A 144,179-nucleotide genomic window follows, 5' to 3' on the forward strand; every position below is an offset into this window, starting at 1 on the left:
ATAGAAGTCAAGCATCCTATCACGAAGAAGATGCAGACGGGACAGGTGCTCGTGTGGCACAGAAGGAGCAGCCATTCCGGAGTATGAAAAGGAAAAGCAGCACACCTGCCACTAGCGCCAGGAGCAGCGGGACACCTCCAATGATGCTCGAGAACAGTGAATGAACAAATGCCGGAATTACACCACAAATAGTTTGGAAAGAGGTCACGAGACCCGAGCCCACATGTTTAAAAAAATGAGCCAGGCCGGTCGTGGACGAGGCATTGAAAATAGTTTGGATCAAAGAGCCGAAATGCAGGGGGAGGTCAGTATTCAGAGGCGCCTGTACCTCAGTGCGCGTATTAGCAACGTGAAGGACAAATGTTTCACGAGAGGAAGTCAAAGGCACCTCTTTGTGGGACAATAGCGCTCTATTCTGCTCAACTTGTTGAACTCTGCTTTCAAGGTTGGAATCGAAGGCCAGATGGAAACATCCAGCCGCACATGCGGGGGTGGAAAAAGAACAGTATTGCAGCAGACAACTTTACGCGAGACAGTTATGTACGGGATTCCCACTCACATCCCGCAGCAAGCTTCATTATGCAAAATTAAATAAATACCGTTTGCAAGCAGAGTGAAAGAAGGTGTAATCACAGGCACTGGGATACCTCGTAGGACGCACGCCAAATTCGGGGCTTGTACATTGCATGCGCCGTGTACTTGCATGTGCCTATTGTCTCATGTATGAATCCTAGAAGAGAGAGTGCTAAAGCTATTATCTATAACGGCTAAAGCCTTCTCCATGTTTGCTTGGTCAATAGCTCTCAATCTGGAAGCCGCCTCACTGTGCGACAACTTGCAGACTTCGTTGTAAATAGCGTACGCCCACCTTTTGGTTCTGCCACCCACAGGACCATTCACAAAATCATTCAATTCGGTATGCACATTGATGGAGTGGGTGGACTTCCTGATCCTGTAGATGTGCTCTGTGTCAGCTGGTGGACAGATTGGGATGTGTGTACCATCAATGCAGCCAATGAAATGGGGGAACTGTGCCATGTGAGAAATGTCTGTTTTTGTTTACTGCAGTGCAGCCTGTGTGTTGTGGAAGCTGATGTAGTGGTGCATTCTCTGCATCATGGCATCCAGGAAATTCCTGAAGGAACGGGACAGGCAACTCTGGGATACACCACCCACCGCAGCTGTCACCACCTGATAACTGCCGGATGCCAACAGATGTGGGCTGCAGAGCACCTGCACATGTGGGGGTATGGCGTGCGCCCTTCTTATTGGCTGGTCCAGGAGTGGGTGCAGGTCCCTGATTAAGTCCATGATGGTTTCGGGGTGTAGCCTGTACCTCTCATGTATCTCTGCATCAGTCAGCTGGAATAGTGTGATGCGCTGTCTGTAGATGCGTTCCTCCCGTCGCCAAACCCTCAGTCCTGCTGCCTGTAGATGTAGGCGCCTTGCAATGACGTACATAGCGGGCATGTTGTCCACGCTGTTGCATTTTGGGATTGCTTATCTGCACTGTTGATGGTTACCACCTGCTTTCAATCCGTGTTAATTACCGACTCTTATTTACCGATTTTCTTGGATTTCTTAATTACCGAGTGCTCCTACATGTCATTTTAATTTTTACCACTTCATATTTACCACTTCATATTTACCGATTCGTTAATTATGTATTCGGTAACTCTGAATCGGTATTTTGGAATTCGGTATATATGAATCGGTATTTACCGCCTCATATTTACCGAAAAGTGGTTTTTGGACTCCTACATCTCACTTGTCTGCATACCGGTCGGTAACGGCATATTTACCGAATATCGGCCGTTACCGACCGGTATTTGGCTACCTACATGAGGCCCATAGTGTGGTTTGATGAGGTCGATGGACACAAATCTGTTCTCCTTTTTTCCAGCAAGGTGCGGCAGAAGTACTGTTCTTGTTCCGTGTATGGCTAGGATAGGTACTGGTTGTCTGTAAGAAGGCCCAAATTCCTTCTTGTCCGCGATCTTCTCTCTGACTAGATCCCCAAGCTTTGGGATCCAGACAGTCCTTGCTGGGACGGCTGGATTTTCCCCAGTGGTGGTTGGCTTCAGGAACACGTTACTTTATTTTCTATCTTAGTTCATTTAAGTCCTGTAAAACAGCCAAACGATCTTTGATATCAAATGGTTTATTTTCCACCACTGTGCCATTACATTCGAGATCTGGAACCCACATTCTTGTCCCAAATAGGACCTCATATGGAGTGACCCCCCCAGAGGACTTCTTGGCAAATTAATTAATGAGCGTTGGACCCCATAAAGATGTTTGACCCATTCATCACCCAAACCTAATACCGTAGCTGTTATAGACTGTTTTACGTCCCGGTTTTTCCTTTCCACAACGGAATTTCCCTCAGGATGGAATGGAGAGGAGTACCGCAATGCATCGCCCAAACTGGCCATGGCTTCTTTGTAAGCTCGAGAGCTAAACACAGTGCCCTGGCCAGAATGTAGTGTGCCAATTGCGTATGCGCAAATAAAGACTCGCAAATCTTTTATATCAGTCCGAGCGTCAGCCGAGCGCGGAAGCACATCCATGGGAACCTTGATTTAGTGTTTTGGGGATTGCATTTGTCCAAACGGACGCCTGCGCGTAGATAGTCTATTGCTGTCTAACAATGGTGTCTGTACTGGGCAGGCTACTTCAAAGCCTGGTGTCTGGTGGCGTTCTGCACTGTGATCTCTATTGCAGTCTATGCAGTTATTGATGAAGATGTGAATCAGTGTATTCATTCCAGGCCACCTGTACTTCTCTTTTAATGTTAATATGGTTTTAGAGTTCCCCTGATGTGACAGACCCTGTCCCCGATGTGCTTCATAAATCAAAGCTGCTCTACGTTTCTTGTTTGGGATTACCCTATTCCCCACTCCAGGGATTCGGGGAAACGGAACGTTGTTCGCATCAATTATATAAGAGTATTTGAGTGGAAACTTTTTAGGTAACGCTGCACCGCTGCCTTTGCTTGAAGCATTGACAGCCAATAATATCTCACTGTCTCTTTTTTGAACTAGTGATCGCAGCTACCAAAGCCGTTTGCACAGCCCCCTTCGCGTCTTCATCAGCCAATGAATTCCCTGCAACGTGAACGCCATCACGTTGATGACTCAGCGTGTGTATCACGTGAGTATTTTGTAGTCCGTTTCGCAACTGAACTACTTGTTCCCGAAGCGTTTTATGCTTGATTGTGCCAATTCTGTAAATATTCATTGTATGATTGAACACAGTAAAAAGATTCGCACTCTATAAGTGTGGGGAATTCGCAATCCGTATTTTCAAGTGCCAATTTGAATGCTTGTAGTTCAGCTCGCTGAGCTGTACAATCTCTTAGAGATTGTGTTTTAGTGACCATTGGTCGGAATTTACCATTGCGCATGCAACCTTTAACGATTGCGCACGCTGCACTGTAAGCTTGCTTACTTCTCGTAGAGGGTTGTGCTGATCCGTAAATTATAAATACGTACTGATCAAGAGGGAGAATCTCAATAGGCAGACTACATTCATGTTCATGTTCATATTGCAGGAATGCTTGTGTTTTTAAATAAGGATCAAAAACATATTCAACATCTGTTGCAGCAAGAGAATTAACCCATTGTATCCATCGTGGATGTAAAGTTTTTGCATTTGGAATGCTCGTTTTTGTAACTGCCTCTAAGGCTGGTATCGGAGTCACGACAAAAATGCGTTTCCCCTGAGCTAGAGCTATTTCTTTTGCTACAGCGGTTTGAACTGCTGTCAGAATTTTTTCTGTTGAAGTGAAGCGCATTTCCGCTTGTGTATACAAATGTGATTTGTATGCAATTGGTACTTTTTCACCTTCATTAAAAGTTAAGGAGGTTTAACCCTTTCTGCATAATTTAAAATGTAAGTGCTTCCAAAATTCAGGACACCTAGAATGGACTAAGTTTTTCATCGTTTTTGGAGATTGAAGCACCGCACACTTTCTAAAAAGCTAGCTGCCAGGCTATTGCCTTCACTTGAGAGCTCATATCCTAGGAAAAGGACATTGAGATGGGCAATTCTTGATTTTTTTAAATTGAATTTGTAGCCCTCAGATGCGAAGCCCAGTATAATGGTATTCACCCTATTCAAGTGCTTATCCAGGTAATCGTCTGTCAGATAGATATCATCAACATATTACAATGCCTCATCATTATACATTTGTAGTAACTCTGTTACTCTTGCTGAGAATAACCCCGGGCTGTTCTTGAACCCTTGAGGGAGTCAACAAAAGTGACGCTGGGTCCCCATTATTGAGAAATCTATCAAGTACATACTTTCAGGTGCTATGTTTTGACAAAAGAAACCATTTGAAATATCTAATGTGGTTTTATATTTTTTACGCACAATGTTATTCATTAAGGCTGGACTTTGTGCATTTTGCACTGCAAATATCTTAAAACAAGTGTTCAGGTGTCTGTAATCCAAAATTAGACAATATGTATTGTCTGGTTTGGAGACAGGAAACAAAGGATTGTTCATTGATGAGGTGCATGTTTCAATCACCTCTTGGTATTCAAGTTGATCTAAGATCTCCCTGACCTGTTTTTTAGCTTCTTGCTTAATTGGGTACTACCTTTGAGCAGTAGGTTGATTATTTAACTGTATCTTGTGGTGAGGTGAGTCCTCCTCCCATCCTACATGATTTTTGTATAAGGCTGGGGCCTGGGCAACTGCCCATTTTCTGGCATATGTATGTTTTCAGTGTATTGGAACATGGTTGGAGAAGGCTGGCATAATGATGTCTTTGCCATATATCATAGCCCCTTGAAAGTTTTTCCCAAAAGAGTGCTCTCACTTTTCTTGGTATGTCTCCCTCCATCTGGAGTGTTATTTCATATAACCTTTCTGGAGTACTAACCCTGGTGTCTACACCTGTGATGTACTCATTCAAGTCCACTATCTCCAGAAGTTCCTTCAGGTTCTGGCGAACTATTGTTACTTCTGCTGCACTGTCCAGCATTGTTTGAGCCCATTCTCGAGTTGTGTTCTTAGAATTCTCGGCATGTCTGATCTTCAAACCTGCTACCTTCTTCTTAGTGAATTGAGGTTTTGGTTTGTTTTTCTGAACGTGTTGATCATTTTTGGACTTCACGCGTTCTTCTTTGTGATCTGACCGTCCTCTTCTTTCGGATGTCCGTGACGATATCTGAAAGGTACGAGAGGAACGTGTATCAGTATCTTGATACCTGTCAGGTTTTCTCAAATTATCCTGATTCCTGAGGATATACCTCCTTTCAGAGGGCTCCTTTAGAGGAGACCTACCTCGGTATTCAGAACGTTTCTCTTTTGAATGTTGTTTGTTATTTTCCCACTTCTTTTTAGAAGATGTAGGATTGTGTTTAATAGAGTCCTTCTCAGTACCTTCGGACAGTTGTGGTTTAACTGGTTTCCCACCCAAACTATCTCTGCCCAATTCTTCATAGGATTTTTCTATTATTTTGGGTAGTTCTTGTTGACGTTCTGATTCATCAAATTCCCTTAAGCGTTGGCGGATCGCCACTGATGCTGCCTCCCCTTTAATATTAGATAATATTATTGTTGAGACCTGGTCGAAGTTTTTTTAGTAATTTCATACCTAAATTCAGAGCAGGCTCTGCCCCATATTCATTTTGAATTTGTTTCAGGAAATCAGGTATTACCGCAATAGACGGAACACCATGTGTTTTAGTATAGATGGCAGCATTAAACTGTGCCCCAAGTGGTGCAGTCTTCCAGATGTGGTGTGATCCCCATTGGTAAACAGATTGTTAGGATTCTGTGTTTCTCATTAGGGCTAGTATTAGGAAATACTGCTTCGATTTGAGTAATGTTTTGAGCTATCCAGAATGGAATTTGTTCATGTTTTGTGGGCATTTTACCCATGACTGCGAGTAAAGTCTGTGTAGTAATTTTTTGTGTATTCCCCTGGTGAGGGGTTTGATTTGGAATAGTTAATGGTGGTTGGACCGTGAAAGTCCGCATGACATATTGGACTAACTGTAAGAAAGTGGCTCTGTATATACTGTTCCAAAATCGGTACAGTGTGCACAGAGTCCACAGTCCCCAGAGGTTTGGCAGAGGCTAAAGTTAGATATAACCTTACTCTCTAAAGTGGTAGCTTGGTTGAGCAGTAAGGCAGTTTCAGAGGACAGTGTAAAGCGTTTGTTGTACACACTCAGTCAGCAAATGGTTTCACACACTCAAGAACTGAACTCTAGGCCAATGGTTTTGTATCAAAATATATAGTTGTTTTATTTTAGAACCAACAATAGGTATCAAAATATACATTCTCAGAATGAGATGCTTTATATAAATACTTTCAATAGGCAATAGGTTTTTGAATGCAATAGATACAGTTGTTGCAATAAGCAACACATTTTCAAACACAATTTTACATTGAGCTCAATGGGAATTTCTAGTTAAATGCAATTGATTACTTTTTGGATTACTTTTCTTACCACAGGACTGGATCCTAGATTCAGTCCTGGGACATCTCCTGTAAACAGTTGAGTAAAAACGTTTTGGTTACAGTTGTGATTTTTAAGGAATATTATTGTATTTTAAAAGTTGACACAAACGTTTCTGGTGAAAACCAGGCAATGTTATCCTATGGAGGAAAATCAAGTTAGCGGTAAGTACGGTTGTAATTACTTTGCAGGGTCAGCGCTGGGCACCAAGATCCAGCACTGGTATCATTCCTGAGAGCAGGTGAGTAAATTCGTTTTCATCATTCGGCTGATTTTAGATGAATATTTAAAAGTTTCAAAACTCGACACTTAGAAGAATTTCCAAGTGAAACCAGTCAATGTTACCCTATGGAAGAAAAGTGAGTTATCGGCTTTTGGGTAAGTACTCGACTGGCAGAGTTAAGGTTCTGGGCATAGACTCAGGGGTCTTTCAGGGTCAGGTAGGTACAGTTGTTACACCTTCAGCGGCACAGGGGCAGCCGGGTGCAGAGTGAGTTAGGCCTAATGTTATCCTATGGGAGGCAGGGGGCCTTTGGTTGGTGGCTGCTGGCTAGCAGGCCACGTGGCAGTGGGAGCTGGGCTCCTGGTCGCTTGCTCAGGGCAAATGGTGAAGTAGATTAGGACAAAGGTTGCACTCCCAGGAGCACTCGGGCAGCTGGGTGCAGGGTGCTTTTGAGCCATTGGGCGCTCAATGGATTTCAATGGAGAAGCTCAAGGACGAACAAAGGCTGCAAGCTCGGGGACGAAGATTCTTCAGGTGCGACCACCACTTTGAGAGGTAAGTTGGGAAGTTGGAGGATAGGTAGGCACCCAGGAGTTGGGCACAGGGGGCCGCAGGGCGCCGGGTGCAGGGGTGCCTTTTGGCGTCGGGAAATCTTACCCTCTGCTGGTCGCGGTTGGAGGTGTCCCTGGTTCTGAGGCTGCAGGCGTCGTCAGGAGCGTCGAGGTGGGTCCTTTGGTGCTGGGTTCGGGGTCACAGTCGCCGGGGGGACGTCCTCATGGTCTTTGTTCACTCCGGCACAGGCCAGGCTTCGCAGGTGCAGAGTGTGCAAGAGTCATGGGTCCTGGCTGATGCCAGGGGCTTGTTACTTGCTTTGAGCAGTACTACTGCTCATGGGAGTCCCAGTTCGTTAGAGTCACAAGGAGTCAGGTCCTCCGGGGTTTTGAGGTTGCTGACCACTGGAGATGCCGGGGTTTAGCAGGAGCAGGTTCGAGGGTCGACAGGCCTGTAGGGCTGGGGCCAAATCAGTTTGTGTCTTCCTCTTGTTAGTAGCTGCACGGCAGGTCTTCTTGTTTCTTGATCTTCTTGCTTGTTTTGGAATCTGGATCTGAGGAAGGAAGGTTCAGGGTGCCCCTAAATACTAAATTTAGGGGCATTACAGGTAGGTAAAGGGTAGGGACCAATGGCTCCCTTCCCTGGGGTGGGTACACCCCCTATCCTGCCACTCTCCTGTGGGAGGGGGGCAGTAGCCTAGTCCTGATTGGGCAGGGCTTCCCATCTTCAAGATGGTGAGAGCCCGGAAATGTGCTTCACCTCGCCTCCCCCACCTGAGGGGTGGGATTGGCAGAGGCTGGCACACCCCCTTACCTTCCTTGGCGTTTCCTGCCAGTCTTCCCGCCAGAGTGGGGGGTCAGAACCGGTAGGGGCCAGTGTGAGAAAGTGCCATCTTTCTTGCATGGTATGCCCCCACTTTTCGCTGAATGTACTTTGACTGAGTGTGCCCTGGACTCCTGCCAATCAGGTGCCCAGGGCCTATGTTCCTTCCCTAAAACAAACAAAACCCAAATTGGCAAAACCTGGCCACATGTCAGCCCCTGGTAAATGGTACCCTAGGTACCCAGGGCCTTGTGACCAGGGAAGGACTCTAAGGATTGCAGCACTCATTGTGCCACCCTTAGAGGCCCTGTACCCTTACACACACACTGCCTTTGCAGGCTGAGTGTTTGGGTGCAAGACATAAACAAGGTCGACATGACACACATCCCTTTGTGTCAAGCCCATCACCTACACTGCCATGGCATACATCAGCCACCCCTCTAGCTGGGTGCCTTATGCCAGTGGTGTAGACACAGGAGCATGAACTCTGTGCCCCTACAGTACCCAGGTCCATTCCTGAGCACTGTAAGTGCAGTGCTGCCATTTAAGAGTACATGGTGCTGAGAGCTCGTCAAACACGAGCTCCACAGCATCATAATGGCAACACTGAAGACTGAGAAGTTTGGTATCAAACTTCTCAGCACATTAAACCCACACTGATGCCAGTGTGGGATTTAATGTACCAAGCACCCCAGAGGGCATCTTACAGATGCCCCCTTAAACCTAACCTACAAGCCACGTCTGCTCTGAGGCTGCCACACAGCAGACATGTTGCTGGACCCCTGGGTAGGAGAGCCCCTGCTCTCCTGGGCCTGCAACAATGCACATCCTGGGCGAGGTGCTAAATCTCCTCCCCCAGGATGGGCAGGGGAAAGCTTCAAAGGCATGCCGCCTCACTGAGCTTCCCCAGGCCACTACAACCCCCCACTCTGGCGGGAAGCTTTGGCCGGAAACCCCAAATAAGGACAGGGGATGTGCCAGCCTGCCAACCCCCACCCCTCAGGTGGGGGAGGCGAGGTGAAGCACATCTCCGGGCTCTCGCCATCTTGAAGATGGGGAGCCCTACCCTATCAGGACTAGGCTACTGCCCCCTTCCCACAGGAGAGAGGCAGGATAGGGGGTGTACCCACCCCAGGACAGGGACCCATTGGTCCCTGCCCTTCACCTACCTGTAACGCCCCTAAATCTAGTATTTAGGGGCACCCTGAACCTTCCTTCCCCAGATTCCAGATTCCCAAATCCGAAGAAGAGCTAGAAGAAAGAAGACCTGCCCTGCAGCTGCTAAGAAGAGGAAGACACAAACTGCTTTGGACCCAGCCCTACCGGCCTGTCGACCCTCGAACCTGCTCCAACCCGGCATCTCTTGTGGCCAGCAACCTCACAAACCCCGGAGGACCTGGCTACCTTTTGGCTCTAAGCCCCTGGGACTCCCATGAGTAGAGGCTCTACTCAAAACCCACCTCTAATCCCTGGCAGCAGCCCGGAACCGCGAACCCCGCACACTCTGCACCAGCCAAGCCTGGCCAGTGCCGGAGTGAACAAAGACCACGAGGACGACCCCACGGCGACTGTGACCCCGAGTCCGGCACCCAAGGACCTCCCTCGACACTCCTGAAGAAGCCTGCAGCCACAGAACAAGGTGCCCCCCCAACCGCGATCAACAGACGGTAAGATTTCCCGACACCAAAAGGCACCCCTGCACGCGGCGCCCCGCGGCTCCCTGTGCCCAATCCCGGGGTACCTACCTATCCTCCAACTACCCAACTTACCTCTCGAAGTGATGGTGGCACCTGAAGAATCCTCGTCCCCGAGCTTGCAGTCTTTTTCTAAACAGGAGATTTCCCGTTGAAATCAATTGAGCGCCCGAAGGCTCAAAAGCACCCTGCACCCAGCCGCCCGAGTGGCCCTGGCAGTGAAACCTCTACACCTACCTACTTCCCCACTTGCCCTGAGTAAGTGACCAGGAGCCCAGCTCCCACAGCCGGGTGGCTTGCCAGTCAGCAGCCACCAACCAAGGCCCCCCTATCCCTCATAGGATAACATTGGGCCTAACTCTCTCTGCACCCGGCCGCCCTAGAGTCGCTGAGGGTGAACCAACTGTACCCACCTGACCCTGGGGGACCCCTGAGTCTATGCCCAGAACCTCAACTCTGCCAGTCGAGTACTTACCCTTAAACCGATAACTCTATTTTCCTCATAGGGTAACATTGGCTGGCTTTTTCCTGAAATTTCTTTTAAGTGTGGACTCTTCAAATCTTAAAATATTCACCAAAAATCAGCCGAGTAACGAAAACGAAATTGCTCACCTGCTCTTAGGTGAGCTCCCAGTGCTGGATCTTGGTGCCCAGCACTGACTCTGAAAAATACTTACAACTGTACTTACCCGTAACCCAATTTTCTTCCATAGGAAATCATTGACTGTTTTTCTGTGAAATTTCTTCTAAGTGTTAATTTCTGCAATTTTTAAATATTGTTTAAAAATCGTATAATATCTGAAAAAGTAATTACTTACCTGTTTTGGATAAAGGCCCCAGTACTGAGTCTAGGCACCCAGTACTGGATTACAAAAGTAACGAGAACATACTGTACCTGCAACTTGAATTTTCTTCCGTAGGGAATCATTGATTGTTTTCTTTGAAATATTTTCTAAGTGTCAACTTTTAAAATAGCTAAATATTGTTTAAAAATCATTACAGTGGGGGCGTGGTCTCGCCAGGAATGGAGTGAGACGTGTGCCGCTTCTGCTCCGGGCCGCCGCTGTGACCATTTGCCATCTTTAATCGGTGTTGCGGCGAGGCCCGGGCCCGGATCGTTACCTGTGTGGGGCTGACTGCGGGGGGCACCCGGTGCGGGGCTCGGAGGTGACCAGAGACCGCCAGATCCTGAGGGGGCGAGGGCTCGGAGATCGCTGCACTGCCCGCCATCTTGCCCGCCATCCGCCCGGAGCTCCTGGCGCCCAGCAGTTGCGGCGGGGGAGTGACCGGGGGCCTGGAGGACTGGGACGACTACATCGGAGCTGCCCTGTGGTGCCGCGGAGCTGCCCTGGGGTGCCGCAGACGCCAGACTGGACCGCCTGGGGTACTGATCCCCGGGACCCCCGTTGGCGGAGTTGAGGTTGCCATCTTGCCCCCAAGCTGACATTCCTCCCGGGCGGGCAGACAGCGGCGCTGGTCATCGGAGCCGACGGACAGGGGTGAGGAGGCCGGGCCCGCAGCATTAGCGGCGACAGCGGAGCTGGAGCGGGGCCTGCTACTCAAGAGGCGCTCTGAGCTGTACACCCCGGCCGACGCTGCTCGGCCGGAGCGGAGGAAAGCCGCGGAGGAGGACCTGGCCGCCATTTCCTGAGGCGGGAACGGACGTGGTCGGCCCTCGAGGAGACCCCGGTGAGTGGGAGCCCACTGGCGGTCCGCTGGTGCCCCTTGGGACCTCTGGGGCCGTGGGGGCTGTCCGGAGGTCTCGCCTGCGACATCCCTGGGGGCCGGTGAACCGGGACGAGACACTGTGGAGAGCCGGGAACAGAGCTGAGGGGAGCACTGTGCCAGCCGATCCGGCCTTCTGACTCGGCCTTGAGAAGCGGTTAGAGCTTGGTGGTGTGGTGGCCCCTGGGGCGGCTGGAGCCTGGAGACCTTCGGGGCTGCTGCCTCGGACCGTGTGCCGGTGGAGAGCCTTGTCCTGGGGCTCCGGCCTGGGTGTCCTGCGGCGGGGCACGGGACTGCCACTGCGACCACCGGGGGCCTCCTGCGTGCTGGCTGGGGACCTTTGCCAGCTCTGCAGACCCGGGGGGTGACCGGCTGCTGCCTTTTCTGCCTGCATGGCGCCTCGCGACTGGCTTGGCCGGGGCAGGAGCCCGTGAAGTGCCGGCGACGGAGCTACAGGACGACGCCAGCTTGTGTGCGGTGAGTCGAATTCGGGGGCCGTCACCGGGCCCATAGACTGTTGGTCGTCTTGCCCTAGCTGGGGTTCTCCGCGCGGGGACTGCAGGCCCAGGAGTGTGAGGGCTGGAGGGCACGAGGCGCTGTGGGACATTTGGCAGGGCGCGGGGGCACCAGCGCAGACTTTGGGGGCCTCGAGGCGGATCCGACCTGACACACTGCGGAGCCCCCCTACAGAGAGAGTGGGAAGCGGGATCCTCGGAGGGGCCCCGGTGGACACGCAGCTGCTGAGTTGGAGCCCCTGGCCGCCCCCGGCGCGACTCTGCGTCTGCCAGCCGGGAGGGCCTGGCTTTTTTCAAAGGGGTCTAGCACGGACAGGCTTGCAGCATGACTCGCACAAAGCCCGGGAAGGAGCCCCCGGCGCCCTCCAAGGACGCATCTGTCGTGGACTTATGGGGAAAGACGAGCGCTGCCTCATCGGGAGGGGGTGCCTCCGCTGAGCCGGTCACTCAGTCCTTCATGGCGCTGTTTATGCAGGAGCTCAAGACGGAGATTGGGTCCCTTCGCACGGAAGTCCAGGCCTGCGTCAAAGACCTTCGGAAAGAGGTGGGTGACCTGGGGGACCGCGTCGACGACATGGAAAAGACCCTGGACGCCCGCACGGAGGATCAGGAACACCTATGGCAGCGACTGGCGACCCTGGAGGAACAGCATGTCGAGCTCCAGATCAAGCAGGAGGATTTGGAAAATAGAGGGCGCCGGAACAACATTCGCATTAGAGGTGTTCCGATTGGGGCCGAAGGGGAGGATATCATGACATTTGTGGCGGACCTGCTACAGGAGATCCGCGGGGACGATGATGCTTCGCCGCCGGCCCTGGATAGAGTGCACAGGGTCTCGGGGCCGCCTGGGAGACCTGGGCTCCTCCCTGACATCCTGACGAGGGTCCACTTCTTCGTAGAGAAGGAAGCGATACTCAAAGCAGCCAGGGACAAATCTGAAATCCTCTATAAAGGCGCGCCTATTCAGCTGTTCCAGGACCTGGCTTCCACGACTCTTCGTCGACGTAGAGACTTCAGACCCGTCACGGACAAGCTGCGAGATCTCAATATCTGCTACCAGTGGGGTCATCCTTTCGCCCTCATCTTCCAGTGGGAATCGAAGCGCCGAGTGCTACGCTCCTATCGTGAGGCAGCCCAGCTGCTCCAGATCCCGGACTCCTCCTCGGGTAGTCCGGCACGGCACCCTGCTGCTCGGAGAGCCCCCCCCGAAGCCGCAATGGTCTACGGTGCGCCGTTCCCGACACCCTTCCTCCCCGGAGGGCAGCAGATCATCACGAGATAAGCAGGACATTATCCAGCACATCAAATCCCTGGAGGGGGGATCGTCACTGATGGGCTCGCAGGCGTCACCCCACAAATGAGACCTCTTGGGGAGGCCACCTCTCCGGGATGTCAGCGCTTACACTGTGTGTGCTCCTGGTCTGCTGGGCCGGCGGCCGCTTTGGTGGCTCCATCATTCCTGTATTTGGCGCTCTGCCACGGTGGCGCGCCTGGGCCTGCTAATCGACACGACGTCTCCACAGGAGAGGCGGTGGCCCGGAGCGGTCTCTTGGTGTTGTGGTCTCATGGTCGGGCGATGACATACCCCCACGCCTATCCATGGGAGAGTGACATCTCTGGGACAGCCTGTGCCGCAAGGCCTGGCTACTCCCTAGACTGGAATAGGTCATGTTGGCCATGTTGGCCGGTTCAGAGTATGGGTTGTGTTTTTGGGTTCTTCCCTTCCCCCTATCTTTCCCTACCTTGGGTGACCTTTTGGCAGGGGGGGGCGTGCTGGCGGGTGGAGGTTTGGGGGGGTCATAGCAAGCCTGGGGGATATGGAATATGTCTGCTGAGCCGTGCTTGAAGGCCCTTTCCCTTAATGTGAAGGGGCTCAACTCGCCCAACAAGCGTCGCCAAGTGTGGCGGTACCTCTTGCTCCAGAAACCTGACATAATTTTCCTACAGGAGACCCACCTCCTTAAGGCTGACGTGGCCCGTATGGCCCACCCTCGGTATCCCCGACAGTTCTGGGCCTCGGCTACTACCAAGACGGCGGGGGTGGCCATTCTCTGCAGGGCGGGAATTAACCCGGGGGGTTCTAAGGTGCTACGGGACAATGAGGGTAGATTCTTAAAGGTCGAGGTCAAGAGGGGACATTGCGCACTCACCCTATGTAAACTTTATGCTCCCAACCAGGGCCAAGATCCTTTCCTACGCAGGCTGATCAGGGACCATTTAGAGCAGGTTGACACGGATCTCATAGTTGGGGGGGACTTCAACCTGGTGTGGGATGCGGAGCTGGATCGCTGTGGGGGAGCCTTTCATGGGGTGGGGGCCATGTCTGCGGCAGTGAAGAGCTCCCTCAGTGCCCTCAATTTAGTAGATGTTTGGCGCTACCATTCCCCAGGCCTGCGAGACTACACGTACTACTCGCATGCGCATCGCTCTTACTCTCGTATAGACCTGCTGCTGGTCTCGCACTCCCTGCTTAAAGACATCATAACGGCAGCGCACTCCAGCATCTCTATCTCTGACCACGCCCACGTGGAACTGAGTCTCCACGAGCGCTGCACCGGCCCCCCGCGTTCGAGTCGGTGGAGGTTTCCAGACCACGTACTCCGGGACCCAGTAGACAGGGAGGAAGTCCAGGCCGCTATCCTAGCTTACTTTGCGGAAAATGACCTGCCAGGGACTCCCCTTCCCCTCTTGTGGGAAGACCGAAAACAATGTGCAACCACCTAGGAGAGGAGGAGGACAACAGTCTCGTCCTTATCAAAGACGTGGTATGCCTAATCCCTATCAATCAGGAGGACCATGGTGGCCACCAGTCCCTTGGGGGTATCAGATTCCCCCCTTTACTCAACACATTCCCCCTTTTGCAGCACCACCTCCTTCATTTCCCGGACAAATGCCTTTTTTAGGGGTAGGCCGTGGACGAAGCAGAGGCAAAAGGAGAGGGCAGCCGCAGGTACATTGGCAGATGGACCAACAACTGCCCAATACTCGCAGCAGGAAAGGGCAACCACAACCACAACCAGGGACCAGCACGGACACAACGACCTAGTCGTGAATTTGAGTGCTAGGACTCTGACGCCACTTGAATTACAGGTCCTTAACAAAGGTTTGGGCTATGTCCCAACCAATCAGGGAGACTTGTTCCAACTCAGAGTTGAAATGGCCAAATTCTTTCGGAAAATCCGTTTACACTTTTTCTTCAAAGATAAGGAACTTTCTACATCCCCGGATGATCCCTTTGATAAGAATACAGGTCTTAAATTACCATCTACATTTAACCCTCCGACTCACTTAATACCTGATCGAGTCAAAGTGTTCGAACAAGCTGTCATCCACGATATCACAGGTCTCGAATCTAGAAAAGACAAAGTCTATCACAATCTGAGTAAAAGTGAGAAACAAGCCCTCACTATGTTGGCTAATGATGAATCCATCATTATCAAACCGGCCGATAAGGGTGGGACCATTGTCATTCTAGACACTGAGGACTATCGCAGGGAATGTCTTAGACAACTTAATGACCCTAGGTCATATAAACGCTTGACTGAAGATCCCACTCCTAGACTTACTAGAGAGATTCTCGCCCTGGTTGAGGATGCGAAAACAGCTGGCTGGATAACAGAGCAGGAAGCTCGTTTCTTAACACCTACACATCCTGTGATGCCCCATTTCTATGTATTACCAAAAATACATAAGAATCAAAAACCCACTCCAGGACGACCCATCATCTCCGGGATAGGTTCCCTTTTGGAACCTCTCTCCACTTTTGTAGACTTTTTCCTTCGCCCACTTGTCAAGGAAATGCCAACTTATTTGCAAGACACCAAGGATGTCTTACGGTTGTTACCAGATATAAACTATGATGTGTCAACCGATCTCCTAGTTAGTTTCGACGTGGAATCTTTGTATACCTCGATTCCACAAATAGAAACTTTACAAGCAATTGAGAGTCTATTGGACACAAGAGATTTGGACTCTATAACACCAGTACACTTTATCATGGATTTGGCCAGGCTGGCTATGATGGAAAACTTTTTCAAATTCGAGGAGACAATATACCTTCAAGTCTCGGGCACATCTATGGGGAGCATTTTTGCTCCCAGCCTGGCTAATCTGTACGTCCATCTCTTTGAGCAGAACAATATCCTCATTCAGACTAATCCTTTCCGGGATCGGATCAAAGTCTGGAAGAGGTATATTGATGATATTCTGGTAGTCTGGCAAGGATCTTTGTCATCACTCCTTGATTTTCATGCCTGGCTGAACTCAAGGAATGACTACCTGCGGTTCACAGTGACTTCTGACAAAAATCGTTTGCCTTTTTTAGACATAGTGATTTTTCCGAACGAAGGCGCACTTGGCAGTGAACTATACAGAAAACCGCTCTCAAAAAACTCACTTTTGAGCTTTAAGAGCCATCATCCCAGATCACTCCGTGAAAATCTGCCAGTTGGACAGTTTCTGCGAATTCGCAGAAATTGTTCCGAGACTAGCACCTTCAATCAGCATGCAGAAGATCTCTCTAGTCAATTGAGAGATAGACACTATCCGAAGCGCCTAGTGAAAAGGGCTTGGAAAAGAGCCTCGAATAATAACCGAGGAGCCCTTATTGAACCACCCGTGCCTAAGCCTCCGTTGTCTAGAATGACGTTTGTCAACACCTTTAGTACTTGGTCCACCCAAGTACAGAAGACGGTGCGCAAACATTGGCGGGTCCTAAATATAGGCGGTGAGAGTTTGCCTTATCCTCTCTTTTCATTTAAAAGAGGCACCAATCTCAGAGACAGTCTTGTTCATACTAGACCAAAAACCAAAGTTTCAACCAACGTTAACACCTTATGGGATCTGCCCCCAGTCCAGGGACATTTCCCATGTGGCCAATGTGCGGCATGTCCACTGACACAAGCCACCAAGACGATTGATATAGGCACTGGCATCCCCTGGGTCCTCAAAAAACACACTAACTGCAACACAGACAAGGTTATATATCTAATAACTTGTCCTTGCTCCTTGCGTTATGTGGGTATGACCACACGCAGGGTGAAGACACGCATAAATGAGCACAAAAGTACGATCAGACGTAGTAAACAGGCCACAAAACTTACCAACCATTTCCTGTCACTTAAACATAAGCCAGAAGACTTGAGATGGCTAGTCTTAGAACATCCGTTCATTCCAGCCCATGTCACAGATTTCACCAAATTCCTGTTCCAAAAAGAACAGAAGTGGGTTTTTAAACTCAAAAGTGACATTTGTGGCCTGAACGACGAAATCCCGTGGTCGTCACTTTAGTGAGACGAGACATCTGAGTTTCCATCTGTAACTATGTCTCATATCTATTTATGCCAGATCATAATAGGCATTCAGCATTTTATTTGATCGTGACCTTATTGTGTACATATAGTATAGTAGGATTTTTTTCTACTATGTATATAACTCTTGTGGTCAACTGGCGCATAATTTCCCATTTGGGCGCTTTGACACCGTCTTGTACGGCAGCTTGTGGCTCCTAATACTCATGTGAAGTGTCTTTTAATGCTTAAATCACGTTTAAACTACACGAATCTGCATTTGGCTGCTTGGAACTACATTTCCCGGTCATTTCCGGTATTACGCTGGTGTGCTCAAACCACGTGTGAGTACACTGACCCGGAAGTGCTTGGTACTCTGCAACCTGATGCGTTATTACGGCGCAAGTCCCGTCCGTCGAGTGCCTCCCCTTCAAGCTCAGAAGACAGAGCGGGGTACCGACGGACAGGTGAGTGCTGCGCTCGTTCTCTTTTAAGTAACCATGTAATTATCATATCGGAACGCCGCGAAAGTGCGTGTTAACATCAGGATTTTTGCACTGAATACTCTTTCTAGTATTTTAAATCTAGTGGTCACAAGATTTTATGGAGCTCTGTCATATTTACGTCTTACGGAGCGTGACAAACCACAAACCTCAAATGCATCCCGTTTTGTGTGTTAATATTAGCAGGCTTTTTACAACTTTGTACGCTATACATTCACTTCAATACCTCAATCTAGGGGTTATAAGATTAGAGGTGGCTCAGGTTTATCTATGCCTCACGGAGCTTGGCAAAATCTATTTCTGATTCGTATAATTTATGATGTTTCTGTTTTCTCTAATATGCACAACAGTGTCTCATCATATATATACAGATATACACTGTTGTTTCTGGCATCAAAATGCGGTTATTGTTTTTCATTGTCTTTCATGAAAGATTTAATAAGAGAAGTGTTTCACTTACTCTGTTTTTAGACCAATTCTCTGCCTTGTTTTTACACTTGTCTAGCATAATGCTCATAAGATTATTTCTGGTAGTTCCGGTGACCTGAACATATCATGTTCACTGGGATTAATTCTAAATAAGTTTACCTGAAATTACCTTTTGTAGAGCGGTGCCTCAATATCCTGAGCAGATGCCAGGCGAGGTGAGGTGCATGCCCATAACTATCCGGGTAAGTGCACAGTTTAAGTACTATTTTACTTCAAGTCATGTTAATACTAAGATTATTACAAATGAAAATACACACTATGTTTTCATACGTACGTTCTATATTGCCACTAACACCCAGCTGAACCTCCTTTTATCTAATTCACATTTAGGTTTCTTACCTGTAACAGTTCCATTGGGACATACAGAACAAACCAGGTTGTATGGTATACTTTACTGGTGGAAATCTTAAACTCTTTTGTTTGTATTGTTTATCACATTTTGCAGTAGCGTATTTGGGTCCTGATGAGAGCTTGGACACACAGTCCAGATAGCCGAAACATGTAGACCATCGATCTAACAGTTATTTGTTAAACTGTTTACGCACAGGTTTTATCAATGGCATCACGATAGCGCCAGAATAAAATTTATAGCATCTGGATAGCCATTTTTAATAGCACTTTTTTGTTTAATTTTTGCACTGCAACCATCACACTACCATTTGTTTCACTACTGGGACAATTGAGTGACCACCATTACCATCAGAGTGGTTGGTCCTCTCAGCTCAGTCCTGAATTCCCAGATGATGATAAGCCACCTTAGGTGGGTGATGGGAATTATACCTTTCTTTTGTCACTCACTGTAGTCAATTTGGAGGTTTCATTTGTCTAGGGTGTTAGAGTTGTGTATATTTGGATCGTCAGACCCTCAGTATTTGTTGTAAAGCATGCCTTCAAGGCCACCATACGGGGCACTCTCACCGCTATCGCGGCCGCCAGAGCACGGGAGACTCGACTATACGAGCACAAGCTCGAGAGGGAGGTCAAACTGCTAGAGAGGATGGATCACGAGCGTCCGTTGATGACACACAAACGCCGCCTGGCTATCCTTAGAGGCCAGCTCCGAGCACACAGAACGAATAAGGCGGAGCGCGCCTTATTGGCGCTCAAGCAGCGTTATTACGCGGGCGGGGACAAGGTGGGAGCCGTGCTGGCACGACGCCTGCGTACGCGGGCGACCAAGGCCCACATCGCGAAGTTGCAACGGGTGGACGGATCCTGGGCCACCACGGAGTCGGCCAAGCTCCAAATGTTCCACGACTTATACGCGACTCTATATACCGCTGACACCCCAGCGCCGGATTTGATAGCCTCTACCATGGGGGCCTGTGTCTGGGAATCGTTAGGTGAGCACCAGTCAGGCCTTCTTGAGGCTCCCATCACCTCGGAAGAAATGGCTGGCGCCTTGCGTGATCTTCCGCTGGGTAAAGCGCCAGGCCCGGATGGGTTGCCGGTATCCTTCTACCGCACCTACTGGCCACAACTACAACCGTATCTTCTTCGCCTCTTCAACTCGTTCGATGAGATGACGGGCCCGTCGACGGATATGGCAATGGCCGAAATCACGCTTATCCCGAAACCCGGGAAAGATCATACTCTCTGTTCCTCTTATCGGCCTATTGCATTGTTAAACACCGACCTCAAGCTGTACACTAAACTGTTGGCTAAACGGCTCAGTGTCCACATGCCCAATCTCATCGAGCCGGACCAGGTGGGGTTCATCCAACACCGTCAGGGGGCCGACAATGTACGCCGCATAGCGCACATCGTCGGAAAAGCCAAACATTGGGGGATACCGGCATGCTTGCTCTCGCTTGACGCGGAGAAAGCGTTTGACCGGGTGGACTGGCGGTTCCTTCGGGAGGTTCTGCGGAGGGTGGGTCTGGGCCCGAAGATGGTGGCGCGCATCATGGCCCCCTATCTCTCGCCGGTGGCTAGGGTACGAGTGAACGGTCAGCTTACGCAGGCCTTTCCCATCTGTAGGGGTACCCGGCAGGGCTGCCCCCTGTCCCCCCTACTGTTCGCCCTGGTGGTGTAGCCCCTGGCCATCATGATACGCCGGTCCCCCGATATCCGTGGTATCTCCCTTCGAGGGATGGAGCATAAGATCGCCCTCTTCGCGGATGACCTGCTTCTCACCCTATCGGATCCGCTGCATTCCCTGCCGGCGGTCCACTTGCTGCTTCAAGAGTTTGAACGGGCGTCCGGGCTCAAAATCAACCATGCGAAATCTTGGGCCCTCAACATCACGATCCCAGATGGGGATCTCTTGGCGCTCTGGACCTGCGTTCCCTATCAATGGGCGACCCAGTCGGTGCGCTACCTAGGCCTGAACCTGACCCCGGACCTGGCTACTTGGACGCAGGCCAATTGGCAGGAGTATAAATGTTCGGTTCAGACGGACCTGCGTACGTGGAGAGCCCTGCCGCTATCTTGGCTTGGTAGACTCAACACGGTGAAGATGTCCATCCTCCCAAAGATCTTGTACCTCTTCCAAACCCTGCCGACGCCGATCCCAGAACACCAGATTCAGAGGCTCCAACGCGAACTTGTGGCGTTTATATGGGGTGGGAAGAAACCACGTTTCTCTAACACGATCTTGATGCTCCCCCGAGACAGGGGTGGCCTCGCGTGCCCGAACCTTCTTGAATACTATTGGGCGTCGCATCTCCGTTACGTCTTGGAATGGGGGGCGTGGGAGAGTGAAAAGGTGTGGTTCCACATGGATCGGGCAGTCACCTGCCGCCCTTTGTGGGACCATGCCTGGCTACCTAGAGAGGCGCGCCATCGCAGCGCTTATCTGGCTGCCCCACTAGAACGGTCCTGGAGATATGGGACAAGGTGGCGGTCCGCAGGGGCCTCACTTCCTTTCCATCCCCTGACACCACAATTGCGCGCAATCCGCAGTTCCCCCCTGCGTGTCGACCGCCCTTTTTTGCCAATTGGACGGAGACTGGCTGTAGGACGATCGGGAACCTCTTCACGGGGAGTAGTTTTAAGTCTTTTGCGCAATGCCAGCACAAATTTGGGCTCTTGGAGAACGACAAGTTCCAATACATCCTGCTTCGCCACTGTATTCAGGGCTCCTCCCTGACGCAGGCGGCCACGCGATCCTACACGCCGTTCGAACAGCTAGCACGGATGTTCGGCACATATAAGGGGTTGATCTCGCGTATATACCGGGTATTGCAACATGCACAGCGGCCAGCTCCTCATCTATACCAGTTGAAGTGGCAGACTGTTCCTGGCTCAGGTGCCACCCCCTCTCAATGGGCGAGGCTGTGGAGGGACATCCCTAAAATTCTATGCAGCATCCCTCAGCAGGAGTCAGCCTATAAGGTGATGACTCAATGGTATTACACCCCGGTTCGGCTCCAGAAGATGTTCCCTAAGACGTCTCCTCTGTGCTGGTGCTGTACGCAGGTGCCGGGAGATTTTATACACATTTGGTGGACCTGTCCCCTCCTAGCGATCTTTTGGAAAGAGATCCTCAGTCATATCAAACGGGTGTTGGGGTACCCCCTACCTGCGGATCCGCTGGTGGTTGTTCTGGGCTTCAGGCCAGTGGCTGCGAGAGCCATGACGGGGCGTGATCGACATCTTAGCCTCCACATGTTGGGCGCCGCCAAGCAGACGGTGGCACTATACTGGAAAAAGGCTGAGACGCCCTCCATAAACGTTTGGTTTACCCGCTTGTGGCAGGTGGTGGCGATGGAGCTGCTCACAGCCCGTCTTCAATTTCGGGAAACTCAATATAGGGAACTCTGGAAGCCCCTGGTAGATCATCTAGGGCGGTTGGAGCATGCTCGAATGCAGCCACCGCGGCTGCGGGCCTTGAGGTTCTTTGAGGACGCTGTCTGCCCTGTGGATTCAGGAGGTCTCTGGGGGTTGTCAGATGACGGAATAGGAGTGCCGAATGCCGCCCCCCCACCCCAATGGAGAGGGGACCCCAAATCTGCAAAACCGGGATATTGCGGCCCTCGCCGTTTAGCCTAGTAGTAGCGTAACTGACTCTCTCACCATCCGTCCTTTCTCCCCCCCCCCGCCTAGTCAGTGCCCTTCCTATTCTCCCACTGTTGTCTCACTTTCCCCCTCAGTTAGTTGACCGCCTTGTGGACACTCTTGGCATCAGGGACTGCCCCCGGGGCCCAGTGCACCACCCTATTACTGCCGCATCTGAAATGCCTGGTTGCCGGTTTCATATAGACGCGACTCGCCCGATAGCGGTTAAGCCTCTCCATGCCTTATAGGCCCCTGGTGTCTGATGCTGTGCTTTCATGGACCAACACCCCTGTCATTGCAAGCCGGCTGTGTGAGCATGGGCTGCTGGTTGTGAGGTGGGAATGGTGGGGCACTCGCCCGGGGTTGGACAGCTTGGGCAAGGCTTTGCTTAAGAGACGGGGGCCTCGGCGCATTTAAGGTAATTACATGTGAGGCTTAGAAGCCATGAGAGAGTTCCAGATTTCAACATTCTACAGGGAACTACTCCCGCTGTAAGGGTTGTTACTGCTGTCGGGCTTTGACTGACGGGAGCGGGGGTCCTTTTACATGGTGGAACTGCATTTGTACTTGTACTTGGGACATGGCATGTATCCTTGATCTTCCGGGCCTTCGCCCTTGGTTGTTTGAAGGTGGTGGCTGCCGGCCCTTGAGGTTGTAGGCGAACAAGCTGTGTATCGATGCTGGAGTGATCCACTAAACCTAATAAAAAGTTGTTTACAAAAAAATCATTACAGTAATTAAGTCGACTTTCATCACTTGATTCTAAGTACTGACCCAGGACTGATTCTAGGATCCAGTCCTGGAATTCCAAAAGTAATCCAAAAAGTAATCTGTTGCAAATAACTTGAAATTTCCATTGAGCTCAATGCATTGTTGTGTTTAAAATAGAGTTGCCTATTGCAACCACTTGTAACTGTTTACAAAAGTCAATTGCATATTGCAAAAGTATTTATACGAAACATCTCATTCTGAGAAAGTATATTTTAAATCCAAGTGTTGGTTCTAAAATAAAACAAGCATATATTTTTTATATATAAACCATTGGCCTAGAGTTCAGTTATTGAGTGTGTGAGACCATTTGCTGACTGATTGTGTACAACAAATGCTTTACACTGTCCTCTGATACTGCCTTACTGCTCGACCAAGCTACCACTTTAGAGAGTAAGGTTATATCTAACTTTAGCCTCTGTCAAACCCTTGGGGACTGTGGACTCTGTACACCCTGTACCTATTAAGGAACAGTATATACAGAGCCATTTCTCACAGCCAGTTGCTGAGTACTGCAAGTGGCCTGGAGAAGCTCACAAAGGCAGCATGCCTTTGAAGCTTCCCCTGCCCATCCTGGGGGAGGAGACCTAGCACCTCGCCCAGGATGTGGATTGTTGCAGGCCCAGGAGAGTGGATGGCTTTCTACCCAGGGGTCCAGCAACATGTCTGCTGTGTGGCAGCCTAGGCAGCCCCTCAGACAGGACGTGGATTGTAGGTTAGGTTTTTAGGGGGAAACTCTAAGTTGCCCTCTGTTGTGTATCTTACATTAGATCCCACACTGGCATCAGTGCGGGTTTAATGTGCTGAGAAGTTTGATACCAAACTTCTCAGTCTTCAGTGGAGCCATCATGGTGCTGTGGAGTTCGTGTTGACGATCTCCCAGCAACATATACTCTTAAATGGCAGCACTGCACTTACAGTGCCCAGGAATGGACCTGGTACTGTAGGGGCACAGGGCTCATGCACCTGTACCCACACCACTGGCATAGGGCACCCAGCTAGAGGGGTGACTGAGGTATGCCAGGGCAGTGTGTGTTGTGGGCATGGCACACAGGGATGTATGCCATGTCGACTCTCTGTTTTGTTCTGCACCAAGACACTCAGCCTGCCAAGGCAGTGTGTGTGTGTCAGGGTACAGGGCCTCTAAGGGTGGCACAATAAGTGCTGCAGCCCTTAAGGGCCTTCTCTGGTCACAAGGCCCTGGGTACCTAGGGTACCATTTACCAGGGGCTAACATGTGGCCAGAGATGCCAATTGGGTTTAGGCTGCAATGCAGCTTTAGGGAAGGAACATGGGCCCTGGGTACCTGATTAGCAGGAGCCCAGGGCACACTCAGTCAAAGAACATCAGCAATTCAGCAAAAAGTGGGGGCATACCATGCAAGAAAGAGGGCACTTTCTCACACCCCCTGAAACATTGACCAACTTCTAGTGACCTGCCTGAGTGGCTGCTTAGGCTGCCACAAACAGACAGTTTTAGGGAAGGAACATAGGCCCTGGGTACCTGATTGGCAGGAGCCCAGGGCACACTCAGTCAAAGTACATCAGCAATTCAGCAAAAAGTGGGGGCATACCATGCAAGAAAGATGGCACTTTCTCACACAACTCCCCCCAAACGAAAGGTGATGAGACTAACCTTGCTCTATGGAGTCTTCATTGTCTAAGTGGAAGAACCTGGAAAGTCCATCTGCATTGGCATGGGCAGTTCCTGGTCTGTGTTCCACTTCAAAGTCCATCCCCTGTAGGGAGATGGACCACCTTAGTAGTTTTGGATTTTCCCCTTTTATTTGCATTAGCCATCTGAGAGGACTGTGGTCAGTTTGAACCAGGAAGTGAGTACCAAACAAGTATGGCCTCAACTTCTTCAGGGACCAAACCACAGCAAAGGCCTCCCTCTCAATGGCACTCCAACACTGCTCTCTGGGGAAAAGCCTCCTGCTTATAAAAGTAACAGGTTGGTCTTGGCCTTCATCATTGGTCTGCGATAGGACCGCTCCTATCCCGAGCTCAGAGGCATCAGTCTGCACTATGAACTGCTTGGCATAATCTGGAGCTTTTAGAATTGGTGCTGAGCACATTGCTTCTTTCAGGGTGTCAAAAGTCTTTTGGCAACTAACTGTCCAGTTAACCTTCTTGGGCATCTTCTTGGAGGTGAGTTCTGTGAGGGGTCACAATGGACCCATATCCCTTCACAAACCTCCTGTAGTACCCAGTCAAGCCAAGGATAGCTTGATTCCAGTGGTATGGAGAGCACAGGACTCACGTCTAAGCATACCCGTCCCACTCGGGGTGACAAATGCAAAAAGAACTATTGATGGACAGAATGCAGAACAATGTCATACATTCACCCCAGTACAGAGATCTGGGCCTAAATCCATCGTGGCTGAAGAGGGGTGAAACCGTGAAACCGGTCCTAGGATGCTTGTTCCGGTCCGGGGAGGATCTGGCTTGGCAGTTCGGGCTGGACTGTTCCCATGAGGCACAGGGTCAAGACTGATTTGCATATAGCCAGGTCTAAACTGGGGTGGCATGGTGAGCAAATAAATGATGGATTTAACCCAGATCTCTTGACTGGGGGTGAATGTTTTGATTTTTTCTGCATTCCGTCCATCAATTGTGTGCCTTTTGCTTTCTCGCCCAAAGTGCGCCAGGTATGCTCAGACGTGAGTCCTGGGCTTACTGTGCCACTGGAATCAAGCTATCCTGGCTGAAGAGGGGTGAAACCCCGAAACCGGTCATAGGATGCTTGTTTCCGGTCCGGGGAGGACCTGGCTTGGCGGTTCGGGCTAGACTGTTCCCATGAGGCACAGGGTCAAGACTGATTTGCATATAGCCATGTCTAAACTGGGGTGGCATGGTGAGCGAAAGAATGATGGATTTAACCCAGATCTCTTGACTGGGGCTGAATGTTTTGATATGTTCTGCATTACGTCCATAAATTGTGTGTCTTTTGCTTTCTCACCCAGTCCAGGATGGCCAGGATCTTGGGTTGTAAGGGTTGTACCTGGCCTCCACCAACAAGGTGGCCTAAGTACACCACAGTGCCCTGCCCTATCTGGCATTTGGATGCCTTGATAGTGAGGCCTGCAGCTTGCAGAACCTCTAAAGCCTTCCCAAGGTGGATCAGGTGATCCTGCCAGGTGGAGCTAATGACAGCAATATCATCAAGATAAGCTGCACTAAAGAACTGCAACCCAGCCAGGACATGGTTCACCAACCTCTGGAAGGTGGAAGGGGCATTCTTTAACCCAAAGGGCATTACAGTGAACTGATAATGCCCATCAGGTGTGGAGAATGCTGTTTTCTCTTTTGCTCCTGGGGCCATGGCAATCTGCAAGTACCCTGCAGTTAAGTCAAAGGTACTGAGAAATTTGGCTGCCCCTAGTTTGTCTATCAATTAATCTGCTCTTGGAATAGGGTGAGCATCTGTCTTGGTGACAGAGTTGAGCCCTCTATAGTCCACACAGAACCTCATTTCTCTCTTTCCACCCTGTGGATGAGGTTTGGGGACCAGAAACACTGGGCTGCCCCGGGGGCTCTCAGAGGGTTCAATAACCCCTAACTCCAGCATCTTACTGACTTCAGCTTTGATGCATTCATTGACTTGGTCTGACTGACAATAGATCTTGTTTTTGACAGGTGCACTGTCACCAGTGTCCACATCATGGGTACACCAGTTTGTCAGACCAGGGGTCAGGGAAAGGAGGATAGCATACTGTTGCAAGACTTGTTTGCAGTCAGTCTTCTGTTGGACAGAGAGGGTTTCTGAAAAGACTACACCATCTACTGACCCATCTTATGGGCTGTAGGAGAGGAGATCAGGGAGAGGTTCATTCTCTGCTTCCTGTTCCTCATCAGTCACCTTCAGCATGGTGATGTCAGCCCTGTCATTGTAGAGTTTAAGGCGGTTCACATGGATAACCCTTTTGGGTGTCCTGCTAGTGCCCAGGTCAACTAAGTAGGTGACCTCACTCTCTTTTTTTTTCTAGGATAGGGTAAGGGCCACTCCATCTATCTTGGAGTGTCCTTGGTGCCACTGGCTCCAAAACCCACAAATGTTGCCAGTGCAGCTTTTTGGTCATACCAGTGCTTCTGAAGCTCATGGCTGGCCTCAAGATTCTTGGATGCCTTTTCCATGTACTCAGCCAATCCGGACCTTAGGCCAAGCACATAGTACACTATGTCTTGTTTGGGCTCTTGGAGAGGCCTTTCCCAGCCCTCCTTTACAAGACAAAGTGGTCCCCTCACAGGATGACCAAACAGAAGTTCAGAGGGTGAGAAACCTACTCCCTTCTGTGGCACCTCTCTGTAAGCGAAAAGCAGGCATGGCAACAGGACATCTCATCTCCTCTTGCGTTTTTCAGGGAGTCCCGTGATCATGCCTTTCAATGTCTTGTTGAATCTCTCAATAAGGCCATTGGTTTGTGGATGGTAGGGTGTAGTAAACTTGTACTGCACTCCACACTCCTTCCACATGTGTTTTAGGTAAGCAGATATGAAGTTGGAACCTCTGTCTAAAACCACCTCCTTAGGAAACCCTACCCTGGTGATGACACCCAGGAGGACTTTGGCTACTGCAGGGGCTGTAGTAGTACTAAGTGGAATTGCTTCAGGGTACCTAGTAGCATGATCCACTACTACTAGAATGAATTTGTTCCCTGAGGCTGTGGGGGGTTCAAGTGGACCCACAATGTCCACACCTACCCTTTCAAACGGCACCCCCACCATTGGCAGTGGAATTAGGGGGGCCTTTGGGTGGTCACCTGTCTTGCCACTGGCTTGACAGGTAACACAGGAGCTGACAAACTCCTTTACCTTTTGGTGCATCTAGGGCCAGTAAACGTGGCTAACTAACCTTTCGCGAGTCTTGGTTTGGCCCAGATGTCCAGCTAGGGGGATGTCATGAGCTAAAGTTAGGAGGAACTCCCTGTACTTCTATGGCACTACCACTCTCCTGGTGGCTCCAGGATTGGGGTCTCTTGCCTCAGTGTACAGTAATCCCTCTTCCCAATAAACTCTGTGAGCACCACGGACATCTCCCTTTGCTTCTGAAACCGCTTGCTCCCTCAGGCTTTCAAGAGTGGGACAGTCTTGCTGCCCCTGGCACAGCTCTTCCCAAGAGGGTCCGCCTAGGCCTAAGAGTTCAACCTGGTAAGGGTCAAGCTCCATGGGTTCAGTTCCCTCTGGGGTGCTGGGGTGTCCAAGTCCTCTCCCTATGAAGAGGGGTCCTGATCCTGTTGCTGAAAAGAAGCTGGTTCCCCAGTCTTCTTACCTTTTCTCTTGGTAGGTTGGGCCATTCTTTCAGGCTCCAACACTATTTTTTCACCCTGCATTTTGCTCTGTGCTCTTGTTTTTTCACACACCAATTCAGGGATATCCAGCACTGCTGCATGGGTCTTTAGTTCAACCTCAGCCCAGGCTGAGGTTTCCAGGTCATTGCCAAGCAGTCATGCAGCTGGTAGCTTTGGAGAGACCACTACCTGTTTCAGGCCAGTAACCACCCCCCCCCCCCCAGTCTAATGTCACCATAGCCATTGCATGATTAGTGGTAACACTGTCAACATTGGTGACTGGGTAAGTACGCCCAATCAAATATTGCTCAGGGGAAACCAGTGTGTCTCTCACCATAGTGACACTGGCTCCTGTACTCCTCAGAGCCTCAATCCTAGTTCCATTAATCCAATGGTACTGTAAGTATTTCTTTAAGTTGGGTGGCCACACAGCTACAGTGGCAAACTCAACTTCCCCCTCTGAAACTAGAACTTCTTCATTGTGCAACCTGATTTGCTCTGGGCAAACTGTTGATCCCATCTGGAGACTGGCTACACCAGTAGTAGCTGTAGATAGGGGCCTTCTTGCTAGGGCAAGCCTTGTCTCCAGTTAAGTGTCCCGACTTCTTACAGTTGTTACACCAGGCCTTTGCAGGATCAAAGTTCTTCCCCCTATAGGGGTGTGGAATATAGGGAGTAGTTTGGGACCGACCCCCTTGTGGAGGTTTTTGGGGCCCTTTGGAAGACTCAGCCCTTTTATCTTGGGGATTCTCGCCACCTTTCCCCTGGGGAGGTTTTGTAACCCCTTTCTTTTGGTCACCCCGAGTTATCCTAGTCACCCTAGTCTTGACCCAGTGGCCTGCCTTCTTTCCCAATTCTTGGGGAGAAATTAGACCTAGGTCTACCAAATGCTGATGTAACTTTTCATTCGTGCAATTACTTAAAATATGTTCCTTCATAAACAAATTGTAAAGTCATGCACATTGTGTCCATTAAACCAACCATATAGTGTCTTTACTGAGTAGTCTACAAAATCAATCCAGAACTGGTTCTGGGTTTTGTGAGCCCCCCTGAATATAATTCTGTACTCCTCAGTGGTGAGTCCCAATCCCTCAATCAGAGTTCTTTTCAATGAGGTCATATTACCCTACAACTGGCCCAGAGAAGGTCAGTAGACTGTCTCTGCAGTTACCAGAGAACAGTTCCCACAGGAGTGCCCCCCAGAGAGGTTTCTTCACCCTTTTCATGTCACAGGCCCTCTCAAAGGCTGTGAACCATTTGGTGATGTCATCACCCTCCTCAAATTTAGGGACAATCCCTTTGGGGATTTTAGGATCACAAGATTGCTGTTTGTCCTTATTATTTGGATTGCTACCACCATTGATGGGTGCTAAACCCATCTCCTTTCTTTCTTTTTCTAGAGCCAGGAGTCTGGGCTCTAGATCCAATCTTTTGGCCAGGCTTGCTAAAAGGCTGTCCTCCTCATTGAGGCTGCCCTCGATGTCCTCAACAGGACCTGAACCACCTGTGTGGCCTCTAGGTCCCCAGAGGTTTACTCTTGAAAGTAAGGGTACAGGGACCCTTTCTTCCCTAGAAAGTGGTGGAGGTGGTTACCTATCTCCATCCTCATCATCTCCTTCCTCCTCTGACTGGTAATCACCATTCTCAGAAGGGCGGGCCTTAGCATACTCAGCCAACGGCTCCTGGAGCCTTTGTTTGGTTGGATGTGGGCCCATTGCTATGTTTTTACTTCTGCATAGGGTCCTTAACTCCTGAAAAGACAGGTGGAGGTAAGGGGTGAGGTCAAGCTCCTCAACCATGTCCTGTATGCCATCTTGGTTATCTTCACTAATAGCTGGGTTCTGTTTTTGAGACATTCTAACGAAAAAGTTCTAACCCCTCTACCCTTGACTATAGTGACTTTTTATTTTCTAAAATTCTAAAGGGCCTTCAGCAAGGCCCTAACAAGACTTTTAGTAATTCGGTAAAAAATGCCAATTTGAAAAATCAGAATTCTAAAGGCAATTTAAGAGTTCTGTTGTGTGATCAGGTGGTAACCAAGTAGTTCAAGAAATTCAAGTTGTGTATCCCACCACTGATCCACCAATGTAAGAAACTGGCTCTATATATACTACACCAAAATGAGGTATAGTGTGTATAGAGTTCAAGTGTCCCCAGAGGTAGGCAGAGGTTAAAGTTAGATAGAACCTTACTATCTAATAGTGGTAGCTTGGTCGAGCAGTTAGGCAGTATCAGAGGACAGTGTTAAGCATTTGATGTACACACTCAGTCAGTAAATGAATTCACACACTCAAGAACTGAACTCTAGGCCAATTGTTTTTGTATACAAATATACTGTTGTTTATTTTGTGAACCAATCAAGCCTGGTACAGGTAAGCATTGAATACTTTTTAGTAATAAGTTACTGGATATAGAACAGTTGAAAAATGCAATAGGAATTGAACTTTGTTTGATTTACAGGGGAGCAGTAGTATGCAACACTTAGCAAATACAGTACTTTGAAATGAATAGGCTTTTTCAGTAAATTGCAGGTAAGTTACTTTTTACGTTACTTTTCTAACTCAGTGCTGTATACCTAGATTCAGCACTGGGACATTTCCTGGAAACAGGTAAGTAATTACGTTTTGGTTATTCGCATGATGTTTAAAGAATATTTTCAGATTTCAAAACTCCAGATTTGGAAACTTTTTGGAGCAGTACATTGAAATGACTAGGCTTTTACAGTAAATTGCAGGTATGTTACTTTTCTAACTCAGTGCTGGATACCTAGATTCAGCACTGGGATATTTCCTGCAAACAGGTGAGTAAACACGTTTTGGTTATTTGTGCGATTTTTAAGGAATATTTTTAGGTTTCAAAACTCCACACTGAGAAACTTTTTTGAGAAAAAGTGTCAATGTTATCCTATGGGAGGAAAACAGGTTAACGGTTCACAGGTAAATAAATGGCTGTGGGAGTTAAGGTTCTGGGGTTAGACTCAGGGGTCTCCCAGGGTCAGTGATGCACTGTTGTTGCACCCTCAGCGGCACTAGGGCGGCTGGGTGCAGAGTGTTGAGGCCCAATTTTATCCATTGGGGTATAGGGGGCCTCCGGTTGGTGGCTGCTGGCAAGCAGTCCACTGGGTTGTGGGAGCAAAGCTCCTAGGATTCAGGTAAGGGCAAATGGGGAAACAAAGTAGCACAAAAGTTGCACCCTCAGCGGCACTGGGGCGGCCGGGTGCAGAGTGCTGTTTCGCCGTCGAGCGCCCTTTTGTTTTCTATGGAGAACCTCCGGTTTGCAAAAGCACTGCAGGCAGGGAGACGGAGGACTTCTGGGTGCGACCACCACTTGGAGAGGAAAGTTGGGAAGTTAAGGGTTGGCTAGGCACTGTCGGTTGGGGCACACATGGCCGTGGGGCGTCGGGTGCAGGGGTGCCTTTTGGCTTCGGATCTTCTTACCAGCTCCTGGTCGCGGTTAGTGGGGCCTTCTGGATTTAGGCTGCAGGCGTCGGCTGGAGGCTTGAGGCAGGTCAGGGGTCGCCGGATCTCGGGTCAGGACTGCCGGGGTGACCTCCTCGTGGTGTTTTTCCACTCGAGCTCGGGACGGGTTCGGTGGGTGCAGAGTGGGCTGGATTCGCGGTCTCTGGGTGGCACCAGAAGCTGCAGTTTAAATACGTCCGGTGTTCACGGGAGAAACAGTCTGGGAAGTGAAGGCAGGCAGGTCCTCCGGGGTTTGTGAGGTTGCTGGCTGCTGGACACGCCAGGATTTCGCAGAAGCAGGTTCGAGGGGAGACAGGTCTGTAGGGCTGAGGCCAAGTCAGTGGGCGTCGTCCTCTTGTTAGCGCTGCATGGCTCTTCGTCCTTCTTCTTTTCCTCTTGTAGGTAGGCTGGATCTGAGGAAGGAAGGTTCAGGGTGCCCTCTAAATACTAAATTTAGGGGTGTTACAGGTAGGTAAAGGGCAGGGACCAATGGGTCCCTTCCCTGGGGTGGGTACACCCTCTATTGTGCCAATCTCCAGTGGGAGCGGGCAGGAGCCTGTCCCTGGTTGGCTGGGTCCCCCCGCCCTCAAGATGGCGGGGACTCGAGGTTGTGCTTCACCTCGCTTCCCCCACCTGAGGGGTGGAGTTAGCAGAGGTGGGCACGCCTCTCTTCCTCACTTGGTTTTCCCGCCGGTTCTCCCACTAAACGTGGGGGTAGGATCAGTGGGGACCAGTTGGTGAAAGCAGCAAATGGTCTGGAGAGGCTCACAAAGGCGGCATGCCTTTGAAGCTTCTCCTTCGTGAACCCTGCCGCTCCTGGGGGAGGAGGCTTGGCACCTCGTCTCAGGATGTGCATTGTTTCAGGCCCCCGAGAGCAGCAGCTCTAGACCCAGGGGTGCAGAAACATGTCTGGTGGTGGCAGCCTAGGCAGCCAGTCAGTCACATCACTAGAAGGTGGTTGAATTTCAGGGGGCATCTCTAAGATGCCCTCTTTTGTGCATTTTACATTAAATCCCACACTGGCATCAGTATGGGTTTAATGTGCTGAGAAGTTTGATACCAAACTTCTCAGTCTTCAGTGTAGCCATTATGGTGTTGTGAAGTTCGTAATAATCATAGGGGACACTGTTCTAAATTAAGGGTGCAACATGTCACCCAGTCAATGTGAAGAAAGAAGGAGAGTAAAACAGAAGATCAGAGGAGAAGAAAAAAAAGAGAGAGAGGCAGAGGTTCATCTCCAATTTCAAGGATCCAATACCGAAGTGGAGGGCCAAGTCTAGCCTCTTGTTTTATTTTTTATTTATTTATTTTGAAGGTTTTATATAGCGCTAGCTCCACCCGAGGGTATCAGAGCGCTTTACATCAGCAAAGTACATACGCAAGAATACAATCATAGCATTTGAACGAAACAGGTTATACAGGTGGTCGAACAAAGTAAAGGGAACAATTAAGGGGAACATCGTGGGCAGAGGTACATGTAGGATAAACAGAAAAACAAATTGAAAGAACCAGAATGTTCTTGAGAATACAGGTTTCACAGTTTGCCAAGGTGGACTCATTGGACATAGTAGGGAGTGGGGGGGGTGAGAAGTTGGCCTGATATATGATGTCACTAGTTCTAGTGTACAGCTTGTATCAGTCCAAACAACCCTTATGGTGATTGGTTGTAAAGTCAACCTTTTGAGACCAGCTATCCTAGTGGTAGCATGGACAAGAGCAGTCTTAGGCTAATCTCTGTATGGCATGTGAAGCCGGCTGTTATACCATTTGCAACCCCTTGAATACCAAATGAAAGGACACCACAACAGATATATTATAAAAATAGAATGTATTTATTCTAGTCAAAACACCCTCAGCACTCTTTATGAGATTCGAGGTAAGTACAACACAGTCTTATTTAAGCATACATAAGTCACACAGGTAAGTAATACAGTTAGGCCCTAGGGGCCACGCAAACCATATACTAAGTAAGTGGTATAAGAACCACTGTCACGTACACAGGATAGGCCTAGGCCTAGGGAATCGCTGTGGCTACACTATCCTATCAGCTGCTAGGCAGTGGGAGGCCCACGAGATTCAGGTGCAGAGAGGAAACACTCACGCGTAATGCGTTAAAGTCGATAGAAATAGTAGTTTTTAGTAATTAAGAGTTTTAGGACACTTCGGAAGGAACTAGGAGTTAGAGACTTGGAAACTAGACACTTGGATAGTCAATACCCTTGTGAGCACCGGAGTACTCAAGTTACCTAGCCCACAGGCTGCGGGTGCATAGGTGTGAACTTGCGTCGGGTTTCGTCGTCGACTCCTATGGATGCCTGAAGAAAGTTGCTGACAGGAAGTCAGTGAAGAGTGTCCGGTGGATTCCAAGGATGGAATCAGGAAGGAGGATACCTGCAAGCAGAGGAGACAGAGTCTAGGTCACCAGCCAGGAGCCGGGAAGGAACCAGGAAGGAACCAGGCGATGTCGTGAAGATGCAGGTGAAGAGGTGAAGCTTGTCGCAGCAGCCACAGGTACCAGGAGGCGTCGAGGATGACCAGAACCAGGAGGCGAGCTGTCGCACGAAGGCTCTTGCTGTCGGCGGCGTCGATGTCGAGTTAGGACCCAACAAGCCTTGGCAAGCGGAACCCACGCAGGATGGAGGACTTGCTTCTGTCGCAGACCAGGAAGGTCTGGGGTGCTTCCCTTTCACAGGGGAGCGGGTGCCAGTCTGGAGGAGCCGGACTAGCAAGGCAAAATTGAAGGTTCGTCGTCACAGAGGTCACTAGCCAACGGGCCAGCAACCGGACAACACGTCGAGCAACTCAGGTGCAGAAGGGCCCCACGCAGAACACGTGAAGTGTGGGGAGCTGATCTTCTTTGCAGATGGTGCTCAGGATTGGGGCTTCTCAGTTCCCCAAGCACAGCCTCGAGGAAGCCTCGGAAGTCACGCTAGTCAGTTACTAGCCACTTTTCCCAAGTCGCCGGTCCCACGTCCCTCGTTGCCTCCACGGGTCTCAGCTTTGCTGCAGATGTGGATCTGGTTCAGAGGTGTCTGGAATTCACAACGCTGGTCAGTCTCTGCAGTTGTCCCTCGTAGGATCAGTCGCAAAGCAAGCAGCGGTCGCTGGATGGTGCCTGGTTGCCCAGGTTGGTCACTCCTTGGCCACAAGGGAGATTCTTCAGTCTTCTTCCGTAGTAGAATGTCGAAGGTCCAGAGTTTCTGTTCAAGATGCAGGTTCAGGATAATCTAATTCTGCAGGGCTCAGCTACCTTCTAATATACTGGGCTAGTTGGCTGGGCTACCTGCAAGGTCCCTCCTAGGGGTGGGACCAGGAAGGGGAGTGGCTACACCCCCTTTCCTTTGTCCAGTTTCGCGCCAGGGCTGGGGCTGGAGTGCCCCAGCGCCGGTTTGAACTGGACTATGCATTGCCCCAGGCATGTCTCATTCCTTTCAGCCCTTCCTGCCCCAATACACTAAAGTCTGTCTGAGGAGGTGCTAGCACCTCCCCAAGCAGGAATCCTATTGTCCAGGCCTCCCTGGCTGGGAGGGCTCCCAGCTGCAGGAGGTCAGACTCTTGTCTGTGGCAGCAGCATCCATTTTGTGATGCTGAGGCTGTGGTCAGAGTTAAACAGCAAAGTAGGATTTTAACATGTCTCTCCCTCTAGAAGGGAGGAATAATATCCTCATCACCAAAAATGGTATGGGGGTATTATTCCAAAGTGTTAGACACCTTACACGACATGTTTTGATAAAGCCAAGCCATAGTTACCATAACCGTTTAAGATTATAAGGCACTTTAAGAGTATATGGTAGGCGATATCATAGAACAGCTATAAGGACATGGTTCCGAAAGCTGCAGACAGGTTCAGCTCATGCTAGAGCACCATCTCACATGTTACCAAGCACTCTGCCTCCAGGATTGTTAAGGCCTGCCATAGGAGTGGCTCACAGGTACACATGTGTCTATTTTAAGGGTAGATATAGGTATACTATATCTAAGCAAGGGGTGATTACACGACCTTGCCCCAGCTGAGTGATCAGCCAGTTGTGTCTGATTGGAAGGCCAGGGGTGGCATAATACATGCTGCAGCCCCTGGGAGGCCTAGGGTACACCTATGCCCTGGGTACCTAGGGTACATTGTACAGGGTCCTTACCAATTGGTTATATACCTAGGGTACATGGAGTCCATTTTAAAGAGAGAGCAGACATCCTGAGACCCTGAATGGCAGGATCTCAGGCCAACTAAGTCGAAAAACCAGCTAGACACTAGGCAAAACGTTGGGGGTAACCATAGTCAGATATTCACCTTCCTACAGGGGGGTGGGGTAAAATGAGGGGATGGAGGTGAGGAGGGTGTCAGGAGCGGGTGGGTGAGTGTAGGGGGGTAGGAGGAGTAGCCTAAGGAAGGAGGGGGTGAAGAAGTCCGAAAGGAGAACTGGGATTTACTATCCCCAAAATTTAGTGAGAAAATTAATTTTAAGGGCTTTTTTGAAGCTGGAATAGGAGGGGTTGCATCAAAGGTCTTTGGGGAGGGCGTTCCAAATGGTTGGGGCCTTGCCAGAGAAGGAGCGGGATTTCCAGGAGTTTTTTTTAGTAGGTGGGGTACGAGGAGAAGAGTGCTTGTGCTTCTCAATGTTCGGGTACTGTCGGCATTTTTAAGTTTAGTTGCAAGGTAGGTTGCAGTCTTCTTATGAAGGGCTTTGTGAGTAATACAGGCAATTTTATAGGAGGATCTGCCTTCAATGGGGAGCCACTTGAGGGTTTTGAGGGCAGGGGAGATGTGGTCAAAGCGTTTACAGTTTGTTGTTAGTCTGGCAGCGAGGTTGAGGACTGATTTGATGAGGGCAAGGTGGATTTTGGGAGTACCAGAGAGAAGGACATTTCCGTAGTCGATTTTGGATAGGACAAGAGACTGGATAATTAATTTGAAGTCTTCAGCTGGAATAAAAGGTTTGATTTTTTTTAGATGCCGGAGTGTGAAGAGTGCACTTCTAGCTGAGTTCTTTACATGGGAATTTAGTATGAGTTTATTGTTGATGGTGATGCCGAGAGATTTAACAGAGTCGGCGAGGGAGAGAGCGCATTTTAGCGCGTTAAGGTCAGCGATCCATGTTTGAATGGGGAGAGGGTTGTTTTTGGGAGAGAAGAGGATGATTTCCATTTTGTTAGGGTTGAGTTTAAGATGGTTGTTGTGGAACCAGGTTTGGATCTTGGTTAGTGCAGAGTTAAGGTGCAGGATATCAGCATGGGATTTTATTTTATAGTACAGTTGGGTGTCATCAGTGTACAGGTGATAGTTGATTTTCGCTTGTTTAAGAATACGGGTAAGGGGTTCCATAAAGAAGTTGAAAAGGGCAGGGGAGAGGATGGATCCTTGAGGGACACCTAAGGAGACAGGAGTTGGGCTAGAGAGGGAGTTTTGAATTTTTATTTGTTGGGTTCTATGTTGGAAGTAGGAGGTAAACCAGTTAAGGACAGTGCCATTGAGGCCGAAGCGATTTTTGAGTGTATTGAGTAAAGTAGGGTGGTAAACTGTGTCAAATACCGCGGAGAGGTCAAGAAGGATGAGTAGGTAGGTCTCGCCCTTGTCCAGGGCTAAGTGAATATCATAGACTATGTTGAGCAGTGCGGTTTCAGTGCTGCAACCTTTGCGGAAGCCAGATTGAAGAGGGTCTAGAAGGTTGTACGTGTCAATGTGTTTGTCCAGTTGGAGTAGGGCGCACTTTTCGAGGGCTTTGGAGAGGAGGGGGAGGTTGGAGATAGGGCAGAGATTGTTAGGGTCATTGGGGTCAGCCTTGGGATTTTTGGGGATGGGAGTGATTTGTCCGAGTTGAAGGGAGATGGGAACATTCCCTGTTAGGAGAGAGGTGTTAATGATGTTGGTCCAGTAGGGGACTATGACGTGTTTGAGATCTTGTACAAGTGCGGAGGGGAGAGGGTCCTGGGTGTGGGAGGAAGGTTTGAGTTTGGCTAGGATGTTAAAGACTTCCCGTTCAGAGACGGAGTGGAAATTGTGCCATGAGGCGTTGTTTTTTAGCGGTAGGGTAGTGGGGGGGGGGGTTCAGTAGGGGTATGTGATGGGAGGGGGGGCGAGGGAGTCAGGGGAGTGTACAAGGGGAGGGATGGATGAGGTGTGGTATCTAGGGAAAGTTGAGGGGTGAGCGAGGGTTGGGTGCAGAGGAAAACACGGTCAATTTTTGCGATTTTTTGATTGAAAAAGTTGGCAATTTCTTCGCATTTGTTAGTGGAGCCCACCAGGTTAAGGGGTGCAGGGGAGGTTTGATTTCTAATAATGTTGAACAGTTCTCTAGGTCTGTTTTTGGCACGAGAGAGTTGTAGACAAAAGAATGACGCTTTTTCCGAAAATATGGGTTTTTTGTATGAGGATCTCGCAAATTCTGAGGAGAGCAAGATGGGATGGAAAGGGATGTAGTCTCCATGTTCTTTCTGCCAGTCTCAGTGAGCGTCTTTCTTTATTAAGGTCTAGGGTGAACCATGATTTGGATGGGGTATTTCTTAATGTTTTAGTTTTTAGAGGGGCAAGTTGGTCTAAAGCATCAGACTATTTTGTTAAAGTGCTCAGTGAGTTAATTTGCATTTGAAAAGGGGGGGGGGGTGAGACTAAGTTGGGATTGGAGTTTAAGTTCCAGTCCGCCAGGGGGGATTTGCTTAAGATTTCTGGTCGCAAGTGTAGTTTTATTGATTTTAATGGGGGCGGGTGGGGCAGGAGGGGAGATTGTGAACAGAATGAGATGGTGGTCAGACCAGTCGATGGGGACAATGTTGGATAAGAATGTAAGATCAGGGTTGGAGATGATGGCGTCTAGAGTAGCTCCTTTGGCGTGGGTAGGGGAGTGGCAAAGTTGCTTGAGGTCGCTGATCTCAAGGAGGTTATTGAGAAGGAGGATTGCAGGGTCATCAGGTTCATTCCAGTGGAGGTTCAGATCTCCTTCCTAGGAAGAGGTTTTTGGAGCTGGAAAGTAGAGATTTAGTTAGAAGGTCAGCGAGTTCTTCGGCAAAGGGGAGGGGTTCACCAGGAGGGTGGTAGATGTGCAGTCGTATTGGGGGGAGTTTTTTATTTTGAGTTCGGCTCCTAAGTATTCGAAGGTTGTGTAGTCAGGGTTGATAATCAGGGAAAGTTGTAGTTCTTCTTTAAAAATGATTTCTAGACCACCCCCTATTTTTTTGGGTCTGTCTCCTCTGAGAATAGAGTAGCCAGGGGAGGCAAGAAGGTCGATGATGGGTGCAGAGTGGTCTTTGAGCCAGGTTTCGGTGAGGAAGGCGATGTCGGTACCTTCGTTGAGAATAGTTTCTGCGATTTCGGTCGCATGCCGGACAGCCGAGCGGCAGTTCACGAGCATGCAGGAAAGGGGCTTGGGGTTGGTGATAGGGGCGGGGAGTAATTGGATGCTGGTGAGTTGAGGGGGGAGTCTGGGGGAGCTAGGAGACACAGGGATTCTGCTGGTTCCCAGGATAACAGGGATATTGGAGTGAGAGGGGGAAAGCTCTTTAGGTGGGGGATAGTTAAGGGAGGCATTGCAGAGGACGAAGAGATCCAGGGTGGTGTAGGTATTCGAGGTTCGAAGTGGTCTGTGATAGCGGGTGAGGAGAGTCGTTGTTACCCAATGTTTGGGATATGTGTGTTTTTGTGGGCTAGCATATGGGGGATAGGGACAAGAGGGGTGTGCTGTGGGTTTGTGGGATTTGAACCGATTGAAATCCTTTCTGAGTAGGGTAAGTTCAGTGGCTATGGTAGATAGATTGTGGTCCAAGTTACGAAGAGTCTGGTAGAGGTTGGATGGGAGGGAAGTGGAAGTGGTTGGAATGGAGGAGGAGATAGGGACGGAGTGGGTAGGGGGAGAAGGTGGACCGCTTGGGGTGAGCGGTTCATCTGGGGGGGATAATGTGGGAAGATCAGTGTTTGAATGCGGAGTGTAGGAGTGTGAGAAAGTGGCTCTGTATATATTGTTCCTTAATAGGCACAGGGTGTACAGAGTCCACAGTCCCCCAGGGTTTGACAGAGGTTAAAGTTAGGTATAACCTTACTCTCTAAAGTGGTAGCTTGGTCGAGCAGTAAGGCAGTACCAGAGGACAGTGTAAAGCATTTGTTGTACACACTCAGTCAGCAAATGGTTTCACACACTCAATAACTGAACTCTAGGCCAATGGTTTATATATAAAAAATATATGCTTGTTTTATTTTAGAACCAACACTTGGAGTTAAAATATACTTTCTCAACAGTAGATGTTTCATATAAATAATTTTGCAATATGCAATAGACTTTAGTAAACAGTTACAAGTGGTTGCAGTAGGCAACTCTATTTTTAAACACAACAATACATTGAGCTCAATGGTAAATTCAAGTTATTTGCAACAGATTACTTTTTAGATTACTTTTGGAATTCCAGGACTAGATCCTAGATTCAGTCCTGGGTCAGTTCTCAGAATCAAGTGATGAAAGTCGACTTAAGTACTGTAATGATTTTTAACTAATATTTTGCTATTTTAAAAGTTGACACTTAGAAAATATTTCAGAGAAAACAGTCAATGATTCCCTATAGAAGAAAATGCAGGTTACAGTTACAGTATGTTCTCGTTACTTTTGTAATCCAGTACTGGGTGCCTAGACTCAGTACTGGGACCTTTATCCAAAACAGGTAAGCAATTACGTTTTCAGATATTATACGATTTTTGAAGAATATTTAAAGATTGCAGAAATCGACAGAAGAAATTTCACAGAAAAACAGTCAATGGTTTCCTATGGAAGAAAATTGAGTTAAGGGTAAGTACAGTTGTAGAGATTTTTCAGAGTCAGTGCTGGGCACCAAGATCCAGCACTGGGAGCTCACCTAAGAACAGGTGAGTAAATTCGTTTTTGTCACTCGGCTGATTTTTGGTGAATTTTTGAAGATTTGAAAAGTCCACACTTAGAAGAAATTTCAGGAAAAAGCCAGTCAATGTTACCCTATGAGGAAAATAGAGTTTGCGGTTTGAGGGTAAGTACTTGACTGGCAGAGTTGAGGTTCTGGGCACAGACTCAGGGGCCTCCCAGGGTCAGGTAGGTACAGTTGGTTCACCCTCAGCGGCTCTAGGGCGGCCGGGTGCAGAGAGAGTTAGGTCCAATGTTATCCTATGAGGGATAGGGGGGCCTTGTTTGGTGGCTGCTGACTGGCAAGCCACGCGGCTGTGGGAGCTGGGCTCCTGGTCACTTACTCAGGGCAAGTGGGGAAGTAGGAAGGAGTAGAGTCTTCACTGCCAGGGCCACTCGGGCGGCTGGGTGCAGAGTGCTTTTGAGCCTTCGGGCGCTCAATGGATTTTAATGGGAAATCTCCGGTTAAGAAAAAGACTGCAAGCTCGGGGACGAGGACTCTTCAGGTGCCACCACCACTTCGAGAGGTAAGTTGGAGGATAGATAGGTACCCCGGGATTGGGCACAGGGGGCCGTGGGGCGCCGCGTGCAGGGGTGCCTTTTGGTGTCGGGAAATCTTACCCTCTGTTGATCGCGGTCGGGGAGGGGCACCTTGTTCTGAGGCTGCAGGCTTCTTCAGGAATGTCGAGGGAGGTCCTTGGGTGCCGGACTCGGGGTCACAGTCGCCGTGGGGTCGTCCTCAGGGTCTTTGTTCACTCCGGCACTGGCCAGGCTCGGCTGGTGCAGAGTGTGCTGGGTTCGCGGTTCCGGGCTGCTGCCAGGGGTTAGAGATAGGTTTCGAGTAGAGCCTCTACCCATGGGAGTCCCAGGGGCTTAGAGCCAAAAGGTAGCCAGGTCTTCCGGGGTTGGTGAGGTTGCTAGCCACAAGAGATGCCGGGCTGGAGCAGGAGCAGGTTCGAGGGTCGACAGGACGGTAGGGCTGGGGCCAAAGCAGTTGGTGTCTTCCTCTTTTCAGCAGCTGCAGGGCAGGTCTTCTTTCTTCTTGCTCTTCGTAGTTTGGAATCTGGAATCTGGGGAAGGAAGGTTCAGGGTGCCCCTAAATACTAGATTTAGGGGCGTTACAGGTAGGTGAAGGGCAGGGACCAATGGGTCCATGTCCTGGGGTGGGTACACCCCCTATCCTGCCTCTCTCCTGTGGGAGGGGGGCAGTAGCCTAGTCCTGATAGGGTAGGGCTCCCCATCTTCAAGATGGCGAGAGCCCGGAGATGTGCTTCACCTCGCCTCCCCCACCTGAGAGGTGGGGTTGGCAGGCTGGCACATCCCCTGTCCTTATTTGGGGTTTCCGGCCAAAGCTTCCCGCCAGAGTGGGGGGTTGCAGGGGCCTGGGGAAGCTCACAGAGGCGGCATGCCTTTGAAGCTTCCCCCTGCCCATCCTGGGGGAGGAGATTTAGCACCTCGCCCAGGATGTGCATTGTTGCAGGACCAGGAGTGCAGGGGCTCTCCTACCCAGGAGTTCAGCAACATGTCTGCTGGGTGGCAGCCTAGGCAGCCTCAGAGCAGACGTGGATTTGTAGGTTAGGTTCGAGGGGGCACCTCTAAGATGCCCTCTGGGGTGCTGGGTACATTAAATCCCACACTGGCATCAGTGTGGGTTTAATGTACTGAGAAGTTTGATACCAAACTTCCCAGTCTTTAGTGTTGCCATTATGGTGCTGTGGAGCTCGTGTTTGACGAGCTCCCAGCACCATGTACTCTTTAAATGGCAGCACTGCACTTACAGGGCTCAGGAATGGACCTGGGCACTGTAGGGGCAGTGGGCTCCTGCTCCTGTGCCCACACCATCGGCATAAGGCACCCAGCTAGAGGGGTGACTGATGTATGCCATGGCAGTGTCTGTGATGGGCATGGCACACAGGGATGTGTGCCATGTCGACTTTGTTTTTGTCTTGCACCCAAACACTCAGCCTGCAAAGGCAGTGTGTGTGTGTAAGGGTACAGGGCCTCTAAGAGTGGCACAAGGAGTGCTGCAGCTCTTAGAGGCCTTCCTGGGTCACAAAGCCCTGGGTACTTAGGGTACCATTTACCAGGGGCTGACATGTGGCCAAGGTTTGCCAATTTGGGTTTGTTTTGTTTTAGGGAAGGAACATAGGCCCTGGGCACCTGATTGGCAGGAGTCCAGGGCACACTCAGTCAAAGTACATTCAGCAATTCAGCAAAAAGTGGGGGCATACCATGCAAGAAAGATGGCACTTTCTAACACAACCCCCCCCCCCCCAAACGAAAGGTGATGGGACTGACCTTGTCCTATGGAGTCTTCATTGTCTAAGTGGAAGAACCTGGAAAGTCCATCTGCATTGGCATGGGCAGTCCCTGGTCTGTGTTCCACTTCAAAGTCCATTCCCTGTAGGGAGATGGACCACCTTAGTAGTTTTGGATTTTCCCCTTTCATCTGCATTAGCCATCTGAGAGGTCTGTGGTCAGTTTGAACCAGGAAGTGAGTACCAAACAGGTATGGCCTCAACTTCTTCAGGGACCAAACCACAGCAAAGGCCGCGCTCTCAATGGCACTCCAACGCTGCTCTCTGGGGAGTAGCCTCCTGCTTACAAAAGCAACAGGTTGGTCTTGGCCTTCATCATTGGTCTGGGATAGGACCACTCCTATCCCTAGCTCAGAGGCATCAGTCTGCACTATGAACTGCTTGGCATAATCTGGAGCTTTTAGAATTGGTGCTGAGCCCATTGCTTCTTTTAGGGTGTCAAAAGCCTTTTGGCAACTAACTGTCCAGTTCACCTTCTTGGGCATTTTCTTGGAGGTGAGTTCTGTGAGGGGGGTCACAATGGACCCATACCCCTTCACAAACCTCCTGTAGTACCCAGTCAAGCCAAGGAATGCCCTGACTTGGGTCTGGCTTGTTGGTGCTATCCAGTCCATGATGGCCTGGATCTTGGGTTGTAAGGGCTGTACCTGGCCTCCACCTACAAGGTGGCCCAAGTACACCACAGTGCCCTGCCCTATCTGGCATTTGGATGCCTTGATAGTGAGACTTGCATTGTGCAGAGCCTCTAAAACTTTCCCAAGGTGGATCAGGTGATCCTGCCAGGTGGAGCTAAACACAGAAATATCATCAAGATAAGCTGCACTAAAGGACTCCAGCCCAGCCAGGACATGGTTCACCAGTCTCTGGAAAGTGGCAGGGTCATTCTTTAACCCAAAGGGCATCACAGTAAACTGGTAATGCCCATCAGGGGTGGAGAATGCTGTCTTTTCTTTTGCTCCTGGGGCCATGCCAATCTGCCAGTACCCTGCTGTTAAGTCAAAGGTACTGAGGAATTGGGCAGCCCCTAATTTATCTATCAGCTCATCTGCTCTTGGGATAGGGTGAGCATCTGTCTTAGTGACAGAGTTGAGCCCTCTATAGTCCACACAGAACCTCATCTCTCTCTTTTCACCTTGTTGATGAGGTTTGGGAACTAGAACCACTGGGCTGGCCCAGGGGCTCTCAGAGGGTTCAATGACCCCTAACTCCAGCATCTTGCTGACCTCAGCTTTGATGACCTCCTTGACTTTGTCTGACTGTCGATAGATTTTGTTTTTGACAGGTGCACTGTCACCAGTGTCCACATCATGGGTACACCAGTTTGTCAGACCAGGGGAGAGGGAAAAGAGGCTAGCATACTGCTGCAAGACTTGCTTGCAGTCAGTTTGCTGTTGGACAGAGAGGGTGTCTGAGAAAATCACACCATCTACTGATCCATCTTTTGGGCTGTAGGAGAGGAGGTCAGGGAGAGGTTCATTTTCTGCTCCCTGCTCTTCATCAATCACCATCAGCATGGTGATGTAAGCCCTGCCATTGTAGAGCTTGAGGCGGTTCACATGGATAACCCTTTTGGGTGTCCTGCTAGTGCCCAGGTCAACTAAGTAGGTGACCTCACTCTTTCTTTCTAGGATAGGGTATGGGCCACTCCATTTATCTTGGAGAGCCCTTGGTGCCACTGGCTCCAAAACCCACACCTGTTGCCCAGGTTGAAATTCAACCAGTGCAGCTTTTTGGCCATACCAGTGCTTCTGGAGCTCCTGGCTGGCCTCAAGGTTCTTAGTTGCTTTTTCCATGTACTCAGCCATTCTGGACCTTAGGCCAAGCACATAGTCCACTATGTCTTGTTTGGGTTCTTGAAGAGGCCTCTCCCAGCCCTCTTTTACAAGATAAAGTGGTCCCCTTACAGGATGACCAAACAGAAGTTCAAAGGGTGAGAAACCTACTCCCTTCTGTGGTACTTCCCTGTAAGCGAAAAGCAGGCATGGTAACAGGACATCCCATCTCCTTTTGAGTTTGTCAGGGAGCCCCATGATCATACCTTTCAATGTCTTGTTGAATCTCTCAACAAGGCCATTGGTTTGTGGGTGGTAGGGGGTAGTAAACTTATACTGCACCCCACACTCTTTCCACATGTGTGTTAGGTAAGCAGACATGAAGTTAGAACCTCTGTCTGAAACCACCTCTTTAGGAAAACCCACCCTGGTGAAGACACCCAGGAGGGCCTTGGCTACTGCAGGAGCTGTAGTAGTCCTAAGTGGAATTGCTTCAGGGTACCTAGTGGCATGATCCACTAGAATAAATTTGTTCCCTGAGGCTGTGGGAGGTTCAAGTGGACCCACAATGTCCACTCCTACCCTTTCAAAGGGAACCCCCACCACTGGTAGTGGGATGAGGGGGGCCTTTGGGTGGCCACCTGTCTTGACACTGGCTTGACAGGTAACACAGGAGCTGACAAACTCCTTCACCTTTTGGTGCATCTGGGGCCAGTAAAAGTGACTTACTAGCCTTTCCCAAGTTTGCCCCAGATGTCCAGTTAGGGGGATGTCATGAGCCAAAGATAGGAGGAACTCCCTGTATTTCTGTGGCACTACCACCCTCCTGGTGGCTCCAGGAGTGGGGTTTCTTGCCTCAGCATACAGAATCCCTCTTCCCAATAAGCTCTGTGAGTACCACTGACATCTCCCCGTGCTTCTGAAACAGCTTGCTGCCTCAGGCTTTGAAGAGTGGGACAGTCTCGCTGACCCTGGCACAGCTCTTCCATAGAGGGTCCCCCTTGGCCCAAGAGTTCAACCTGGTAAGGGTCAAGCTCCATGGACTCAGTTCCCTCAGGGGTATCCAAATCCTCTCCCTGTGGAGAGGGGTCCTGAATGTTTTGGTGTGTAGAAGCTGGTTCCCCAGTCTTCTTTCCTTTTCTCTTGGTTGGCTGGGCCATTATTTCAGGCTCAAGACCTACTTTTTCACCCTTCCTCTTGCTCTGTGCTCTGGTTTGCACACACACCAATTCAGGGATGCCCAGCATGGCTGCATGGGCCTTTAGCTCAACCTCAGCCCAGGCTGAGGTTTCCAGATCATTTCCAAGCAGACAGGCAGCTGGCAACTTTGGAGAGACCACTACCTGTTTCAGGCCAGTAACCCCCCCCCCCCCCAGCCTAATGTTACCATGGCCATGGGATGACTAGTTGTGACACTGTCAGAGTTGGTGACTGGGTAAGACTTCCCAATCAAGTATTGCTCAGGGGAAACCAGTGTGTCTTTCACCATAGTGACACTGGTACCTGTATCCCTCAGAGCTTCTACCCTAGTTCCATTCACCCAGGGGTACTGTAAGTATTTCTTTAAGTTGGGGAGCCACACAGCTACAGTGGCAAACTCCACTTCTCCCAAGGAGACTAGACTTGCTTCAGTGTGTTCCCAGATTTGCTCAGGGTACACCTCTGATCCCATTTGTATGCTTGCTGTCCCAGGAGTGGCTGTACTGGGTGCCTTAGGGGCTTTGTTTTGGGGGCAAGCTACAGTTAGGTGTCCTTGCTTCTTACAGTAATTACACCAGGCCTTTAAGGGATAAAAGTTCTTTCCCCTATATGGTTGGGGCACATAGGGACTAGTTTGGGTCCCACCCACCAGAACAGGTTTTTGGGGCCCTTTGGAAGACTCAGACTTTTTATCTTGGGGATTCTCACCACCTTTCCCCTGGGGAGGTTTTGGGACCACTTTCTTTTGGTCACCCCCAGTGGCTGTCTTGGTCACCCTAGTCTTGACCCAGTGGTCTGCCTTCTTTCCCAATTCTTGGGGAGAAATTAGACCTAGGTCTACCAAATGCTGATGCAACTTTTCATTTGTGCAGTTACTCAATATATGTTCCTTCATGAATAAATTATACAATCCAGTAAAATCCTGCACACCATGTCCAGCTAACCAACCATCCAGTGTCTTCACTGAGAAGTCTACAAAATCAATCCAGGACTGGGTCTGGGTTTTGTGAGCCCCCCTGAATCTAATTCTATACTCCTCAGTGGTGAATCCAAATCCCTCAATCAGAGCTCTCTTCACGAGGTCATAGGATCCTGCTTCTGGCCCAGAGAGAGTCAGAAGGCTGTCCCTGCAGTTACCAGGAACAGTTCCCACAGGAGTGCCCCCCAGAGAGGTTTCTTTACTTTTCTGATATCACAAGCCCTCTCAAAGGCTGTGAACCATTTGGTGATATCATCACCTTCCTCAAATTTAGGGACAATCCCTTTGGGGATTTTAAGGTCAGAAGTTTCCTCCCTATCCTTATTTTTATTATTGCTGCCACCATTGATGGGTGCTAAACCCATCTCTCTCCTTTCTTTTTCTAGAGCCAGGAGCCTGGACTATAGCTCTAGTCTTTTGGTCAGCCTCAAAAGGCTGTCCTCTTCACTGGTGGGTCCCCCAGTGTTCTCTCTGGTACCAGAGCCACCTGTGTAGTCTCTAGGTGCCCAGATGCTAATCCTTGGATTGGAGGGTATGGGTGCCCTCTCCTCCCTAGGGAATAGCATGGGGGGCGTTATTGTCAACCTCCTCTGCTTCCCTTTCCTAATCTGACTGGCCATCACCATGTTCAGATGGGTGGTCCTTAGCATACTCAACCAAAAGCTCCTGGAGCCCTAGTTTGGTTGGATGCAGGCCCATTGGTACATTTTTAAGTTTGCATAAGGACCTCAATTCCTTGAAAGACAAGTGTAAGTAAGGTGTGAGGTCGAGCTCCTCCACCAGGTCCATGTTATTATTATCACTAACAGCTGGGTTTGTTTGAGACATTCTAACCTGACAGTTCTAACCCTCTACCCTGACTATAGTGACTTTTATTTTTCTAAAATTCTAATGGGACTTAAGCAAGGCCCTAGCAAGACTTTTAGTAATTTTGGAAAAGACCAATCAGAATTCTAAAGGCAATTTTTAAGAGTTCTGTCGTGTGATCAGATGGTAACCAAGTAGTCCAACAAATGCAAGTTTGTATCCCACCGCTGATCCACCAATGTGAGAAAGTGGCTCTGTATATACTGTTCCTCAATAGGTACACGGTGTACAGAGTCCACAGTCCCCCAGGGTTTGACAGAGGTTAAAGTTAGGTATAACCTTACTCTCTAAAGTGGTAGCTTGGTCGAGTAGTAAGGCAGTACCAGAGGACAGTGACTGTAAAGCATTTGTTGTACACACTCAGTCAGCAAATGGTTTCACACACTCAATAACTGAACTCTAGGCCAATGGTTTATATATAAAAAATATATGCTTGTTTTATTTTAGAACCAACACTTGGAGTTAAAATATACTTTCTCAACAGTAGATGTTTCATATAAATACTTTTGCAATATGCAATAGACTTTAGTAAACAGTTACAAGTGGTTGCAGTAGGCAACTCTGTTTTTAAACACAACAATACATTGAGCTCAATGGTAAATTCAAGTTATTTGCCACAGATTACTTTTTAGATTACTTTTGGAATTCCAGGACTGGATCCTAGATTCAGTCCTGGGTCAGTTCTCAGAATCAAGTGATGAAAGTCGACTTAAGTACTGTAATGATTTTTAACTAATATTTAGCTATTTTAAAAGTTGACACTTAGAAAATATTTCAGAGAAAACAATCAATGATTCCCTATGGAAGAAAATGCAAGTTACAGGTACAGTATGTTCTCGTTACTTTTGTAATCCAGTACTGGGTGCCTAGACTCAGTACTGAGACCTTTATCCAAAACAGGTAAGCAATTACGTTTTCAGATATTATACGATTTTTGAAGAATATTTAAAGATTGCAGAAATCGACACTTAGAAGAAATTTCACAGAAAATCAATGGTTTCCTATGGAAGACAATTGAGTTAAGGGTAAGTACAGTTGTAGAGATTTTTCAGAGTCAGTGCTGGGCACCAAGATCCAGCACTGGGAGCTCACCTAAGAACAGGTGAGTAAATTCGTTTTTGTCACTCGGCTGATTTTTGGTGAATATTTGAAGATTTGAAAAGTCCACACTTTCAGGAAAAAGCCAGTCAATGTTACCCTATGAGGAAAATAGAGTTTGCGGTTTAAGGGTAAGTACTCGACTGGCAGAGTTGAGGTTCTGGGCACAGACTCAGGGGTCTCCCAGGGTCAGGTAGGTACAGTTGGTTCACCCTCAGCGGCTCTAGGGCGGCCGGGTGCAGAGAGAGTTAGACCCAATGTTATCCTATGAGGGATAGGGGGGCCTTGTTTGGTGGCTGCTGACTGGCAAGCCACGCGGCTGTGGGAGCTGGGCTCCTGGTCACTTACTCAGGGCAAGTGGGGGAAGTAGGAAGGAGTAGAGTTTTCACTGCCAGGGCCACTCGGGCGGCTGGGTGCAGAGTGCTTTTGAGCCTTCGGGCGCTCAATGGATTTCAATGGGAAATCTCCGGTTAAGAAAAAGACTGCAAGCTCGGGGACGAGGACTCTTCTGGTGCCACCACCACTTTGAGAGGTAAGTTGGGTAGTTGGAGGATAGGTAGGTACCCCGGGATTGGGCACAGGGGGCCGTGGGGCACCGCGTGCAGGTGTGCCTTTAGGTGTTGGGAAATCTTACCCTCTGTTGATCGCGGTTGGGGGGCACCTGGTTCTGAGGCTGCAGGCTTCTTCAGGAATGTCGAGGGAGGTCCTTGGGTGCCGGACTGGGGTCACAGTCGCCGTGGGGTCGTCCTCAGGGTCTTTGTTCACTCCGGCACTGGCCAGGCTCGGCTGGTGCAGAGTGTGCTGGGTTCGCGGTTCCGGGCTGCTGCCAGGGGTTAGAGATAGGTTTCGAGTAGAGCCTCTACTCATAGGAGTCCCAGGGGCTTAGAGCCAAAAGGTAGCCAGGTCCTCCGGGGTTGGTGAGGTTGCTAGCCACAAGAGATGCTGGGCTGGAGCAGGAGCAGGTTCGAGGGTCGACAGGCCGGTAGGGTTGGGGCCAAAGCAGTTGGTGTCTTCCTCTTTTCAGCAGCTGCAGGGCAGGTCTTCTTTCTTCTTGCTCTTCGTAGTTTGGAATCTGGGGAAGGAAGGTTCAGGGTGCCCCTAAATACTAGATTTAGGGGCGTTCCAGGTTGGTGAAGGGCAGGGACCAATGGGTCCCCGTCCTGGGGTGGGTACACCCCCTATCCTGCCTCTCTCCTGTGGGAGGGGGGCAGTAGCCGAGTCCTGATAGGGTAGGGCTCCCCATCTTCAAGATGGCGGGAGCCCGGAGATGTGCTTCACCTCGCCTCCCCCACCTGAGGGGTGGGGTTGGCAGGCTGGCACATCCCCTGTCCTTATTTGGGGTTTCCGGCCAAAGCTTCCCACCAGAGTGGGGGGTTGCAGGGGCCTGGGGAAGCTCACAGAGGCGGCATGCCTTTGAAGCTTCCCCCTGCCCATCCTGGGGGAGGAGATTTAGCACCTCGCCCAGGATGTGCATTGTTGCAGGACCAGGAGAGCAGGGGCTCTCCTACCCAGGGGTCCAGCAACATGTCTGCTGGGTGGCAGCCTAGGCAGCCTCAGAGCAGACATGGATTTGTAGGTTAGGTTCGAGGGGGCACCTCTAAGATGCCCTCTGGGGTGCTGGGTACATTAAGTCCCACACTGGCATCAGTGTGGGTTTAATGTGCTGAGAAGTTTGATACCAAACTTCCCAGTCTTTAGTGTTGCCATTATGGTGCTGTGGAGCTCGTGTTTGACGAGCTCTCAGCACCATGTACTCTTTAAATGGCAGCACTGCACTTACAGGGCTCAGGAATGGACCTGGGCACTGTAGGGGCACAGGGCTCTTGCTCCTGTGCCCACACCATTGGCATAAGGCACCCAGCTAGAGGGGTGACTGATGTATGCCATGGCAGTGTCTGTGATGGGCACGGCACACAGGGATGTGTGCCATGTCGACTTTTTTTTGTCTTTCACCCAAACACTCAGCCTGCAAAGGCAGTGTGTGTGTGTAAGGGTACAGGGCCTCTAAGAGTGGCACAAGGAGTGCTGCAGCTCTTAGAGGCCTTCCAGGGTCACAAAGCCCTGGGTACTTAGGGTACCATTTACCAGGGGCTGACATGTGGCCAAGGTTTGCCAATTTGGGTTTGGTTTGTTTTAGGGAAGGAACATAGGCCCTGGGCACCTGATTGGCAGGAGTCCAGGGCACACTCAGTAAAAGTACATCCAGCAATTCAGCAAAAAGTGGGGGCATACCATGCAAGAAAGATGGCACTTTCTCACACGGAGGCCAGGGGAGGGGAAGGAGGTGTGGTCCGGTATAGGGAGGGAGAGATGGGTGTAATGTGAGATGGCCTGGAAGGGAGAGAGAGGGAGGGGGGGGGGGTGAGGGGAGAATGTGAGGTGCGAGAGGGGATGTGGTAACGGAGTAATGGGTGGAAGTGGTACTAGGGAGGTGATAGGGTGTTGGGGTGGGGGTAATGTGGTGGTTAGAGTAGAAGTTAGGGAGAGGGATGTGTCATTACGGGTAGGAGTGTCAAGGGGTTGTGGGGTTTGTCTCAGGGAGGCGGAGGAGATTTCGGAGTGGGTGGGGGAGGGAGCTGGGGTGGGGAGAGAGGATCGGATTGCTGTAGGGGAGAGTTCAAATGAGGGTGGCAGAGAAGTGATGTTTGTGGAGGAAGGGGAAAGAACATGAGGGGTTACGGTGATTATGGGGCAGTTTAGAAGGGGGGGAAGGGTACTAGGGAGGTGAGATGGTGTTTGAGGTGGACGGTCATTAAAGGACATGGGAATTTGGAGGAGTGAATTAGGGGAGAGGGGGGTGAATGGTTCCAGAGAGGTGGGTAGACTAGGAATTAAGGAGAGGGATGTGTCACAACGGGAAGGAGTGTCATGGGGGAGCGGGGTTTGTCTCTGGAAGGCGTAGGAGATTTGGGAGTGGGTGGGGGAGGGAGCAGGTGTGGGGAGAGATTGCGGCAGGGGACAGTTCCAGTAAGGCTGCTAGGGTAGGAGTAGTTATATGGGGACTGTCGTTAGGGAGAGGGTTAGGGGTTGTGACGGCTGTGGGGTGCTCGGAGGGGTTTTGGGACTGAGCGGGTGTTGGGGGTAGTGGCAGCTGGTAATAAAGAGTGCTGAAGAGGAGTTCAAAAATTGTGAGGTGCTGTTCTGAGGCTTGAATCAGGATGTTTCCAGTTTTGTAGATGGAAATGGTTATTTCACCAGGGAAATATGAGGTAGGGGAAGTGGCAAGTTTGTAGCCGTGGGGGATTTTAAATGCGCTGGATACTGGGAGGATGTGTAAAAAGGTGCTCTTCCATTTGGAGGGGCGTTTGGTGTAAAAGATATAGTTAGTTTTAATGGGGGACATGGGGCTGTGGTAGTAGTCTTCAATTAGGGTTTCAGGATGTCGGATTAGGAATTTATGTTTAAGATTCTTTTAGGCATTTTTTGAGAGGTTGGGAGGGTATGGAATGGTCCAAGAGTTGGGTCCGTGTTTGGTGAGGGCGGAGTGTTTGTCGCTTGGGGCATGATCGGGGTGTGGTGTGTGAGTGGTATTGAGGAGGGACATGGTGGTGAGGTTAGGCTGGGGGAGAGTAAGGGAGCAGGCAAAGAGGGGGGGAGAGGTTTAGAAGAGGGAGGATTAAGGTAAGAGCGCGGATAGGGAGGGAGTGGGAGGGAAGTGTTAGTTTTATGAGACACAGCAGCAACTCGGGGGGGGTTGGGTCGGAGAGACGTGGGAAAGGCAGGGTTGGAGGGGGGAATGAGAGATTTAGGGGCAAGGTAGGGTAGGACGGGTGGATATTAGGATTTGGAAGGTTGCCAATATGGAGCGGAGAGGGGTAGAGGTAGATGACCAGGCTGGTGTTCGGAGCAAGAAAGATAGGGGGGGGGCAGTGGGTTGGAGTAAGGGATTGAGAGGAGGTATGGAAGTGAGAGGGAAGAGACAATAGTTAAAAGGTAATAGGATCAATATATTTAGTTTACGGTACATGAGTTGAGTTGAGTTTGTAGCACCTACACTACAACACATCTGGAACTCATCCATCTCCTCGGGTACATTTCCAGATGTATGGAAACATGCCACTCTCCTCCCATTAAAAAAAAAACCCAATGGTGATCCAGAAGACCTTACTAATCTCCGCCCTATATCACTCTTAGCCGCCCCCGGGAAAATGCTAGAGAAAATCCTACAGCGCCAACTTAGCAAATTTGTAGAAACAAATAATGTACTACATGAGACACAGTCAGGCTTCCGTCCAGGCTTTAGTACGGAGACTGCGCTCGTCGAGGTAGCTGAATCAATAAGGTGGTCGATGGATGCAGGCAACTCAGCAATGCTGGTACTCCTGGATCTGTCGGCCGCCTTCGACACGGTGGACCATGCCAGACTACTCAGCCGGCTGGCCGAGATAGGCATCCAGGACAAGGCGCTGGGATGGATTCACTCCTATCTGTCCGAGAGGACACAAAAGGTAGCACTAGGGACGATTTCCTCAGCCCCTAAGGCCCTTAGCTGTGGAGTCCCACAAGGGTCGGCCCTCAGCCCCCTTTTATTTAATATATACCTTGCGCCGCTCTTTACGTTGATTGCCAACTGGGGTGTCAAGGCAATTTCTTATGCCGATGACACCCAGTTGGTATTTCCATACTCAGAGATGACGCAGGAGTCCTTTTCGAACTTCAAAGGATGCCTCCAAGATATCTCCCACTGGATGAACACGAATAAACTAAAACTGAATGCCAATAAGACCGAAGTGATCTTCTTCGGCAGAGGCCCCACCCCCGCCTCAGATTTTTGGTGGCCAACGGAGATGGGCCCAGCCCCCTCGCCCAGCCGCTCGGCAAAAAACCTTGGAGTTAGATGGGACGATAGTTTGGCCTTCACCGCCCACATCCAACAAGTTGCCGGGTGCTGCTTCAGCAAACTTAGAAATCTCCGGAAAATCCTGAGATTCCTCCCGGAGAGTTGCCGGAAAACGGTTATCCACGCCACTGTCACATCTCGGCTGGACTACGCCAATGGACTTTACCTTGGCCAACCTAAATACCTGACGCAAAAACTCCAGGTAGTCCAAAATGCGGCTGCAAGACTGTTACTGCGAATTCCTCTCAGACAGTCAGTTTCTCCGCATCTTCGCTCTCTGCACTGGCTGCCAGTGACCAGCAGAATAAAATTCAAAGCACTCACGCTAGCATTTAGATCTCTGCATGGATCCTGCCCAGAATATCTGAAAAAACGCCTTCCAAGGTATGCCCAAACACGTGCACTTCGGTCCAACTGCCGTGTTCAGCTGGTTGTTCCACGATCGAGAAAGGCTCGACTAGGCGGCCGGACCTTCTCGGCAAACGTCACCTCTCTTTGGAACACCCTACCTCAAGAAATTCAACAGGCACCTTCTGAGCCTTGCTTCAAGAAATTACTGAAAACGTGGCTCTTCATTCATCCCCGCTAGCCTCTCTCCTTCTGCCTCTAGGTCAACTGTACTCCTCTAGCGCCGGGACACCTCCATTGCGAGGTAGCTGTTCGCGCTTTATAAAATGCAGTATTATTATTATTATTATTACATGTGGATTTGATATAAGAAGCAATGAGGAGGGAAGGGGAGGAGGAGAGCCTATAGGGGAAGTAGAGGAAAATGAGAGTGAAAGGGGGGTTCTCCAAGGGAAGAGTTCAGAGCAGGTAGGTAGAGTGCGTGAGAGCGGGGTTAGATAGGAGGCGGGCCGATGAATGGCTGAGAATGGTAAACAGAGGCAGGAAGAAATAGAAGGCTAGGGCAAGAACATATTAACAGAGGGAATATACGTAGGAGAGAACAAACCTGGAAGCAAAGGTATAAAATGGTACTAAGGTGTGACAGAAATCACAAAAACTGATGAAAGGGATGAGATAGGAGTTAGCGTTAAGGATTGTCAGGCGGGACTGGTGAGGGTTTGGCTCAATAAGTACCAGATTCCTTGGAAAAGCGTGGGGGTGTGTTCAGGTCCAGGGGACAGAGAATATCATCCTGTTGTGGTGAGAGATGAGGCAAACGGAGCCCGGGGTATGCCGGCCCAGAGAGCCGGTCTTCGAATTGTCAGGTGCCCGCCTGAACAAGCCCCCAGAAAAGTGGGGTAGGATGCGGAAAATTTATTCAGTAGGTAGAGACCTCTATGTGGTGCCGGTTCAGTGAGAGTTGAGAAAGGAAGGTGGTCCAGTTCGGACCAAGGAAAGTGCAGCTTTGAACTATCAATTACGGTTCAGATGGAGGTAGTAATCCTATCGGTTCACAGGCGAGGATTATGGGGGCTTCCGTGGCCCAATTTCAGACATGACACTTCTGACGCATGAATCGTTTCTCTTTCTTTCTTTATTTTGTCATCCCTCTCTAGGTACCATCATTGCTTGGGCAAATCTACTATTTGAGATTTCTATACCACACAATAGGGACAATATCCCTGTGGTTAACCCCAAGCCACCTCCCACCCATGTGGGTTACCATCCCTATTTTGGAACCCCTCTTTTAGTGCACATCTACTACATCAATTAGGTCCTGAAGAAACGCCATTGATCGTTCAGACTACTAGGCGTGAAACATGTCGATTTCTTGCTAAGTTACATGGGCACATTAGGCCTTAAAGTAACTCACCAACCTTCTGGTTTTTTAATCTACCAGGGGCACCACGCTATTAAAGCACTTTAACACTGCTTCCACTGGATCCACCCCACACACCCACACTCACCTAACGGCTTTTCTCTTAAAAGATGTCCATGAAAGTGACCATTCGGGGGACCATCGGGAATTGCAGCGCCGGCCCGACGAGGAGCTAAAAAGCCCAATGATAAAGCATGACATCCTTTGGGGTGTGTGAGGGCAACTAAGAGGCTAGACTTGGCCCTTCCCTTCGGGATTGGATCCTTGAAATTGGGGATGAACCTCTGCCTCTCTCTCTTTTTTTCTTCTCCTCTGATCCTCTGTTCTACTCTCCTTCTTTCTTTACATTGACTGGGTGACATATTGCACCCTTAATTTGGAACAGTGTCCGCTATGATTTAAACGGTCTTTTGTGGAGCACGGACACTGGACATTAATAGGCTACTGGTCCCCCTCTCTTTTTTGTTGTTCACCTAGTGGAGTTCGTAATGACAAACTCCCAGCACCATATACTCTTAATGGCAGCACTGCACTTACAGTGTCCAGGAATGGACTTGGGTACTGTAGGGGTACAGGGCTCATGCACCTGTACCCTCACCACTGACATAGGCCACCCAGCTAGAGGGGTGACTGGTGTATGCCAGGGCAGTGGTTTGTGGGCATGGCACACAGGGATGTGTGACATGTCAACTCTTCACTTTGTTCTGCACCTAGGCACTCAGTCTGCAAAGGCAGTGTATAAGTGTAAGGGTACAGGGCCTCTGAGGGTGGCAAAATAAGTGCTGCAGCCCTTAGAGGCCTGGTCACAGTGTCCTGGGTACCTGAGGTACCATTTACCAGGGGCTGACATGTGACCAGAGATGCCAATTGGGTTTAGGCTTCAATGCAGTTTTAGGGAAGGAACACGGGCCCTGGGTACCTGAATAGCAGGAGCCCAGGGCACACTCAGTCAAAGAACATCAGCAATTCAGCAAAAAAGTGGGGGCATACCATGCAAGAAAGAGGGCACTTTCTCACACCGCCAGAAACATTGACCAACTTCTAGTGACCTGCCTGAGTGGCTGCTTAGGCTGCCACAAACAGACATGTTTCTGGACCCTTGGGTCGAGCGCCTGCTGCTCTCGGGGGCCTGAAACAATGCACATCCTGGGACGAGGTGCCAAGCCTCCTCCCCCAGGATGGGCAGGATTCACAAAGGGGAAGCTTCAAACGCATGCTGTCTTGGTTAGCCTCCCCAGACCATTTGCTGCTTTCAGCAACTGGTCCTCACTGGTTTTATCCCCCACTTTGGACGGGAGAACCGGTGGGAAAAACAAATGAGGGAAAGAGGTGTGCCCACCTCTGCCAACTCCACCCCTCAGGTGGGGGAGGCGAGGTGAAGTGAAGCACGACTCTGAGTCCACGCTATCTTGAGGATGGGGGGACCCAGCCAGGGACAGGCTCCTGCCCCCTCCCACTGGAGGGTGGCCCGATAGGGGGTGTACCCACCCCAGGGAAGAGACCCATTGGTCCCTGCCCTTTACCTACCTGTAACACCCCTAAATCTAGTATTTAGGGGGCACCCTGAACCTTGGTTCCCCAGATCCAGCTTGACAACAAGAAGAAAAGAAGAAGAAGGACCGAACAGCCGTGCAGCCAGCTAACAAGAGGACGAGCCCCACTGACTTGGCCCCAGCCCTACCGGCCTGTCTCCCCTTGAACCTGCTCCTGCGAAATCCCGGTGTGTCCTGCAGCTAGCAACCTTGAAAACCCCGGAGGACCTGCCTGCCTTCACTTTCAAGACTGCTTCTCCCATGAACACTGGATTTGTTCAAACTGCAGCTTCTGGCTCCGGCCGGACACTGCGAATCCAGCCCACTCTGCACCCGCCGAACCCGGTCCGAGCTCAAGTGGAAAAACACAACGAGGAGGTCCCCCGGTGACCCTGACCCGAGATCCGGTGCTCCCTGGCCTGCCTCAAGCCTCCAGCCAATGCCTGCAGCCTAAATCCAGAACGCCCTCCCCGACTGCGACCTGGAGCTGGTAAGAAGATCCAACACCAAAAGGCACACCTGCACCCGACCCACCACGGCCTTGTGTGCCCAAACCAATGGTGCTTAACCAACCCTTAACTTCCCAACTTACCTCTCGAAGTAGTGGTCGCACCCAGAAGTCCTTCGTCTCCCTGCCTGCAGTGCTTTTTCAAACCAGAGGTTCTCCATTGAAAACAACAGGCACCCGACAGGAAGACAGTGGTTCAAGCCCTAGTGGTGTCAAGGCTTGACTACGGTAACTCCTTATACCTGGTGTGAGAAAGTGGCTCTGTATATACTGTTCCCTAATAGGTACAGGGTGTACAGAGTCCACAGTCCCCCAGAGGCTGATAGAGGTCAAAGTTAGGTATGACCTTACTCTCAAAAGTGGTAGCTTGGTCGAGCAGTAAGGCAGTACCAGAGGACAGTGTAAAGCATTTATTGTACACACTCAGTCAGCAAATGGTTTCACACACTCAATAACTGAACTCTAGGCCAATGATTTGTATATATAAAATATATGCTTGTTTTATTTTTAGAACCACAAGGGGGTAAAAATATACTTTCTCAGAATGAGAGGTTGAATATAAATACTTTTGTTTCAAGCAATAAATTTGTGTAAACAGTCACAGTTGGTTGCAATAAACAATCCTATTTCCTAAACATAACAATGCATTGAGCTCAATGGTAAATTCAGGTTATTTGTAATAAATTACTTTTCAGATTACTTTTGGAATTCCAGGTCTGGATCCTAGAACCAGCCTGGGGTCAGTATTCAGAATCAAGTGAAGAAAGTCGACTTAATAACTGTAATGATTTTTAGATAATATTTAGCTATTTCAAAAGTTAGCACTTAGAAAATATTTCACAGAAAACATTCAATGGATCTCTATGGCAAGAAATTCAAATTGCAGGTAGAGTACTTTATCGTTACTTTAGTAATCCAGGACTGGGTGCCTAGACCCAGGACTGGGGTCCTTATCAAAAGCAGGTAAGTAATTTCGTTTGCAGAAATGGTACGATTTTAAAAGAATATTTCAAATTTGCAAAAGTAGACACTTAGAAGAAATTTCACAGAAAAGCAGGCAATGGTTTCCTATGGGAGAAAAATGAGTTAGAAGTAAGTATAGTTGTGAACACTTTTCAGAGTCAGGGCTGGGCACCAAGATCCAGCACTGGGAGCTCACCTAGGAGCAGGTGAGTAAATTCGTTTTTGTCACTTGGCTGATTTTTGGTGAATTTTTGCAGTTTTGAAAAGTTCACACTTAGAAGATTTTTGAAGAAAAAGCCAGTCAATGTTACCCTATGAGGAAAATGAAGTTAGCGGTTTAAGGGTAAGTACTCGACTGGTAGTGTTGAAATTCCGGGCATGGACTCAGGGGTCCCCCAGTGTCAGGTAGGTACAGTTGGTTCACCCTCAGCGGTTTCAGGACGGCCGGGTGCAGAGAGAGTTGGGCCCAATGTTATCCTATGAGGGATAGGGGGGCCTTGGTTGGTGGCTGCTGTCTGGCAAGCCACGCGGCTGTGGGAGCTGGGCTCCTGGTCACTTACTCAGGGCAAGTGGGGAAGTAGGTTAGAGTAGAGAGGGCACTGCCAGGGCCACTCGGGCGGCTGGGTGCAGGGTGCTTTTGAGCCTTAGGGCGCTCAATGGAAATCAATGGGAATGTTCCGGTTTGGAAAGAGGCTGCAGGCTCGGGGACGAGGAGGTTTCAGGTGCCACCACCACTTCGAGAGGTAAGTTGGGTAGTTGTAGGTTAGGTGGGTACCCCAGGATTGGGCACAGGGGGTCGCAGGGCGCCGGGTGCAGGGGTGCCTTTTGACGTCGGGAATCTTACCCTCTGGTTGATCGCGGCTGGGGTGGCACTTGGTTCTGAGGCTGCAGGCTTCTTCCGGGATGTCGAGGGGGGTCCTTGGGTGCCGGACTCTGGGTCACAGTCGCCGTGGGGTCGTCCTCTGGGTCTTTGTCCACTCCGGCACTGGCCAGGCTTGGCTGGTGCAGAGTGTGTTGGGTCCGCGGTCCCGGGCTGGTGCCAGGGATAGCAAGTAGGTTTCTTGAGTAGAGCCTCTACTCGTGGGAGTCCCAGGGGCTTAGAGCTAAAAGGTAGCCAGGTCCTCCGGGGTTGGTGAGGTTGCTGGCCACGTGGGAGGCCGCGCTGGTGCAGGTTCGAGAGTCGACAGGCCGGTAGGGCTGGGGCCAAAGCAGTTGGTGTCTTCTTCTCTTTTTAGCAGCTGCAGGGCAGGTCTTTGTTCTTCTTGCTCTTCTTGTCGTTTTTCTATCTGGAATCTGAGGAAGGAAGGTTCAGGGGGCCCCTAAATACTAGATTTAGGGGCGTTACAGGTAGGTGAAGGCCAGGGACCAATGGGTCCTTGTCCTGGGGTGGGTACACCCCCTATCCTGCCTCTCTCCTGTGGGAGGGGGGCAGTAGCCTAATCCTGATAGGGTAGGGCCTCCCATCTTCAAGATGGCGAGAGCCCGGAGATGTGCTTCACCTCGCCTCCCCCACCTGAGGGGTGGGGTGGGCAGGCTGGCACATCCCCTGTCCTTGTATGGGGTTTCCGGCCAAGCTTCCCGCCAGAGTGGGGGGTTGCAGTGGCCTGGGGAAACTCCAACTGGCGGCATGCCTTTGAAGCTTCCCTTTGCTCATCCTGGGGGAGGAGATTTCTCACCTCACCCAGGATGTGCATTGTTGCAGGCCCGGGAGAGCAGGGGCTCTCCCACCCAGGGGTCCAGCAACGTGTCTGCTGTGTGGCAGCCTGGGCAGCCTCAGAGCAGACGTGGATTGCAAGTTAGCTGTAAGGGGGCATCTTCTAAGATGCCCTCTGGGGTGCTTAGTACATTAAATCCTACACTGGCATCAGTGTGGGTTCAATGTGCTGAGAAGTTTGATACCAAACTTCCCAGGCTTCAGTGTTGCCAATATGGTGCTGTGGAGCTCGTGTTTGACAAGCTCTCAGCACCATGTATTCTTAAATGACAGCACTGCACTTACAGTGCCCAGGAATGGACCCGGGTACTGTAGGGGCACAGGGCTCCTGCTCCTGTGCCCACACCATAGGCGTAATGCACCCAGCTAGAGGGGTGGCTGACATATGCCTTGGCAGTGTAGGTGATGGGCATGGTACACAGTGATGTGTGCCATGTCGACTCTTTGTTTTGTCCTGCACCCAGACACTCAGCCTGCAAGGGCAGTGTGTGTGTGTAAGGGTACAGGGCCTCTGAGGGTGGCACAATGAGTGCTGCAGCCCTTAGAGGCCTTCCCTGGTCACAAGGCCCTGGGTACCTAGGGTACCATTTACTAGGGGCTGACATGTGGCTAGGGTTTGCCAATTTGGAGTTTGTGTGGTTTAAGGAAGGAACATAGGCCCTGGGCACCTGATTGGCAGGAACCCAGGGTACACTCAATCGAAGTACATTCAGCAATTTAGCAAAAAGTGGGGGCATACCATGCAAGAAAGATGGCACTTTCTCACACAACCCCCCCCCAAACGAAAGGTGATGAGACTAACCTTGTCCTATGGAGTCTTCATTGTCTAAGTGGAAGAACCTGGAAAGTCCATCTGCATTGGCATGGGCAGTCCCTGGTCTGTGTTCCACTTCAAAGTCCATTCCCTGTAGGGAGATGGACCACCTCAGTAGTTTTGGATTTTCCCCTTTCATCTGCATTAGCCATCTGAGAGGTCTGTGGTCAGTTTGAACTAGGAAGTGAGTGCCAAACAAGTATGGCCTCAGCTTCTTCAGGGACCAAACCACAGCAAAGGCCTCCCTCTCAATGGCACTCCAACGCTGCTCTCTAGGGAGTAGTCTTCTGCTTATAAAAGCAACAGGTTGGTCTTGGCCTTCATCATTGGTCTGGGATAGGACCGCTCCTATCCCTAGCTCAGAGGCATCAGTCTGCACTATGAACTGCTTGGCATAATCTGGAGCTTTTAGAATTGGTGCTGAGCACATTGCTTCTTTTAGGGTGTCAAAAGCCTTTTGACAACTAACTGTCCAGTTAACTTTCTTGGGCATTTTCTTGGAGGTGAGTTCTGTGAGGGGGGTCACAATGGACCCATACCCCTTCACAAACCTCCTGTAGTACCCAGTCAAGCCAAGGAATGCCCTGACTTGGGTCTGGGTTGTTGGAGCTATCCAGTCCATGATGGCCTGGATTTTGGGTTGTAAGGGCTGTACCTGGCCTCCACCTACAAGGTGGCCCAAGTACACCACAGTGCCCTGCCCTATCTGGCATTTGGATGCTTTGATAGTGAGACCTGCACTCTGCAGAGCCTCTAAAACCTTCCCAAGGTGGATCAGGTGATCCTGCCAGGTGGAGCTAAAGACAGCAATATCATCAAGATAAGCTGCACTAAAGGACTCCAACCCAGCCAGGACATGGTTCACCAACCTCTGGAAGGTGGCAGGGGCATTCTTTAACCCAAAGGGCATCACAGTAAACTGATAATGCCCATCAGGGGTGGAGAATGCTGTCTTTTCTTTTGCTCCTGGGGCCATGCCAATCTGCCAGTACCCTGCAGTTAAGTCAAAGGTACTGAGAAATTTGGCAGCCCCCAATTTGTCTATCAGTTCATCTGCTCTTGGGATAGGGTGAGCATCTGTCTTGGTGACAGAGTTGAGCCCTCTATAGTCCACACAGAACCTCATCTCTCTCTTTTCACCCTGTTGATGAGGTTTGGGGACCAGAACTACTGGGCTAGCCCAGGGGCTCTCTGAAGGCTCAATGACCCCTAACTCCAGCATCTTGCTGACCTCAGCTTTGATGCTTTCCTTGACTTGATCTGACTGTCGATAGATTTTGTTCTTGACAGGTGCACTGTCACCAGTGTCCACATCATGGGTACACCAGCTTGTCAGACCAGGGGTCAGGGAAAAGAGGCTAGCATATTGTTGCAAGACTTGCTTGCAGTCAGTCTGTTGTTGGGCAGAGAGGGTGTCTGAGAAAATCACACCATCTACTGACCCATCTTTTGGGCTGTAGGATAGGAGGTCAGGGAGTGGCTCACTCTCTGCTTCCTGTTCTTCATCAGTCACCATCAGCATGGTGATGTCAGCCCTATCATTGTAGAGTTTAAGGCGGTTCACATGGATGACCCTTTTGGGTGTCCTGCTAGTGCCCAGGTCAACTAGATAGGTGACCTCACTCTTTCTCTCTAGGATAGGGTAAGGGCCACTCCATTTGTCTTGGAGAGCCCTTGGTGCCACTGGCTCCAAAACCCACACCTGTTGCCCTGGTTGAAATTCAACCAGTGCAGCTTTTTGGTCATACCAGTGCTTCTGGAGCTCCTGGCTGGCCTCAAGGTTCTTGGATGCTTTTTCCATATACTCAGCCATTCTGGACCTTAGGCCAAGCACATAGTCCACTATGTCCTGTTTGGGTTCTTGAAGAGGCCTCTCCCAGCCCTCCTTTACAAGACACAGTGGTCCCCTTACAGGATGACCAAACAGAAGTTCAAAGGGTGAGAAACCTACTCCCTTCTGTGGCACTTCCCTGTAGGCGAAAAGCAAGCATGGTAATAGGACATCCCACCTCCTTTTGAGTTTCTCAGGGAGTCCCATGATCATACCTTTCAATGTCTTGTTGAACCTCTCAACAAGGCCATTGGTTTGTGGGTGGTAGGGTGTAGTAAACTTGTACTGCACTCCACACTCTTTCCACATGTGTGTTAGGTAAGCAGACATGAAGTTGGAACCTCTGTCTGAAACCACCTCCTTAGGAAAACCCACCCTGGTGAAGACACCCAGGAGGGCCTTGGCTACTGCAGGAGCTGTAGTAGTCCTAAGTGGAATTGCTTCAGGGTACCTAGTAGCATGATCCACTACTACTAGAATGAATTTGTTCCCTGAGGCTGTGGGAGGTTCGAGTGGACCCACAATGTCCACACCTACCCTTTCAAAGGGGACCCCCACCACTGGTAGTGGAATGAGGGGGGCCTTTGGGTGGCCACCTGTCTTGCCACTGGCCTGACAGGTAACACAGGAGCTGACAAACTCCTTCACCTTTTGGTGCATCTGGGGCCAGTAAAAGTGACTCACTAACCTTTCCCAAGTTTTGGATTGCCCCAGATGTCCAGCTAGGGGGATGTCATGAGCCAAAGTTAGGAGGAACTCCCTGTACTTCTGTGGCACTACCACCCTCCTGGTGGCTCCAGGAGTGGGGTCTCTTGCCTCAGCATACAGTAATCCCTCTTCCCAATAAGCTCTATGGGTACCACTGACATCTCCCCTGGCTTCTGAAGCAGCTTGTTGTCTCAGGCTTTCAAGAGTGGGACAGTCTTGCTGACCCTGGCACAGCTCTTCCCTAGAGGGTCCCCCTGGGCCCAAGAGTTCAACCTGGTAAGGGTCAAGCTCCATGGACTCAGTTCCCTCAGAGGTATCTACATCCTCTCCAGGGGGAGAGGGGTTCTGAGTGTTTGGCTGTACAGAAGCTGGTCCCCCAGTCTTCTTGCCCTTCCTCTTGGTTGGTTGGGCCATTATTCCAGGCTCCAAACCTACTTTTTCACCCTTCCTCTTGCTCTGTGCTCTGGTTTGCACACACACCAATTCAGGGATGCCCAGCATGGCTGCATGGGCCTTTAACTCAACCTCAGCCCAGGCTGAGGTTTCCAGATCATTTCCAAGCAGACATGCAGCTGGCAACTTTGGAGAGACCACTACCTGTTTCAGGCCAGTAACCCCCCCCCAGCCTAATGTTACCATGGCCATGGGATGACTAGTGGTGACACTGTCAGCGTTGGTGACTGGGTAAGACTTCCCAATCAAGTATTGCTCAGGGGAAACCAGTGTGTCTTTCACCATAGTGACACTGGCACCTGTATCCCTCAGAGCTTCTACCCTAGTTCCATTCACCCAGGGGTACTGTAAGTATTTCTTCAAGTTGGGGGGCCACACAGCCACAGTGGCAAACTCCACTTCTCCCAAGGAGACTAAACTTGCTTCAGTGTGTTCCCAGATTTGCTCAGGGTACACCTCTGATCCCATTTGTATACTTGCTGCCCCAGGAGTGGCTGTACTGGGTGCCTTAGGGGCTTTGTTTTGGGGGCAAGATACAGTTAGGTGTCCCTGCTTCTTACAGGTATTACAAAAGGCCTTTAAGGGATCAAAGTTCTTCCCCCTATATGGTTGGGGCACATAGGGAGTAGTTTGGGTCCCACCCACCTGAACAGGTTTTTGGGGCCCTTTGGAAGACTCAGACTTTTTATCTTGGGGATTCTCACCACCTTTCCCCTGGGGAGGTTTTGTGACCACCTTCTTTTGGTCACCCCCAGTGGTTGTCTTGGTCACCCTAGTCTTGACCCAGTGGTCCGCCTTCTTTCCCAATTCTTGGGGAGAAATTAGACCTAGGTCTACCAAATGCTGATGCAACTTTTCATTTGTGCAGTTACTCAAAATATGTTCCTTCATGAATAAATTGTACAATCCAGTAAAATCCTGCACACCATGTCCAGCTAACCAACCATCCAGTGTCTTCACTGAGAAATCTACAAAATCAATCCAGGACTGGGTCTGGGTTTTGTGAGCCCCCCTGAATCTAATTCTATACTCCTCAGTGGTGAATCCAAATCCCTCAATCAGAGCTTTCTTCATGAGGTCATAGGATCCTGCTTCTGGCCCAGAGAGAGTCAGAAGCCTGTCCCTGCAGTTACCAGAGAACAGTTCCCACAGGAGTGCCCCCCAGAGAGGTTTCTTTACTTTCCTGATATCACAAGCCCTCTCAAAGGCTGTGAACCATTTGGTGATATCATCACCTTCCTCAAATTTAGGGACAATCCCTTTGGGGATTTTAAGGTCAGAAGTTTCCTCCCTATCCTTGTTTTTATTATTGCTGCCACCATTGATGGGTGCTAAACCCATCTCTCTCCTTTCCTTTTCTAGAGCCAGGAGCCTGGACTCTAGATCTATTCTTTTGGCCAGCCTCACAAGGCTGTCCTCTTCACTGGGGGGTCCCCCAGTGTTGTCTCTGGGACCAGAGCCACCTGTGTGGTCTCTAGGTGCCCAGATGCTATGTCTTGAGTTGGAGGGTATGGGTGCCATCTCCTCCCTAGGGAATAGTATGGGGAGGTTGCTGTCCTCCTCCCCTGTTTCCCTTTCCTCATCTGACTGGCCATCACCATGTTCAGATGGGTGGTCTTTAGCATACTCAGCCAGGAGCTCCTGGAGCCCTTGTTTGGATGGATGCTGACCCATTTGTAAATTTTTGAGTTTACATAAGGACCTCAATTCCTTGAAAGACAAGTGTAAGTAAGGTGTGAGGTCGAGCTCCTCCACCAGGTCCATGTTATTATTATCACTAATAGCTGGGTTTGTTTGAGACATTCTAACCTGACAGTTCTAACCCTCTACCCTGACTATAGTGACTTTTATTTTTCTAAAATTCTAATGGGACTTAAGCAAGGCCCTAGCAAGACTTTTAGTAATTTTGGAAAAACCAATCAGAATTCTAAAGGCAATTTTTAAGAGTTCTGTCGTGTGATCAGATGGTAACCAAGTAGTCCAACAAATGCAAGTTTGTATCCCACCGCTGATCCACCAATGTGAGAAAGTGGCTCTGTATATACTGTTCCCTAATAGGTACAGGGTGTACAGAGTCCACAGTCCCCCAGAGGCTGATAGAGGTCAAAGTTAGGTATGACCTTACTCTCAAAAGTGGTAGCTTGGTCGAGCAGTAAGGCAGTACCAGAGGACAGTGTAAAGCATTTATTGTACACACTCAGTCAGCAAATGGTTTCACACACTCAATAACTGAACTCTAGGCCAATGATTTGTATATATAAAATATATGCTTGTTTTATTTTTAGAACCACAAGGGGGTAAAAATATACTTTCTCAGAATGAGAGGTTGAATATAAATACTTTTGTTTCAAGCAATAAATTTGTGTAAACAGTCACAGTTGGTTGCAATAAACAATCCTATTTCCTAAACATAACAATGCATTGAGCTCAATGGTAAATTCAGGTTATTTGTAATAAATTACTTTTCAGATTACTTTTGGAATTCCAGGTCTGGATCCTAGAACCAGCCTGGGGTCAGTATTCAGAATCAAGTGAAGAAAGTCGACTTAATAACTGTAATGATTTTTAGATAATATTTAGCTATTTCAAAAGTTAGCACTTAGAAAATATTTCACAGAAAACATTCAATGGATCTCTATGGCAAGAAATTCAAATTGCAGGTAGAGTACTTTATCGTTACTTTAGTAATCCAGGACTGGGTGCCTAGACCCAGGACTGGGGTCCTTATCAAAAGCAGGTAAGTAATTTCGTTTGCAGAAATGGTACGATTTTAAAAGAATATTTCAAATTTGCAAAAGTAGACACTTAGAAGAAATTTCACAGAAAAGCAGGCAATGGTTTCCTATGGGAGAAAAATGAGTTAGAAGTAAGTATAGTTGTGAACACTTTTCAGAGTCAGGGCTGGGCACCAAGATCCAGCACTGGGAGCTCACCTAGGAGCAGGTGAGTAAATTCGTTTTTGTCACTTGGCTGATTTTTGGTGAATTTTTGCAGTTTTGAAAAGTTCACACTTAGAAGATTTTTGAAGAAAAAGCCAGTCAATGTTACCCTATGAGGAAAATGAAGTTAGCGGTTTAAGGGTAAGTACTCGACTGGTAGTGTTGAAATTCCGGGCATGGACTCAGGGGTCCCCCAGTGTCAGGTAGGTACAGTTGGTTCACCCTCAGCGGTTTCAGGACGGCCGGGTGCAGAGAGAGTTGGGCCCAATGTTATCCTATGAGGGATAGGGGGGCCTTGGTTGGTGGCTGCTGTCTGGCAAGCCACGCGGCTGTGGGAGCTGGGCTCCTGGTCACTTACTCAGGGCAAGTGGGGAAGTAGGTTAGAGTAGAGAGGGCACTGCCAGGGCCACTCGGGCGGCTGGGTGCAGGGTGCTTTTGAGCCTTAGGGCGCTCAATGGAAATCAATGGGAATGTTCCGGTTTGGAAAGAGGCTGCAGGCTCGGGGACGAGGAGGTTTCAGGTGCCACCACCACTTCGAGAGGTAAGTTGGGTAGTTGTAGGTTAGGTGGGTACCCCAGGATTGGGCACAGGGGGTCGCAGGGCGCCGGGTGCAGGGGTGCCTTTTGACGTCGGGAATCTTACCCTCTGGTTGATCGCGGCTGGGGTGGCACTTGGTTCTGAGGCTGCAGGCTTCTTCCGGGATGTCGAGGGGGGTCCTTGGGTGCCGGACTCTGGGTCACAGTCGCCGTGGGGTCGTCCTCTGGGTCTTTGTCCACTCCGGCACTGGCCAGGCTTGGCTGGTGCAGAGTGTGTTGGGTCCGCGGTCCCGGGCTGGTGCCAGGGATAGCAAGTAGGTTTCTTGAGTAGAGCCTCTACTCGTGGGAGTCCCAGGGGCTTAGAGCTAAAAGGTAGCCAGGTCCTCCGGGGTTGGTGAGGTTGCTGGCCACGTGGGAGGCCGCGCTGGTGCAGGTTCGAGAGTCGACAGGCCGGTAGGGCTGGGGCCAAAGCAGTTGGTGTCTTCTTCTCTTTTTAGCAGCTGCAGGGCAGGTCTTTGTTCTTCTTGCTCTTCTTGTCGTTTTTCTATCTGGAATCTGAGGAAGGAAGGTTCAGGGGGCCCCTAAATACTAGATTTAGGGGCGTTACAGGTAGGTGAAGGCCAGGGACCAATGGGTCCTTGTCCTGGGGTGGGTACACCCCCTATCCTGCCTCTCTCCTGTGGGAGGGGGGCAGTAGCCTAATCCTGATAGGGTAGGGCCTCCCATCTTCAAGATGGCGAGAGCCCGGAGATGTGCTTCACCTCGCCTCCCCCACCTGAGGGGTGGGGTGGGCAGGCTGGCACATCCCCTGTCCTTGTATGGGGTTTCCGGCCAAGCTTCCCGCCAGAGTGGGGGGTTGCAGTGGCCTGGGGAAACTCCAACTGGCGGCATGCCTTTGAAGCTTCCCTTTGCTCATCCTGGGGGAGGAGATTTCTCACCTCACCCAGGATGTGCATTGTTGCAGGCCCGGGAGAGCAGGGGCTCTCCCACCCAGGGGTCCAGCAACGTGTCTGCTGTGTGGCAGCCTGGGCAGCCTCAGAGCAGACGTGGATTGCAAGTTAGCTGTAAGGGGGCATCTTCTAAGATGCCCTCTGGGGTGCTTAGTACATTAAATCCTACACTGGCATCAGTGTGGGTTCAATGTGCTGAGAAGTTTGATACCAAACTTCCCAGGCTTCAGTGTTGCCAATATGGTGCTGTGGAGCTCGTGTTTGACAAGCTCTCAGCACCATGTATTCTTAAATGACAGCACTGCACTTACAGTGCCCAGGAATGGACCCGGGTACTGTAGGGGCACAGGGCTCCTGCTCCTGTGCCCACACCATAGGCGTAATGCACCCAGCTAGAGGGGTGGCTGACATATGCCTTGGCAGTGTAGGTGATGGGCATGGTACACAGTGATGTGTGCCATGTCGACTCTTTGTTTTGTCCTGCACCCAGACACTCAGCCTGCAAGGGCAGTGTGTGTGTGTAAGGGTACAGGGCCTCTGAGGGTGGCACAATGAGTGCTGCAGCCCTTAGAGGCCTTCCCTGGTCACAAGGCCCTGGGTACCTAGGGTACCATTTACTAGGGGCTGACATGTGGCTAGGGTTTGCCAATTTGGAGTTTGTGTGGTTTAAGGAAGGAACATAGGCCCTGGGCACCTGATTGGCAGGAACCCAGGGTACACTCAATCGAAGTACATTCAGCAATTTAGCAAAAAGTGGGGGCATACCATGCAAGAAAGATGGCACTTTCTCACACCTGGGCTCACCCAAATATGTTACAGACAGACTACAAGTAGTACAGAATGCAGCAGCCCGAATGCTCCTGAAGATACCCATGCATCATTCAGTAAGAGATTCCCTTAGGGAGCTACACTGGCTCCTGGTCATTGCCAGGATCAAATTCAAGTCCCTCTGTTTGGCCCACAGAGCCATGCACGGGAAAGGCCCCACGCTGGTAAGAGATCTGATCTCCCAGTACTCTCCACGCCGCCAGCTCAGATCAGGATCAAAGTTTCTGATGAACACCTCCAGAATCAAGAGCTCTAGATAGGGTGGAAGGACATTTAAACACCTGGTCCCCAAGCTATGGAACAGTATGGACCCAGAGCTGCGGTTGATCGAGAACGAAACGACCTTCAAAAAGAGACTAAAAACTTGGCTGTTCCCCAAAACACCTTCAGACTCGCTCTCTCGATCTTGTTTCATACTAGCGCTGGGATGCCTAAGGGTAGCCATGCGCTCTACAAATTCCTAAACCTAACCCCGACCTCAAAACAGCACCCTGCCCCCGCCCACCCTAGTGCCACTGAGGGTGCACCTTCGGTGCTAATTTGGTTCCCTTTTCGCCCTGACCGAAACTCTAGGAGCTTTGCTCCCACAGCCGTGTGGCCTGCAGCCACCAACCGGAGACCCCCTGTCCTCCGTAGGATAACATTGGGCATCAACACTCTGCACCCGGCCGCCCTAGTGCCGCTGAGGGTGAAACAAAAGTGCATCACTGACCCTGGGGGACGCCCGAGTCTAACGCCAGAACCGTAACTCCCTCAGATAATTACTTACCTGTGAAATGATTACCTGTTTTTCCTCCATAGGATAACATTGACAATTTTCTTCCAAAAAGTTTCTAGGTGTGGAGTTTTGAAATCTAAAAATATTCTTTCAAAATCGCACAAATAACCAAAACGCATTTACTCACCTGTTTACAAGAAATGTCCCAGTGCTGAATCCAGGCATCCAGCACTGAGTAAGAAAAGTAACGTACAAAGTAACTTACCTGCAATTTACTGAAAAAGCCTAATTATTTCAATGCACTGTTTTTCTTCCAAAAAACGACTGTGTGGGGCTTTGAAACCTAAAGATATTCTTTAAAAATCCTACGAATGGGAGGAGCTTAGCGCGTGAACAAGATGGCCGCGTGAGCCTAGAGCTCCCGAGACCCTCGCTCCCTCCGGCAGCTATCCTGTCTACTATCCTGCTTTCGACGCCCGGAATATTGGAGGGGAGCCGTTGCTGAGGCGAGAGCCGCTGTCCGGATCGAAATCGCCCACCGGAGACCGAAGTTGTACTGCCTGGAAGTTTGTGGCCTACTCCCCGAAAGGTGCCCGGGACTTGCGTTGGCACAGTGCCCGTGCACTAATTGAACAACAGCGGCCGTGCGAGGGGCGAGTCGTCGGAAGGAAGGTGCTTTCACTTTCACTTTCACTTTCCTGTCTCCACCGCGCCCGGGCTTGGGCGTGAGTAGTGCCAGTCACTGGTTGCATGGTTGTCTACTCTGTATGGGCAAGGAGATTGTCTCCGCGGCAGATTGCGATGTCGAGCAAATCGGACGCCGAAAAACAGAAGCCCAAGAGTACCAGGCGGGAAGGCTACACCCAGACTAACAACATGGACCGCTATGCCCACCAGAAGGGGTCTCCGGGCGGATCGGGCCAGGCACTGGAGACCTTGAAGGACGTGTCGCCCCCCTCCGCGGAACCAACCCTGCAAGATATCATGGGGGCCATCGAAGGGATGAAGTCCTCTATCGGGCAACAATTTGAGACCCTGGCGCATAAAGTGGACGCCATATCGATCGACGTCAATCTGATTCGGGCAGACCTGGGGAAAACTAATGAGCGGGCTCAGTCCTTGGACCTCAAGACTGCCGGCCTCCTGGGCGACGTCTCCGGCCTTCAGCTGGAAGTCCGTACCCTGCGGACTGCAAATGATCACTTTGCCCGACGGTTGGAAGAGTTCGAAGGCCGTGCAAGGCGCAATAACGTGCGCATTATTGGGGTCCCGGAAAATTCGGAGGAGCAGTCGGTGGACCTGTTTGTGGAGGACCTGGTGGTGAACCATCTGGCGCCCAAAGGCCTCAGTAAGTTCTTTACTGTCGAGCGGGCCCACAGAGTCCCTGGCGGGAGGCCCAAGGTGGGGGCCCCTCCGAGGCCGATTGTCGCCAGGATCTTTAACTTCAGGGACCGAGATGCCATTCTGCAAGCATCGCGGGTGTCCGGCCTGATGCCATCCCAGAATACTACCGTAAGTTTCTATCCGGACTTTACCCAGATGGTGCAGAAGCAACGACAAGGCTTCCTGGCGGTCAAGAGAAGGCTACGAGAGATGGGACTGAAATACGCCATGCTCTTCCCGGCCAGGTTGCGTGTGGTGTTCGAAGAGCGGACTTTCTTTTTTGAATCACCGGACATGGTCGGAGATTGGCTGGACACATTGCCCCAAGGACGGACTGGCGTGGAACGCTCCGGTGGAGCAGACGGTGGTGGGGATGAACAATGAGCCAGGACTTCAGTACTAGAACGCCGGTTCCCCCGGGAGGGTGATAGTCCGGGGGGTAGCGGGGGCAGTATGGGAGCTTTTTCCTCCTCTGGGGTTCTTTTTGTAGATTAGTCTTTGTATGGGGCGACAGGCACACTGCAAGTTGGGGGGCATTTTAGAGCTTACGCAGGGGTGCAGGGTGGGGGGCGGATGGGGGTTGTTGTTGGGGTTGTTGTTGTTTTTGGTTATGCAAGGCGTAAAGATGCAAGCTTCTGTGACTCGAGTGCGGTTCCACGCGGGGGTGGTGGTCTCCTTACATGTTGGGATGGGGGGTAGGGGCCTAAAAATACTCAGTTGGAATGTAAATGGCTTGGGGGACCGTATTAAGCGTGGGACTGTCCTGCAATTTCTGAAGCGATGTACCCCTGATATTGTCTTATTGCAAGAGACGCACTTGATTGGTAACACGTGCTATGCACTCAACAGGAAAGGCTACAAATTTGTCGCACACTCCGGGTTTTCCTCGGGTTCTAGAGGGGCGGGAATACTTGTCAGGTCCTCTCTGCCATTCGAGGTCGACTCCACTACTGTTGATGATAGGGGACGCTTTGCGGCAGTAGCGGGGAGGTGGGAGAGCAGGACGCTGGTCCTGGTGTCGGTTTATGTCCCTCCTGCACTGCAGCCTTCTACACTTGCGGACTTAGAGAGGACATTGTTGGATCTCCCAGAGGGAATGTTGGTGGTGGGTGGCGACTTCAATGCGGTTGGCTCCGGATTGCTTGACAGACACCCGCCAAGGAGTTCGGGGGGGGCTCAGAAGTGGCTTCCGGATTTTGTAGATACCCTTGGTCTGGTTGATTGTTGGAGACTGTTGCATCCCACACAGCGACAATACACTTTCCATTCAGGGGCGCATGGCAGTCTCTCCAGAATTGATTATGTGCTTACCCTAGCTGCACACACCTCCTTTGTCTCTGAGGCCAGGCACATGGCACGGGGTATCTCTGACCACTCGCCGGTGTAGATCGGTATGGATGTTGGTAGAGGAGTGGGGGGTAGGGTGGCCCCAATTAACCCGTGGTATTTCAGGGACCCTACGACTCGTAGTGCGGTGCTGAAGGCGGTCGATCGTTATTTCCAGGAAAATCTCGGCTCGGTCACGTCGGCGGTGTCTTTGTGGGAAGCGTTCAAAACAGTACTTAGGGGTGAGGCCCTCTCCTTGATAGCAGCGGCCAAGCGTCGGAGAGACGCGGAGGTCGCCCAGATTGAGGCGGAGATCGCGGATCTAGAGCTGGCTCTGGAGGGGGAGGTCACGGCGGCGGCGCTGCACAATTTGAGCCTTAAGCAATCGGAGTACAAGGCCCTTGTGACGGACGCGGCCAAAGCCTTGAGTAGGGAACAGCGGGGCCGTCTGTACGACGTCGGGGACAAGGCCGGGAAATTAATCGCGTGGCTGGATAAAAAGGAGCGGGTCAATCGTGTTGTGCCAGACCTCGTGACAGAGGATGGCGTCGTGGTCACGGAGCCGGATGGCATAGTCCAGTGCTTTGCGGATTACTTCCACACGGTCTATACCTCCGTGTCGGACAGGCCAGTGGGGGATTCGTGTGAACTCCTACGCAATCTTGCTTTGCCTTGCCTCTCCGACATAGACAGGGACGATCTTGATGGCGATATCACAGTCGACGAAATCGCGGGGGCTATCCGTTCATTGCGTCCGGGCAAGGCCTCGGGCCCGAATGGCCTGCCAATTGAGTTCTACAAACTCCGGCCGGATAAGATCGCTCCGCATTTGCGAGCTATGTTTGTGGAGGCGCGGGAGACGGGCTGCCTCCCGCTCGACCAGCGCCTGGCAACAATCGTGGTCATTCATAAAGATGGCAAGCCCAGGAACAGGTGCAGCTCATATAGGCCGATCTCGCTCCTTAATGCCGAGCCGAAGATCCTCGCCAAAATCCTCGCTAACCGTCTGGTCAGGGTGATCGGTGATCTGATCCACCCTGACCAATCTGGTTTCATCCCGCATCGTAACACCGTGTTGAACCTTAGGCGCATCCACGGAGTGATCGCAAGGGTGGGGACGATGCGGGAGCCGGCCATTGTGGCAGCGCTCGACGCAACGATGGCTTTCGATACGGTAGAGTGGGCATATCTGTGGGCTGCGCTTGCGAAATTCGGCTTCGGACCCGGATTTGTGGGCTGGGTGAGACTATTATATGAAGGACCTCTCGCTAAAGTCGCAGTCAACGGTAGGGCGTCCCGTCCCTTCGACCTGGGGAGGGGTACCAGGCAGGGCTGTCCTCTGTCGCCGCTGTTGTTCGCTCTTGCTCTTGAGCCGCTGGCGGCCTGGATACGATGGCACCCAGATGTGAGGGGGATTCGATGGTCACCTGACCACGAAGACCGCATCTCCCTTTATGCCGATGATATTCTGCTCTATCTCACTTCACCCCGGAAGTCCCTCATAGTTGTCTGCGACATTTTGACTTCCTTTGGGAGGAATTCGGGACTAACCATTAACTGCGGTAAGTCATATCTGTATGCCCTGTGTGGAGACGTCCCGGTTCCCCCGCGGAATTGCCCGATCCAGATCGCCCGGGAGGGTTTCATGTATCTTGGGATTTATATCTCTGCCGACCCAACGGTACGGTATGAGAGGAACCTGCTCCCTCCGTTGGCGCGCCTGCGGCGGGACATGGCGGGCTGGCGGCGGCTGCCGCTTTCCCTCCTTGGCCGTGCTGTGCTATTCAAAATGATGTCTCTTCCCCGTTTTCTCTATGCCCTGCAGAACACCCAGGAGCTGGTTCCGGCCAGCTACTTTTGGGAGGTTGAGAGTCTACAGCGCTCGCTGCTGTGGGACGGCCGTCCGCGTATAGCGATAGCAAAACTAACTCTCCCTTGGTACGATGGGGGTATCGCGCTTCCCGACATCAGAAGATACTATTGGGCCTCCCAACTGAGCGCGATCAATCATGGAGTCTACGGCCCGGCGCTTAGCCCTGGCTTTGCTATGGACCGGTGGTTGCTGCGTGGGGGTGGCTACTATAGAGCACTTTACTCGAGGCCCCCAGCTGGGTCCCTCACGGGGCCGACCGGGGTGGCGGTGCACGTGTGGAAGACAGTCACGAATTCACTGGGCTGGAAGGATAGGCTCACCCTCGCCACTCCGTTGTATGACTCCGACATGCTGGGGAAACTTTGGTACTCTAAGGGATTCGAGAAATGGGATCTGATTGGCATCTCCAGGGTGGGGGACATGCTGACCAAGGGGCGGATTAAGTCGTTTGACGAGTTGCGGACGGAATATGCGCTGGAGGGCACGGAATACTTCCGGTATGCGCAGGTGCGCCATGCGCTGCGGTCGGTCCTCGTTGAGGGGGAAAAGGTGCCTGAGTCCTCTCCATTGGAGGACCGGATCCTGGACGGCCATATGCCGGAGAGCACAATCTCCCTAATCTACAAAAAGCTTGTGAACGTTCGGACCGACCTCCTCCTGGGGGTGCGGGATCAGTGGACTAGGGACGGCCTTGAGCTGGACGATGAGGATTGGCAGTACGCCGTCTCCTCTCCTAAGGAGGTCGCAATCCCCGCCAGGCTACGGCTAGTCCAGCTTAAGATACTGCATAGAGTTTATGTCACTGGGTCCCGGCTGGTCCATATGGGTTTTTCCGAGGATGGGCTGTGTAAGAGGGGCTGCGGGATGGTGGGCACCTTTCTACATATTATATGGGAGTGCGGTGTGATTGCGGAGTTATGGAAGCGGATTCACGTTGTGATGCAGGAGGTCACGGGTATTGTACTGTATCCAGAGGCGCGGCGCTATCTTTTGAATGTGTGGGGTCCTACAGATTATGACGCTGCGCAGACTCAATGGGTGACCCTAGGCAATATGGTGGCTAAGCGAGATATAGCACGACTGTGGGGCTCTCATAGCCCGCCCACCCTGGATGCATGGAAGGACAACATGGACTGGAGCATGTTTCGGGAGAAAACGGTGTATAGTGCGCGGGGGAGGCCTAAGAAATGGCATAAGGTATGGGGAGGTTGGAACCAGTATAGGGGGGGCATATGTCTGCCCCCTGCCACTGAACCACCAGAGGAGCAACTTTCCCCCTAGCCTCACTTCCGACCTGGGTCTTTCTGATGCACCTCCGTTAGAATGTTAGCGCCTCTGCTTCTCCCTCATCCTCTCGATCGGTGGCTTTGATTTGATGTTGGAAATGGGGCCGCCCCTTCGTTGGGAACTGACACGAACTTATGATGTATACTGCCTTGCTTGTTGTGTTCATTCTAGATAGTTTTCAAAAATTGAAACCTTTGTCTTTATCCTGCATAAGAGCTATGGATGACTTCATGTGTCGATTGATGAGCTGCCGAACCTCCGGGATGTCGGCTGAATAGCTGTGTATCTGACTTATACGAATAAAGGTTTTTAAAAAAAAAAAATCCTACGAATATCCAAAACATATTTACTTACCTGTTTCCTGGAAATGTCCCAGTGCTGAATCTAGGTATCCAGAACTGAGTTAGAAAAGTAACGAGAAAAGTAACTTACCTGCAATTTTTCTGAAAAAGCCTATTCATTCCAATGTACTGTATTTGCTAAGTCTTGCAACCTACTGCATTCCCTGTAAATCAAACAAAGTACAATTTCCATTGCATTTTCAAACTGTTCTACAATCAGCAACTTATTCCTGTAAAGTATTTTATGCTTACCTGTGCCAGGCTGGCTTGGTTCTAAAATAAAACAACAGTATATTTTGTATACAAAAACAATTGGCCTAGAGTTCAGTTCTTGAGTGTGTGAATTCATTTGCTGACTGAGTGTGTACATCAAATGCTTAACACTGTCCTCTGATACTGCCTTACTGCTCGACCACTCTACCACAAATATAGAGTAAGGTTCTATCTAGCTTTAACCTCTGCCTACCTGTGGGGTCACCTGGACTCTTTACACACTATTCCTCATTTTGGTGTAGTATATATAGAGCCAGTTTCCTAAAACTATCCATCAAGACTAAGGTCACCTGGCCATGAGGGAAACTCCTGAAAATCGATGCTCACTCTCTCCCACAAGACCTTCCCATGCTCTTCCGTCTGAACAGGCGTTAGCCGTTCTGGTGCGCTAGTCAGCTGGCATGCCAGGCATCGTCTCACAGTCTCTTCGACCGGACCTTCTAATCCTGGAAATCAAACTTTCTCCCGCATCTTGGACTTCATCTTTTTGATTCCTTGGTGTCTGACATGGGGCAGTTGGGTTACATGGTAGTGTAGGGCCGCTGGGATGACTATGCTGGACCCTCGCAACACCTGGGTCACACTCAGTTTGTTGTGTATCTTCCACATCTTGGTGAGGTACTCTGTCTGGCCCTGACCAGTTGCTGGCCGTCTGTAGGAAACGATGGCAGTTGCCTCCTTGGACAGTGTTGCGCACCTTGATGATGACTGGGTCCCCCTCGGCTGCTGCTGCGATGTCTGCTAGGGTCAGTGCTCTGGGGCACATGATTGTCGAGATCATGTTGATGTGAGCCTCAAGTGCCTTGACTTCTTGCGCTTCTTTTTGGAGTTCTCATGGGCCGGGGTGCCGAGAGAGGAAGTCGGCCAGGTTCTTTGCGCCTGGTCGGTATACCACCTCCATTTCATATTGCTGGAATGCGATGGCCCAGCATTTGATTCGGCCCAGCGTTCGATTCTCGGGGGTGAGTGGGGGGCAGACCCTCTGAATAGGGGTACTAACGGCTGGTAGTCCGTGACGACCTTGAACGGCTGCCCGCAGATGTACAGGTGGAAGTGCCGGCATGCCCACGGAATAGCCAGGGCTTCCCGCTCAATCTGCGCATAGCGTGTTTCAGTGGGTGGTGTGGTTGAGGAGGGCACTAGACGCTTTGGAACGCTGCCTCTTCCTGCTGTTCCTGCCTCAACGTGGCATCGTAGCAAGTGAGGTTCCAGAGGGATTCTGTGATGGTAGCCAGATCCGGGATGAACCGGCCACAGTACGTGGCCATCCCAAGGAAACTTCGCACTTCCGACACCGTCGAGACGGGTGGTGCGTCCTTTATGGCTTGGGACTTCCGGGGGTCTACATGGATTCCCTTCTGGTTGAAGATGTATCCGAAGAATCCTATCTCTTTCTGGAAGAAGAGACACTTTTCCCTGTGTAGGGTGACGCCATACTCTTTTAGGTGTTTCAACGTGGCCCTGAGATGTTGATAGCGCTCATCCGCAGTGGTAGAGTGGATGGGAATGTCATCGCTTACGTACTGTGTCCTGGAATACTTCAGCTGCTGAGGATATCCCGAAGTTGAGGTGCTTGTATCATCGCAGCACCAGGTAGGTGCTGAATGTGGTGATGTACCTACTCTCCTTGGCCAGGACCAGCTGGTGGTATCCCGCGTTCAGGTCCAATTTCGAGAACCATTGGGACCCGCTGACATCAGCCACTATGTTGTCCATTGTCGGTGTGATGTGGCGTTCCCGCCGGATCGCTTTGTTGGGGAGACGCATAGCAATGCACAACCTGGTCATTCCTGGTTGTCGTGGTTTCTCTGCTATGACCATGGGGGACACCCAGGGGGTCGGCCCAGACACCTTCTCGATGACTCCCTGGTCTTTTAGCTTTTGCAGCTCTTGCTCCACTAGTGGCCTGAGGTAGAAAGGGATATTTCAGTGGCGTAGAGCTGTCGGGCCACTGCTGGGTCGATGTGGAGTTTTACTGGGGCTCTCTTGATGCATCCCAGCCCCTTTAAGAGGTCTGCAAATAGGCTCATCAGCTCCTGTCTGGTTCGCCTACACGCTTCTTGTGAACGTCACGAGGCCCAAATCCTTGGCAGCATGGCTGTTGACTAACGTGTCGGCCTCTTGGTCAATGACGTGGATAGTTGTCGTGATTTCATTGTCATCTGACCTGATCGGCACGGTCATCTTCTCCTGTAGGGGCAGGGAAGAAAGACTCCCGTAAGCGAAGATTTTTGTCTTGGATGGTGCGAGCTGAGGTCTGGGTCGCAGTCAGTTATATTGCTGGATCCCATGATGTTCACGGAGGCCCCGGTGTCCATGACTGCCTTTACTTCCGACCCGGCTATTCTCACAGTGCATGTGGGTTGCGGCCTTCTCAGTTTCTTTAGCTCTTGTGTGAATGAGACCAGGTACGACTCGACTTCATTGTCTTCTGCGGATGTGTATTACCCCCACTAAGTGGCCTGCTCGTTCCCTTTTGCACTGTTCACTGACGCAAGTGAGGCGCTCGACAGTTGGCGTATTGGTTTTCTCCCTCTGCTGTCTTTGCGTTGGTTCCTTTCCGGCATACTGACGTATAGTGGTTCAGATTTTTGCAGTGGGAGCACGTCTGACCCTGGGCAGGGCACGCCTGGATAGGGTGTTCCTCGCGCCCACAATACCCACATTGGCCTTTTGGGGTGGCAGTCTTCGCTGCCTGTTCCCTCTGTCTCGTGTTTGCACTGCATCGGCTCGCTCAATCTTGACAGCTACCCTCTTCTCTGTGGTTTGTGTCAGGGCTTAGACAATTTCATCGGCTGAGAAGTCATGCGTCCTGGCTAGGACCAGTATATAATTGAGGGGTATGTTCGGTTGCCTCAGGATCAGCCCGCGTACACCCTGGATTATCTGGGCGCAGATCTCTTCAGTGGCTCTATCATCTGTTGCTTAGGTGTTTTCCAGTTCTCTTAGCCTTGCATACAACGCGTCGATTGATTCCCCTTCCCTTTGTCTGGTCTGGTGTAGCTTGAATCTCTCAAAATCCAGGTTCAACTGCGGGTCGAAATGTGCACTAAGCGCCATCACAGCGGGATCGTAGTCGGTGGGCGCTCCTTTTATTCGGGAGGTGCTTGAATAGGAGGTGTTGCATGGATTCTGTACATATACAGAACAATGCGCAGGAAACCAGGACCTCGGAGTATAGTGGTGTACCAACAACCCAACTTAGTCCCCGGAACCCCTATCCGACTAGCTATAGTGTCTCATTCGTTCTCTGTACTACAGCAAAGCTACCAATGATTAGACATCCTAGAACAAGTGACTCAGACTCTCTCAGTAATCGCAGGAGCAAGAACACTCTTTCGCCAACACACTCATACTTGTCCACAACATAAGTAATCAGAGACACAGTATAGTTTAAAATGTTATTTTAACTAACGTGCTCTATAATGCAGCACACAAGCCAATACTAGCAGCAAACTGCATAAACTCAATATAGTGAGCATTGTTACAATTCCATAAAATATGAACGGGGAGATCATTTTAGAAAGCTAGTGGAAGAAAGGCCTAATGAGCATTACCACCCTCCCCGTGCTAGAAACTAGTTTATTATAACCATAGAAGACCTCTGGGCTTTGTCAAGGGGACAACATACTTCCAGGCTTAGATGCAAAGGTTTACATCTCCGGACAAACACAGCTCTACTTTTCAGAAAGATTTTCTTCAAGTGTCTTAACATGCCTACAATGCAATATTAAAAGCACCAGATTTTCAGTAGTGCACCTGTGGCCGTATTATGTCTAACGTGTGGAACTGACCAACGCAGATTAACGGAGCACATTGTTTTGCGACCTTTAACACGCTGTGCAGACAGAGCCTCAGAGTACAGCAGGAAAAGTGGAAGGTAGGCGGTTCTCATGTGAACGAGAACAAGCAGGGGATTTGTGAAAACAAAGTCATGGAGAAACGTGTGCAAAAGCGGCAACATGGCAGTCAAGCTTATACTAACTTGTGCTAACTTATACGCAATATACGCAGTGAATCCATAACCTCGCTACACCCTCCACTTGGTGAGTCCATCGCATTTAGTCATAGGACGAACACAGAGTTCAGGAAGTATGAGCAGAGGACAAAAGCGTCAATAGCTCATCGTATTTTGGAGATGGAAAAAATTATTAAAAAAGATATTGTCGGTTTTGTAAAGGGGTGGCCCAAAAAAATAAATATATATATATATATATATGTCATATATAAAAAAAATAGGCAAAGGTGAGCTCCAGCCTTTTTAATCCATCAGAGTGCATGAACAGTAGAAGGCAACGGCTTCCAATAGGAAATTATTGTCATCGGTAGAAAACAGAGATGCCATCCAATTTAGCCAGCAGAACGTGCATTTGTGACCTTCAAAGGTGGGTGCATCTAGCACCATCGTAGGACAACTTGCGTGATATTCAATGTAGCTACGTTGTAGGAAGTCCTGCGCCGCTGCACAGATATCCCATTGTGCCAATACTCCAAGCGCAGCCGCGCATGCCATAAAACCAACCCAGGAGCATTCTTGCTCATGGGCCACTAAGGGACTCATCAACAGGTCGTAATCCGGGTCGGGTGATGACGTATTGGAGAGGCAGAGATCCAACACCCATTCAAAGGAGCATTCCAAGCATGAAAAGACGGGTTGCATGCAAGAATAGTACGCAAAGCGAAAAAACAGTCTGTAAGCCACGCTCAGTGTAGCCAGTGGTAACGTGCCATAGCATTCAAGCATCCGGTCGCGCATCATTTGTAGCTGGTCTTGGTAATGTAGGACCACAAGCGGTGCATCCATTGCGTAGCAGGCAAATCAATAGAAGGACACCAGCGGCTTTAGTAAGCAACAGTGGTAATCCCCCCATGGTATTAGGCAGCTGCGCGCGCGAAATCCTGGGGCAATCCCTAAAATCAAACCAGGGTGCCCATCCTCTAATGGTGGGAAGGGTAAGATCACTAAAAAAAAGCAAAAAACAACAAACCACACTGGTTTATTGAAAAAAAAAATACATTTGTTCCCAAGCAGCCTTTACAGATGGCTTCGCCAGATAAGGCTACTCTTCAACCACACTCTTCACCCACTAGAATATTGTGTCAGGATGTCGCAGGGGGGTTAAGTGAAATAGACAAGGGAGGGACTCCAGATCTATTGAATATACACAATATCCTTGATGCAATCAGGCTTTTGCTTCACCCTGTGGAGGATAGAATACTTAAAATCGAACAGCACCTCTCCAGGATTGAATGCAGCCTTGGGGTCCTGACCAATACTCAAAATAATATTCAGAGACCAGGGGTATTGAACGCGCCAGCTAATATAAGAGCAGAAAAGGACCTGGCGGCCCCCCTAATTCACCCAGTAGTCCCCTCTGAATGCCAACTAGCGACTGCAATTAATGAGTCTACCTTGGTGCCTGCCCACAGAAACCCCAGTCACCCTAGCATAACCCAGCTAAAAGAGGTTACCAGGACTCCAACACCCATGTCCCCAAGTGGGGCAAATATCCCCAACCTACCACCTGAAACTGCCCCATATGTTGTCATCTTAGCAGGGGTTGCAGAACTGGGCAAAAATGAAGTTGAGTCTCCCACAACTCTGAGGAACAGGGTGATCCACTGGCTTAACAAAAATAGACCATTGCCAATGCATAAAAGTAGTAAAATACTTATGGTAAGAAGGGTCCCATGGGTGGGCCATCTGGCAAAGAATATAAGGGGGGACTGTATCCTAATTAATTTCAACGATCCCAAAACCGTTGAGCAAATGTGTAATTGGAGATACCCTAGCACAGGATCATTTATTAAAGCTCTCCCCTTGGCTTATTTTTACCCCCCTGGTCACTTTATGGAAGCGTGGACGTATGTCCACCGGAACAGGAGGGGTTTCTCACAGGGGAGTTGGCCCACACCCATACGGATGTTAGATCCTGTCCCCAAGGAAAATCGTTATAGCAGCCTAGAGGCTGTTGACTGACTGCAGGGTAATGGAGGTACACCAATCACCTCCCTGACTCCCCTAGGTTGCTGTACACTAGGCCCCACTACACCATTAGAACATCTAGGTCCGGACTCACCAACCCTAATAGATCCACCCCGGAGGCCCACCATCAGCTTTGATCACCATCAAGATTACCCCCCAAGTGCTCCCACTCCTCGGGAAAATGTCCCCAGTTATATCAAGCTTGTTTCCTGGAACGTGGCAGGTTTACGTAGTAAGCTCACTCTTCCAGATTGGAGCGAATTAATTGAGGAACACGACATATGCATGTTCCAGGAAACCTGGAGTGTCGAGCCATTGTATAAGACAGGGTTTTGTTGTTTCTTTGAGCCAGCAATCTCAATCGGGCGTGGCCGCCCCTCTGGCGGACTTATGGTTTGGGTCAGGGCAGACCTTCACCTCAGGATCACACATAATAGCTGCTCTACGCCAGATATAATGAGACTCACCATTAAAGGCGCAAAGAATGGCCATTCTTGGGAACTTTTCAATGTCTATGCCCGTGGAACCCAAGGGGGCGCCAAGTCTCCAACCATTACATCCCTTTCAGGCATGCTCTCCACTTGCCCTCCTGATTCTCTCTTACTTGTTGCTGGCGATCTCAACTGCTCTTTTGAACCACTTGCTACAGATGATATCCTGGGAACACACGACGAGGACTCTAGATGGGGTATTCCCTTACTATCTCTTAACCCCGTAAAAAGATGGTGCCCGGTCGTGATCCAACTAAATGCCCTAGCACTAGAATTCGGTCTAAGAGCTGCGAATGGGCGCACAGCCTCTGACCCGGGGGGTGCTAACACTTTCAATAGGGTCGCCTGTCAAAGCAGAATTGATTATATTTTGATTGACAGGAGAGGTTGGAAATTTGTTGCTGATATGATAATAACACCTTCAATCAACAGCGACCATAACCCCTTATCACTTAGCATGCGGGAGCTGTGGCATAGACAAGACCAAACCTCCCTACATGGAATGCAAATGCTCACTAAGATACTCCACCCCTCTAATTGCAACAGATTCCTCAGGTGGTCCAAATTCGTCCTGTCTAATACAAAACTTGCTGCTCTGGAAAAAATCATTGTTGATTATACCGCCAGGCTTTCCATGGCATCCAATGATATGCCTGGTTATACCAAAACCTTCGAGGAAACTATGGACTCGATTGGTACCCTGTTCCTCGACCACAGGAAAAAACACGACACCAAAAGTTAAGCCAGAAAACAAGTGGTTCAACAGGGACTGCAGACTAAAAAAAAAACACCCTGACCCTCGCAATTAAATCTAATAATCCAGGTGAGGTCAGGGAAGCGAGGCTGCTTTACAGACAGGCACTTGTTTCTGCAAGGAAGGATTGGGATGAGCAACGTTGGGATTCTTTAAAATCTGCAAGCCACTCAAAAAATGGCGAGCTTTTCTGGTCCATACTGAGAAAATCCACTATGCATGATCAGGACCAAATTCCCAACCATATCATGGACAGGGAACGGTTTGACCATTTCAGGAACCTATATGTAGGGGTGGGGCCTGTGGAGGACCACTGCATCCATTTGAGGTCCACAGCTACTCCCACTGACCATTTTTCATTCGATAAGATCGAGAAGAAAGAGGTTGAGATCACCATCAATAAAATTGTTTCCGCAAAGGCCCCGGGACCAGACGGCATTCCGGGTGACCTATATAAAGCTAATGTTGACGGATGGGCAACGTATTTCGCGATCTTTATTAACACTCTCTTGGATGGCTCCCCGGTGCCTGAGTCTTGGAGGGGAGCTGAAGTAATCCCCATCTTCAAAAAGGGTTCAAGGAGTGATCCAGCGAACTACCGCCCAATCAGTCTTATAGACTCAGGTCAGAAATTGGTCGGTAGGGTCCTCCTGGAGAGGATCCACTCCTGGGTGGACGAAAAAGGCATCATGACAAAGTTCCAGGCAGGCTTTAGGGCCTGTACCAGCACAATCGACCAAGCATTCAGGTTAGTGCTCCTTTTCTGGAAGGTGGTCACCATTGGTAAGGGCGCCCTATACCTGGCGTTCATTGATCTTAAGACCGCCTTTGATCTGGTTCCCCGTGATCGCCTGTGGCTGATTTTGGAGGAGCTGGGGATCCCCCCTTACATCCTGAATCTTCTCATTCGGATGCATGATAACAACTTTGCTCGCATCAGATGGGGAACTCAGGAACAAAAAACCGACAAAATTCCGGTGAACAGAGGGGTTCGCCAAGGCTGTGTGTTGGCACCTACGCTCTTCACACTTTTTGTGAATGGCGTAGTCTCTTACTTGCTCGAAGTTGAAGCTGATGTCCCCACATTGGCGGGTGATAAAGTCCCCGCTCTTCTTTTTGCGGACGACACGCTTCTAATTTCAAAAACACCAGCAGGACTACAGAAGCTTTTAGATCGCTTCTTTTTGTTCTGTGAGCTGAGAGGCCTTGTCATTAATACTTCTAAAACCAAACTCCTCAACTTCAACCCTACTAGATCCTTTCGATCCACCCTTACCCTAGATGGAAAACCACTCGAGCGTGTCAAGGAGTTTGATTACTTGGGGATTAGAGTTACAGATAGGCTCAAGTGGCAGCCCCATATTGATAAAATGGTGCTTAACCATAGACGGGTAACAGGAAGTCTGGGAAAGGAATTCCGTGCCTCTACTACCAAACCTATTGCTCCAGTTTTGGACATCTACGCTGCAAAGGCGGTAGGCAGCGCCCTTTATGGCGCAGAACTATGGGGCTTCTGCTGCGTAGATACCCTAGTGACCAATGAAAACAAGTTTTTCAGAGACCTTGTATCGCTCCCGAGGGGCACCCCGACTAAACCTCTATTGAGCGACCTTGGCAGGCGCTCCATTAGAGATCTAGTCACCCTCCGCCCTTTGTTATACTGGGCACGGCTGTGGCGCACCCCTGAGCTCTCTAACTATGCCGATGGCCTCAAGGAGGTCATGAATTCGCAAGGAGCTCACAAAATTGAGTGGCTGACAAACATCAAAACACTCTTGGTCGCAACAGGTCTCGCATTTGACCGGGTTCTGGGGACACCAATATCGAAGGAGGCAATTAAAAATGCATATTGGGCATGGGTTGATGCCCTGGAGCAAAGTGATCCCAATCTCGGTAGGCTGACTGAGGCATTTCGTCAACATAAGCTCGTGCCTTTTTTAGAACCTTACCTGGACTTCATTACGAAGCCCAAGGACAGATCACTTTTTATCCAGTTCAGGTTTGGGACCCTTCCCCTCCGCAAAAGTACTAGTAAGTGGAATCCCCCGCATACGACACTCCTGGATTGCCCAACTTGTCTTGGCGCTGTCGAAAGCATTTCTCATTTTCTTTTTGTCTGCCCAGCTTACGCGCCTCCAAGAATGAAATGGCTTAGGCTCGTCTGCCTGCAGCTAGGGACAAGGGACTGTTCTGCTGCCTTGAGAATCCTTAAATCGACAACAAACACTACTATAATTTGCGGTGTGGCCAAATTTTTAGGTTGGGCATGGCTGATCAGGCAGAGGCTAATTAGTTCCAGTTAATTTTTCTTCTTATATCAAAGCTGCTAAGTTTAATACATTTTTTAAATATTTATTGTGTATTAGGCAACTAGATCCTTTTATGACATGCTTTTAAAATGTATTCTTTTTATGTAATTGTGTTGTATATATTACTGTGCTTTTATGACATTACATGTCGAAATAAAGCTTTGATTGATAAGCTATGTATAAACAAATTGGAATACAACAATTTCGTGTGAGTTAACATCACTTTGGGAGTAGATGACGTGTAATTTAAAATAAAAGGACTCTGGATTGGACCTGTCGAAATTTGTAAAATAAGAAAACTTTTGCAAGAGGGATTTGGAGCTGCCTGCTAATGGAGAGGGGCAATGTTCCCATTGTGTGTAATTAAAAACATTTCTAAATGTATTAGCTTAATACAGGTAGTGATGTCCAAAATGTTGGTAACGATATAGTCAGCATAATTTGCAGTATTTTAAATACAAATCTTCAGCATCAAAGGCAGCATAAAACTTCAAATCTGAAAATAAAGATTGCAGTTTGCACATCGTAATCATCTGAATGAATGTTCTGTTTCACTACATCACCCATTGAAACACGAAGTACATTTGGAACATTAATAATCTCTGTTGGACCATGAATCTGGTAATCCACAGCAGCCCAGACAATGACGTCAGCTACTGGAAAGGCGGAGATGTTAACAAAAGTCTGGTCTCGTTTCATGATGTGAGAAGACGAATGCGGAGCTGAAGTTCCAGTCACCAACTGAACAGCAGAGCGGTCTGGCAAGTAATGTCCATTGATGAGTAAGAAAAAAACTGTCACAAAGCCAACAGACATGAACAGAAAAATTATGATCAGCACCAACCAGATGTCCAAGGAGCGACCAAATAAGTCTGTTTAAACCCAGGGGAAAAAATGCAGAATTTTGTAGGGGCAAACGATGAGTGGGAAATCGAGTCAAAAGAAAAACGTGACTAGCCAAGGCTAGTTGGTTGCAAACCAGGCAATGACTCGCTTGTGGGATAAGCATATTCAGTCTCCTCAGTACAGGTGGAGGTTGGTTGGGTAAGCAAGGGATCAGTGACAGAGATCATCCCGATGGCAGTGTCACGCTGTGTGTCGTCAGATGCGCCAAAAACAGGATACCTGGATATTGCTGGACACGCTGCAGCTGGTGATATACTATTCAGGATCGGCCAGATGTTGTAGCTTGATATTGTCCACTGAGATGTATCTGTTGTCTTTGCGACCAGGAAGTGGTGGTAAGATGACTGTACGAGTACCCCTCACGCCAAGCACTGGAACCGGTGCATGATAAGAGGGGCCTAATTCCACCTTCTCTTGGACCAGATCTCCAACTTTGGGTAGCCAGCCAATGCGAGAAAGTGGTTCTGTATATACTGTTCCCAAATAGGTACAGTGTGTACAGAGTCCACAGTCCCCAGAGGTTTGGCAGAGGCTAAAGTTAGATATAACCTTACTCTCTAAAGTGGTAGCTTGGTCGAGCAGTAAGGCAGTATCAGAGGACAGTGTAAAGCATTTGTTGCACACACTCAGCCAGCAAATGGTCTCACACACTCAATAACTGAACTCTAGGCCAATGGTTTATATAAAAACTATATGTTTGTTTTATTTTAGAACCAACAATAGGTATTAAAATATACTTTCTCAGAATGAGATGCTTTAGGTAAATACTTTTGCAATATGCAATTGACTTTTGTAAATACTGGTTACAGGTTGTTGCAATAGGCAACACAATTTCAAACACAATAATGCATTGAGCTCAATGGTAGTTTTAAGTTATTTGCAATAGATTACTTTCAGGATTACTTTTGTCACTCCAGGACTGGATCCTAGATTCAGTCCTGGGACAGTTCTTAGAAACAAGTGATAAAAGTCGACTTAGTTGCGGTTGTGATTTTTAGGCAATATTTTGCTATTTTAAAAGTTGACACAGAAGAAATTTCATAGAAAAACAGTTAATGATTCCCTATGGGAGAAAATTCAAGTTGCAGGTAAAGTATGTTCTCGTTACTTTTGTAATCCAGTACTGGGCTCCTAGACTCAGTACTGGGACCTCTATCTAAAACAGGTAAGTAATTACGTTTTCACAGTTGGTACGATTTTTAAAGAATATTTGTAGTTTGCAAAAATTGACACTTAGATGAAATTTCATAGAAAAATAGTCAATGATTTCCTATGGAAGAAAATTGGGTTAATGGTAAGTACAGTTGTGAATATTTTTCAGGGTCAGTGCTGGGCACCAAGATCCAGCACTGGGATCTCTCCTAATAGCAGGTGAGTATTTTTGTTTTCTCGGTTGATTTTTGGTGAATATTTTAAGTTTTAGAAACTCCACACTTAATTTCAGAAGAAACCAGTCAATGTTACCCTATGGAGGAAAATTGGGTTATCGGCTTTTGGGTAAGTACTCGACTGTCAGAGTTAAGGTTCTGGGCACAGACTCAGGGGTCTCCCAGGGTCAGGTAAGTACAGTTGTTACACCCTCAGCGGCACAGGGATAGCCGGGTGCAGAGTGAGTTAGGCCCAATGTTATCCTATGAGAGGTAGGGGGGCCTTGGTTGGTGGCTGCTGACTAGCAGGCCACGCGGCTGCCACCACCACTTCGAGAGGTAAGTTTGGTAGTTGGAGGATAGGTAGGTACCCAGGAGTTGGGCACAGGGGGGCGCTGGGTGCAGGGGTGCCTTTTGGTGTCGGGAAATCTTACCCTCTGTTGATCGCGGTTGGGGGGTTCCTGGTTCTGAGGCTGCAGGTGTTGTCAGGAGCGTCGAGGTGCGTCCTTGGGTGCCGGATTCGGGGTCAGTGTCGCCGGGGGGACGTCTTCAGGGTCTTTGTTCACTCCGGCACAGGCCAGGCTTGGCGGGTGCAGTGTGTGCAGGGTTCGCGGTTCGGGCTGACGCCAGGGGTTAGAAGCTGGTTTTGAGCAGAGCCTCTGCTCATGGGAGTCCCAGGTGCTGAGAGCCAAAAGGTAGCCAGGTCCTCCGGGGTTTGTGAGGTTGCTGGCCACAAGAGGTGCCGGGATGTAGCAGGAGCAGGTTCGAGGGTCGACAGGCCGGTAGGGCTGGGGCCAAAGCAGTTGGTGTCTTCCTCTTCTTAGCAGCTGCACGGCATGTCTTCTTTCTTCTTGCTCTTCTTAGTTTTTCGGAATCTGGAATCTAAGGAAGTAAGGTTCAGGGTGCCCCTAAATACTAGATTTAGGGGTGTTGCAGGTAGGTAAAGTCCACTTCAAAGTCCATTCCCTGTAGGGAGATGGACCACCTTAGTAGTTTTGGATTTTCCCTTTTCATCTGCATTAGCCATCTGAGAGGTCTGTGGTCAGTTTGAACCAGGAAGTGAGTACCATACAAGTATGGCTTCAACTTCTTCAGGGACCAAACCACAGCAAAGGCCTCCCTCACGATGGCACTCCAACGCTGCTCTCTGGGGAGTAGCCTACTGCTTATAAAAGCAACAGGTTGGTCTTGGCCTTCATCATTGGTCTGGGATAGGACCGCTCCTATCCCTAGCTCAGAGGCATCAGTCTGCACTATGAACTGCTTGGCATAATCTGGAGCTTTTAGAATTGGTGCTGAGCCCATTGCTTCTTTCAGGGTGTCAAAAACGTTTTGGCAACTAACTGTCCAGTTAACCTTCTTGGGCATCTTCTTGGAGGTGAGTTCTGTGAGGGGAGTCACAATGGACCCATATCCCTTCACAAACCTCCTGTAGTACCCAGTCAAGCCAAGGAATGCCCTGACTTGGGTCTGGGTTGTTGGAGCTACCCAGTCCAGGATGGCCTGGATCTTGGGTTGTAAGGGTTGTACCTGGCCTCCACCTACAAGGTGGCCCAAGTACACCACAGTGCCCTGCCCTATCTGGCATTTGGATGCCTTGATAGTGAGACCTGCATTTTGCAGAGCCTCTAAAACCTTCCCAAGGTGGATCAGGTGATCCTGCCAGGTGGAGCTAAAGACAGCAATATCATCAAGATAAGCTGTACTAAAGGACTCCAGCCCAGCCAGGACATGGTTCACCAACCTCTGGAAGGTGGCAGGGGCATTCTTTAACCCAAAAGGCATCACAGTAAACTGATAATGCCCATCAGGTGTGGAGAATGCGGTCTTTTCTTTTGCTCCTGGGGCCATGCCAATCTGCCAGTACCCTGCAGTTAAGTCAAAGGTACTGAGGAATTGGGCTGCCCCTAATTTATCTATCAGCTCATCTGCTCTTGGAATAGGGTGAGCATCTGTCTTGGTGACAGAGTTGAGCCGCCCTCTATAGTCCACGCAGAACCTCATCTCTCTCTTTCCACCCTGTTCATGAGGTTTGGGGACCAGAACCACTGGGCTAGCCCAGGGGCTCTCAGAGGGTTCAATGACCCTAACTCCAGCATCTTGCTGACCTCAGCTTTGATGCTTTCCTTGACTTGGTCTGACTGGCGATAGATTTTGTTTGTGCACTGTCACCAGTGTCCATTTCATGGGTACACCAGCTTGTCAGACCAGGGGTCAGGGAAAAGAGGTTAGCATACTGTTGCAAGACTTGCTTGCAGTCAGTCTGCTGTTGGGCAGAGATGGTGTTTGAAAAGACCACACCATCTACTGACCCATCTTGTGGGCTGTAGGAGAGGAGGTCAGGGAGAGGTTCACTCTCTGCTTCCTGTTCGTCATCAGTCACCATCAGCATGGTGATGTCAGCCCTGTCATTGTAGAGCTTAAGGTGGTTCACATGGATGTGCTGCTAGTGCCCAGGTCAACTAAATAGATGACCTCACTCTTTCTCTCTAGGATAGGGTAAGGGCCACTCCATCTATCTTGGAGGGCCCTTGCTGCCACTGGATCCAAAACTCACACCTGTTGCCCAGGTTGAAATTCAACCAGTGCAGCTTTTTGGTCATACCAGTGCTTCTGATGCTCCTGGCTGGCCTCAAGGTTCTTGGATGCTTTCTCCATGTACTCAGCCATTCTGGACCTTAGGCCAAGCACATAGTCTACTATGTCTTATTTGGGCTCTTGAAGAGGCCTCTCCCAGCCCTCTTTTACAAGACACAGTGGTCCCCTCACAGGATGACCAAACAGAAGTTCAAAGGGTGAGTAACCTACTCCTTTCTGTGGTACTTCTCTGTAAGTGAAAAGCAGGCATGGTAACAGGACATTCCATCTCCTTTTGAGATTCTCAGGGAGACCCATGATCATGCCTTTCAATGTCTTGTTGAATCTCTCAACAAGGCCATTGGTTTGTGGATGGTAGGATGTAGTAAACTTGTACTGCACTCCACACTCCTTCCACATGTGTGTCAGGTAAGCAGACATGAAGTTGGAACCTCTGTCTGAAACCACCCCCTTAGGAAACCCTACCCCGGTGAAGACACCCAGGAGGGCCTTGGCTACTGCAGTGGCTGTAGTAGTCGTAAGTGGAATTGCTTCAGGGTACCTAGTAGCATGATCCACTACTACTAGTATAAATTTGTTCCCTGAGGCTGTGGGAGGTTCAAGTGGACCCACAATGTTCACTCCTACCCTTTCAAAGGGCACCCCCACCACTGATGGTGGGATGAGGGGAGGCTTTGGGTGGCCACCTGTCTTGCCACTGGCTTGACAAGTAACACAGGAGCTGACAAACACCTTCACCTTTTGGTGCATCTGGGGCCAGTAAAAGTGACTAACTAGCCTTTCCCAAGTTTTGGACTGCCCCAGATGTCCAGCTAGGGGGATGTCATGAGCCAAAGTTAGGAGAAACTCCCTGTACGTCTGTGGCACTACCACCCTCCTGGTGGTTCCAGGAGTGGGGTTTCTTGCCTCAGCACACTGTAATCCTTCTTCCCAGTAAGCTCTGTGGGTACCACTGACATCTCCCTTTGCTTCTGAAACAGCTTGCTGCCTCAGGCTTTCAAGAGTGGGACAGTCTCGCTGACCCTGGCACAGCTCTTCCCTAGAGGGTCCCCCTGGGCCGAATAGTTCAACCTGGTAAGGGTCAAGCTACATGGGCTCAGTTCCCTCAGGGGTATCCAAATCCTCTCCCTGTGGAGAGGGGTGGTCCTGAATGTTTTGCTGTACAGAAGCTGGTTCCCCAGTCTTCTTACCTTTTCTCTTGGTTGGTTGGGCCATTATTTCAGGTTCCAGACCTCCTTTTTCACCCTTCCTCTTGCTCTGTGCTCTGGTTTGCACACACACCAATTCAGGGATGCCCAGCATGGCTGCATGGGCCTTTAGCTCAACCTCAGCCCAGGCTGAGGTTTCCAGATCATTTCCCAGCAGACATGCAGCTGGCAACTTTGGAGAGACCACTACCTGTTTCAGGCCAGTAACCCCCCCTCCCCCCCTCAGCCTAATGTCACCATGGCCATGGGATGACTAGTGGTGACACTGTCAGCATTGGTGACTGGGTAAGACTTCCCAATCAAATATTGCTCAGGGGAAACCAGTGTGTCTTTCACCATAGTGACACTGGCACCTGTATCCCTCAGAGCTTCTACCCTAGTTCCATTCACCCAGGGGTACTGCAAATATTTCTTTAAGTTGGGTGGCCACACAGCTACAGTGGCAAACTCCACTTCCCCCAGTGAGACTAGACTTGCTTCAGTGTGTTACCAGATTTGCTCAGGGTACACTTCTGATCCCATCTGTATACTTGCTGCCCTAGGAGTAGCTGTACTGGGTGCCTTAGGGGCATTGTTGTGGGGGCAAGATTTATCTACAGTTAGGTGTCCTGACCTCTTACAGTTATTACACCACGTCTTTAAGTGATCAAAGTTCTTCCCCCTATAGGGTTGAGGCATATAGGGAGTAGTTTGGGTCCCACCCCCCTGAACAGGTTTTCGGGGCCCTTTCTAAGACTCAGACTTTTTATCTTGGGGATTCTCACCACCTTTCCCCTGGGGAGGTTTTGTGACCACCTTCTTCTGGTCACCCCCAGTGGCTGTCCTTGTCACCCTAGTCTTGAACCAGTGGTCTGCCTTCTTTCCCAATTATTGGGGAGAAATTAGACCTAGGTCTACCAAATGCTGATGCAACTTTTCATTTGTGCAATTACTTAATATATATTCCTTCATGAACAAATTGTACAATCCAGTAAAATCCTGCACACCATGTCCAGCTAACCAACCATCCAGTGTCTTTACTGAGAAGTCTACAAAGTCAATCCAGGACTGGGTCTGGGTTTTGTGAGCCCCCCTGAATCTAATTCTATACTTCTCAGTAGTGAATCCAAATCCCTGAGGTCATAGGATCCTGCCTCTGGCCCAGAGAGGGCAGAAGCCTTTGTCTGCAGTTACCAGAGAACAGTTCCCACAGGAGTGCCCCCCAGTGAGGTTTCTTTACTCTTCTTATTTCACAAGCCCTCTCAAAGGCTGTGAACCATTTGGTGATGTCATCACCTTCCTCAAATTTAGGGACAATCCCTTTGGGTATTTTAGGATCAGAAGTTTCCTCCCTAGCCTGGTTTTTATTATTGCTGCCACCATGGATGGGTGCTAAACCCATCTCTCTCCTTTCTTTTTCTAGAGCCAGGAGCCTGGATTCTAGCTGCAATCTTTTGACCAGCCTTGCTAAAAGGCTGTCCTCTTCACTGGTGGGTCCCCTAGTGATCTCTCTGGTGGGTCCCCTAGTGATCTCTCTGGTACCAGGTTCGCCTGTGTGAACTCTAGGTTCCCAGATGCTAATTCTTGGATTCAAGGGTATGGGGGCCCTCTCTTCCCTAGGGAATAGTGTGGGGGGGGGGGGTCATTCTCCTCCTCCTCTTCCCTTTCCTCATCTGACTGGCCATCACCATGTTCAGATGGGTGGTCCTTAGCATACCCATCCAAGAGCTCCTGGAGCCCTAGTTTGGCTGGATGTATATTTTTAAGTTTGCATAGGGACCTCAATTCCTTGAAAGACAAGTGTAAGTAAGGTGTGAGGTCGAGCTCCTCCACCAGGTCTATGTTATTATTTTCACTAATAGCTGGGTTTGTTTGAGTCATTCTAACCTGACAGTTCTAATCCTCTACCCTGACTATAGTGACTTATTTTTCTAAAATTCTACTGGGTCTTAAGCAAGGCCCTGACAAGACGTTTAGTATTTTGGAAAAGACCAATCAGAATTCTAAAGGCAATTTTAAGAGTTCTGTCGTGTGATCAGATGGTAACTAAGTAGTCCAAAAAATGCAAGTTTGTATCCCACCGCTGATCCACCAATGTGAGAAAGTGACTCTGTATATACTGTTCCCCAATAGGTACAGTGTGTACAGAGTCCACAGTCCCCAGTGGTTTGGCAGAGGCTAAAGTTAGATATAACCTTACTCTCTAAAGTGGTAGCTTGGTCGAGCAGTATGGCAGTATCAGAGGACAGTGTAAAGCATCTGTTGTACACACTCAGTCAGCAATGGTCTCACACACTCAATAACTGAACTCTAGGCCAATGGTTTATATAAAAAATATATGTTTGTTTTATTTTAGAACCAACAATAGGTATTAAAATATACTTTCTCAGAATGAGATGCTTTAGGTAAATACTTTTGCAATATGCAATTGACTTTTGTAAATACTGGTTATAGGTTGTTGCAATAGGCAACACAATTTCAAACACAATAATGCATTGAGCTCAATGGAAGTTTTAAGTTATTTGCAATAGATTACTTTCAGGATTACTTTTGTCACTCCAGGACTGGATCCTAGATTCAGTCCTGGGACAGTTCTTAGAAACAAGTGATAAAAGTCGCCTTAGTTGCGGTTGTGATTTTTAGGGAATATTTTGCTATTTTAAAAGTTGACACAGAAGAAATTTCATAGAAAAACAGTTAATGATTCCCTATGGGAGAAAATTCAAGTTGCAGGTAAAGTACGTTCTCGTTACTTTTGTAATCCAGTACTGGGCTCCTAGACTCAGTACTGGGACCTCTATCTAAAACAGGTAAGTATTACGTTTTCACAGTTGGTACGATTTTTAAAGAATATTTGTAGTTTGCAAAAATCGACACTTAGATGAAATTTCATAGAAAAATAGTCAATGATTTCCTATGGAAGAAAATTGGGTTAATGGTAAGTACAGTTGTGAATATTTTTCAGGGTCAGTGCTGGGCACCAAGATCCAGCACTGGGATCTCTCCTAATAGCAGGTGAGTATTTTTGTTTTCTCGGTTGATTTTTGGTGAATATTTTAAGTTTTAGAAACTCCACACTTAATTTCAGAAGAAACCAGTCAATGTTACCCTATGGAGGAAAATTGGGTTATCGGCTTTTGGGTAAGTACTCGACTGGCAGAGTTAAGGTTCTGGGCACAGACTCAGGGGTCTCCCAGGGTCAGGTAAGTACAGTTGTTACACCCTCAGCGGCACAGGGATAGCCGGGTGCAGAGTGAGTTAGGCCCAATGTTATCCTATGAGAGGTAGGGGGGGCCTTGGTTGGTGGCTGCTGACTAGCAGGCCACGCGGCTGCCACCACCACTTCGAGAGGTAAGTTTGGTAGTTGGAGGATAGGTAGGTACCCAGGAGTTGGGCACAGGGGGGCGCTGGGTGCAGGGGTGCCTTTTGGTGTCGGGAAATCTTACCCTCTGTTGATCGCGGTTGGGGGGTACCTGGTTCTGAGGCTGCAGGTGTTGTCAGGAGCGTCGAGGTGCGTCCTTGGGTGCCGGATTCGGGGTCAGTGTCGCCGGGGGGACGTCTTCAGGGTCTTTGTTCACTCCGGCACAGGCCAGGCTTGGCGGGTGCAGTGTGTGCAGGGTTCGCGGTTCGGGCTGACGCCAGGGGTTAGAAGCTGGTTTTGAGCAGAGCCTCTGCTCATGGGAGTCCCAGGTGCTGAGAGCCAAAAGGTAGCCAGGTCCTCCGGGGTTTGTGAGGTTGCTGGCCACAAGAGGTGCCGGGATGTAGCAGGAGCAGGTTCGAGGGTCGACAGGCCGGTAGGGCTGGGGCCAAAGAAGTTGGTGTCTTCCTCTTCTTAGCAGCTGCACGGCAGGTCTTCTTTCTTCTTGCTCTTCTTAGTTTTTCGGAATCTGGAATCTAATAAAGGAAGGTTCAGGGTGCTCCTAAATACTAGATTTAGAGGCGTTGGAGGTAGGTAAAGGGCAGGAACCAATGGGTGCCTGCCCTGGGGTGGGTACACCCCCTATCCTGCCACTCTCCTGTGGGAGGGGGGCAGTAGCCTAGTCCTGATTGGGCAGGGCCTCCCATCTTCAAGATGGCGAGCGCCCGGAGATGTGCTTCACCTCGCCTTCCCCACCTGAGGGGTGGGGTTGGCAGGCTGGCACATCCCCTGTCCTTATTTGGGGTTTTCGGCCAGGCTTCCCGCCAGAGTGGGGGCAGCAAGTTGTCTGGGGAAGCTCACAGAGGCGGCATGCCTTTGCAGCTTCCCCCTGTCCATCCTGGGGGAGGAGACCTAGCACCTCGCCCAAGATGTGCATTGTTGCAGGCCTAGGAGAGCGGGAGCTCTCCTACCCAGGGGTCCAGCAACATGTCTGCTGTGTGGCAGCCTAGGCAGCCTCCCAGACCAGACGTGGATTGTAGGTTAGGTTTCAGGGGGCATCTCTAAGATGCCCTCTGTTGTGCTTGGTACATTAAATCTCACACTGCCATCAGTGCGGGTTAAATGTGCTGAGAAGTTTGATACCAAACTTCTCAGTCTTCAGTGATGCCATTATGGTGCTGGGGAGTTCGTGTTTGATGAGCTCTCAGCACCATGTACTCTTAAATGGCAGCACTGCACTTACAGCGCCCAGGAATGGACCTGGGTACTGTAGGGGCACAGGGCTCATGCTACTGTGCCCACACCATTGGCATAGGGCATCCAGCTAGAGGGGTGGCTGATGTATGCCAGGGCAGTGTAGGTGGTGGGCATGGCACACAGGGATGTATGCCATGTCGACTCTTTGTTTTGTCTTGTACCCAGACACTCGGTCTGCAAGGGCAGTGTGTGTGTGTTAGGGTACAGGGTCTCTAAGGGCGGTACAATGAGTGCTGCAGCCCTTTAAGGCCTTCCCTGGTCACAAGGCCCTGGGTACCTAGGGTACCATTTACCAGGGGCTGACATGTGGTCAGGGTTTGCCAATTTGAGTTTGAGGTTTTTAGGGAAGGAACATAGGCCCTGGGCTCCTGATTGGCAGGAGTCCAGGGCACACTCAGTCAAAGTACATTCAGCAATTCAGCAAAAAGTGGGGGCATACCATGCAAGAAAGATGTCACTTTATCACAGCCAACTACTGGAATCTGTAGTGCAGCATCAGCGGCAGAGGGATATGGTCTCTTGCTAGACTGTCACGGGTGTCTTGTAAGTCCTGTAACATAGTAGAATGATTATCTACGTCAAAGGTTGCAGCTGCCGCCGCCATGTCTAGACCATCAAGGTGCAAGAGAAACATTTGTATGCCAAAGAGCATTTCGTATGGGGTCCGCCCACCCAGAGATCTTCTAGGGAGTTTATAAAGTGCACGTTGTACAAGTGGGCTAGCCAGTACCTAAGAGTCTATCTGTCAAGGATTGCTTTAAGTCACGGTTCATTCGCTCCACAACTGAATTGCCCTCAGGCCTGTATGGAGACGAAAATTTCACCTGTACCCACAAAGACCGCATAGCATCCGTGTATGTCTTAGAGGTGAACGCTGGGTGGTCAGAATGGAAGGTGCCACATGCAAAAATTCCCACAAAGACACGCAAATCCCTGATGACATTTCGAGTGTCAGCACTGAATTGTGGCCAAACCCACACGAAACGTGTGCACGAATCAACTGCAACTAAGATGTATTTATAAGCAGTATCTGAAGAAAAAGGACAGCAGTGATCAAGATATACACAGCCGAATGGCTTAATAGAAATGCAGAGTTGTGTCAGTGGAAGTCGTGTGAAAGTAGAGGGTTTAATCTGTTGACAAATGTCACAAGAAAGCATATAATTACGAGTTTGTTTATATAAACCACGCCACCAGTAATGCTGCTGCAAAATAGAAACCACCGCAGACACTCCAGCATGCGCCGAAGCCATGCCTTTGTGTGCGGCTGTTATCAATGAAAGTCTGTAGTCAGCGTTGGGATTTAACCTGTAACCAACATCATTAATTCTGACATATGGAACCTTGTCGGGACTTAAATGAAAGTACTTTGAAGGGAACCCTTGAGGGTAATTACCACCCTTCTCAGTAGCAGCGATTGCTGCCAAGATGTCATTATCAATCTGAGTCATGGATCTTGTAACGGCTGAAATTAGACACATGGCTACTGCAGACTTGGCCGCTTCATCAGCCAAGCTATTGCCGACAGCGTGCGCACCCACATATGATGGCCAAGAGTATGTATAACATGTATGAGTGGCTGATGTTGTTTAAGATCTGCCCCTCGAACCCAAAACATCTTATGCTTAATTGTGCTGCTTTGGAATCACGATAGTCATTCTGAGACCAAAAAAACAAGTTGTCATTGAAATCTTGAACACAGCAATAAGAATCACTTACAATTAGAGTAGTCACATTAGGATCCGCAAACTCCAGTGCAAGCACCAAAGCGCGCAACTCGGGCAATTGGGTGATACAGTTTCCCAATGCCTGTGTATGCACAACACTGGATTTGAACTCACCATTCACCATCATATCTGCCACAATTGCACAGGCCGCCGAATACGCATGCTTAGAAACTGTTGCCGGTTGCGCTGAACCATCGGTGTAAATGATACAATCGCACTCCTCAAGCGGACGCATAGACAGAGGAGGAGGATGAACAAATTCATACTTCAAAAACTCTTGCGTCTGTAGCGAGGAGTCAAAGATAAAGGTGACATTGGGAGATGTCAAAGAAGTAGCCCACTGTATCCAACACGGATGCAAGGCCTTTGAGTTTGGTACACTTGCCTTTGTCACTGCTTCAAGTGCAGGATAAGGTGTTACCACCAAAATGCGTTTCCCCTGTGCTAGCGCGCGTTCCTTGAGGATCGCCATCTGCACAGCTGTCAAAACTTTCTCAACACTGGAAAACCTCATCTCGGCCGAAGTGTATAAATGTGATTTGTAAGCAATAGGTACTGTGTCACCTTCATTAAACGTCAAGTAAGTGAAACCCACTGCGCCTGGCACTATTCTTATCACCAGGTTTGTGTGGTTATCACGTGTTAACAAGTATTTAGATTCAAGAAGATCGGACTGCAAAGATTGCAGGATAGCTGAATGTTCCGGAAGCCAGCAGGCTTATGAAAATGTTGGTTGTATCAAGGCATAAAGAGGCTTGATATGCTGGGCATATTCGGGAATGTAAGTACGTAAGTTCAAAAATCCCAGCAGATATTGTAGTTTTTTCAGGGTTTTTGGAGGTTGCAAAACTGCGCATTTCTCCAGGAAGTGAGGCGCTAAGCCCCTACCTTCATTATTGAGCTCATAGCCCAAGAACAACACGGTGTACTCTGCAATGTGTGATTTGGCAAAGTTACATTTGTAACCGTAGTCTGCAAACAAAACAATGATGCAGTTGTCCCAGCAGAGATGCGGCCATAATTAGTCGTCCGTGAGATAAATATCATAAACGTACGAGTACGCATCCGGGTCAATGCTGTCCAGTAACGAGACAACACGGGCGGCGAAAACACCGGGGCTGTTTTTATAGCCCATAGCTAAACGCCTATATAGTTTTTGTTTACCACGGCTGTAAAAGCGGTCCATTGACTGCATGCCAGGGACAGATTGTGACTGAAAAATCCATTAGAAATGTCAAGCGTAGTTTTATATTTCTCACGAACAAGACTGTCTACAAGAGCAGAACTATGGGTATTCTGTACCGCAAAAGTGCGACAATGAGAGTTCAAATGCCGGTAATCCTAAACTATGCGGTACGACCCATTGGGTTTGGTAACGGTAAAAAGAGGGTTATTCATCGGTGACACACGTCTCAATCACTCCTTGATACTCTAACTGTAATAGAATTTCAGAAACGGGACCCTTTGCTTCCTGCTAGAGGGGATATTGGGGTTGAGGCTGTGGCATTGACCGCAATGGTATCTCATAGGGTGGAGAATCCTTATCCCCGCCCACAGGAGTACTGTACAGAGCTGGTGCAAGCACCAAAGCCCACTCCTTTGCAAAAGCCTCTGCATGCTCCTTGGAGACGTTTTTCGAAAAACTTGGAAGTATCACCTCCTCCCCTTTCAGAGCTGCAAGAACAAAAGGTGGGGGCCAATCTATCTCTGCTAATAAAATATCATAAGAGGTGAGATTTTCCCAAAAAATCCCTTTAATGACACACTGTACGTCACCTTCAATTAAAAGAACTATGTTTTATAGTCTGTCAGGGGGAGCCACTCGAGCGGTTTCAACTGTAATGAAAGTGTCAGTTGCTGTCGCCTCCTGAAACGGACGCAGTGCTTGCCGCACTATTGTAACCTCCGCTGCGCTGTCTAGCAGCGTTACTGCCCATGTTAAATTCAGGAGGCGGGTTCTCACCGTCTGTGGCATATCTTGCTGTTAAAGCTGTAACTTCTTTCTGAAACAGTGGGCGCTGACGCGGAAAATCGTCTTGTTTTCCCTTTCCGTCAGTCTGATGAGGCGGTTCACGTCCTTGTGGGGCACCTCGTCCTCTGCCGCGCTCCTGGCGTTCTCCGCCACCGGCTTGTGAGCCTGATGTTTCCTGTAAAGAACGAGAAGAACGCTGATCAGGAACCTGAAACCTGTCAGGAGACCTAATTCTCGCGCGGTCGCACAAATCATAAGTGTGCTCTGAAGACTCGGGTGTTGGTGACGTTGCACACGACCCCGGTTTCTGTTGTTGCTTTCCCTGTTTCTTAGTTCTCCAACTCTTTTTATTAAAGACTGGAAGCTCGTCTTTCTCAGACTGAGCTTTTTGTTGTGTTTGCGGTTGAGCTGATATCTTGGCAAAAGGCATAACACCCAAACTATTGCGTCCAATGGTCTGATAAGCCTGGGCAATAATTTTCGGCAATTTGCGTGGCCTGTCAGGCTCTGGGACTAGAGCCAAAGCATTAGCCACTTGAAAGTTCACTGCATCTCCTTTAACATTAGCAAGGATCAGATCAGCAACTACGTCGAACACCCCGACCTGTCTCATCCCCAATTCAACAGCCGCTTCTGGACCGTGCTCATCCTGAACACGCTTAATCACGGAAGGGAGTACGGTCATTGAGGGAGTGCCGAAACATTTCGCATACACTGCCTCGAATACCCTACCCCAATTGTTACAATCGGTTACTTCAGGTATTAAGTCTTTCTGCAAACTAATTGTCAAAATCCTGTGTTTCTCCACAGGAGAGGTATTTGGAAATACAGCCTCCAGCAGGTCAATTTTTTCAGCAAGTCAATAAGGTAAATCATCTGTATTTTGAGGACGCTTGCCCATTACCGAATTAACCATAATGGGACTGATAGTCACACCACCAGGCCCAGCTGGTTGTGCAGGAAGTCCAGGTGGTCCCACCTGACCGTTGCGAGAGACATATTGTATGACAGCCCTATGCACCCGTATCAGGGAGGTATGCAATACGCGGAGCTCCGCTACAGGAACTGCCAGATGTGGTGGATGTGGTGTGTACCCAGCCAAAACGGGCCATGTGGCCCCATCGATAGATAAAGGGCCCATACGGATCGGCGTCACTGGGTGAGGGAGGGTGCCATTAAACCAGAATTGGTGTTGCCATGCCGACAACGGAACTTGAAGACTCCTATAAGGCCGATATACATTAGGAAGGGTAGTATGAGTGTATACATGGAACAGGTTATCCGTCCCGTCCACTGCCGGAAAGGTAACCCAAGAATAAAACTCCTCAAAGTTGTAAGCCGGATCAGCTCCAACCACAAAGATAAGGGCAATACGCGCATCCGGCAGCCCATAATTGGCTAAATGTCGACAGAGTGCTGCGCGGCTATGTGCTGGTATACCTACGTCAGCCATGAGGATAAAAGAACAGTTAACAACCTAATGTGTGGCAGCGCAATAAAGGGCAAGTACAAGAAGAAAACACCTTTTAAGAGTATCAAGTTTGAATAAACTTATATAAACACTAATATAGGAGGTATCACCGTCACATCTGTTTCCGGAAACAGAAGCGAGGGAATTGTGGACAAGCACAAGTACTACTCAAGCGTCTCGCAGATAAGAGCCAGACCAAACGTTGGTTGCGCCATGTTGCATGGATTCTGTACATATACAGAACAATGCGCAGGAAACCAGGACCTCGGTGTATAGTGGTGAACCAACAACCCACCTTGGTGCCCGGAACCCCTATCCGACTAGCTATAGTGTCTCATTCGTTCTCCATACTACAGCAAAGCTACCAATGATTAGACATCCTAGAACAAGTGACTCAGACTTTCTCAGTAATCGCGGGAGCAAGAACACTCTTTCGCCAACACACTCATACTTGTCCATAACATAAGTAATCAGAGACACAGTATAGTTTAAAATGTTTATTTTAACGAACGTGCTCTATAAAGCAGTACACGAGCCAATACTCGCAGCAAAATGCATAAACTCAATATAGTGAGCATTGTTACAATTCCATAAAATATGAACGGGGAGATCATTTTATAAAGATAGTGGAAGAAAGGCCTAATGAGCCTTACCACCCTTCCCATGCTAGAAACTAGTTTATTATAACTATAGAAGACCTCTGGGCTATGTCAGGGGGACCCCATACCTCCAAGTTTAGATGCAAGGGTTTACATCTAAGGACAAACACAGATCTTGTCTTCAGAAAGATTTTCTTCAAGTGTCTTAACATGCCTACAATGCAATATTAAAAGCAGCAAATTATCAGTAGTGTATTATGTCTAACATGCGTGGGACATGACCAACGTAGATTAACGGAGCACATTGTTTTCTGACCTTGAACCCGCTGTGCTTCCATCATGGGGACGCGGTAGTAGGGTGAGCTGCCTCACTGAACGGAGGTAAGACTCCCGTGGGGGCATGTTGTGTGACTACGCGATTTGGTGGCTAATTTAAGTCGGGGTCATCTTCCATCATGTCTCTCTGGGTCCCTTCTTCTGTGTTGCTGTGGGTGACTTACTGTGTACTCTCTCCGTCTGTGCTGTGCATGTGTCAGAGGTTGTGGGCCCCTTATTCTGTGCTCTCCTTCCTTTGCCTTTTTATTTTTTCTTTTCTAGTTCAGTGCCCCTGGCTGCATGTGTGGGCACAGCAATGTGGTGAAGGTCCTCTCTTCTGTCTAAGGCATGCAAAGTGCAGGATTCCTGGGCACTGTAAGAACAGGATCTGTTCTCTTTCCCCTTGAGTTTTGCCTACTGATGTGTTCCTCTGTTCAGAAAAACCGGCTCCACCACCGCATGAGTTGGCGTGGGCCTTCGCTGCGTGTCTCTGCTTGGGCCGTGTGTCGCGCGTCATGCGCAGGACAGGCTTCTGTCAAGCGCAGGGGACAAGCTCTTACGGGCTTCATAGTCGGTCCTGCATGCGTTATCTCATGTAGGCTCCTCCCCCACGGGGCAGTGGCGAAGGTCGGGGAACGTGGACAGCGCTTCTCCCCTCCAGACAGACAGGTGGTGGCCGCGATACTGGAGGCGTGTCTCTGGCTCCTCGGTGTTGGCGCTGGAGCGTGGGTTTAGCACCGCGCTCGTCCCCAGTGTAAGGCGCTGCGTGCCTGAGCACCTTGGACCTCATGGGACAGAAAATTACAAAAGCACACAACACTCAGTGTAGTAGTTGGGCGAACTGACCTCGAATGACCACTCTCCTTTTATTAATCGCCTCGGGCCACGCCTGGCCCGAGCACGTGGGTGTGACACATCCAGCTCACGCTGGGGCAAATAATTGAACCACTAACTCATTACAGTGTCAACGTCAATCGTAGTTGAATGACCAGGGTAACGGTCCACATCACGGAGAATTGAAGCTGGCTGGATGCTGAGAAGAGAGTCCCTACGGCTGATACCCAAGATGCCCACTCTTGTTTTCTTGTCCTTGGGATCGAAGTTCTAATGGCTGGCACTGAAGACCCAGCAAGAAAAATGTAAGATCCAGAGCTGGTGCTCAAACGTCCGAATCAAGTGGAGAAAGAAAACCATCTAAGGTGGAGTCTTCTGTCCTGGTCCATTGTGGACTAAAGGTGAGGTCACCTTTGGTCTAGTAACAACTTTGAACAAAAGCAACTTGCAAAAGTCTATTATCGACGTATGTATGCACTTGCATCTATCGGCACACATGCTACGAACGCTCTGTTCCCAACATCTTTGACTTCTACTTTCAAGCCAACTCATTAGGGATTTACTGCCTCGTGTCATCTACAGCTACACATTGCAAATGAAAATCATTACCTGTAACAATCTATTGGCAGCTAGTAGTGCTGTAGATTCACATGTTCTTAGCATAGTGGAACACGGTTTAACATTCTACAATCACTTTCCCAGTTGGGGCTTCAAATGTTTACAGCACACAGTGTAGGAAACTGACTCTGTATATACTATACCAAACTGAGGTATAGTGTGCACAGAGTCCATTGGAACCCCAAAGGTAGGCAGAGGTAAAAGTAGATAGCACCTTACTCTCGATTTGTGGTATTGTGGGCGAGCAGTAAGACTGTATTAGAGGGTAGTGTTAAGCTTTTGTTGTACACACTCAATCCGCAAATGAAGTCACACATTCAAAGAATGTACTCAGACCAATTTTGTTTGTATAAAAATATGAAGTTATTTTATTTCTAGAACAAAGCCTAGTCTGGCACAGGTAAGTGAAATAAATGCTTTGCAAAATCTTATGCAGCGTTTTATAATTGAATGCAGGATCAAATGCAGCTGATTAAAATACATGTAAGTCAAAATGTTGAAATTACTTTTCAGATTACTTTTTAAGTTACTTTTTCTACTCAGTGTGATATGCCTAGATATTACACTGGCAAAAACAACAATTGATGGACAGAATGCAGAACAATGTCTTGCATTCACCCCAGTACAGAGATCTGGGCCTAAATCCATTGTTTTTTTGCTCACCATGCCATTCCAGTTTGAACCCAGCCATATGCAAATCAGTCTTGACCCTGTGCCCAATGGGAACAGTCCAGTCCGAACTGCCAGGCCAGGTCCTCCCTGGACTGGAAACAAGCATCCTAGGACCGGTTTCGTGGTTTCACCCCTCATCAGCCAGGATAGCTTGATTCCAGCGGCATGGAGAGCACGGGACCCACGTCTGGGCTTACCCGTCCCACTTGGGGTGACAAATGCAAAAACAACAATTGATGGATAGAATGCAGGACAATGTCATACATTCACCCCAGTACAGAGATCTGGGCCTAAATCCATTGTTTTTTTGCTCACCATGTCATTCCAGTTTGAACCCAGCCATATGCAAATCAGACTTGACCCTGTGCCCAATGGAACAGTCCAGCCGGAACTGCCGGGTCCCATGCTCACTACACCACTGGATTCAAGCTAACCTGGCTGATGAAGGGTGATGCCCTGAAACTGGTCCCAGGATGCTTGTTTCCGGTCCAGGGAGGACCTGGGCTGGCAGTTCAGGCTGGACTGTTCCCACAAGGAAATGGGTCAAGACTGATTAGCATATGGCTGGGTCCAAACTGGGGTGGTGAGCAAAAGAATGATGGATTAAACCCAGATCCTTGTGACTGGGGGTGAATGTTTGCATTATCCATCAACTGTTTCTTATGCATAGATATCACACTGGGACATTTCCTAGAGAAAATGTAAGTAAAATCAGTTTTGCACAGTTGTAGTTTTTCAGGTTTTCATACAAATCAACTCCACACTTAGTACATTTTTCTAGGAAAAAAATCAATGTATTCCTAAGGAGAGAAATGAAGTTATCGGTTAACAGGTAAGTACTCGGTCTCTGGGGTTGAGTTTCTGGGGTTAGAACAAGGGTTCCCCTAGGGTCAAGGATGCACTCTCAAAGCACCCTCAGCGGCACTAGGGCAGCCAGGTGCAGAGTGCTGAGGCCTGTGAGAAAGTGCCATCTTTCTTGCATGGTATGCCCCCCACTTTTTGCTTAATTGCTGAATGTACTTTGACTGAGTGTGCCCTGGACTCCTGCCAATCAGGTGCCCAGGGCCTATGTTCCTTCCCTAAAAACATCAAACACAAATTGGCAAACCCTGGCCACATGTCAGCCCCTGGTAAATGGTGCCATAGGTACCCAGGGCCTTGTGACCAGGGAAGGCCTCAAAGGGCTGCATCACTCATTGTGCCACCCTCAGAGACCTTGTACCCTAACACACACACTGCCCTTGCATGCTGAGTGTCTGGGTACAAGACAAAACAAAGAGTCGACATGGTATACATCCCTGTGTGCCATGCCCACCACCTACACTGCCCTGGCATACATCAGCCACCCCTCTAGCTGGGTGCCCTATGCCAGTGGTGTGGGCACAGGAGCATGAGCCCTGTGCCCCTACAGTACCCAGGTCCATTCCTGGGCACTGCAAGTGCAGTGCTGCCATTTAAGAGTACATGGTGCTGAGAGCTCGTCAAACACAAACTCCCCAGCACCATAATGGCAACACGAAGACTGAGAAGATTAGTATCAAACTTTTCAGCACACTGAACCCGCACTGATGCCAGTGTGGGATTTAATGTACCAAGCACCACAGAGGGCATCTTAGAGATGCCCCCTGAAACCTAACCTACAATCCACGTCTGCTCTGAGGCTGCCACACAGCAGACATGTTGCTGGACCCCTGGGTAGGAGAGCCCCCGCTCTCCTGGGCCTGCAACAATGCACATCCTGGGCGAGGTGCTAGGTCTCCTCCTCCCTCAGGATGGACAGGGGGAAGCTTCCCCAGGCCACTTGCTGCCCCCACTCTGGCGGGAAGCCTGGCCGGAAACCCCAAATAAGGACAGGGGATGTGCCAGCCTACCAACCCCACCCCTCAGGTGAGGGAGGCGAGGTGAAGCACATCTCCGGGCACTCGCCATCTTGAAGATGGGAGGCCCTACCCAATCAGGACTAGGCTACTGCCCCCCTCCCACAGGAGAGTGGCAGGATAGGGGGTGTACCCACCCCAGGGCAGGGACCCATTGGTCCCTGCCCTTTACCTACTTGTAACACCCCTAAATCTAGTATTTAGGGGCACTCTGAACCTTCCTTCCTTAGATTCCAGATTCCGAAAAACTAATAAGAGCAAGAAGAAAGAAGACCTGCCGTGCAGCTGCTAAGAAGAGGAAGACACCAACTGCTTTGGCCCCAGCCCTACTGGCCTGTCGACCCTCGAACCTGCTCCCGCTACATCCCGGCACCTCTTGTGGCCAGCAACCTCACAAACCCCGAAGGACCTGGCTATCTTTTGGCTCTAAGCACCTGGGACTCCCATGAGCAGAGGCTCTGCTCAAAACCAGCTTCTAACCCCTGGCATTAGCCCGGAACCGCGAACCCTGCACACTCTGCACCCGCCAAGCCTGGCCTGTGCCGGCGTGAACAAAGACCCTGAGGAGGTCCCCCTGGTGACTGTGACCCCAAATCCTGCACCCAAGGACTCACCTCGACGCTCCTGGCGACGCCTGCAGCCTCAGAACCAGGTACCCTCCCAACCGCGATCAACAGAGGGTAATATTTCCCGACACCAAAAGGCAACCCTGCACCCGGCGCCCTTCGGCCTCCTGTGCCCCACTCCTGGATACCTACCTATCCTTCAACTACCCAACTTACCTCTCGAAGTGGTGGTGGCACCTGAAGAATCTTCGTCCCCGAGCTTGCAGCCTTTGTTCAACCCGGAGCTTTCCCATTGAAATCCATTGAGCACCCGAAGGCTCAAAAGCACCCTGCACCCAGCCGCCTGAGTGGCCCTGGCAGTGTAACCTCTACACCCATCTACTTCCCCATTTGCCCTGAGCAAGTGACCAGGAGCCCAGCTCCCACAGCCGCATTGGCCTGCCCCAACCGTGAGTGGCCTGGTAATGTGAAATCCGCCCGCAAAAGACACCCCTGCATTGGGGGGTTGGTGTTGGTGTGGGTGTGTGTGTGTAGGTAGGTAGGTACAGGGCCTTTAAGGGTGGCACAATAAGTGCTGCAGCCATGAGAGGCCTTCCCTGGCCACAGTGCCCTTGGAGAATAAGTTACTTACCTTCGGTAACGATATATCTGTAAGAGAGATAGATTCATTATGGATTCCTCACCTTAAAATCACCCCCAGGCGTCAGACTGGATCCGGAGAATTTCTTTGTCAGCAGTACCCCTAAGCATCAATAGGTGGCGTCGGTCGACTTCGCGTTTGTCGTTGGCGTCACGGTCGCCAGAATGACGTTGCAGTATCTACTTAGACGCTGCCCTTGCATGCGGACGTCAGTTCTTTACATGACATTACAGGCCAGAAGCCCAGAGCCATGCTAGACACTGCACAAAAACTAGGGCCCTGAAAGGGAGTCCCTTACCCCAGAAGTCAGTTCGCAGAACGGGGAGGATGGGTGGGGCGGTGAGGAATCCATAACTAATCTACTTCTCTTAAAGATATATCGTTACTGAAGGTAAATAACTTGTTAATCTGAAATAGACAATTATTTATGGACTCCTCACCTTAGAATAGATACCCCAGCAATACCAACCCCAGTGGTGGGTCTGCGAACCAAGTTCACACCAGAAAGTCCTGGAGAACTGAACGGCCGAAGAAGTTGTTTCTCCGGACTTGACTGTCCAGGCAGTAGTGCTTGGTAAACGTGTGCAGTGAAGCCCACGTTGCTGCCTGGCAGATGTCAAGAAGGGGAACTCCACGTCCCAAAGCAGTAGTGGCTGCCATCGTCCTGGTGGAATGGGCACGCAACCCCACTGGAGGTTCCTTTTTCACTAAGGAATGGCAGCTTTTGATACAAAGAACGACCCATCGGGAGACGGTTCGTTTTTGCTCGATCCGACCTTTCTTGGCACCTACATAACTAAAAAAGAGCTGGTCATCCACCCGGCATTGTTTTGTGCGATCCAGATAAAACGAAAGCGCACTTTCTGGATCCAGACGGTGGAGCCTCTCTTCCTCTTTAGAAGGATGCAGAGGTGGAAAGAAGGTGGGCAAAGTGATGGTCTGTTCTATATGGAAAGAGGTAACCACTTTGGGAAGGAAAGAAGGCCTAGTGCGGAGGACAACTTTGTCCGGATGAACAGCCAGAAAAGGAGGCTTAGAAGAAAGGGCTTGAAGCTCACTCACCCTGCGAGCAGAAGTGAAAGCAAACAGAAAGGCAGTTTTAAGGGTCAGAAGTCTGAGAGGACAGTTATGTAGCGGCTGGAAAAGGAGCGCACATAAGATAAGTGAGAACCAGGTTCAGGTCCCACTGGAGCATTACGAAAGAAGTAGGAGGAACCAAGTAAGTAATGCCCTTAAGGAAGCGATTTACAATAGGTGACTTGAACAGAGAGGGCTGGTCAGGCAGCCGAAGGAAGGCCGAAATTTCCGAAAGATAGCCTTTGAGAGTGTCCAGAGCAGAGCCCTGCTGGGAGAAAGAAAGAATGAAGAGGACAACCGCTAAAAGGGGGGCAGGAAGGGGATCCACAGTCTTTGCAGAGCACCACGCCACAAACTTGTTCCATCTACAGGGGTATACCGTTTTCGTGGAGGGATGCCTGGCTGCCAAGATAACATTACAGACTTCGGGAGGAAGGTCAAAAGCTGTCAACTGTCGCCCCTCAATCTCCAGGCAAGGAGGTGGAGGCTGTACAGGTTCGGGTGGAGGACCGTCTCCAATTGCTGCGACAGAAGATCCTCCCGAAGAGGCAGTCTGATCGGAGGATCGATGGCCATGTGTAATAGCTCGGGATACCAGACTCTTCGTGCCCAGTCTGGGGCCTCAAGAATGACTTGGGCCCGGTCACGCTTGATCTTCTTAAGCACTATAGGCAGAAGTGGTATAGGCGGAAATGCGTATAGAAGACCGCAACTCCACTTGCGACGAAAAGCATCGCCTAGCGAATGCCGCCTTGGAAATACCAACGTGCAGAACTGACATTGCGCGTTCTCTTCGGTGGCGAATAGATCTAACCAAGGCTCTCCACACTGCTGAAAGAGACCTTGCACCACCCCCGAGTGAAGATGCCATTTGTGATCCATCATGCACCTGCAGCTGAGTTCGTCCGCCCTGGCATTCAGAGAACCTGCCAGGTGTTGAACCACCAGAGATATGCCCTGATGTTCCAGCCATGCCCAAAGGCGGAGAGCCTCTTGACATAGGGTCCACGATCCCACCCGCCCTGTTTGTTGCAGTACCACATGGCGGTGGTGTTGTCCGTGAACACCTGCACTAGTCTTCCCTTGACAGAGGGAAGGAATGCCTTTAGTGCAAGACGAATTTCCCGAAGCTTCAGAGGTTGAAATAGTGTCCGGACTACGCCGGAGACCAGAGGCCTCTGATCTCTGCCTCTCCCATGTGACCGCCCCACCCCAGCAGTGATGCATCTGTCACCACTGTGAACTCTGGTTGTGGAAGGGAGAGGGATCTGCCGTTGACCCAATCCCGGTTCATTAGCCACCACTGCAATTGACATGCAGTGCCCTCCGAGATCTGGACGCAATCGGAACGATTCCCCTGATGCTGTGCCCACTGGAACTTCAGCTCCCACTGCAGAGTCCGCATATGCCACCTGGCATAGTCCACCAGCAGGATGCAGAAGGCCATGAGGCCCAGTAGCCTCAGGGTTATTCTGACTGAAAACCGGGATAGAGGCTAAAAGATCAGAATCATAGCCCGAATATCCCAGACTCGCTACTTGGGATGATAAACCCGAAACTGCTCTGTGTCCAGAACCGCTCCGATGAAAAGGAGCTTCTGAGAGGGAATAAGGTGTGACTTCGGCACATTGATGGTGAACCCCAGCGAATGAAGGAGGCCGGTTGTAGTCTGGAGGTGGGAGACGACAGCCTGGGGCGAGCCCGCCTTCAACGGCCAGTCGTCGAGATAGGGGAAGACTAGAACCCATGATCTGCGCAGATGAGCTGCGACCACCACTTTCGTAAACACCTGAGGGGCGCTGGTCAGGCAAAAGGGGAGCACGGTGAACTGAAAGTGCTCATTGCCTACCGTGAACTGTAGGTAATGCCGATGGGCCGGCAGGATAGGGATGTAAGAATAAGCGTCCTGCAAGTCCAACGCTACCATCCAGTCTCCAGGGTCGAAAGCAGACAGGACCTGAGCCAGTGTCAACATTTTGAACTTCGCCTTCCAGAGGAAGCGGTTGACATTCCTGAGAACCAAGTTAGGATGCGGTCCCTTGTCCTTCTTGGGCACCAGAAAGTAATGGGAATAACAACCACGACCTACTTCTGGGGAAGGAATTAGCTCAATGGCTCCCTTAGCCAAGAGAGTCGTAACTTCCTGTTGGTGATCCTCCGACATGTGATGTGTCTGAGGGGGCATGAATGGAGGTGTAGTCTCGAAGGGGAGGGAGTAGCCCCTTCGGACTATCTGCAAAACCCACCTGTCCCATGTGATGGTGAGCCAGTGGGGGAGTTGATGGCGAATCCTGCCGCCCACTGGCAAAAGGTGGCCCTGAAAGGTCAGACTAGGAGGCTGCTGCAGAGGGGGCACCGGTGGACTGGCCTGCCCTCTGGCCCCAGACCCACGAGAGTGGGTCACACGTCCCCAGCCGCGAAGATGCTGGACAGCTTGGGCAGGCCTGTGGCTTTGGGCGGGACGTGGAGGGACACCCCTTCCATAGCCACGAAAGGGGTGAAAGGCAGACTGCGCTGGGCGGGAGGTGGATGCGAGCCCCAAAGACCCGACCGTAGCCCTGGAGTCCTTAAAGTGGTCAAGCGCGTTGTCTGCCTTGTCGCAAAACAAGCGACGGCCATCAAAGGGCATGTCCAAAAGCGTAGCTTGGACATCACCAGAAAAGCCAGTAGACCTCAACCAGGTGTAGCGTCTAAGGGCTACCAACGTGGAAATCGTCCTGCCTAGTGAGTCGTTTGTCTGTCGGGGTGTCCAGCCCACATAGGATGGCAAACTATCTCTCCTTTCGGCAACTGCACGGGCCTCCTACAGGCACTGTGGCAGCACCTGCGCAACCGTGTCCCACACCGAGTGGGAGTAACAGCCCAAGAGACATGTGGTGTTCACCGACTGCAGTCCCCAGCTGGAGGAAGAAAACATCTTCTTCCCAAGGTGGTCCAGCTTCTTGGATTCCCTATCAGGTGGTGCGTTAGGGAATGTGCCCTTGGAAGTCGAGGCTTGGACTAACAAGCTCTCAGGGGTGGGGTGGTGAGAGATGAAAATGGGGTTGCCGGGGTCGGGCTGTAGTGTCAGGCAATCATCCTATCCACAGGAGCCCCTGTGTTGGGCTTGGACCAAGTGCCCAAAAGGATGTCCGTGAGGGCCTCATTAAACAGCAGCAGGGGCTCCGAAGAGGCCGCTGCCAGCTGAAGCACCTCGGTCAGGTGGTTAGTCCTGACCGCCACCGTAGGAAGCTCGAGGTTTAAGGCCTCGGCCGCCCTACGCAACACCATTGCATAAGATGCACACTCCTCTGTAGCCACTGTAGGGGGAGAATTATAGGAGACACTGGTCCCTGAAAACGAGGAATATTCACAAAAAACAATGAATATAGCCAAAATTGGTGCTATATTATAGCCTATGTCCAGCCGGACAAGGCAACTTTAATAAGAAACAATAGTTAGCAGTGATCAAAGGGATGTAAGCAAAATGTTGGTGGGACACAAGCCTGTATCCTGTGGCTTACATATCAAGAGGACATAATATCTCGGAAAAACATACAGGCAATTGCAGTGATGTTTCTATGTCAGAGAATACTAGGTAGTGAAACATCTTAGTATAAAACTTGCCACCTTCACCACATTTCATACACATAGATTGTTTAAGTGTAAGGTGAACCACATAGTCGACGACGTTTCGATCCTTAACGGGGGGATTTTAGGATCATCATCAGGACTAATTAGTATGAATTGCCAATTTTAAAAATGCCTCGGGTAGTGACGAGTTACAAAAATTGGTGATTCGTCTGGGTCCAATGACATGAGCAAATCAAGGTTCCGAAAGATCGGCCTCGAGTTGGCGGAGTTAAAACAAGATTGAAATTCATCTGGGTTCGATGACCTGAGCGAATTAGGGAATCCAAGGAGTGAGCCTTGAGCAATGAAGGTACAATCGAGTCAACACGGTGATGCGGTATCTCGTTACAATGAAGGAGATGCGTTCAGTGGGGGTCTGCAGGACAGCGCGGTCGGACAGCCTATCCGGGATTGTCCGACCGCGCTGTCCTGCAGACCCCCACTGAACGCATCTCCTTCATTGTAACGAGATACCGCATCACCGTGTTGACTCGATTGTACCTTCATTGCTCAAGGCTCACTCCTTGGATTCCCTAATTCGCTCAGGTCATCGAACCCAGACGAATTTCAATCTTGTTTTAACTCCGCCAACTCGAGGCCGATCTTTCGGAACCTTGATTCGCTCATGTCATTGGACCCAGACGAATCACCAATTTTTGTAACTCGTCACTACCCGAGGCATTTTTAAAATTGGCAATTCATACTAATTAGTCCTGATGATGATCCTAAAATCCCCCCGTTAAGGATCGAAACGTCGTCGACTATGTGGTTCACCTTACACTTAAACAATCTATGTGTATGAAATGTGGTGAAGGTGGCAAGTTTTATACTAAGATGTTTCACTACCTAGTATTCTCTGACATAGAAACATCACTGCAATTGCCTGTATGTTTTTCCGAGATATTATTTCCTCTTGATATGTAAGCCACAGGATACAGGCTTGTGTCCCACCAACATTTTGCTTACATCCCTTTGATCACTGCTAACTATTGTTTCTTATTAAAGTTGCCTTGTCCGGCTGGACATAGGCTATAATATAGCTCCAATTTTGGCTATATTCATTGTTTTTTGTGAATATTCCTCGTTTTCAGGGACCAGTGTCTCCTATAATACGTTACTTCCCAAGGTCCCTGTCCTATTGCTTTGGGTGCCCTTGTGTTTCTTTTACTGTAGGGGGAGAAAGCATGCCAAGATCTGGGGAAATGTCCAGACCACTGGCATCACCCAACTCCTCTCTCCAGTCTGGTTTCTCTAACTGGTCTGCTAGAGTGTCCACAGACCTCCTCAACCTCTCCTGGTAGCCACTCAGGGCGATGGGAAACACCAGGGGAGAACAGGGGTGCAAAAGTACTGGCCGACGTCGGTATGGCTCTGTGTCTACATTGAGGGGGGGCTGGGGTCAACGTCGGCTGGGGGCACAACTGGCGTGGGAGGGGCGGAGGTGTCATCACTGGATTCGGCACTGGAGGTGTCACAAGGTCGACCAGAGCCGATCCTAGGGGGCCCTGTGGCTCCAGAGCCGAAGCTGCCGGCATCGAAGGCCTAGAGCCCCCAGCCAAGTCCGCTGGGCCCGAGGGCACGCCGGTGGAGTCGGGCTGCCCAAAGATGGAATGTAAGGCTTCGTAAATGGTGCGAAGCTGGGCAGGGGTCACTCCGGCTCCCAGTGAGGGAGGGAAGGCCGGAGTTGACCCAACAGGCTCCATGGGCGTTGCCGGACGACTACCTTCCGCTACCTGCGTCGCGTCGGCCGACGGACAGGGAGAACGCGAAGAGCGATGGTGTTTCTTCGTCTTATTGTGTACGACTTACCCGAAGACTTCGATGGAGTGGTGGTGGCTCCGCAACCTCCCTCTAGAGCTGCACGGAGCGGACTGCCGGGCCTTGAGAAGCTTTTGGGACCACTCCCACAAAGACTTCGGGTTCATGGCCCGGCAGTCAGAGCATGACTTCGGGTCGTGCTCCAAGCACCAAAATTACACGAGGTGCAGGTCCATGACCGACATCAATTTGCGACAGCAGTCACAAGCCTTGAAGCGGGTCCGACATGACATCCTTCGGTGCACCAGGATTCGAACGGCTCAAAAAAGGTGTCAACAAAAGTCACAAAAACAGAGTAAAAAGGTGACTCGAGGTAAAAGAAAAAGAAAGAACTGACGTCAGCGCACGAGGGCAGCATCTAAGTAGATACCGCGACGTCATTTCGGGGACCAGGACGCCAACGACGAATGTGGAGTCGACCGACGCCACCTATTGATACGCAGGGGTACTGTTGAGGAAACAATTCTCCGGATCCAGTCTGATGCCTGGGGGTAATTCTAAGGTGAGGAATCCATAACTAATTGTCTCTTTCAGATACCCATGTTACCTTGTAGAAGGGACCGACGTGACCAGAGAGATGCCAATTGAGGCTGTAAGGTAAAGTTTTGGGAAAGAACACAGTCCCTGGGAACCTAATTTGCCGGGACCCAGGGCACATCAAGTCAAAGTGCATCAATAGTCTGGCAAAAAGTGGGGGGATTACTGCAACAGAAACTCAGCTTCCTACAGTGTGTGTGTGTGTGTAAAGGTGCAGGGCCTCTAAGGATGACACAATACGTGCTGCAGCCCTTAGAGGCCTTCCCTGCCCACAGTGCCTTTGGTACCTATGGTACCATTTACAAGGGACTGACATGTGCCCAAAGAGTGTTGATTGGGCTTTGTCTCCCTGCAGTTTTAAGGAACCTTGCAGAAAGAGGGCTCTTTCTTACAGGAGAACAAAGGGGAGCACTGCAAACTGAAAGAAAATGCACATGGCCTACTGTGAACTGCAAAAAACACCTGTCAGCCAGCAGGTCCAACACCACCATACAGTCTCCTGGGTCCAGGAGAGGCCAGACATGGGTTAGCATTAGCCTCTTGAATTTCTCCTTTCACAGGAAGGCTTTGAGAGTGCCTTCTTGGCCACTAGCTTTTATCCACTTCCAACCTCTGATGCCTGAAACCTCTCTGTGACTTGTTTGGCCAAACGGGCCAGTACTTACGGCTTCCAGATGAATAGGCTTTATTTCGTTAGCTGTTTTGATGTTGGTCGAAGGCACAGTGGGTGGAATGCAATGAAAAGGCGAAGCCCCAAGGAACCAGCTGAAGGACGTACTTTTTTTTGCAGAGTTTTATATAGCGCAAACTTGACCCGAATCCAAATCGCAGATGCCTGGGAAACCACAGAGATGCCTGTATATCTCATCCATGCATTACATATGGAGCGCAACACCAGTATCCACAGCCAGACCTAGGCAGTCGTTGGTGTTCAAACCAGAGCAAGTAAGAACATTTTTATTTACCCTGTAAGCATCTGTTTGTGGCATGTAGTGCTGTAGATTCACATGCTGTACATACTTACACCATCTAGTGTTGGGCTAGGATGTGCACACTTTGTTTTCTTTGGATCTCGTGACCCAGAAAGACGTTAATCAGTGACTCCACCAATTAGTGATACTGCGCATGAGCATCGGCTCCATTGTAAGATGTTTTTTGTCCTGTTTGGAGGGCGAGACTGTAGATGGAATGTAGAGAATACAGTAAAGATGACCATGCAAAGTAAAGAAAAAGATAGGAAAGAATAGAAACTGCAACAACCTCGGTGACCGGGGAAGAGGGTGGGTGCATGCGAATCTAGAGCAAACATACTACGAACAGATGCTTACAGGACAACATTTTCAGTTTGTGGCATGTGTAGCTGTAGATAAACCTGCTGTGCATCGACAAAAGCAGTCCTCCGAAAAGAGGTGGCTTAGCCAGAGGATGTTTCAGAGGACTGGGAAAGTGTACATAGGACAGCCTGGCCAACTCTAGCTTGCTGTCTGGCCAAAACATACACACAGTAATGTTTAGTAAAGGCCATGGAGGGTGGTCCAGGTATCTGATTTACAGACGTCCGCTAATGGTATGTTCCCTAAGAAAGCCATGGAAGTCCCTTTCTTACGGGTGGAATGAGGTCTAGGAAGGGCAGGAAGGATTCTTTTAGCTTTGGCATAACAAGTTTGTATGCATTTGACTAATCAATGTGCTACATCTTCTTTGGAAAGAGCACGTCCCTTATGAGGTTGAGTATGACGCAGTTATTGGGTCTTACAAAGTGGTTTTGCTCTAGCAATGTAGTACGAGTGCTCTTTTAACATAAAGAGTATGAAGGGATCATTCTGCTAGATTCTGGCTGTGGAAAGAAGACTGTTAGTTGTATCATTTGATTAAGGTGGAAGCTGGAGATCACCTTAGGAAGAAACTTTGGATAGGTTCAAAGAACAATTATCTTGATGTACCTGGAAAAAGGGCTCTTCTAGATGTAGGAAAGTGCTCCTTGTCATGGTCACCCCCACTTTTTGACACTGGTACTGATGTTTTTCAACTGATGTGCACTGGGTCTCTACTAACCAGGCCCAAGTGCCAGTGCTCTTTCCCTAAAATAAGGTAAAATGGGCTAATCCCAACACAGTTGATTCACACTTAGGCTACCCTGTAGGTGGTACCTAGGGCATTGGTCTCTAAGTGCTGCCGCATGTATTACGCCACCCTAAGGGACCCGCACACAAATTGCATACATCCTGCCATTGCAGACTGCGTGTGATGGTGCAAACAATGAGAGAGAACACGACTTGGCACACTCACTGTGTGCCATGCCAAAGTCACTGCATGTAATATATGACAGTCACTCCTACAGCAGGCCTTGTAGCCTTAAGGCAGGGTGCATTATATTCCCTGTGAGGGCATATATGACCCTGTGCTGTCTAGTTCCAATTACTAGATGGTACAAGTGAACAGGAACGCCATCACACCTCCTCCAGCAGGATGGCTAGTGATTCAGCATATCAAGGCCAGGGCTTCAAAGCCCCTGTCGCCTATGATGTGGGACCCGGCTTCCCCTAGGCCTGGGAGATGCCATCCCCTGAGGCACATTTGGCACCAGGGCAGGCGGGAAATTAGCTATGCAGTAGATGTGTTGCACCACCAGGCTAATCACATCCCTATGGTGGACTACCTGATGTGCTCCTTAGAAGGATTCCACCATCTTATTTTGTATGGAATTAGGAACACTGGGACAGGCTTATACCCACCCCCACAGGAAGTGATCATATAGGGGGTGTAGTGACCCCAGGGGTAAGTAGCCCATTGGCTGTTACCCTTCACTCCTCTTAATGTCCCTAAATTCAGTATTTAGGTGGGCTCCTGACACCAGGAACTCAGATTCACCTAACTAAAGAAGAGTCAAAGAACATATGAAATGTGAAATTGGCGCAAAACATTGCCTGCCTGCTCCTGTCTCGACAAATGCAAAGACCAGACTTGTCCTGCAGCTGTGCATCCTCCAAAAGCCTCAGAGGGCTGCCAGCACTTTACTAATCATCCAGCATCTGACTTGAAGTGGAAGAACGCAGAGCAGAGGAGACTGCAGAGAAGAACTGACTTGGCCCTAGCCCTACCGGCCCGTCTGCAGTTTCCAGAGATCCTGCACCAGAATTTGCCTTGTCCTTCAGCCAGCGACCTCCAAAACCCCTTGGAGGACTGACTGTCTTCAACAAAGACCGTAACTCCTGTGAACAGCAGCTCTGATGCCTCCAGGACTCCCCGACACTGCGTGCAGCCTCTGCACGGAGACCCCCCTGACGCCCCCGGCGAGTGGCCCGGTAAGATGAAATCTGACCTCAAAAGGATGCACTCAAAAAGCACCCTCAGTTGCTCTAGAGCGTCAGGGTGCAGAGTGCTGAGGCCCAATGTTAGCCTACAGGGCTAAGGGGGCCTTCGGTTGGGGGATGTTCACGGGCAGGCAACTCTGTCTTGGGAACCGTGCTCCTAGGGTTAAGGTCAGGGCAAAGGGGGTCCCAGGTTAGCACTAAGTCCACACCACCAGCAGCAGCCAGGTGCAGAGTGCTTGGGAGGGGTCAGGAGCCCAATGCAATCCCATGGAGATTGCTGGTTTTGTTTTGTGGCTGCAGGCTCGGTCCAGGAAGTCTTCCGGGAGGAACCAACAGATGGGCATGTAAGTTGGAGGGCTCGTGGACGTAGGTGCACCTCAGGTCCTCTTCTCCAGGGCGCCTGCATGCAGGGGTGTCTTTTGAGGTCAGATTTCATCTTACCGGGCCACTCACCAGGGGAGTCTCCGTGCAGAGGCTGCACGCAGCGTTGGGGAGTCCTGGAGGCATCAGAGCTGCTGTTCACAGGAGTTACGGTCTTTGTTGAAGACAGTCAGTCCTCCAAGGGGTTTTGGAGGTCGCTGGCTGCAGAACAAGGCAAATTCTGGTGCAGGATCTCTGGAATCTGCAGACGGGCCGGTAGGGCTAGGGCCAAGTCAGTTCTTCTCTGCAGTCTCCTCTGCTCTGCGTCTTCTTTCGCAGGCTGTGGGAATATGCCTTCTGGGTTCAGGGATGCCCCCCTAAATGGATGTTACTTACCCAGTAAGCATTGGGTCCAGATGTTTGCAAGTTGTTTTTCTTCAAAGAAGTCTTTCCTAGTCACAAGGTAAGGTAACTACTCCTTTCAATGATGGTGCACATGGGCATCGACGAACAAGTTACTTACCTTCGGTAACGATATATCTGTAAGAAACATAGGTTAGTTATAGATTCCTTGCCTTAGAATCTCCCCCAGGCATCAGACTGGATCCAGAAAATTTTTCATTAGCAGTACACCTGCGCGTCGGAAGGTGTCTTTGGTCGACTCCGCGTTCGTTGTCGGCGTCGTGATCGCCACGATGACGTTGCGGTAGCTACGATGACGTCATGGTGACGTCAGTTCTGTACACGACTTTCCACGCCAGAAGCACAGAGCCATGCAAGACACTGACCAGTGGTGCACAAAACTAGGGCCCTGAAAGGCTGGCCTTGACCCTAGAAGTCAGTTTGCAGAACAGGGAGGATGGGTGAGGTGGTAAGGAATCTATAACTAACGTACAAGTTACTTACCTTCGGTAACGATGTATCTGATAGAGACGGTTCTAGTCAGATTCCTTAACGTAGAATTATCCCTAGGTGTGAGACTGGACCCGGAAAACTTTCTTGCCCAGCATCTCTGTGCGCCAGGGGGCGGCACCTCATGACTCCGTCCGACGTCCTCTGTGGGCGTGATGTCAACGAGGTCACATAAGCCCCACCCCGGCGCGCCGACAATTTGCTTAGGAGAATTTTTCCGCGCCACAACGCGGAGCCGTCACAACAAAACTGAGAAGAGCATGGGAACAGTGTGCGAAAAAACCAGAGAACAAAATAGAGAAAAACAAAAGGTGAGAAACATCACCAGACGGCACCAAGCACTAGAAGGCTATACCAGCAGGCCAGAGCAGAGCACCACTCGGAGGAACAACTGTGCAAGCCAAGGCGAAAACACCTGGTGGCAGTAAAGCACCAGAAGACCAGAGCAGCGAAGCCATAGCAAGAAAAGCACAAGGCACCACTCCGCGGAACCACCTTGCAAGCCAAGGCAAGAGCCATCATGGAGGCACAAGCATGTGAAAGCGCCATGACAGCAAGAGAGGGAGATAGAGAGAGTCTGCAATCACAATCACAAAGGGAAGGGCCACAGCCCGGAACAGAGGAGCAACAGCAAGTCATCCCCAGACTACACAGCCATGGATGTCCATGCCTCCTGAAAGGAGCAGGAAGTCAAAGGATAGAAAATCCATCCGCAGACCACAGCGTCAAGGAGGGCCATAACGCCTGAATGGATCCGGAGGTCAACGGACAGGTAACCCATTCACAGACTACACTGTCAGGGAGGGCCACAACCCCTGAAAGGAGTAGGAGGCCAAAGGACAGATAAAAGAATCCCTAACGAAGAAGACTGGTAGGGAACCAGAAACACTATCCACAGAGGGAAGAGCAAAAGTAGACCCTCACACTGGAGAGAAACCAGCTAGAGGGAAACCTGACTGGAAGAAAACGAAGACAAGCCACCCAGAGAGCGACTGCAGAAACCCAAGCAGAGGGTCCTCGCAGAACGGGGAGGAAGGGCGGGTCGTGAAGGAATCTGCGGCTAGAACCGTCTCTACCAGATACATCGTTACCGAAGGCAAGTAACTTGTACATCTGATAGAGACTACTAGAAGCAGATTCCTTAACGTAGAATAGATATCCTAGCCATACCCAGAAGGGAGGAGGGCCTGCGAGAGAACCTCCCCACCCAGAGAGAGACAGAGCCCCAGCAGGGGACATGTCACAGGGACAAGAAGGGAAAGGCCAGGATATCCTAAGCCCCACCAAGGGAGAACTGCCCAACACCCTGCAGGGGCAGACAGCGCCCGTAAAGCCTCAAGGAACACAAGGACCACCTCAATCCCTAGGGAGAAGAGGTAGAACCGGAGGCAGGGGCCCCCTGAAGAAACACAGACACAGTGACAGAAGAGAGCTGAACAAACCCCAGCCGTAAGCAGCAGACAAGGCAGGGACAGCTCCACCTCCAAAAGTGCAGACGTAAGAAGAAAGGCACAAGAGAACACATCAAAGGCCACAATGGTGTAGCAGAACAAACAGGTCTGCACAGGCATGACAGCCAGCAGCAGACAACACCACTGAACAGTGCACCCAGGACCAACTAGACATCAGCCGAAGGCAGAGGCCAGGAGGGGCCAAGAAGGGCCAGAACACGCCCCACGAGAGGGGCCTGCACACACTGACCCCTGAATGAAGAGGAACTAGGAGAAAGACAGAAGAAGATCAGAAGCGCAAAACCGCAACAATTGAAGGCCGTAGACAGCAGGCCTCACCAGGCCTGCGACACAGCGATCCAGGAGACGGAAGGCCTGGGGCGCAATGCAAGCCACTCCAAAACCACCAGCAGGAAGATTGCACTCGCGACATACCGTGACGCCACGGAGAGCAGAAGTCCGAAGGACGACTACACCTCTCCAGCACATGATACGCTATATAATAGCTGCCATTACCCCACATAGGGCATGTTACGTCCCAGAACATGGGAACCCTCTTAGGAAAATGTTTCCGCAGCAGAGGACAAACAGAAGATCCTGCAGAGAAAAAAACGTAGATGGCTTGTCAATCATCCAATAATGAAAAGACAGAAGGCCTAAACTCAGTGCCTACACGACTTACCAACAGTCAAAACCACAAGGCAAAAAAGGGAGCCGGACCAGCAGCCAACAGCACAAAGGTCCCAACAAAAGGACCTGAAGGCACATGAACCACACAACCGGGGCTACTCGGTACAAGGCCCCAGTACAACAACGGAAGAACACCTCCCTAACACAGATTGACTGACAGGTCATGGAGGTGGAGGGGGAGGAGGGGGAGGAGGAGGGCGAAGCCCCGCAAGAAACCTCTGAATGGCAGAATCCGCAGGGGCATGGAACAAAAGAGTGCCGTCAAAAGGAAGATCCACCAACCGTTCCCTCACGTTCTCCGGGAACACACTATCCCGGAGCCAGGCATGGCGATGAAGGGCCACAGAAGTAGCCATGGTACGACCAAGCACCTCCGAAACGTCCATAGCCGAGCGAAGAATAAAGGACGCCATCTCCCGGCCATCCAACACATGGTGCCTTCAGATCAACACAGGCACCTTCCTGAGAAGCAGCAGACATAAGGGACTCCGCCGAGTCCCACAAGCAAGAAGTGGCTCTTGCCAAAACACAAAAAGTGTTAAGGGCCCGCAAAGACGCACTGGTGGAGGCGAAGATATTGCGCCCCCAGGAATCCAACCAGCGGGCCTCGCGCAACGGTGGGGACAACACCGATGGCAGGGAGGGAAAGGCAGTCTGCAAAAGAGGGCCCTGCTAGAGGGGTGGAGGGAAAGTCAGACAGGGTCATGTGGTGCAGAAGCGGCTGGGGCACCGGGTCCCCCGTGGCAGGCCGCCCCCAAAAGAGACATGTGAAGTGAAGCCTCAAAGGGAACAAGCAGCTACCTACCCCCTTAACCCTGATGGAGGACTTCCAGAAGATGATCTGTGGGGAAATGGGCAGCTGGATCGCCCATGGGCAAGATCCCCGCTGCCGTGGAAACAGCCCGAGCAAAAGCAGCACCGGCCTCTGTAGGGCCCCGTGGAGGGGAAAGCAGTTCCTCGGTGAGCGACGGCTGCAAACTAAGGCGGCCGTACCCCAGGCCAATCGGAGGAAGGAAAGGTCAAGTCTGAAAAGGAGGAAGAGGAGGAGGGGTGGTCGAGGAATGGTGAACCTGAGGACCTTCCGGCAAAGAGTACGGGCGCAGCAACGCCGATGAGCCGTCTTTTGAAGACGCCAGGGAAAACAACACGACGCGGCGGCCTGTCTCTGGAGAAGACGAGACCAACAAGCGCCGAACCTCTGGGGACGAGGGAGCGTCCAAAGACGACTCAACGAGCCTCAGGGTCATCTTGATCGAAAACCCGGAACAAGGGCTGAAAGATCGGAATCATAGCCCGAATATCCCGGACTCGCTGTTCGGGAGGATAAACCTGAAACTGCATCGTATCCAGAACCACTCAGACGAAGAGGAGCTTCTGAGATGGGGTCAGGTGTGACTTTGGCACGTAGATGGAAAACCCCAGCGAATGCAGGAGGTCGGCCGTCGTCTGGAGGTGGGAAACGACAGCCTGGGGCGAGCACGCCTTTGTAAGAAACTGACTCTATATATACTGCACCAAACTGAGGTACAGTGTGTATAGAGTCCAAGGTTCTCCAGAGGTTTGGCAGAGGTTAAAGTTAGAGAGCACCTTACTCTCTAAAGTGGTAGCTTGGCCGAGCAATAAGGCAGTATCAGAGGACAGTGTTAAGCATTTGATGTGCACACTCAGTCAGCAAATGAATTCACATACTCAAGGACTGAACTCTAGGCCAATTGTTTTTGTATAAAAAGATATACTGTTATTTTGTTAGAACCAAGCAAGCCTGATACAGGTAAGCATTCAATTATTTTCAGTAATAAGTTACTTGTTGTCAACAGTTTTAAAAAGCAATGAAGATTGTACTTGATTTGATTTACAGGGGATGCAGTAAGTTGCAATACTTAGTAAATGCAGTACATTGAAATGAACGGCTTTTTAAAGTAAATCATGTAAAATTACTTTTGCGTTACTCTGGTAATCCAATTCTGGACTCCTAGGTTCAACACTGGGACATTTACTTAAAACAGGTAAGTAATTACGTCTTCGTAGTTTGTACGATTTGTAAAGAATATTTTCAGATTTCAAAAGTCCACACTTAAAAACGTTTTGGACCAGTACATTGAAATACATTGGCTTTTCCTGTAAATTGCAGGTAAGTTACTTTTGCGTTACTTTTGTAATCCAGGGCTGGACTCCTAGATTCAGCACTGGGACATCTACTTAACACAGGTAAGTAATTACGTTTTTGTAGTTTATACGATTTTTAACCCCTTGAGTGCCCCGCCCTTTCCCCCTCCTGTGCCGGGCATTGTATTAGCGGGCGGGGTCCATGACAAGATAGTCTCGTCATGGGCACAGCGCAACCGCGCTCCATGATGAGACTATCTCGTCATGGGCATAGAAGAGGTTAAAGAATGTTCTTGTATTTCAAAAGTTGACAAACTTTTTCACAAAGAATGTTATCCTAAGGAAGGAAATTCAATTCAGAGGCAAATTACTTTTTAGTTACTTTATTTACTCAGTGCTGGACACCTGGGTTTAGCACTGGGACCTTTCTTGCAAACTGTTGAGAAAATTCGGTTAGGTTATTTGTGCTATTTTTAAGGAATATTGTTAGTTTTCAAAAGTCGACACTTAAAAACTTTTTGGGAGAAAAAGTGTCAATGTTATCCTATGAGGAAAAAGAGGTTATCGGTTTCGAGGTAAGTATTCAGTCTTTGAAGTTAGGGTTCTGGGGCAAGACTCAGGGGTCTCCCAAGGTTAGTGATGCACTGTTGGTGCACCCTCAGTAGCACTAGGGCAGCCAGGTGCAGAGTGTTGAGGCCCAATGTTATCCTATGGAGGATAGGGGGACTCCGGTTGGTGGCTGCTGGCAAGCAGGCCACGGGGTTGTGGAAGCAAAGCTCCTAGGGTTAAGCTCAGGGCACGTTGGGGACCAAGTTAGCACCAAAGGTGCACCCTCAGCGGCACTAGGGCGGCCGGGTGCAGGGTGCTGTTTTGAGGTCGGGTGCCCTGTTGATTTCAATGGAGATTCTCCGGGACAAAAACACTGCAGGCTCGGGAACGAGGATGCTCCAGGAGTGACCACCACTTCGAGGAGTAAGTTGGGATGTTGAGGGATGGTTAGGCACCGCTGGGTTGGGCACACAAGGTCGTGGGGCGTCGGGTGCAGGGGTGCCTTGGGACATCGGATTTTCTTACCCGCTCTGGCCGCTGTAGGGGGGGTCCTCTGGATTGAGGCTGCAGGCGTCGTCAGAAGGCTTGAGGCAGGTCAAGGGTCGCCAGATCTCAGGTCAGGATAGCTGGGGGGACCTCCTCGTGGTACTTGTCCTCTCGAGCTCAGGGTGGATTTTGCGGATGCAGTGTGCGGGATTCGCGCTTCCTGTTGGCACCAGAAGCTGCAGTTCAAACACGTCCGGTGTTCACGGGAGAAACAGCTTGGAAAGTGAAGGCAGGCAGGCATGTCCTCCGGGGTTTTTGAGGTTGCTGGCTGCTGGACTCACTGGTGTTTTGCAGGAGCAGGTTCGAGGAGAAGACAGGCCTGTAAGGCTGGGGCCAAGTCAGTGGACGTCGTCCTCTTGTTAGCTCTGCACGGCTTTTCGCCCTTCTCTTGTTTTCTTGTGGTTGCTGGATATGAGGAAGGAAGGTTCAGGGTGCCCCTAAATACTAAATTTAGGGCTGTTACGGGTAGGTAAAGGGCAGGGACCAATGGGTCCCTTCCCTGGGGTGGGTACACCCCCTATTCTGCCACTCTCCAGTGGGAGGGGGGCATGAGCCTGTCCCTGGTTGGCTGGGTCCCCCCATCCTGAAGCTGGCGGGGACTCGAGGTTGTGCTTCACCTCGCCTACCCCACATTAGGCGTGGAGTTGGCAGAGGTGAGCACACCTCACTTGTTTTTCCCGCCGGTTCTCACGCCCAAAGTGGGGGGTAGAACCTGCGGGACAAGTTGCTGAGTACAGCAAGTGGTCTGGAGAAGCTCACAAAGGCGGCAGGCCTTTGAAACTTCCCCTGCCCATCCTGGGGGAGGGGACCTAGCACCTCGTCCCAGGATGTGCATTGTTTCAGGCCCCCGAGTGCAGCAAGCTCTCGACCCAGGGGTCCAGAAACATGTCTGGTGGTGACAGCCTAGGCAGCCCCTCAGTCAGGTCACTGGGGGTTGGTCGAGTTTCAGGGGACATCTCTAAGATGCCCTCTGTGGTGCATTTGACATTAAATCCCACACTGTCATCAGTGTGGGTTTAATGTGTTGAGAAGTTTGATACCAAACTTCTCAGTCTTTAGTGTAGCCATTATGGTGCTGTGGAGTTCGTAATGATAAACTCGCAACACCATATACTCTTAATGGCAGCACTGCACTTACAGCGCCCAGGAATGGACCTGGGTGCTGTAGGGGCACAGGGCTCAGGCACCTGTACCCTCACCACTGGCATAGGGCACACAGCTAGAGGGGTGACTGATATATGCCAGGCCAGTGGTTTGTGGGCATGGCACACAGGGATGTGTGCCATGTCGACTCTGTTTTGTTCTATACCATGACACTCAGCCTGCAAGGGCAGTGTGTTAGTGTCAGGGTACAGGACCTCTAAGGGTGGCACAAGTGCTGCAGTCCTTAGAGGCCTTCTCTGGTCACAGTGCCCTGGGTACCTGTGGTACCATTTACCAGGGGCTGACCTGTGGCCAGAGATGCCAATTAGGTTTAGGCTTCAATGCAGGTTTAGGGAAGAAACACAGGCCTTGGGTGCCTGATTGGCAGGAGCCCAGGGCACACTCAAAGTACATCAGCAATTCAGCAAAAAGTGGGGGCATACCATGCAAGAAAGAGGGCACTTTCTCACAACCTTCAACAGACAGTCGTAGAGATAGGGGAAGATTGGAATCCCTGATCTGCGCAGATGAGCTGCGACCACCGCCATCACTTTCGTGAACACCCGAGGGGCGCTGGTAAGGCCAAAGGGGAGCACGGTAAACTGAAAGTGCTTGGGGCCTACTGTGAACCGCAGGTAACGCCGGTGGGCCAGCAGGACGGGGATGTGAAAGTAAGTGTCCTGCAAGTCCAACACTACCATCCAGTCTCCAGGGTCTAAAGCAGACAAGACCTGAGCGAGCGTCAACATCTTGAACTTCTCCTTCCGGAGGAAGCGGTTGACGGTCCTGAGATCCAAGATAGGACGCAGGCCTTTGTCCTTCTTGGGTATCATTAAGTAGTGGGAATAGCAACCACTACGTACTTCTGGGGCAGAATGCGCTCGATGCCACCCTTGGCCACGGGTACACAAACTTCCTGTTGGAGAAGGTCAGGTGATCCTCTGAAATGCAATGGTCCTGAGGTGGCATGGAGGTAGGGGTAGTCTTGAAGGGGAGGGAGTAGTCCCTTCGGACTATTTGCAAAACCCACTTGTCTGACGTGATGGTGCACCAGTGGGGGAGGTGATGGCGGATCCTGCCACCCACTGGCATTTGGTGGCCCTGAAGTACAAGTTACTTACCTTCAGTAACAATGTATCTGGTAGAGACGATTCTAGCCGCAGATTCCTTAACGTAGAATTATCCCCAGGCGTGAGACTGGATCCGGAATTTTTTTTGCCACTACATCTCTGCGTGCCGGGGGCGGCACCATGTGACTCCGCCCTGACGTCGACCACGGATGTGAAGTCAGCGAGGTCACATAAGTCCCACCCCGGCGCGCTGACGTCAGTTTTCTTCGGAGAACTTTTCCGAGCCACAACACGGAGCCATCACAAACAAAACTGTGAAAGTATGGGGAACCGTGTGCGAAAAAATCAGTGAAACAAAGGGAAGGAGAGAATGGTGAGGAACAGCACCATTAGGGACAGTGCCAAGCACTGTGTTACGGAAAGTCATGGAAGGGAAAGAGCAGAGCACCGCTCTGAGAAGCAACCCTGCAAAGCCAAGGCAATATCCTCCCTGGAGGCAGAGAAACATGTGAAAAATGTCATGGCAGACAAAGTCTGCAACCCCAATCTATAACAAGCATTGGCATAGCCAATAGGTCTCGCCTTTAGGACCTTATAAGTGTTTAGCCATGCAACAGTTAATGTTGTTGCACCAAGGATATTGTGCTGCATAACTAAATACTTATAAGGTCCCAAAGGCGAGACCTATTGGCTATGCCAATGCTTGTTTTATATGTTTCCATTAAAAGGACAAATTCCATAGTCTATCAATTAAAACCTGTATTGGCTCCCAAGCAACATTTAGATTTGTGGAATAACCAATTGCACACTTTTACATTTCTTTAAGGTAGCAGGCACCCTAGAGGGAAGGCTTGTTTCTTCTTCACTGCCTCAACCATCTCTCACTCCACAGCAGAGGAGACCCTTCTCATGCATTTTCAACCCATGGAGCTCAAATATTTCAGGAAGGGTTGTTTAATAAAAAAAAAAGTATGGAAACTGTTTTGACCAAATTAATAAAGCTTGGGATCGTCCATCACCTGCCAGCTTTGACCACAGACACACGCACACACGCCCTCCCCACCTGACACAGGGTTAGCTTAAACATTTCACACAAGTCAATATATTAAGTTCACTTTTGAAGCACCTGCTCTAGTATAATATCCTGATTGTTAGAACTGTTCATAACATCTAATAATGTTGCTCTTTATTTATTGCTTGGACATCGGCAGTATGAACGTCTGAGTCAACATGGATGAAAATTCAAACATTGACAATTAGGTCACCAAAGATTCCATGTTGTCATTTGGCCTGATAAGAACCCGTAGCCTGCCCTATAGATGGGGGCAACCCTACCCAGGCAGCTTCATGCAAAACAACGACTCGCAAGCGAGGTTTGCATGGAGCATCTGATCTTATCTTAGTTATGTTAGAGAGGCGATGCTGGCTCCACAGATGTTTTTAGAATTTGAATGAGTCGCATTATCCCCTTCACGCGACAAGTATTTTTGTTCATTTATACGAACTTAGACCGAGGAGGAATTTAAATTATGCTGGTGTAATTCACATCATTTCACAAAGTTCACATTATCCTTGTATGCTAACATTACACCATGCCGCGTAACTACAATGCTGTATGTGGCACTATGGTTGTGTGGGAACAACCAGAAAACGAGAGACTGTTGGTCGCAACACTTTTATTTTTAGTGCCGTTTTAGTCTAAAATGTGTCCTTGCGTCAAACATTGACAGGAGGCCATATTTTGCACTAAAACATTTCTCTTATTGATGGATTTGCAGTTCACATTATTTTGTTACATTTTGCCCAGATTTCACGTAATTACACAAAAGCAAATGATGCCATTTTTGCACACCCCTAAATTAGAAAGGGCAGTTGGAAGGCATTTTGCCATGTGTCCCTTTACCACAGAAATGGTACCACAAAAGTTTACCAGCAGTGTATTGTCCTTCGATATGTTGTGACACACCCCACACCCGATATATGTAGTATTACATTAACGTGCACATTTTAAGGCTCACGACACGTGAGTGCTGCTGGGAAGGAAAGTGCCGCCAGCAAGCCAGACAAAGTGCTGTGTGGCCGCAGAACACACACTTCAAACGATTTTAGCGCGCAGATAGACGGAAGCAAGAAACATCTGCTGGTCGCCATGCGGCAGGCAGGGCAGTAAAAGTTGGCGGGCAGCAGCAGGCCGCTCACTGGGGGTGGCCTGGCTGAGAGGCCCCCAGGGCCGGCTTTAGGGCAGTGCGACTGGTGCGGCTGCACTGGGCGCTGACCTGAGGAGGGGGCGCTGACCTGAGGAGGGGGCGCCGACCTCAAGGGGGGGCCAATGTTTAGCAATAGCTTATGATTGGAGAGATGAGGAACACGTTTGCCTGTTGGTAGTGAGAGAATCCAATGAGGCGGTCATGAGGTGTGGGGCACCAAAAATGATTGTCGCACTGGGCGCCACCAGCGCTAAAGCCGGCCCTGGAGGCCCCCCTCCCGCCACGGTGAAGCACAGGGAGGCGCCTCCTCCCTGCCTCCCCACACATACATCTTTTTGAGCCGGAGGAAAGTTCTATTTTTAGTGAAACAAGGCGCTTATAACAGGATTGTCAAGCTCACCCGAGGTCAGAATCAGTGTTATACGTCACAAAACAACGTGTACAAAATGCATCTGGCAAGGAAACCTTTTGGTCTGGCTCAGCACTTGAAAAATCGGTTAACGCGTGCCCCAAATGTAACATGACCACGGAAAATCAAATCTTGCATTTGCAGAGGAGTAGCTACCAGACGTGTATCAAGTTCAGTTGCACCAAGGCCCAAGTCGCAAAAAATAGATGTTTTTTTAAGTTCCAGACCTGGGGATGAGGAATCCACTTTCCTGGACTGCATTGGTACCTTTGGCAGAGTTGGCACACTAATGCATGAATTATAGGGCAGCCCGAATATACCAGCCCTCTCGAGCAGGATAATCGCTTTTCATTTGAATAGAAAGAATAATAATAATTTTCAAACTTTTTAACTCTTCAAAAGTATCCACCTTTCAACTGCAAGTCAATGAAAAACGCGCGCACCACTCCCTTCGACAAAATCGTTTAATTAGCAGCGCCCTAAGTGCTGGAATGTGTGGTTTCGGTTTCTCAATTACATGGCATCTGGGTTTATTTGGTTCTCTGGCTGGAAAAGTGTGCGATTGATCAAATTTAGATTTCTTTGCTTCTAGCTGGCAGCACGGGAAACACTTCAGATTTTACAGTAAAAACTGGGCCTTTCAGACGATTAGAAGGGCGTGTATTCAATCTGCCCTTGGAATACAAATGATATGATAATCAAAAGCAAAATGCTAATCTCTGCTGTGGTAATTCAGGCCACAACATCCAGTTACTTTCGAAATTACACATATGACTTACCTGGAAGCTAACAGACAACAAGCGGAAAGTGAAAGTAATCGCGGTAAAGCGCAGCGCGCGCGCGTGCGCCCACAGGCACTGTAGCTCTATGCTGGCCTGGTAGCACTTTTTGGAGCCCTCTCAATAAGTCTCGCCAGACCAGCGCATGCGCTGGGTCAGGCGAGACCTAAAAATGAAGGGCAACAAGACCGAACAGATGAGTAACGACAAATTACCCCAAGACAACCCCATCAAGGAGCGTTGTATCCCCTGTAAAGAGCTACGGGCTGAGGCACAGCCAAGAGACCCCAACCCAGAGGACAGAGGAGGAGTCAGAAAACCCAAGCAACGAAAAAAGGGAGAAGACTATGAGTAGGCCCCACACTGGAAAAGCAGGGTGTAGGGATGCAGAAGTACACATGAACCTACCGTCCAATTACCAGAAAGGAAGGAGTGGAACAAATAAACAGAACGAAGCATCCTGCCAGGGAGGAAGTGAAAGAGGGCACCCGCAGAAGACAAAGCCACCCGAAGGGAGGCAAGTGCAGAAGACCAATCTGAAAGATCCTCGCAGAACGGGGAGGAAGGTAAGTAACTTGTACATCTGATAGAGACTGCTAGCCTCAGATTCCTTAACGTAGAATAGATACCCTAGCCATACCCAGAGGGGAGGAGGGTCTGCGAGAGAACCTCACCAGCTTGGAAGAACACAGGGACCCAACAGGGGATGTGTCATGGGGACAGGAAGGACGGCCCAGCCCCACCAAGCAGAAGTAAGCAAAAATAAGGAGAAGGGAAGGTCAGGATACCACAAGCCTACCCGAGGGGCAAAGGGCGTCCGCTAGAAAACCTGGAGGGACAGACGGCACCAAAAGAGTACCAGAGGAAGAAAAGAACCACCCGCAAAATCCAAGGAGAACAGGTGGAACGGAGGCAGAGCCCGCTTCAGGAGAACACACACAGCGAAGGGGACAGCTGAACGGGCATCAGCCCCGAGGCAGGGAACAAGGCACGAACGGCCCCACAGCCGATAAGCGCATACGTGAGAAGGAAGACACAGTCGTGCAAAGCTCCAGCAAAGCAAGGGACAGGAGCACACGGGTACACGCCAGTCGTGCGCAGCAGGCAGCTGGTAATACTATGAAGCAGTGAGCCCAGAACAAGCCGAGTGCAAGACGAAGACAGAGGCAAGGGAACCCCAGAACACGCCCCAGAGAAGGACCATCCCAGTGGCCCACGAAGACAAGTGGAACCGGCCAGAAGATAAAGAGGAGAAGAACCCCCCCCCCAAGAAGCAGCCGGCAGGGGGAGGGGTGCGGGGGGCTTTGAAGCGACCCCCGGGAAGCGAGAAATACATAGTACAGACCTAAAGCCGTCAACCAGAACACAGGAGAACACCAGGAATATCCTAGCTCCCCTGGAACACAAGGCAGAGGATGAGGCCGAAATGTTGGATAATAAGGTGGAAACACCAGGACACGACGCCGTAGATGGCATGACAAAAAGTCGGTCTGGCGATCCAGAGGCTGGAAAGGGAAGGCAAAATGCACAGAAGCAGACACCCCGCAGGGACAAAGGGCAAACTGTACGACAGGCAAGCCCTGTAGAAGGATAGAAACACCATCGGATACTGAGCAGGACAGAATCTGAAGCAGCGCAAGCTGCGCTAAGGCGGAAGAAAAAAGACCGCACCAAGCGGTGTACAGTGATGCCAGGAAACGCAAGGAACCCGCGAAGGTATCCACAACCGCCCAGCGTAGGACAGAGCTATACAATAGCCAACAAGTACCCCACCTAGGGTATGACACGTCCAAAAGCAAAACAGGGGGACACCTCTTAGGGAAACCCGCAGCAGAGGTAAAGAACATAAAAGACCTGTGGGTATCTGTGAGAAAGTGGCTCTGTATATACTGTTCCCAAATAGGTACAGGGTGTACAGAGTCCACAGTCCCCAGAGGTTTGGCAGAGGTTAACGTTAGATATAACCTTACTCTCTAAAGTGGTAGCTTGGTCGAGCAGTAAGGCAGTATCAGAGGACAGTGCAAAGCATTTGTTGCACACACTCAGCCAGCAAATGGTCTCACACACTCAATAATTGAACTCTAGGCCAATGGTTTATATATAAAAAAATATATGCTTTTTTTATTTTAGAACCAACAATAGGTATTAAAATATACTTTCTCAGAATGAGATGCTTTATATAAATACTTTTGCAATATGCAATGGACTTTTGTAGAAAGTTACAAGTGGTTGCAATAGGCAACACAATTTTAAACACAATAATGCATTGAGTTCAATGGAAGTTTCAAGTTATTTGTAACAGATTACTTTTAGGATTACTTTTGGAATCCCAGGACTGGATCCTAGATTCAGTCCTGGGTCAGTACTTAGAATCGAGTGATAAAAGTCGACTTAATTACTGTGATGATTTTTAGACAATATTTTGCTATTTTAAAAGTTGACACTTAGAAAATATTTCATAGAAAACAGTCAATGATTCCCTATGGAAGAAAATTCAAGTTGCAGGTATAGTATGTTCTCGTTACTTTTATAATCCAGTACTGGGTACCTAGACTCAGTACTGGGACCTTTATCGAAAACAGGTAAGCAATTACGTTTTCAAAAGTTATACGATTTTTAAAGAATATTTAAAGTTTGCAGAAATTGACACTTAGAAGAAATTTCACAGAAAAACAGTCAATGATTTCCTATGGGAGAAAATTGGGTTACTGGTAAGTACAGTTGTAAGTATTTTTCAGAGTCAGGGCTGGGCACCAAGATCCAGCACTGGGAGCTCACCTAATAGCCGGTGAGTATTTTCGTTTTCGTTACTCGGCTGATTTTTGGTGAATATTTTAAAGTTTGAAAAGTCCACACTTAAAAGAAATTTCCGGAAAAAGACAGTCAATGTTACCCTATGAAGAAAATTGAGTTATCGGTTTAAAGGTAAGTACTCGACTGGCAGAGTTAAGGTTCTGGGCATAGAATCAGGGGTCTCCCAGGGTCAGGTAGGTACAGTTGGTTCACCCTCAGTGGCACAAGGGCGGCCGGGTGCAGAGAGAGAGTTAGGCCCAATGTTATCCTACGAGAGGTAGGGGGGCCTTGGTTGGTGGCTGCTGACTAGCAGGCCACGCGGCTGTGGGAGCTGGGCTCCTGGTCACTTACTCAGGGCAAGTGGGGAAGTAGATAGGTGTAGAGATTGCACTGCCAGGGCCACTTGGGCGGCTGGGTGCAGGCTGCTTTTGAGGCTTCGGGCGCTCAATTGATTTCAATGGGAAATCTCCGGTTTAGAAAAAGGCTGCAAGCTCGGGGACCAAGATTCTTCAGGTGCCACCACCACTTCGAGAGGTACGTTGGGTAGTTGGAGGTTAGGTAGGTACCCCAGGATTGGGCACAGGGGGCCGCGGGGCGCCGGGGTGCCTTTTGGTGTCGGGAAATCTTACCCTCTGTTGATCGCGGTTGGGGGGGGCACCTGGTTCTGAGGCTGCATGCTTCTTCAGGAGTGTCGAGGGAGGTCCTTGGGTGCCGGACTCGGGGTCACAGTCGCCGTGGGGTCGTCCTTGTGGTCTTTGTTCACTCCGGCACAGGCCAGGCTTGGCTAGTGCAGAGTGTGCTGGGTTCGCGGTTCCGGGCTGCTGCCAGGGATTAGAAGTAGATTTTGAGTAGAGCCTCTACTCATGGGAGTCCCAAGGGTTTAGAGTCAAAAGGTAGCCAGGTCCTCTGGGGTTTGTGAGGTTGCTGGCCACAAGAGATGCCGGGTTGGAGCAGGAGCTGGTTCGAGGGTCGACAGGCCGGTAGGGCTGGGGCCAAAGCAGTTATGTTTTCCTCTTCTTAGCAGCTGCAGGGCAGGTCTTCTTTCTTCTAGCTCTTCTTCGGATTTCGGAATCTGGGGAAGGAAGGTTCAGGGTGCCCCTAAATACTAGATTTAGGGGCGTTACAGGTAGGGGCAGGGACCAATGGGTCCCTGTCCTAGGGTGGGTACACCCCCTATCCTGCCTCTCTCCTGTGGGAGGGGGGCAGTAGCCTAGTCCTGATTGGCCAGGGCTTCCCATCTTCAAGATGGCGTGAGCCTGGAGATGTGCTTCACCTTGCCTCCCCCACCTGAGGGGTGGGGTTGGCAGGCTGGCAGAGGACCGAGAGGGACTTGGGGAGGCGCCCCGGGTCCCAGCCTCCACCCGCGGCGCCGCCAGAGCCGAGGAGGAAAGCCGTCGACGCCAGACCGGCGTCGGCTCGGCCTCCGGTAAGACAGCCGCCTGCCCAGAGGACCGAAGGGGACTTGGGGACGAGCCGTGAGTCCCGGTGACCTCCTGCGACACCACAGGGAACAACGCGGGGTTTTGCGGCGAGGCAGGGACGCCGTGGGTCGAAGAGGGGAATCCCTTATGGCTGCACCTCGATGACACCATACCTCCAAAACCTAAAGTCAAACTCGCTGGCCCCTGGCGAGTCCGCAGAAGGCCCAGCGCAAGGCGAGGGATCCTCAGACGTCTCAGGAAGAGGAGGGGGCCCCAAAGAAGCCTGCAGAGCCGTAGCGTAGGGATTCATTTGGGCCCTTGTCGCCCCAATGCCAGGAAACGGTGGATAGGGTGGCGATGGGCGAGGACGCACATCCCGAGAGGAACCCACGCTCTCTGCAGAAGGAGGACAGGGCCTCGGTGGCAAGCTGCAGAAGTTACCGGCAGGCGAGCGATGCCCATGGGGCCTCGGTGAAGGACGATGCTGCAGCCGGAATCGGCGGCTTCTGGACTCTTCCTAGAGAGGAGATTAACGCTGTGACGAGACCGATCTGGACAAGCGGGCCTAAAGCAATATCATCCGGCGCTCCCACCTAGACTTCAGCTTGAGATGCTGACAAGCGTCGCAGTCCGTAGAATCATGGTGCTCGCCCAAACACCACATACAAATAGGGTGAGGGTCCGTCACCGACATCTGACGCACACGTCTTGAAACCCGAAGGCATTGTACACTGTTCCCAACGCAAAGGCGTTAAAAGAGGCCTGAAAACAGGTCAAGGGAACTCAATCCGGATCCGTGTTGCACACGGAATAGAAGGAAACGGACGTCAGCGCGCCGGGGTGGGACTTACGTGACCTTGCTGACGTCACGTCCACGGACGGCATCAGGGTGGAGTCATGTGGTGCCGCCCCCGGCGCGCAGCGATGCTGTGGCAAAAAAATGTCCGTTCCGTATCCAGTCTCATGCCTAGGGATAATTCTACGTTAAGGAATCTGCGGCTAGTAGTCTATCAGATAGGTCGGACTAGGAGGGTTTGGAGGCTGCTGCAAAGGGGACTGTGGTGGACTGGACCGCCCGCTGGCCTCCAGAACCACGCCAGTGGTTCCCACATCTCCGGCCACGCTGGGGCTGAACAGGTTGTGCCGGCCTGTGGCTCTGGGCACCACTTCCATAGCCACGAAAGCGCAGCGCGGGTGGTGGGAGGCCCAAGGACCTGGCTGTAGCCAGAGAGTCCTTAGAGCGCTCTAGCGCACGGTCTGCCTTGTCGCCGAAAAGGCAACGGCCATCAAAGGGCAGGTCCATTAGGGTGGATTGGTAATCCCCGGAAAAACCAGTCAAACGCAACCAGGCATAGCGTCGAAGGGCTACTGACCTGGAAATCGTCCTGTCAAGTGCATCGGCGGTATCCAGCCCACAGCAGATGGTAAACTTTGCTGCGTCTCTCCCCTCGGCAACTGCACAAGAGAGTACGGCCCGGGCCTCCTCCGGGCATTGAGGCAGCATCTGCGCCACTGTATTCTACACAGAGTGGGTGTAACGGGCCAACAGACATGCAGTGTTTACAGACCGCAGTCCCAAGCAGGCGGAAGGAAACATTTTCTTCCCAAGGTGTTCCAGCTTTTTGGATTCTCTTTCCGGTGGTGCGGTAGGGAAGGCGCCTTTAAAAGTGGAGGCTTGAACCACCAAGCTCTCGGGGGTGGGGTGTTGGGAGAGGAAAGTGGGGTTGCCCAGGGCGGTGGTCAATCATCCTGTCCACAGGAGCCCCTGTGTTGAGCCTGGACTATATGCCCAAAAGGATGTCCGTGAGGACTTCTTTAAACGGCAGCAGGGGCTCCGGAGAGCTTGCTGCCGGCTGAAGGAGCTCTGTCAGGAGGTTAGTCCTCACTGCCACCGTAGGTAGGTCGAGGTGGAGAGCCTCGGCCGCCCTATACAACACCACTGTCTATGACGCTCCCTCCTCTGTAGCTACGGTAGGAGGAGGCATGCCAAGGTCTGGTGAGGTATCCAGACCACTGGCTTCCCCCAGTTCCTCTCGCCAGTCTGGTTCGTACACCAACTGGTTAAAGTGTCCCCAGACCCCTTCCAGTCCTCCTCACCCTCCTCTGGCTGCCAATCTAGTCTCAAAGAGCCAGGGTAGAACAGGGGCAAAAAAGTACCTGGCGGCGTTGGATCCGGTGTCGGTCGACGCCGGTCCAACTCTGTGTCTACCTCGAGGTGGAGGCCGGAGTCGACGTGGGCTGGGGACACAGCCGACGCCGGTGGAATCGGTGCCGAGGGAGGCGCAACAAGGTCAACTGGCTCCGATCTGGATCCATGGGGACCCTGCAGCGTCAAAGCCGATGCTTCTTCGACTTTCTTTTTGTGCTTCGACTTACCTGACCCCGAGTGCATAGACTTAAGGATGAATGGTGATGGCTCCGCGACCGGTCCCTCGACCTCCTCCGCGACCGGACCTCGAACGGCACGGAGCTGACTGCCGGGCCTCGAGTAGCTTTCGAGACCGCTCCAGCAAAGATTTTCAGGGCCATGGTCTGGCAGTCTGAGCACGACTAGGGGTCGTGGTCGCGCTCTAGGCAGTAGAGGCACACGCGGTGCGTATCCGTCACGACATCAGTCGGGTACAGGAACCGCAAGCCTCAAAGCCGGGCATCTCTCGGGCACCAGGAATTGTGAGGACTCAAAAAACAACTAAGTCGACAAAAGTCGAGAAAAAAGCTCATTCAAAAAATGACTGAGGGTACCACTCTTTCCGGATCTGCGCTTGCTGGTGCGGAAAAAGAAAGAACTGATGTTAGCGCGTGAGGACGGCATCTATGTAGCTATCGCAACGTCAGTCAAAAACAAGGAGAGAGCTAGGGAAGGGAAGACGATGCGTCCGTATCCCCTGTATTAATGTATGTTTAATCAATGGTGGACGAACCCAAGTATGTGTGGTACGATCACTGCAAGGCAGTGTTTGGGAACCCACTGGGTTAGTTAAAAGACCCCTTTTACACACCAACCTGGTTGGTGTCATGCTTCATCATTGGGGTCCCAACCGGGTGGCCGAATGCCCCCCGGTTGTGCTACGACGCCTGATTACAGCGGAGCTGGTGTGGTGCAAAAGTGTGATGTGGATTAAAAATACCTCTGAGAGGAGAGCGCTAGGTGGCGCTACCCATGATGGCCGCACTGAGGTGAGGCTCCTGGATGCCTGACCCCTCGCATCCGCCCTGGCTGTCCTAGGTGTGAACCGGCGGTCCCCACCTGTAGCGGAGCTGCTGCCCTGCCCTCGGTGGGATTTCCGGCCGGATCCGAGCAACCGGCGCCGAGATTGGAGGCCCGTAAGCCGCGCCGGGGAGAAGGGACGCACCCGGACGGTTCCACGGCCGGCGCAGAGGGCTACGTGAGCCCGCGGCGCACCACGAGGGGAGAAGGCCGCGTGACCGGCGGTGGCGGCCCATCGGTCGTAGGAGCTGCGGAGTGGCACCCACGCCTTCAGTGGACCTCCAGTGAGTTGGGGCAAGAGACGGCAGGTGAGCGCCCCCCAGAGCTGCCAGGGGGAGGTAGTCCGCGTTCAGTAGCGGGGAGGCCCTGACCGACGGGCGGATCGGCCCGAGCTGTGCGGGCCTACCTGAGAGACCAGGCCCGTCGTTGCTGTCCCTGCCGCCCACTCCTTACCTACGCTGTGGACCGTGGACTTGAGCCGACCCCGGGTCCCTCACCAGCCTACCCTGGGCGCCCGCGGGGGGAACTCTTGCCTGGCGATCCCCGGAGCGGTGACGTCCCCGCCGGACCTTGGGGGCTGCCGCCGGACACGGGGCTGTGACGTTTCCTTGGCGGTAGGGGACGCTGGGACGGGCCTGGCGGCCGCTGGAGGCCAAGTTTGCCCTGCATCACCGACCGGGAGGCACTGCCGGTAGGGGTGCCCCCTTGACCGTCTTGACTGGGTGGGGTGGCCCCCGGCGCGGTACTTGGTCTGGGACTGAGGGTGGCTGCGGAATCGCCCCGTTGGCCGGGACGGCCCTGTGGACTGGGGCGGACGACGGTGATTCGGCGGCCCGAGCGCTGTCCATCGACTGGTGACCGCCACGGGTGCGGAGTACAGCGGGGGGCCTGCGGCGAGGTGAGTGTGGCCCGGTCCGGATCTCCCTGGGGAAGTGGCGTGCCCGTTGGATTCTGAGCCCTCCCTCGCCCTTTCCTCGCTCTCTCCGTCCCCGGCCTGGCGCTGGAGGTCGCTTTGCCGGGCGAGTGAAGAGTCTGCCGGTCCACCCTGCCTGACCTCGGGCCCGGCGCCTGCTCTCAGGGGGATGCCATGGGCAAGGACAAAGGTCCCAGGCCGCCGTCAGCGTCCCACCAGACGAAGATTGACCAATTTGCGAGCTCGGACCCGCCGGGCGCGAGCGGAGGGGGCGGCCCCGGCCCCGAACAAGGACTTGGCCATCATCCTCCAGGCCATTGAGGCCTCCCGCACCTCCTTGGAGGGGATGGTTGGGGAAGTGAAGGTGGATGTTACACTCCTGCGGCAGGACCTCCGCAATGCCACGGCCCGCATTACGGAAACGGAATCCCGGATCTCAACGGCGGAGGACGACATTCGCCAGCTACAGGACCAGGTCCGGGAGCTCACGACCCACTCCAAGGAACTGCATAGACGGGCGGAGGATGCCGAAAACCGCGCCCGCTGCAACAACCTTCGCCTGGTGGGCTTTCCGGAGGGGGTCGAGTCTGGCCGAGCCGACGACTTCCTGGACGCTTGGTTCAAATCCTGGATGCCGGCGGCGAGTTTGTCGACCTGGTTCGTAGTGGAGAGGGCGCACAGGTCGCTGGCGGCCAAGCCCCCAGTGGGGGCCCCCCCGCGCCCCTTTATTCTTCGGATCCTCAATTTCAGGGACCGGGACGCTATCCTGCGGGAGGCACGGGTGAGCGGCCCCTTGACCTTTAATAACCTCACCATTATGATCTTCCCGGACTACAACCGGGAGGTCCAAGAACAACGCCGCTCCTACACGGAGGTGAAGCAAAAGCTGCGCTCCCTGGGCCTCCAATACCAGCTCCAGTTCCCTGCTCGCCTGCGCGTCATTTTCCAGGGCAAGACACTGTTCTTTGACACTCCCAGGGCAGCGTGGAGCTGGCTCACCGAGGAAAAACCTATGCGCCGGTCCGGAGAGGTGTCGCCCAGTACTGTGCCCCGGGGCCCTGTTGCAGTTGGGTCCCAACGATCACGGCGCAAGAAGCGCACGCACTCCTGGCAACGCCGTGCTGCGACAGGGGCCAGGCTCCGGTCCGCGAGCCTCTTGGGAAGAAACGTGAGAGACTCCTCTGCCTCGTCTGGGACATCATCTCTTGTGGTCGGGGGGTCTCAGCGCCGCCTGTCGCCTCAGCCGGATGGGCCTCCAACCCCCCTCCAAGCGCCAATTGACCTGTCAGACCTTTCCCGCAGCCCCGCCATATGACTTTTTCTTTGTACTCTCTATATCCACGGGGAGGGGGGGGGGGCGGCGACCCTGCCCGGTAGTGGGGGGTTCTGCAACCTCACGTTTTCTGTAGCAACCTAGGACACGCCATTGTAATCCGTACTTCAAGAGGGGTCCACCACGCTCTTTACACCCGAGCACCCAAGCTTGGGGCCTTGTACATGTTGGTTCAGTTAGGGCGACAGATGCTTCCTTTCTTGAAGTGTAGGGTGGGGGGTGGGGGGTTGGGGTTGGGTATTTGTTGGTTGTTCCTCCTTGGGAGGGTGTTTTGTTTGGTTTGGGTTTGTTTTCCACTGAGCCTTTCACGCAGCACCACACCACAAATGTCGTTGCGCTGCTCCACGCAGACACTGCCACGCACTCCGCCGTCGTCCGCTTGCCGCCGCCGTCCACTGGCTCTCCCTAGCGTGAGATCCGTTGTAGGGTGTCTTCCTGGCATCCTCTGGCCGCGTCGCTCCCAGCGCGTTCCGCTCCCGCCGCTGTCATGGAGGACCTAATCCCGAGGGCCCAGGTGCGCATCCTGTCCTGGAACGTGAACGGCTTGTTGGATATGCTCAAGCGCGCCGCCGTCCTTAAATATGCCCAGCGCGCAGAGGTAGACGTGCTCCTGCTTCAGGAAACCCACCTGCTTGGCGAGAAATGCCCCTTTCTGGCGCGCTACGGGTACGACCGGGTATGGCACTCCAGGTATGGCACTCCGGGTTCTCGCGGGGGGGGGGGGGGGGGGTTGCCGTCCTGCTGCGCCGCTCCCTCCCTTTTGTCTTTACCCGGGTGATCCATGACCCCCCCCCCCCAGGAATGGGGGTTACCGTTAGCGGTACGCTTGAGGGTCGGCCGCTCAGCTTCTTGTCGCTTTACGCGCCGCCCTCTGGGCTGTCTCAGGCTTTGGCTCAGGTCACCTCTTGGCTGACGACTCTCCCTCCGGGAACTATTGTTCTGGGGGGGGGGACTTCGATGCTGTCTCGGCCCCGCGGCTCGACTCCTCGGGTCCGGTTTCAGACTCCCGCGCCGCGCGGGCGAAGCAGCTGGCGGGTTGGGCGGAGGCTCAGGGCTTGTGCGACGCATGGCTGACCTGGCACCCGCACACACGGCAATACACTCATACTTTGGCCGCCCATCACACCCATGCATCGACGCGATTTTTGTGCCCCCCGCCGACTGTGTAGGCATCCAGGACACCCGCATCCTCCCTAGGGGGCTATCCGACCACTCTCCGGTCCTAATAAGCCTGGGCCCCCTGCCCCGCGGGGCCCGCCAGATGTGGCGTTTTAACACTTGGTTCCTCCAGGATAAGACGCTCCGTAAGGAGGTGGGGTCTGCATTGACGCATTACTATGCTGATAACGACGGGTCGGTCTCCTCGGCGGGCACTCTTTGGGAAGCCTGTAAGGCCACCATTAGGGGGGCTGCCAAGGCACATGTGGTACGGCATCGCCAGACGCAACTGCAGCAGCTCACCGCCTGTGAGGCCCGTGCATTGCTACTGGAGCGGTCTCTCTCCGAATCCGATGATCCGACCGGGGCTCGGCAACTGAGACTTCTGCGCGAGGAGATTCGTCAACGGTCGCTTGATGCGGCTAAGCTCCTCTGGCAATCCTCGCTGGCGAGGGTGTACGGGTGGGGCGATAAGAACGGTGCGCTGTTGCACCGGTTGGCCACTTACCCCAGGGCTTCACGCATTATTCCGGCGGTGGCCGACTCTGATGGCGTGCTCCACTCTGTAGGAGAGTAGGGTCTGCTTTCTATGTTCACCCCCACTTTTTGCTTTTGCTTTACTGGTTTTCGACTTAGATGTGGCTGTGGGCCTGCTAATCAGACCCACAGCCCTGCTGTTCTCTCTCTAAATTAATACTATGTACTTTAGGTGCATAACCCAATTGGATAGGATCACCTTATTGGCCCCTGTACAGTGTACCTTAGGTACCCAGGGCATAGGTGTACCCTAAGCCTACCAGGGGCTGCAGCATGTATTATGCCACCCCTGGCCTGGCCTTCCATTATGACACAACTGGCTGATCACTCAGCTGGGGCAAGGTCGTGTAATCACCCCTTGCTTAGGTGTAGTATTCCTATACCTACCTTATATATAGACACATGTGTACCTATCAGTCACTCCTATGGCAGGCCTTAACAATCCTGGAGGCAGAGTGCTTGGTAACATGTGAGATGGTGCTCTAGCATGAGCTGAGCCTGTCTGCAGCTTTCGGAACCATGTCCTTATAGCTGTTCTATGATATAGCCTACCATATACTCTTAAAGTGCCTTATAATCTTAAACGGTTATGGTAACTATGGTTTGGCTTTATCAAAACATGTTGTGTAAGGTGTCTAACACTTTGGAATAATACCCCCATCCCATTTCTGGGGATGAGGATATTATCCCTCCCTTCTAGAGGGAGAAGACATGTTGTAACCTACTTACCCGGTTAAAGTTAACCAGAGCCCCAGCATCACAAAATGGATGCTGCTGCCAAAGACACGAGTCTGACCTCCTGCTGCTGGGAGTGATCCCGGCAAGGGAGGCTTGGACAATAGGTTTCCTGCCTTGGGAGGTGCAAGCACCACCCCAGACAGGTCTTAGTGTATTGGGGCAGGGAGGGATGAATAGAATGAGACATGCCTGGGGCACACAAGGTGTCCCGTGCATAGTCCAGTTCAAACCAGTGCTGGGGCACTCCAGCCCCAGTCCTGGCGCGAAACTGGACAAAGGGAAGGGGGTGTAACCACCCCCCTCCCAGGTCCCACCCATAAGGCGTGACCTAGCAGGTATCCCAGCCCCCCAGATTAGTATAAGAGTGGGAGTTGGGCCTCAAGACTTTAGATTATCCTGAACCTGCAACTTGAACAGAAACTCTGGACCTTCGACATTCGACGAAAGAAGAAGACTGAAGAATCTCCCTTGTGGCCAAGGAGTGGCTACCCTGTGCAAACAGGCACCATCAAGAGACTACCCTTTGCTTTGCTCCAGTTCTACGAGGGACCGACTGCAGAGCCCGACCAGAGCCTTGACTTCCAGACTTCTCCGACCCTGATCCACATCCACAGCCGTGCTGAGATCCGTGGAGGCGACGTGGGACGTGGGACCGGCTACCTGGGAAAAGTGGCTAGTATCTTCAAGCGCAGCTTCTGAGGCACCCTCGAAGTTGTGCACCGGGGATTGAGAAGCCCCAACCCCAAGCACCATCTGCACCGAAGATCAGCCCCCCACACTCCACGAGTCCTGCGTGAGGCCCTTCTGCATTTTCCTGCTTGCCGCGTCTGTCCGGTTGCTTGCCCGCTGGCTAGTGGCCTTTGAGACGGCGCACCCTGAAATCTTCAGCGCTGGTTTGGCTCCTCCAGACTGGCTCCCGCTTCTCTGCAAAGAAGAAGCACCCCAGACGTTCCTGGTCTGCACCAGAAGCAAGTCCTCCGTTCTTCGTGGGTTCCGCTTGCCAAGGCTTGGTGAGTCCTAGTCCAACTTCGACGCCGCCGACAGCAAGAGCCTTCGTGGGACAGCTCGCCTCCTGGTCCTGGTCGTCCTCGACGTTCCCTGGTCCTCGTGGCTGCAGCGACAAGCTTCACCTTCACCTGCAATCTTCACGACATCGCCTGGTTCCTTCCTGGTTCCACGTGGTCACTGGCTAGTGACCTTGACTCTGTCCCCTCTGCTTGCAGGTATCCTTTCTTCCTGATCCCAGCCTTGGGATCCACCGGACACTCTTCACTGACTGCCTGTCAGCATCTTTCTTCAGGCATCCATAGGAGTCGACGACGAAACCCGACGCAACTTCAACCCTATGCACCCGCAGCCTGTGGGCTAGGTAACTTGGGTACTCCGGTGCTCATCAGGGTAGTGACTATCCTAGTGTCTAGTTTTCCAGTCTCGACTTCCTAGCTACTCCGGAAGTGTCCTAAATCTATTTAATTCAAAACTGTACTATTTCTATCGATTATACGCATTACGCGTGAG

This window comes from Triturus cristatus, chromosome 11 (genome assembly GCF_964204655.1).
Source record: "Triturus cristatus chromosome 11, aTriCri1.1, whole genome shotgun sequence".
In the NCBI taxonomy this organism is placed as follows: Eukaryota; Metazoa; Chordata; class Amphibia; order Caudata; family Salamandridae; genus Triturus; species Triturus cristatus.